General features: G+C 42.7%; 7 protein-coding genes and 1 pseudogene across 14 annotated transcripts in view; 4 read left to right on the top strand and 4 right to left on the bottom strand.

Moving 5' to 3' along the window:
- Nucleotides 1-28,098, top strand: part of LOC110505461 (TOG array regulator of axonemal microtubules protein 1) — a 37,077-nt gene extending 8,979 nt beyond the window's left edge. Inside the window, exons 2-22 of the mRNA XM_021584691.2 lie at nt 2,575-2,641; nt 12,777-12,905; nt 12,994-13,236; nt 13,334-13,623; nt 14,179-14,396; nt 14,574-14,674; nt 14,765-14,926; nt 15,062-15,127; nt 16,127-16,296; nt 16,458-16,629; nt 16,773-17,003; nt 19,440-19,563; nt 19,778-19,883; nt 20,165-20,400; nt 20,583-20,741; nt 20,848-20,974; nt 21,561-21,676; nt 22,084-22,264; nt 26,116-26,335; nt 26,448-26,534; nt 26,859-28,098. Coding sequence (XP_021440366.2) covers nt 2,575-2,641; nt 12,777-12,905; nt 12,994-13,236; nt 13,334-13,623; nt 14,179-14,396; nt 14,574-14,674; nt 14,765-14,926; nt 15,062-15,127; nt 16,127-16,296; nt 16,458-16,629; nt 16,773-17,003; nt 19,440-19,563; nt 19,778-19,883; nt 20,165-20,400; nt 20,583-20,741; nt 20,848-20,974; nt 21,561-21,676; nt 22,084-22,264; nt 26,116-26,335; nt 26,448-26,534; nt 26,859-27,118 — 3,465 coding nt within the window. The 3' untranslated portion in view covers nt 27,119-28,098. The remainder of the gene's footprint in view (nt 1-2,574; nt 2,642-12,776; nt 12,906-12,993; nt 13,237-13,333; nt 13,624-14,178; nt 14,397-14,573; nt 14,675-14,764; nt 14,927-15,061; nt 15,128-16,126; nt 16,297-16,457; nt 16,630-16,772; nt 17,004-19,439; nt 19,564-19,777; nt 19,884-20,164; nt 20,401-20,582; nt 20,742-20,847; nt 20,975-21,560; nt 21,677-22,083; nt 22,265-26,115; nt 26,336-26,447; nt 26,535-26,858) is intronic.
- A 269-nt stretch (nt 28,099-28,367) lies between these two features.
- ccdc28b (coiled-coil domain containing 28B) lies at nt 28,368-34,739 on the bottom strand. Of its 2 annotated transcripts, none has more exons than XM_036963129.1 (6): nt 34,504-34,739; nt 32,427-32,727; nt 32,127-32,296; nt 31,810-31,964; nt 30,693-30,715; nt 28,368-30,555 (listed from the first exon to the last, which is right to left on the bottom strand). In XM_036963129.1, the coding sequence occupies exons 2-6, from the start codon at nt 32,663-32,665 to the stop codon at nt 30,501-30,503; spliced, it is 642 nt and encodes a 213-aa protein (XP_036819024.1). In that variant the 5' UTR covers nt 32,666-32,727; nt 34,504-34,739; the 3' UTR covers nt 28,368-30,500. The 2 variants fall into 2 exon arrangements, with proteins under 2 accessions (XP_036819024.1, XP_021440368.1); XM_021584693.2 differs by having other exon boundaries at nt 34,499-34,738.
- A 610-nt stretch (nt 34,740-35,349) lies between these two features.
- LOC110505460 lies at nt 35,350-49,422 on the bottom strand (annotated as a pseudogene).
- Nucleotides 49,423-52,244: 2,822 nt separating this feature from the next.
- LOC110505459 (KH domain-containing, RNA-binding, signal transduction-associated protein 1) lies at nt 52,245-60,913 on the bottom strand. 4 transcript variants are annotated; one of them, XR_002470812.2, is made up of 11 exons: nt 60,520-60,913; nt 57,866-57,993; nt 57,165-57,281; nt 56,896-57,042; nt 56,578-56,720; nt 56,209-56,482; nt 55,895-55,971; nt 55,435-55,493; nt 55,067-55,237; nt 53,149-53,211; nt 52,245-52,753 (listed from the first exon to the last, which is right to left on the bottom strand). XR_002470812.2 is itself a non-coding variant. In XM_021584689.2 (9 exons), the coding sequence occupies exons 1-9, from the start codon at nt 60,650-60,652 to the stop codon at nt 55,131-55,133; spliced, it is 1,185 nt and encodes a 394-aa protein (XP_021440364.1). In that variant the 5' UTR covers nt 60,653-60,913; the 3' UTR covers nt 54,081-55,130. The 4 variants fall into 4 exon arrangements, 2 of the variants coding, with proteins under 2 accessions (XP_021440364.1, XP_021440365.1); XR_002470813.2 differs by having other exon boundaries at nt 56,578-56,717; XM_021584689.2 differs by lacking the exons at nt 52,245-52,753; nt 53,149-53,211 and having other exon boundaries at nt 54,081-55,237.
- Nucleotides 60,914-68,726: 7,813 nt separating this feature from the next.
- zbtb8os (zinc finger and BTB domain containing 8 opposite strand) lies at nt 68,727-71,257 on the bottom strand. Its single transcript, XM_021584688.2, has 7 exons — nt 70,994-71,257; nt 70,605-70,629; nt 70,191-70,312; nt 69,865-69,947; nt 69,426-69,478; nt 69,102-69,138; nt 68,727-68,858 (listed from the first exon to the last, which is right to left on the bottom strand). The coding sequence occupies exons 1-7, from the start codon at nt 71,073-71,075 to the stop codon at nt 68,772-68,774; spliced, it is 489 nt and encodes a 162-aa protein (XP_021440363.1). The 5' UTR covers nt 71,076-71,257; the 3' UTR covers nt 68,727-68,771.
- A 359-nt stretch (nt 71,258-71,616) lies between these two features.
- On the top strand, nt 71,617-75,381 carry LOC110505457 (histone-binding protein RBBP4). Of its 2 annotated transcripts, none has more exons than XM_021584686.2 (10): nt 71,617-71,770; nt 72,184-72,331; nt 72,763-72,908; nt 73,054-73,227; nt 73,325-73,440; nt 73,537-73,697; nt 73,791-73,917; nt 74,016-74,093; nt 74,213-74,458; nt 74,655-75,381. In XM_021584686.2, exons 1-10 carry the CDS (start codon nt 71,755-71,757, stop codon nt 74,715-74,717), a joined length of 1,275 nt encoding a protein of 424 aa, XP_021440361.1. In that variant the 5' UTR covers nt 71,617-71,754; the 3' UTR covers nt 74,718-75,381. The 2 variants fall into 2 exon arrangements, with proteins under 2 accessions (XP_021440361.1, XP_021440362.1); XM_021584687.2 differs by having other exon boundaries at nt 71,638-71,770; nt 72,187-72,331.
- Nucleotides 75,382-78,780: 3,399 nt separating this feature from the next.
- On the top strand, nt 78,781-117,375 carry LOC110505455 (uncharacterized protein KIAA1522 homolog). 3 transcript variants are annotated; one of them, XM_021584683.2, is made up of 8 exons: nt 78,781-79,090; nt 96,438-96,696; nt 111,436-111,570; nt 111,698-111,741; nt 111,880-112,030; nt 112,184-112,285; nt 112,451-116,065; nt 116,176-117,375. In XM_021584683.2, the coding sequence occupies exons 2-7, from the start codon at nt 96,462-96,464 to the stop codon at nt 116,044-116,046; spliced, it is 4,263 nt and encodes a 1,420-aa protein (XP_021440358.2). In that variant the 5' UTR covers nt 78,781-79,090; nt 96,438-96,461; the 3' UTR covers nt 116,047-116,065; nt 116,176-117,375. The 3 variants fall into 3 exon arrangements, with proteins under 3 accessions (XP_021440358.2, XP_021440357.2, XP_036818534.1); XM_021584682.2 differs by having other exon boundaries at nt 111,433-111,570; XM_036962639.1 differs by lacking the exon at nt 78,781-79,090 and adding an exon at nt 96,184-96,315 and having other exon boundaries at nt 111,433-111,570.
- A 10,665-nt stretch (nt 117,376-128,040) lies between these two features.
- On the top strand, nt 128,041-130,066 carry LOC110505454 (CD276 antigen). The gene is made up of 4 exons (XM_021584681.2): nt 128,041-128,290; nt 128,441-128,788; nt 128,968-129,252; nt 129,413-130,066. The coding sequence occupies exons 1-4, from the start codon at nt 128,221-128,223 to the stop codon at nt 129,598-129,600; spliced, it is 891 nt and encodes a 296-aa protein (XP_021440356.1). The 5' UTR covers nt 128,041-128,220; the 3' UTR covers nt 129,601-130,066.
- The last annotated feature ends 13,232 nt before the right edge of the window (nt 130,067-143,298 follow it).

Raw genomic sequence — 143,298 nt, 5'->3', positions numbered from 1 at the left:
GGACCCGACGCGATTGTGGAACGTCAACCACTTAGGCTGCGTTCACACAGGCAGCCCAATTCTGATCTTTTTCCCACCAATTGGTCTTCTGCTCAATCGGTTTCCCGATAGCGATGGAACTTGGAACTTAAGCTTTACAGTGTTTTGACGATACATTGTTCCTATAACAGCCGACAGTGTCACATGCGTTTCCCAAAGCACCACGTAGAGAGAACGTTCGCGTCATTTGTAGCATGTGTCAATACCGAAAGAAAGGCAGCGCTGCTCTCTGATCAGTTTCACCCATTCAAATATTACCTTAATATCATAATTATTTTACAATACTGACGACGGATTAGCCCCTAGAGCTGTATTATAACCTATGGCTGCAAATATTGAGGTGGCTTAGTCTATTCTTACCCAACAGTACTGCACAAAATTACACATTTGGTACTTCATCAAATAAAAATCGACACAACAATGCAGAGAATAAAACAGAGAAATAAAGAAAAATATTAACACAGGGAATAAATACAGAATGAGGAACGATAACATGGATATATACACGGAGTACCAATACAGAGTCGATTTGCAGGGGTGCGAGGTAATTGAGGTAGATATGTACATATAGATAGGGATAAAGTGACTAGGAAGCAAGATAGATAAACAGTAACAGCAGCGTATGTAATGAGTCAAAATAGTTAGTCCGGGTAGCTGTTGGTTAACCGTTTAACTAACTATTTAGCAGTCTTATGGCTTGGGGGTAAAAGCTGTTCAGGGTCCTGTTGATTCCTGACGTGGTGCATCGGTACTTCCTGTCGTGTGGTAGCAGAGAGAACAGTGTATGACTTGTTTGGCTGGAGTATTTGACCATTTTTAGGGTCTTCCTCTCACACCGCCTGGTATAGAGGTCCTGGATGGCATAGAGCTTGGTCTGTCTCCTGGGCCGTATGCACTGCCGTCTAGTGCCTTGCGGTCGGATGCCAAGCAGTTGCTATACCAAGCGGTGATGCAGCCAGTCAAGATGCTCTCAATGGTGCAGTTGTATCACTTTTTGAGGATCTGAGGGCCCATGCCAAATATTTTCAGGATTCAGTTGCAGAGGGAGGTGTTCAGTCCTAGGGTCCCTAGCTTGGTGATGGGCTTGGAGGGCACACTGGTATTAAAACACTGAGCTGTAGTCAATGAACAACATTCTCACATAGGTATTCCCCCTATCCAGGTGGGAGAGAGCAGTGTGGAGTGCGATAGAGATTGCGTCATCTGTGGATATGCTGTTTGTAACAATTGCAAAGACATTGGCAACTTTGTTCTGAAGTGATCTGCAGTCACAGACAGACAAATTAACACTTTGATTCTATATTAGGTGGAGATCTTCTGTGTATAAAGTAGGCAAAAAAACATCTATTGACCCACTTAGCTGTTCTGAGGCAGTTGGTAAACAACAATTGTCTAAAAGTGCAACTTTACTAACGATGGTTTTGGGAAGCAACTCGGAGATTTAACAATGCTCCTACGAAGGTTCTAATGATGAACTTAGCCTTAAGATGCTTTTGGGACTCTGGGTCCTGATCTTTTCGCATCAGATTTTTTGGACTGATCAAAAGACCAATTAGTGAAAAGAAGATAAGAATTGGGCTGCCTGTCTAAACGCAGCCTTACTGCTCTAGTGTTGATTAAGATCCCAGTGGTTAAATCTAACGACAATGGGAGTTGCCTTTAATGTGAGATGGATCTTAACACCATGTCTGAGGGAAGCTTTGGTGAGCACTGAGATGAAAACTGCCTATCTTTCATTCTACTGCCTATCATCAATTTTACTGCGACGCTTGAAATGTCCCATGGCTACACTTTTTATTACATATTTTACCCCCTTTTCTCTCCAATTTCGTGATATCCAATTGGTAGTTACAGTCTTGTCCCATCGCTTCAACTCCCCTACAGACTCAGGAGAGGCGAAACACGACCCTGCCAAGCCGCACTGCTTCTTGACACACTGCTCGCTTAACCCGGAAGCCAGCCGCACCAATGTGTTGGAGGAAACACTGTACAACTGGCGACCGAGATCTGCTTACAGGCTCCCGTCCTGCCACAATGAGTCGCTAGAGCGCGATGGAACAAGGAAATCCCAGCCGGTCAAACCCTCCCCTAACTTGGACGGGGCTGGGCCAGTTGTTCGCCACTTCATGGGTTTCCTGGTTATGGCCGGCTGTGACATAGTCTGGGATCGAACCCAGGGCTGTAGTGACACCTCAAGCACTGCGACGAAGTGCCTTAGACTGCTGTGCCACTCGGGATGCCCGGCTACACCTTTTATAGTAAAAGTTTAATGAGAGTAGTACACGTCATTGAAGTAGGACAGACGCCATTGAAGTTTGGGTTTATACACTGACAGAATCCCAGAGCACACAGTTTATTGTCTGAGCTAAATCGCTGCAACATCCCTTTGTTGATACCAATGGATGAAATTACAGTTGATCCATGGTAGGCTCTCTGTTTTCAAATAGTCGTTTATGTTTGACGTGAACTTTACCCAGTTTTGTGGCTCAGTGACATAATTGTCACCATAGTTATCCCCTGATTCCATCTCCTCAGGTCATCAGTGAAGACTGCTTGTCCCTCTCCCGGAAGCTGAGTCCGGAGACATATGTCCCCAGTTTTGGTAAGTGCCCATTTCCTGTCTCTTGCATGCATCATGAGCTACCACACAAGCTGACGAGGTGCAGTTGAGTTGAGTTGCTGTCAGTGCCGAAGTTAGCCTGGCTCTAGATTAAACCAGCTTTGAATTGGATTATCACACCGAGTCAAGGAGCCATGCTATTTCACGTCACTCAGAGCACTGACATGATGGATTTGCTAGGCGCCCTGGCAGAAGAGTGCCATACACACAACAAGAATCATTCATGATTGAAGAATACCATGGATGAATTGCTTATATTTTGCTGTTATTGTTGGAAAGAGAGTGTGTATGCAAGACAAGTACCAAGAAAGCCTAATATGGACAATAGCATGCTTGAATATAATTTACCCTTCAAATCCTAACAAATGTCCTCTCTATCTCAAACCGGTGTGAAAAGGGATTTCTCTCCAAGAATGCATAGGTTGAGAGTTATCTAATGCATGGTGATAATATATGGAGGTGTCCTTGATGTGAGGGGGTGGTGAATTCTCTAAACATGGTTGATGTAGGAGTCAGTCACTCCTCTTCATGTTCCTGCTGTTTAATGTCAATGCCATTTGTAGGCGTTCAATAAGTAGACACTTAATACGAGCCGCGGAGGCTGGCTTTGAGAAGGAGCTGTTGAGAATGCATTTGGTTATCACCAAACCTCGATCTGGTTTTCATTAGGAAAGCAATGGGGCCGAACTTGCAAACATTAGAAAATGTTTGTTTAACCTGGACCTCAAAATGTGCCAATAGAAATTCCTGACATGGGGTTTGATCACGTGCAGCAATGTGTTAGCTGTTCCCACATTTACATTTCAATAATTTAGCAGACTCTTATTCAGAGCGACTTAGAGTTAGTGCATTCATCTTAAGATAGCATAGTAAGTACATTTTTCCTTAATAAAGTAGCTATCAGCAAAGTCAATGCTAGTAGGAAAATGTAGGGGGAAAATGTGTGTTCCCATCAGATAATCTGGCAGATTTAGCCCTGTGCTAACCCTTCTCTTCAATATACGTGCAGGCTAGGGATGAATATTTTCCCCAAAATCTTCCAAGTTTCAATAGCGGGAATAATTAATATTTATCCCAGGGTCCTGGGAAATGCTTGAAAAACCAGAAGTACCCATTCAAAGCATTTAAAACCAAGATATGGTCACTGCCAGGCTTCTCCCCTTGTCGGCTTGGCTGCATGTGCAAATGACACTGATATTTAGTAATGATAGAGTAAATATCTTTGATCGCCAGTGACAGTATTGTGAATTGTTCATAAATTCAGAGTTGTCATGTTCCTCAATTAATTCAGCGCATTTTGATAAACCATTTCTGTATGGACTTCGCTTTGTGCATGGGGACATTGCCATGCAGAAACAGGAAAGCCTTCCCCAAACTATTACCACAAAGTTGGAAGCACAGAATCGTCTAGAATGTCATTGTATGCTGTAGCGTTAAGATTTCCCTTCACTGGAACTAAGGGGCCTAGCCCGAACCATGAAAAACAGCCCCAGACCATTATTCCTCCTCCACCAAACTTGACTTTTGGCACTATGCAATCGGGCAGGTAGCATTCTCATGGCATCCGCCAAACCCAGATTTGTCCGTTGGACTGCCAGATGGTGAAGAGTGATTCACCAATAGCGGCAAGCTTTACTCCACTCCAGCCGATGCTTGGCATTGTGCATGGTGATCTTAGACTTATGTGAGGTCTCGGCCATGAAAACCCATTTCATGAAGCTCCCGACGAACAGTTATTGTGCTGACGTTGCTTCCAGAGGCAGTTTGGAACCTCGGTAGTGAGTTTTGCAACTGAGGACAGACAATTTCTACGCTCTTCAACACTTGGCGGTTCCGTTCTGTGAGCTTGTGTGGCCTACCACTTTGTGGCTGAGCCGATGTTGTTCCTAGACATTTCCACTTCACAATAAGTGCACTTACAGTTGACCGGGACAGCTCTATCAGGGCAGAAATTTGATGAACTGACTTGTTGGAAAGGTGGCATCTTATGACGGTGCCATGTTGAGTCACTCAGCTCTTCAGTAAGGCCATTCTACTGCCAATGTTTGTCTATAGAGATTGCATGGCTGTGTGCTCAATTTTAAACATCTGTCAGCAACGGGTATGGCTGAAATTGCCGAATCCACAAATTTGAAGGGGTGTCCACATACTTTTGAATATATAGTGTATCTACCAGAGTGAAAGTTGCTATTGGTAGTGGAGATGTTGAGGAGTGAGCTAAAGGGGTGGTACCAGTGGGTCTGCCGTTGTGTATGTAACAAGGGCCAGTTGACCAGGGTGTAAAGGTCACAGTAATGAGTGTTGAAGGGGGCACTGGTATCAAAGCAGATGGCAGTTTGGTAAATTACGTCTAGTTTATTGAAGGAGGTTTTGGATGCAAGCCTGTAAAACTACGTCGCAATAGTCCAGTCATTTTTACATGGGTGTGCTTGGCAGAGTGGGTGAAGGATGTTTTGTTGGGGTACAGGAAACCAATTCTGGATTTAACTTTAGACTGCAGGTGGGGGACGTGGGTATGGAATGACAGTGAGCAGTCCAGCCATATACCAAGATATTTATAGGTGTCAACATACTCTAGCTCTGACCCATTCAAGGTGAAATTGTTAGGAGGACAGGCATGTTAAGGTCGGTTCCGGTTGAAGAGCATACGTTTACTTTTTTTGGTATTGAGGAGTAGGTTAGGTCAGAGAAGGCATGCTGGATGTTGTTAAAGCTATGTTGTAGGGTGGTCAGCACGGTGTTCAAGGAGGGCCCAGTTGTGTACAAGATAGTGTCATCGGCATAAAGGTGGATGGGGGAGTCACCAGCAGCATGTGCAGCATTGTTAATCTACTCAGGGATAAGGTCGGCCCAAGAATCGATCCTTGTTGAGCTCCCATAGATACAGCCAGTGGTTTGGACTGTAGGCCTTTGGAATTCACACATTGTACACGGACAGAAAAATCGTTTTCAAACCAGGCTAGACAGTTCTCTGAGAACCCTAGGTCGATGAGTCTATTGAGCAGGATACAGTGGTTAACAAGATCAAAGGCTTTAGCCAGATCAATAAAAGCAGACGCACAATACTGCTTGTTGTCAAAAGCAGATATGTTGTTTAGAACCTTCAGTGTTGCAGAGGTACGCCCACGGACAGTTCTGAAGCCAGACTGCAGACTGTTCTGAAAGAACACTGTGGGACTCAAGGTGGCGGGTTAACTGTTTGTTGACCAGACTTTCAAAAACTCTAGAAAGGCAATGCAAGATGGAGATTGGTCTGTAACAGTTGGGGTCTAGCTTGTTGCCCCCTTTGAAGAGTGGTATGACGGCAGCAGCTTTCCAATTCTTTGGGACTTGTTTGCAAGGTGAGGTTGAAGAGGCAAGTGATGGGGGCTGAGATAATGCTTCAGAAAGAAGGGGCCCAGATCATTGAGCCCAGCTAATTTTATTAGGGTCCAGATTACTCGACTCCTTTAGGACCTCGTTCTTCTGTACTGGCTGGAAGGAGAAACGGGGGGTGCTCTGAGGGAGAACACTACTGGGGGAAGCATGGCTCGCAGCAGGCATGGTTAAAATGTGTGGCCAACCCTGACAAAGTGTCAGAAGGGTCCGTGGAGGTCTTTGCTTTATGCCAGAGCAGGTGTTTTCACTGGATCAACTCAGACAGTTCAGCGCTAAACCAGAAGCTGTAGCAATTTTGGTTCTAACCTTCTTAAGAGGAGCATATTTATTAAGGACTGTGAGGAAAGAGGTTTTAAAATGGCACCAAGTGTCCTCAACACAAGGGATAAGGTCAGTTCTGGGCCTGTGTACAGATGCCAGGTCAAGTATCAAGGCCTGCCCATTAAAGTGCTTTAAGAGATGTTTGACAATAATCAGAGAGGGGGCGTTTAATATTGGTACCGTTGTGGACAATTCAACAGTAGTCACTATGGCATGGCAGAAAACTGCAGAGGAGTACTTAGCAGGCATATCAGTGAGAATAACATCTATGAGTGTGCCATTATCTGCAGACTTGGGCTTGTATCTATTGGGAGCCTGTAAAATATGGGGGAGGTTTAAATCATACAGCTGGAGTTGTACAGAGTTGGGAGGTCACCTAATAACACAAACTCTGAGGAGGTATAACGGGCAATCAGTTCACTTAGAGCAGTCCGAGCACAGGCGGGAACAGACTTCTAAATAGCTGTCACTAGCCGGCCTCCACCCATTACCCTGCCCTGAACTTAGTCACTGTCACTAGCCGGCTACCACCCGGTTACTCAACCCTTCACCTTAGAGGCTGCTACCCTATGTGCATAGTAGAGGTCGACCGATTAATCGGGAATGGCCGATTAATTAGGGCCGATTTCAAGTTTTCATAACAATCGGAAATCGGTATTTTTTTTTTTACACCTTTATTTAATCTTTATTTAACTAGGCAAGTCAGTTAAGAACACATTCTTATTTTCAATGACGGCCTAGGAACGGTGGGTTAACTGCCTCGTTCAGGGATAGAATGACAGATTTTTACCTTGTCAGCTCGGGGGATTCAATCTTGCAACCTTACAGTTAACTCGTCCAACGCTCTAACCACCTGATTACATTGCACTCCACGAGGAGACTGCCTGTTACACGAATGCAGTAAGCCAAGGTAAGTTGCTAGCTAGCATTAAACTTATCTTATAAAAAACAATCAATCAATCATAATCACTAGTTAACTACACATGGTTGATGATATTACTAGTTTATTTAGCGTGTCCTGTGTTGCATATAATCGATGCGGTGCGTATCGTTGCTCCAATGTGTACCTAACCATAAACGTCAATGTCTTTCTTAAAATCAATACACAGAAGTATATATTTTTAAACCTGCATATTTAGCTAAAAGAAATCCAGGTTAGCAGGCAATATTAACCAGGTGAAATTGTGTCACTTCTCTTGCGTTCATTGCACGCAGAGTCATTGTATATGCAACAGATTGGGCCGCCTAATTTGCCAGAATTTTACTTAATTATGACATAACATTGAAGGTTGTGCAATGCAACAGGAATATTTAGACTTATGGATGCCACCCCTTAGATAAAATACTGAATGGTTCCGTATTTCCCTGAAAGAATAAACGTCTTGTTTTCCAGATGATAGTTTTCGGATTCGGCCATATTAACCTCTTGAAACTAGGGGGCACTATTTTTATTTTTGGAAAAATAACGTTCCCAAAGTAAATCGCCTACTTCTCAGGACCAGATGCTAGAATATACATATAATTGACAGCTTAGGATAGAAAACACTCTAAAGTTTCTAAAACTGTCAAAATATTGTCTGTGAGTATAACAGAACTGATATTGCAGGCGAAACCCGTTGGAAAATCCAATCAGGAAGTGCCTCTTATTTTGAAACCGTTGTGTTCCTATGCACCCCTATTGGCCATTGAAAGGGATATCAACCAGATTCCTTTTTCTACGTATTCCCTAAGGTGTCTACAGCATTTTGATGTAGTTTCATGCTTTTATGTTGAAGAATGAGCGTAAACGACTACATTGTGTAAGTGGCCAGCTGAGGGCTCTCAGAGTGATTCTTGCGTAACAGAGGTAGTCATTTTTTCTCTCGCTCCTACTGAAAAGCCAATTGTCCCGGTTGATATATTATCGAATAGATATTTGAAAAACACCTTGAGGATTGATTATAAAAAATGTTTGCCATGTTTCTGTCGATATTATGGATATCAATATAATATCATCCAAAAAAGAATATAGTGAAATGTAACTTATCCCCCCCCCCCCATCACTACTGTGGCATTGCAATATGTGAGTTTGTCATCTCAGAGCTGTATTCTCATGAATTTCAAGTTGAGGTCAGTTTTGGAAAATGTCGGCCTACTGTACGTCGATAGAGGGTTTGATGAACATCTATTACATGATCCACATTAGACAGAAAAATGAGTTTTCAAAGCATTTTCTCGTTCTATGTTGCTTGGGAAAACCCCTCTCTACAATGGGTTTACTCCCAGATCGCCTCATCAGGGAAGTCAATCTACTAATCTCCTCGTTTTCATTCTCTCAGATACTGAAACACCCAGCTGTCAGTCAGACAGTGGCAGACGTTTGTTTGTAGTGGGGAAACACCGGCCATCTCCCTTTTTTGGTATATCAAATCAAATTTAATCAAATGTATTTATAAAGCCCTTCTTGCATCAGCTGATATCTCAAAGTGCTGTACAGAAACCCAGCCTAAAACCCCAAACAGCAAGCAATGCAGGTGTAGAAGCACAGTGGCTAGGAAAAACTCCCTAGAAAAGGCAAGAACCTAGGAAGAAACCTAGAGAGGTACCAGGCTATGAGGGGTGGCCAGTCCTCTTCTGGCTGTGCCGGGTGGAGATTATAACAGAACATGGCCAAGATGTTCTAATGTTCATAGATGACTAGTAGGGTCAAATAATAATACTCACAGTGGTTGTCAAGGGTGCAACAAGTCAGCACCTCAGGAGTAAATGTCAGTTGGCTTTTCATAGCCGATCAGTCAGAGTATCTCTACCGCTCCTGCTGTCTCTAGAGAGTTGAAAACAGCAGATCTGGGACAGGTAGCACATCCGGTGAACAGGTCAGGGCTCCATAGCCTCAGGCAGAACAGTTGAAACTGTTCTATAATAGAGTAGCCTACTTGGGCTTCTGAACTGTAGCCACAAAGTCGCAACAAAGGTATAGGCTATGCGCTTAAAGATCCGTAGGGGAGAGATCCCAGCAGTGGCACCTTGTCACAGAGATGGTTTGAGATAACAGACTCAATATCTCAATTGTCTTATTGGCTTCACGTAGTGCAAAAGGTTTGAGTGAGCATTCAGGTACGATTATATCGTTGAAATTTGGAATGGCCATTTTGATTTTTTGCAAGCATTTCGCTACACCTGCAATAACATCTGCTAAATATGTGTATGCGACCAATACAATTTGATTTGAACAGACAGCAACAGTGAGAGAGAGGTACTTTGAGAGTTTGATGTTTAACAGCAGCAGCTCAAACCGTTTGGGCACAGACTTATATAGAATGACAGAGCACTGCAGACTATCCTTCCAATAGATGGCAACCCCTCCTCCCTTGGAGGACCTGTCCTGGCAGAAGATATTATAGCCTGGAATGAAAACATCAGAGTTTGTAACAGATTTCCTGAGCCGTGATTCGGAGATGGCCAGGACGTTAGGGGTGGTCGTGTGCACTAATGTTTTCAGCTCATCAAGTTTGGGGAGGAGACTCCGGATGTTCATATGCATAAATCCAAGGCTTTTGCGATTACAGAAGTCTTCAAAAGTTACGCTATTAGCATCTGGCATGACAGAGTTGTTAACAGAGGAAATGTCAGAGTCAGGGTTTGAATGTACATTACCAGAAACCATCAACAGTAATATGGTAAGGCCATGACTGTTATCGGCGCTCTCAGGCTGCCGTGCGCATGAGAGGAAATTCACGATAGGCTTAATGGAAAGCGTTTGGCCAAACTGTTTCATTAGCAGACATCGGGGTAACATAGAGAATATCCCAAACAGACAGTCCCTAGAGTAGCCATGAATGAAATAACATCCCTAGATGAGGAGGTGAGACGCATCGATGTTTCACCTGGGGGAGAGAGAGGGACTGGCCCGAGGAGCTGGACGGGATGCAATGTGGCATTAACAGACGTTACATTAAAACAAGAGGAAAAGCCATAAATGACACCTCATTGCAGAGAGAGTAAAATCCCACCGCTCCAAATACGGGCACCGATGTGCAATGCGAGCACTCCTAGTGATCAGCTGTTGCGTGCTCTAGGTCCTCACCAGGGACTTGACCTGACTGCAGTTAGGCATCGTAACCGACTTCAGTGGGGAAATGCTCTCCTTCAATGGCCACTGGCACGCTGGAGAATTGTGCTGTTGAATGAATCCCAGTTTCAACTGTACCGGCAGATGTGGGCGAGTTGCTGATGTCAATGTTGTGAACAGAGTGCCCCATCAAATCAAATCATGGTGGCGGTGGGGTTATGATATGGGCAGGAATAAGCTACGGACAATGAACACAATTGCATTTTATCGATGCCAGTTTGAATGCACATAGAGACCGTGATGAGATCCTGAGGCCCATTGTCTTGCAATTCATCCGCTGCCATCCCCTCATGTTTCAGCATGATAATGCACAGCCTCATGTTGCAAGGATCTGCACACAATTCCATTGCCTGCATACTAACCAGACATGTCACCCATTGAGCATGTTTGGGATGCTCTGGATCGATGTGTACGACAGTGTTCCAGTTTCCACCAATATCCAGCAACTTTGCACAGCCATTGAAGAGGAGTGGGACAACATTCCTCAGGCCACAATCAACATCTTGATCAACTCTTCGCGAAGGAGATGTGTCGCGCTGCTTGAGGCAAATGGTGGTCACACCAGATACTGACGGATCCTACTTTTCTTGTTTTTTTAAGGTATCTGTGACCAACAGATGCATATATGTATTCCCAGTCATGTGAAATCCGTAGATTAAGGCTTAATTCATTTATTTCAATGGACTGAATTTCTCATATGAACTATAACTCTAAAGTCTTTTAACTTGTTGCATATTGCATTTCATTTTTGTTCAGTGTAATATTGAGATAAAAACAGCTGCATTGGACCTTTAAGAAATGCAATTGGTTGGTGGATATAATGTGTAAAATCTTTGATGGGCTGATGTAAAATGTATTGCAAGGAATAATCACTGTCAGCTGGTGAGGTTAACCTGGCACACGCTAGCCCTATGCTATATGATGGGATCAGCTACAATGTAGAGTTCAATCACATGCAACTACGTCGACTGTTGTAACCGGCTGACGCGCATTTTCAGACCGAGGTCCTGGTTCAAATTAAACGTTTTCTAATGTTCGCGAGTATGGACCCAATGTGATCAAATACATACATTTTCTGTTCACTGTAGACAAAGGAGAATATATGAGGTATTAATTGTGAGGGAGGAAGGCCAGTAAAGTGGATGAAAGCAATAGAGTTGGCTACAATGATTTATTAAAGTTCCCCCACTTTGCAGTCACAGTTGATTTGTGGTCACGTCCACCAACCTGTCAGAGGCTTCCTTCCCATTGCAGTCAACTAGCCCACTGTTGACTTGGCCAGGAGAAAAGCTCTCAAAGGAAGGAAAGGACCAGACTAGGTGGGGAAGCCAACTGAGATAATACAGCAGATACTGTGTCATGAACATGGTCTCTTCTCAAGCGGGGATGCTAGCGATGTTAGGTATTAAATTGCAAGTATCTTGGTGTGCAACTTTTATCAAGATACCTTACAGTGAGGGAACCTGTGGCAGGAGAATAAGATACAAGCCACTTTAGGGGTATGGAATGTATGATTGGTTGATTTGGACATAATAAGTACTGCTCTGATAAAACTTATCCCCACCTCCACTGCCTTGACTACCGGTACACATATGTAATCTTGACACAATTCTGAATGTAATCCTCAATGTGAAGACTACAATTGTATCAGGTGCATTGGGAATTTGAATTGAGTCCATGTACCAAAATATTGTACAAGACTTTGCTAAAGTAGCCTTCAAAAATGTTCAATAATTCTGCTCTGTTTTCTGCTTTTACAGCATGCAGTGGAATACAAAAACGGCTAGATTCTATGCTGAATTGTGTGTGGGAGTGTTTTGTGGTGGGAGTGTGTGCGAACCGCTATGTAGCCAATATTTAAAAGAGCAGCCTGTGCTCACAGGCAAGACTGGACTTGACTCTCTTTTTTCTGGAGGCCGCAGAACACGCCGGAAACTTACCACCCAGTATGAACAAATAGTCTCTAAAAAATCTCCCCCGCCCTTATGCTGCTCTCTCATGAAAGCTGTTTCCCATCGTTACTGAAAAAATGGGGTTGTCAATGCATGATTTAACTAAACTCTGACTTAGCCAAAGGTATTAAACCTAGACTAAATCATTTATCAAATTAAACAAACTTGGATCAGTTTACATTCTCCTGTCAGCCACTGGGCTCACAGGTTAGCCTGACCTCCGCTTTAGCTGACCGTATCACTTTGAAGCTTAACATGAGTTGCTGAAGCCACCAACAATAAGTCATCACACTGTATTGATAGAGAATAGATAATGGTTATGAGGTACAGTAATAGCTGATTCGTTGTCCTCCAGGTTCTGCAGAGCCCAATAAGCCCCTGTCCTCTAGAAGGAGGGAATCCCCCGGACGATTGAGAAGGAGTGGGAGCCTTGACTTGGACCCTGACATCTTCAAATCGACCAACTTCTCTGACACAGAGGGAGGTGAGGAAGTCTTTACTCTGCTCAGCCTATGTGCCTTCTACAGAACGCAGTTTCATTGAAAGGTAACTGAAGGATCTTTGTGTTGCAGTGGTACACAAGGCCCGTCTCCTCCCCGGGACCCCTGGCGTGGAGCGCACGTTCTCCCTCCCCTCGGCCCAGGGCACCTTTCTACTGCCCTCCTACCCTCTGGCTACACTCCCCGGGGGCCTGCCGACCCCAACACTGTCCCGCCGTCACGCTGAATCCTCACTGTCTATGTCCAACACCTGGCCCAACAAGAGAGAGAGCAGCCCCCACAGACTAGACCCCAGCTCCTGGAAAGACATATCAAGTATGGGTCTGGTATCTACTGCATATTATTGGGTAGATCCTGGTCATCATGTTATTTAGTTGAGGCATATTGTTGAGTGCGCTCTTTGTCCCCACAGGTGACTTCTCATCCAGCAGGTGTTCTCCACGGCCTCTCCGTGCCTCTCTGGTGAGCTCCTCGTCCGCCTCGTCTTTCCGGCAGGCTCTGAGTGGGACGCGGACCGTGTTGCCTGTTTCCCGGTCTCCAGGCCTTCCCCTGCCAGAGCGGGGCCAGTCTCAGAATGGCCAGCAGTTCAATCCTCCAGCTCCATCCAGCCTGCAGGACCACCTGTCTGAGAGGAACCTGGACCTGGATCAATTCAGCCTGCAGGACCAAGATCAGGAAGATGACAACCTGGACCGGCAGGAGGTTAGGATCACTGTTTTACACACGGCTCTGCTTTTTATTTTATTTAACCTTTATTTAACTAGGCAAGTCAGTTAAGAACAAATTCTTATTTTCAATGACGGCCTAGGAACAGTGGGTTAACTGCCTTGTTCAGGGGCAGAACGACAGATTTTTACCTCGTCGGCTCGGGGATTCGATCTTGCAACCTTTCGGTTAGTAGTCCAACGCTCTAACCACATAGTGAAGTCTCCAGCTGAATGTAGCTAGGACACTGTCTGAAAGCTGCCATCTTGCCATCAGAGATTTATTCATAGCTGTACCCATAACTCTGGATACCTCAGTGCTGGAAGATGGAATGTGGATCATGCTTTCCCTTTATTAGTACAGCGGTGGTGAAATGGGTCATATTTGCTGACTAAGTATCTGTGTGGTAATGTTAGTGCTGGGTAAAGAGACTTGATATCTACGTTGTCATGGATATACACCCCTGCATAAAATAGTATCTGTATTCACAGCACACTCTCACCTTGCTCTCAGGTTACTGATGAGCTAATGTGTTGTTGTTGTTATTTACAGATGCTGAACTCTCTGCGCTCCCTGCGCTGCAGTGCAGCTAAGAAGAAGGCCAAGGTGAGTCTGAGTGGCTCAGACCATGACCCAGATAGCCCTGACTCAGCCATGAAACTGGAGCTGGCTCTGGACTCCCCCTCTCAAACCTCCCCCACTGTCACCAGCCCAGCTAGCAAGAGCGTCTACTCACCCCCAAACTCTACCCTCAACAGCACCAAAACCAGGTACATTCCACTAGATTCTAAGTAGGCTGTAAGTTGAACCAAATGAGATCCAATTTCAAGAATAATGGGGGGGCAAAGGGGTCAAGCTGTGATATTCACGCCTTCAAGTAGACACACACCAAGGTCTGATAGATATGATATCCCTTCTGTTGAATCACCTCTGACCTCTGTCAGCAGCCCTGGGAATTCTGCCTCCTCTTCAGCAAAGCCTCACATTGCTAGACTGCCTTCTGCTAAGCTGAGGTCTTCTGTCTCCATGGACGCCAGTGCCCTTCAAGGTACAGTGAGGATTTGACGTATAAAAGGATCTCTCTGATTAGTGTTGTTTCTGTTGCTGTAATAGTGTGTTTGTGTGTTTTCTTCACTAGGCTTTGATAAAATCATACCTGAAGTAAGTGTGATTGGTCAAAGAGTCCCGTACTCGAATGGACCTATGGAACCTGAGGAAGAGGACCGGACTAGAGAATACTCTCCACCCCCAACTAGACCAGCCCTCCGGCAGCCAGTCGAAGCCCTGAGGTCTGCCAAAGGTCAGTCACTGCAAGGTGGTCTGCTCCATTAAGGCATATTACTCTCTTTAAATGATGGGTATTTTTCTATATGTTTTTCCATATGTTTCAGTGGCTTGTTTAAAAATAAATCTGATATTCTTCTCTGTTCCTCAGGGTCCCAGATCTACAGCAACAGGAACTCACCACTCACTGACATGCCTGAAGGTGTGGTTGGCAGAGGTCAGTCCTTAACTGTCTCCTTTTATTTTACGACTCTGTGCCATTGTTCAGATGTCCATGATGTCCAATACTGTGTTCTTAGGTTATGGTGTTCTGGCTCAGGGCTGTGTTTAAAGGAAACCTCCACCCAAAAACCATATTTTGGTATTTGCTTCATTAGTCCATTGTTGATATAGTCCCAAAATGTTTTCCATATCAGCAATCAAGTTTTAAAGATGTATAACTTTCAAAATACAGAAATACAGCCAGTATGATGCATTTTGCATCATATGATGCTGCGTTTTGCATCATATAAAATGACTCAAATGTAGAATATGATGCAAAATGGATCATACTGGCTGTATTTCTATATTTTGAAAGTTATAGATCTTGAACAATTGATTGCTGACATGCAAGGCCCTGCCTGGGGGCCACACAGTATTCGGGACCAGTCAAATAATTGTTTGGATTAACTCTTGTAGTTGGCAATACACTTAGCTTTGGCACAGTAACAGATGGAAAGACTTGCAGAGGAGAGAGTGCATCATATTTTGGAAGTCATCACTGCTTACAGTATTCTGTAGCTATATAAATGCATTGTACTGCTCAAGGTTTCAACTTTGTATTTATTATGGATCCCCACTAGGTAGTGCCAAGGCAACAGCGACTCTTTATGGGGTCCAGACGTATTAAGGCAGTTACATGCAATTAAAAACACTATATTACATTTCAGATTTCACACCACATTAAGTGTGTGCCCTCAGTCCACTACTCGACTACAACACAACATCCATGTGTACGTGTGTGTATAGTGCATATGTTATCACATGTCTGTGCCTGTGTCTCTTCACTGTTCCATAAGGTGTATTTTAGTTTTTTAAATCAGATTTCACTGCTTGCGTGAGTTACTTGATGTCGAATAGAGTTCCATGTAGTCATATGGAACTTTGCTGAATAACGGTTTCAATGAAAACATTAGCTTGAGCGCTCTTGAATCTTCCTCACTTCCCCCCTCTGCAGGAGTGTTTGGCTTGGTGATTCTGTCCAGCCGTCCAGGCGTTGCCATGTCGATGGAGCAGGGCGACTGTATGACCAGGCTGCACAGTGACCCTCCAACTGGCATCTACAGCCATGCTGTCCTCAGCCACCACCTGGACCCCGACGACAGCCCAGACGCAGAGGAGGCCAGGGTGAGCAGATCCACCATACTGTACATACACCAGCAACAACCTCTGCGACTACATTTCCCATTTGGTATTATAGATTGAGAGAAAATGTCCCTCTACCACTGCTACCAGTCAGTTACACCTGTGACATGTATTTGGCTGGAGTGCTGTGTGTTTGTCTGCAGGAAAAGGTGAGAACGTCTAGGTTTGCGCGGAACAAGGTGAGGCAGCAAGGATTGGCGCAGCAGGAGGGCCAGCCTGCCCTGGGAGATCGTCAGAAAGCTGACAGGATGCGCTTGCGCCTCAGACAGGGGCAAAATGACGTGGCTACAGAGGATACAGCAGCCATTTCCAAAGGTCCAATGTATTTTCCTTAACCCTCCAATACTATTCATAAACCTAGTACAGGGTTTCCCTTGATACACTGGCTTTTGTAATGTTGCCAAATGTTGTCATGTGCTTGTGGTTCATCTCTACAGTGTTTGTTCTTCTCCTAACAGACTTGCATCTGAACGGTAGCATAGTGACGTCCACCAAGGCTGACTCTCTACCAGACGAGTGTCCAATCAGCCCTGCCAGCCCCCAGGGACCCCAGAGCCCTATTAAATGTTTCAGCCCCCCCCACCAGCCTAGCCCCCCCACGGTCCCTCCCAACCCCAGGAGCACCATGGCCCGCCTGAGGAGGGCTCCCAGTTTCAGCAATACACAGCCATCCCTCTCACACAGCTCAGGTCAGCAGAACAGTCTGGCAGTCATCATATAATCTCTACCTCTTTGCAGTTATAAGGTGGCGCCACACTGTTTTTCATCATAGCATTAAATACCGAACTGTATGTTCTGTGACGTCTCATTCAGTAGGGCAACTTAATGGTACTTTTTTAACATGGTGGGTAGATGAATCAGTCAACACATCATATGTCACTCTAAAGAGGTTTAGTGCACTACTAATTAGCCCATCACAGCTCCAACTGTAGCCGAGCTTGGCAACAGTAGATTAGATGTTCTCTTAGATAATGGAGTGCACAGCTTCTATTAATACGTCTCCTGCCACACACGCTGCTTCATTTAGCCAGTGACTGTAATGTAACAATAGAGGGGTAATGTAACACTCAGCTGTGTGTTGTTGTCACTGTTGTGGCTTACAGTGCCTTCAGAAAGTATTCACACCCCATAATTCTTTCCACGTTTTGTTGTGTCACTGGCCTGCACACATTACCCTATAATGTCAAAGTGGAATTATGTTTTTAGAAATGAAAAGCTGAAATGTCTTTGGTCAATAAGTATTCAACCACTTTGTTATGGCAAGCCTAAATATGTTGTTTCTGTTTGCAATAAGGCCCTAAAAAAACAAAACTGTGGCAAAGAAATTTACTTTACTGTATGTCCTGAAGCGTTATGTTTGGGGCAAATCTAACACATCACTGAGTACCACTCTTCACATTTTCAATTATGGTGGTGACTGCATCATGTTATGGGTATGCTTGTCATCGGCAAGGACTAGGGAGTTTTGTTTTAGGATAAAAATAAATGGAATAGAGCTAAGCACAGGCAAAATCCTACAGGAAAACCTGGTTGTCTGCTTTCCAACAGACACTGGGAGACAAATTCACCTTTTAGCAGGACAATAACCTAAAACACAAGGCCAAATACACACTGGAGTTGCTCACCAAGATTACTTTGAATGAACATGACAATGATCAACAACCAACTTGACAGAGCTTGAAGAATTTTTTAAATATTGTACAATCCAGGTATCAAAAGCTCTTAGAGACTTAACCAGTAAGACAAAGCTGTAATCGCTGCCAATGGTGCTTCTACAAAGTATTTACTCGGGGTGTGAATACTTATGCAACTTAGATATTTCTGTATTTAATTTTCAATAAATGTGCAAACATTTCTAAAAATATGTTTTCACTTTGTCATTATGGGCTATTAAGTGTATAATTCAATTGAATCCATTTTGAATTCAGGCTGTAACACAACAAAAGTGTGGAATAAGTCAAGGGGTGTGAATACTTTCTGAAGGCACTGTAGATATTGCTCTCGAGTGGCGCAGCGGTCTACGGTGTCACTATAGACCCTGGTTCGATCCCGGGCTGTATCACAACCGGCTGTGAACGGGAGTCAATTGGCCCAGCGTCTTACGGGTTAGTGGAGGGTTTGACTGGGGTAGGCCGTCATTGTAAATAAGAATTTGTTCTTAACTGACTTGCCTAGTTAAATAAAAGGATTTACAGTGCATTCAGAAAGTATTCAGACCCCTTGACTTTTTCCACATTTTGTTACATTAAAGCCTTATTCTAAAATTGATTAAATGAAAATAATTCTACACACAATACCCCATAATGCCAAGTCAAAAACAGGTTTTTGGAAAATAAAAAATAGATACCTTATTTACATAAGTATTCAGACCCTTTGCTATGAGACTCGAAATTGAGCTCAGGTGCATCCTGTTTCCATTGATCATCCTTGAGATGATTACCTGCATGTCAAAAACCAAGCCATGAGGTCGAAGGAATTGTCTGTAGAGCTCCAAGACTGGATTGTGTTGAGGCACAGATTTGGGGAAGGGCACCAATACATTTCTGCAGCATTGAAGGTTCCCAAGAAGACAGTGGCCTCCATCATTCTTAAATGGAAGAAGTTTGGAACCACCAAGACTCTTCCTAGAGCTGGCTGCCCGACCAAACTGAGCAAAGAAGAAAGAAGAAAGGCCTTGGTCAGGGAGGTGACCAAGAACCCGATGGTCACTCTGAAAGAGTTCCTTTGTGGAGATTGGAGAACCATCTCTGCAGCACTCCACCAATAAGGCCTTTATGGTTGTGGCCAGACGGAAGCCACTCCTCAGTAAAAGTCACATGACAGCCTGCTTGGAGTTTACCAAAAGGCACCTAGCATCATACCCAAGAAGACTGTAATCGCTGCCAAAGGTTCTTCAACAAAGTACTGAGTAAAGGGTCTGAATACCTATGTAAATGTGATATTCAGTTTATATATTTTTTATTCTTTTACCTGTTTTTCATTTTTCTTTATGGGCTGTTGTGTGTAGATTGATGTGGGTGGGGGGGACTATTTAATCCATTATAGAATAAGACTGTAACATAAGAACATGTGGAAAAAGTCCATTATAATTGTGTTGTATTTAATTATGTGGTTGTGTCCTCCAGATGAGTTGTCCCCAGGCACTCCCAGCCAGAAGAGTGACCTGACAGAGCAGCCTGAACTACAGCCGTTCTCTAAACCTGAGCTAGCACTGACACAGAGCTTCAAACTCCTCAACTCAGACGACTGGTGAGCTTTATTCTTCATTTGGATCCCTATTCGCTGACGTTTTAGCAACCGCTAAACCTCCTGAGATCCAACTGAACCTCGGCGCCAGCGTTTAACCCCATACATAGACATTGTCTAGTCAGACCCAACGTCAAATGTTCATTTATCATTTTTGGATGCCTATAAGCAATAGATTGGATTTTCTCAATTTCTATTTCTAAATGTTTTAATGAAGGGAGAAGAAGATTGAGGGCCTGACCTTTCTCCGTGGTCTGACGCTGTACCATTCAGACGTACTGCGGAACAGACTGCATGACGTCTGTCTCGCACTCATCCAAGAGGTACGACCACGACTCCTCATTCTTTTAGTCTTAAATAAATGTTAATGTCCAGTCCATTTACCTGGGGACCCTCATCCAATCTATTTTCTTCCTTCTAATCATAAGCTCAGCCTCAATCAATTGAGTACAGGGTGGTCCTTGTAGACTCTAGCCGTTTGATGACTGATTTTTCCTGCGTCCTGATGAGGAAATGTGACCATTCAAGCCCTTGGTGAGATGGCTGAAGAAAAAATGATCTAGCTGATTCAATATCATCATCATCCGAGTGTATTGCTCCCCAGGTGAGGAACCTTCGGTCGGGTGTGTCCCGTGTTGCTGTTGGGGCGATGGGGGAGCTGTACACCGCACTACAGAAGGGGATGGACCAGGAGCTGGAGGCCACTGCCAAGGCTCTGCTGCAGAAGGCTGGGGAGTCCAATGCCTTCATCAGGCAGGATGTGGACGCAGCGCTGGACAGCATGGTGCAACATTGCACCCCCACCCGCAGCCTCAACGCCCTGCTCACCAGCGGCCTCAGGTCAGACAGACACTCACTGTCACCAACTAGCACACTCAGCAGTTCAGCAGCAGTCCTTGAAATATATCCTTTGCTTGAAGATATTTAATCTTATCATGCTTGTATCTTATCATTAAATTGGGCCATTAGGCTTTATTTTCTGTGGTGCTTATCACATCCCTGATATTGTCTCTTGTGAACAGTCACCTGAACTCAGTGGTGAGGAAGTGCGCAGGTCATCACATGGTCAACCTGATGGAGAACATTGGCGCTGCCCGCCTCCTATCTGGAGGGAAAGACCTCACTGACCGAATCCTACCTGCCATCATCAAGCTGTCACAAGACTCCTCCCAGGAAGCTAGGTAGGGAGGGAATTTAGTTTAAAACCAATGTATGTCTGTTTTAATGCTAGTAAGTGTGTCTGTTATCAATAGAATAAGTGGCATTGTTTGAGGCTGTTCTTCTTAGGTACCAGGGACGCCGGATGCTGCTGTTTCTGTCATTACACCCTGATTTTGATAAGATGTTGGAGAAATATATCCCTGCCAAAGACCTGGCTCCCATCAGAGACACTGTTTTCATTCTGAAGACTAAGGTACAGAACACCGTCTAACTGAGAAGGTGTGTGTGTGACTGTTATGAGTCATTCCTGTCGATTTCTGTCTCCCCCTGCTGGGGGCTTGCATTTTAAGACAAGGCACTTTTACTTTATGGTCCAATGCAGCCATTCTTATCTCAATATGAAATAATTTCTGGGGAACAATTACTGTGATTTGTTTTCAATTAAAATGGTAAAAAAGAAACAAAAATAGCTTCTTAGCAAAGAGCAATTTCTCAAGCAAGAATTGTGCTAGGACTGTCTGGGAGTGGTCTGAGTGGGGAGGGGATAACTAGCTAGAGAGGTTTGGAACTCTTTTTCTTGTTGGTCTTTTCACTAATTTACTACCAGGCCAAAACGCCATCCCACCAAAACAGGCAGTTTTTTTTCAAACAGCTCTTACACAAAAAGGACATTATCATAATTTTCACAATTTCACAGTATTATTCCAACCTTATAGGGTGGAAATATACTGTATATAAAACACAGGAAAATCAAGTTTTTGACTGCACTGGGCCTTTAAAGAAACAGTGGTTACATGTGTGTGATCCATGAGTTACATGTATGTTAATGTGGTCTGAAGGGCCTGGGAGAGATGCCCCAGGACACCCCGTCAGGCAGGGGCCGGCGTTCCCTCCCTGGCAGTGGCACAGTTAGGGCCTCATCTCTCAGCAGGGAACCCCTCAAAGTGGTCAACAGGTGGGCCAACACAACAACACTAACTGAAATGTGTAGCACGTCAGTCTCATCAAGTTTGCACCCCTAGTATACTGAACTGTTATGGTTAAAGCCATGGCTAGCTTTGCTGTTTGTCCATGCATTAGCACAGTTTTGCCAATGTACAGTACCAGTCAAAAGTTTGGACACACCTACTCATTCAAGGGTTTTCTTAATATATGTTGATTTGTTTAACACTTTTCTGGTTACTACATGATTCCATTTGTGTTTATTTCATATTTTCGATGTCTTCACAATTATTCTACAATGTAAAAAATACAAAAACCCTTGAATGAGTAGGTGTGTCTAAACTGTTGACTGGTACTGTATGTACAGTGTGTCAGTGAGAACTCCTCTCCATGACTTACCTACTGTTTGTGTATCTGCAGGGAGTCTGGGCAGTACAGCGGCAGACCTCAAGCTCACAGCATTGCAGACAAGACGGAGTACATCAAGCAGCTCACAGCTCTGCTGGGTTCAAAGGACTTCAGAGAGCGCATCAAGGGCATCGACCAGCTAGTGGTGGACTGCGAGCACAACCCCAACATAGTTATCGGCAGCATCTTTCCGGTAACTGACGTCATCTGAACAAAACCAGATATTCTTTAGCCTTATAATATATACTAGTGGTTCGCGGGTCAGATGTTTGTTTGCCCGCAATTGCTAATAACCCAGCCTCAACCGCCCGACTACATGTGAGAATGGGACAATCTGAGGCCCAAACCCGCTAATATGGAAAATGCGCTGTAGGCCACAATCAGAGTCATAGACGTGGAGCTTACAGTTAGGCCCTAAAGCTTAGACTTACGCACTAATACCAGATAGACTAAAATAATTCAATAAAAATCTCAAAGTTCCCTATAGATATAAATTGCTCAACAATTATAGCTACATTTAAAGTTTTTTTTTTAAGGCAGGGCTTGACATGAACTGTTTTTACTTGTCCAGAAGATAAAAGGTTCTGTAACAACATTGCCCCTTGGAAGCTCTCCTGGAGGATGGCTACAATTACAACCAAATACTTTTTATGTTTTTATAAAATAATTCCCTCCTGGGAGCGAAACTAAGTGCGTCCCCATCATCGCTGGGATAATAAATATGGATATGGTTCAAAACAAACTCTGGGATAACAGATTCAGAATTCGTGCAACCACTGCACACTTTTTTTTTTAAAGCATTGAGGCTGATGCAACAGATCAGACCGTTTTTCTCAAAAATGCGTACATAGACCACTGCACCACTCTGGAGGCCCATTGACGATGTTATACCCACAGCAACGATTAACACATTCCCAAACCAGAAACTGTGGATTGATGGCAGCATTCGCGCGAAACTGAAAGCGCAAACCACTGCTTTTAACCAGGGCAATGTGACCGGAAACAGGACCGAATACAAACAGTGTAGCTATTCCACCTGCAAGGCAATCAAACAAGCTAAGTGTCAGTATAGAGACAAAGTAGAGTCGCAATTCAACGGCTCAGACAAAAGAGGTATGTGGCAGGGTCTACAGTCAATCACAGATTACAAAAAGAAAACCAGCCCCGTCGCGGACCAGGATGTCTTGCTCCCAGACAGACTAAATAACTTTTTTGCTCGCTTTGAGGACAATACAGTGTCACTGACATGGCCCGCTACCAAAACCTGCGAACTCTCCTTCACTGCAGCCGACGTAAGTAAAACATTTAAACGTGTTAACCCTCGCAAGGCTAAAGGCCCAGACGGCATCCCTAGCCACGTGCTCAGAGCATGCGCAGACCAGCTGGCTGGTGTGTTTACAGACATATTCAATCAATCCTTATCCCAGTCTGCTGTTCCCACATGCTTCAAGAGGGACACCATTGTTCCTGTTCCCAAGAAAGCTAAGGTAACTAAGCTAAACGACTACCGCTCTGTAGCATTCACTTCCGTCATCATGAAGTGCTTTGAGAGACTAGTCAAGGACCATATCCACCCTACCTGACACCCTAGACCTACTCCAATTTGCTTACCGCCCCAATAGGTCCACAGACGACGCAATCGCAACCACACTGCATACGGCCCTAACCCACCTGGACAAGAGGAATACCTATGTGAGAATGCTGTTCATCGACTACAGCTCAGCATTTAACACCATAGTACCCTCCAAACTCGTCATCAAGCTCGAGACCCTGGGTCTCGACCCCGCCCTGTGCAACTGGGTACTGGACTTCCTGATGGGCCGTCCCCAGGTGGTGAGGGTAGGTAACAACATCTCCACCCTGCTGATCCTCAACACTGGGGCCCCACAAGGGAGCTTTCTGAGCCCTCTCCTGTACTCCCTGTTCACCCACGACTGCGTGGCCATGCACGCCTCCAACTCAATCATCAAGTTTGTAGACGACACTACAGTGGTAGGCTTGATTACCAACAACGATGAGACGGACTACAGGGAGGAGGTGAGGGCCCTCGGAGTGTGGTGTCAGGAAAATAACCTCACACTTAACGTCAACAAAACAAAAGAGATGATTGTGGACTTCAGGAAACAGCAGAGGGAGCACCCCCCTATCCACATCGACGGGACAGTAGTGAGTTTTAAGTTCCTCGGCATACACATCACAGACTAATTGAATTGGTCCACCCACACAGACAGTATTGTGAAGAAGGCGCAGCAGCGCCTCTTCAACCTTAAGACAAATTTCTACAGCCTCCTGTCACTGAAAGCACTCACAAACTTCTACAGATGCACAATCGAGAGCATCCTGTCGGGCTGTATCACCGCCTGGTACGGCAACTGCTCCGCCCACAAAGGCTCTCCAGAGGGTAGTGAGGTCTGCATCACCGGGGGCAAATTACCTGCCCTCCAGGACACCTACACCACCCAATGTCACAGGAAGGCCATAAAGATCATCAAGGACAACAACCACCCGAGCCACTGCCTGTTCACCCCGCTATCATCCAGAAGGCGAGGTCAGTACAGGTGTATCAAAGCAGGGACCGAGAGACTGAAAAACAGCTTCTATCTCAAGGCCATCAGACTGTTAAACAGCCACCACTAACATTGAGTGCCTGCTGCCAACATACTGACTCAACTCCAGCCACTTTAATAATGGAAATTGTTGTAAAAAATGTATCACTAGCCACTTTAAACAATGCCACTTAATAAATAATGTTTACATACCCTACATTACTCATCTCATATGTATATACTGTACTCGATACCATCTACTGCATCTTGCCTATGCCGTTCTGTACCATCACTCATTCATATATCTTTATGTACATATTCTTTATCCCTTTACACTTGTGTGTATAAGGTAGTAGTTGTGGAATTGTTAGGTTACATTACTTGTTGGTTATTACTGCATTGTCGGAACTAGAAGCACAAGCATTTCGCTACACTCGCATTAACATCTGCTAACCATGTGTATGTGACAAATAAAATGTGATTTGATTTTGATTTATGGCACTGCATCGCAGTTGCTAGTTGTGCCACTAGAGATACTGGTTCGAGTCCAGGCTCTTTCGCAGCCGGCCGTGACCTGGGAGGCCCATGGGGCAGCGCATAATTGTCCCAGCTTCGTCTAGGTTTGGGGAGGGTTTGGCCGGCAGGGATGCCCTTGTCCCATCGTGCTCTAGCGACTCCTGTGCCGGGCTTGGCGCATGCACGCTGACGCGGTCGCCAGGTGTACGGTGTTTACTCCGACACATTGGGGCGGCTGGCTTCTGGGTTAGGCAGGCATTGTGTCAAGAAGCAGTGCGGCTTGGTTGGGTCGTGTTTCGGAGGACGTATGGCTCTCGACCTTCGCCTCTCCCAAGTCCGTACGGGAGTTGCAGCGATGAGGCAAGACTGTAACTACCAATTGGATACCACAAAAAAGGTATTAAAAGTAAATTAAATTTTAAAAACAATGCGCAGATGGCTCAAATGTTCCAAAATGCAATTAACGGGAAAACATCATTCTCAGTAGCGCACTGCACGGAGCTAGTGGTTTCATCTTTTCCGAGATGAAAAGATCCGTTAGATTTAAGAAAGAGGGGAGATCTAAAGGTGCACCAACTAGCATGGGTTACTAATATGACAAGGATCATGACCTTTTTCATGTCCATTCAGACAATTTAAATATATATTCTTCTTTTCCAACATTTTCTTTGAGGTCAAGCGTTTCGAGCCCTGCTTGTCTTTATTCAACCCGTCCGCCACCCGTCCGCCTTTCATCCACACAATATTCCATGACCCTAAATCTGCCCACCTCGCAGATATAACTGCAGAGACTGCAGGTTATGAATCAACCAGCGCTCATTATTATATACCCTAAGCTGCCATTTGCCGAAGTCCTCTGACTATCACAAAGAATACTAGCTATAACTTTTATTGACCAAATATAAACCATGCAAATGCCCCTAGATAAGAGGACCTATGTAAGTAGGTCATAATTGAATCTATAGTAATGCTTCTCTCCCAGGTGTTTGATGCCTTTAAGGCCAGACTGCAGGAGTCCAACAGTAAAGTCAACTTGTTCGCTCTGGAGTCTCTGCAGAAGATCATCACTGTGATGAAGGATAACCTGGCCCAGGTAGTCTACATCCTGGTACCGGCCATCGTGGACAATCACCTCAACTCCAAGAACAACGCAATCTACAGCGCTGCCATTGGAGCCATCCATGCACTCATCCAAAACCTTGGTAGGTGTCTGATGATGTTTGAGATCACATCATCTAGTTTAAGGTTCCATGCGAGGCTGGAACGTAGCTGAGAGGATGACCAGCTCTGACTTGTCCTTTACTTTGTTCACAGATAAAACCCTCCTCCTCCAGCCTTTCTGCAGCAAGGCCCAGTTCCTGAGTGGCAAGGCTAAAGTGGATCTCATAGAGAAGGTTGCAGGTATTTTCACTGAAACAATTTGCTTGAGATAAATCCCTTTAGCAACCTAGGTTCTGTAGATGATACTTTGTAAACTTCATTGGATTTTTAACATTTGGATTAGGATCTGAGTTTACAACAGCTGCTAAGCAACAGTGCAATGGCAACTGTCTTTCTGCCTGCCCTCCAAGGAGTCTTTAGCTTCTTACAAGGAGGGAGAAACGGATGTGTCAGTGCCATATGCTCTCAGCATTTCATAAGCTCCTTGTTACGTGTTTGCTCCCCCCCCCCCACTTCCCTTCCTCCCCCCACTTCTCTTCCCTCCTCCTCTGGCCTGTCTTTCAGATCTGGTGACAGAGCTATATCCTCGTAAGCCTCAGGTGGTGGAACAGAAGGCGTTACCCCTGCTGTGGCACCTCCTGGGCACATCCAGCCACAGTGGCACCGTCCACGGCCGGGGTGGGAGTGTGCGGGGGGCCACTTCCAACCTGTGCCAAGCCCTTTACACCCACATGGGGCCTGGGCTGGCAGAGTGCGCCGCCTCCCAGGATGCCAATGTCCACAAGGGCCTCAACGAGTTCCTGAGGACCCTCCCCTCCCCCTGAAGGCCCCTCAGAAATCACAACCTTCAAAACACAACCAAACCCCCCTAGACAGAAGAACAGAAACACTGACCTTACTTGAAGACAGAGATGTTCTGCATTTCTAGTAGTGCCTGCACTTTTTTTTTACGTTACAGAGTATAGAAAGTCCTTTAAGATGAGAGCCCTTAAATCAACTCTCTTCTCAGCAAGTTAGGGTATTCTTCAATAAAGGAGCGCAGGCAGGCTTCAGCTGTTGGCATCAGGTCTTATTCTCAACAACCTGCTCTCTTTGCACTTTGAAGAAGTCGCTCACTGTCATTATAGTTGTCGTCATGTACATTGCATTGGATGTACCGTAATATGATTGTCGCTGTTTATGAATCTTATTGTACGCAAATCGGAGACAACATTACCAAGAATGTACCATTGAAATGCACAAAAAGGAAACGGGACCGAAATATGTATATTTTTGCTGTTTCATTAAATGTAATATGTGATATTTCTAAGATGTCTTATGCAGTTGTTTTAAAGATTTGTCAGTGAAGATTAATGATTACAAATGACTTTTGTTTAGCTCAGATGTGTGATTGCACAGTATTAGCCTAATGTTTATGCTGTACAATGTTGCCGTTTGTAAGTCCTATTGGGACAGTTTGTTGAAGTGGTGTTGTGACGTCTTATTTTTTTGTTTTATGACCAAAGTGTACGGACAGGGAATCAAAAAATAATAATAATCTTAAAGATTATATATGTACACTGATGCCTAAATCAACTTTGGATAATAAACCAACAATACTGGGTGGGTATAACGTTGAAACCATTTAGCTTTAAACTAACGATTGATACAGAGACAGTGAAGCCCAGGTCTGTGATTCTGTTTCAGTATAGTGCCAGTCTTGAAGTAGCTTTTCACAATTGTGTTTATAAATGATATTGAACTTGTTTATTAATGAGAGGAAAGACTGAGATTTATATATAAATAAAGTGTTTATTTCTGTAAACTAAGTGCTCCAGTTGGTTTAATTCTAATGCCTAAAAATGAGTGAGAACAACTTAATTGAGAGGAAAACCACTTGCCTGCTGATACTATCATTGTAATGCGTCAGTGTGGTTGGCCTTGTTGCCTCGTGTCCCCCAAAGGGAAAAAAAAAGAGGATAATGTGTGTGCCTGGTCTTTAACAATCTTGAGGAAGATGGCGCTGTAAGGTAAGTATCTATTTCAATCACTACATGCAAGACTGAGCATCTGAGTCAGTTAAAACAAGACTACTGTCACTGATTTGCTTTTATTTACAAGTAAATAAATACAATTAGTTTTGCAGGGGTTAAATGACAAAGTTAGGGCCCTGTGTTTTGGGCTTTCATGTCACATGACCTAGATTTTAACCTTTATTTTAAGCATTTTAATGAGCACCACACCAAAAATGTAAGCAATTGTCTAAGGATGGTGCTGGACCATCTGACATAAAAAGAAAATGGGACCTTTTGTTAAATCTTTAAAAAATCCAGGGGTGTAGTAATTACATCGATTCGTTTTGCAACAAAACCATTTACTCCAAACGGAACATGCAAACTAGAGTTTCTATTGGACAGGTAGGTACCTCCCCGTTTTATTCCGTTTGGTTCTTAAACAGTAAACTATTTATGTAATGAATACACCCCTGGTCATGTGACAAAATTGCGCAAAACACAGGGCTTTAATAGCAAAGCAAAAGACAAGATTGTATAAAATGTCAAGTTCCTTGAGACGGTAGTTCTCATTGACAGATATGTAACAGGGTCCTAGTAGTCAGAAGCTACAGTTCTTATAGGACTCAGGTCCAGGCCATATTGGAAAAAGAGGTAGGCTTGGCAAGGTGAAGTAAAACAAAGGTGTTGTATCTTACACTTCTAATGGACCAAAGAAAGTTACTCTCTGGTCCCATACACACTACATGCAGAACTTTTAAAACCAATGACACATTAATCATCTTAGAAATGAGTATATGATCTAGGCATACTAGTTTGGTTTAGAGTTTAGCAACTTGTATGAAAATCACAGCAAATGGAGAGCAGCTGCCTTGTGAAAATGATGGTTATTGGTTTCTAACATGAAGAGTTTAAACTACTTTGCAAAAATTAAGTCCCAAAATGACCTGACTAGTACAACACTCTTTGGACTCAACCCGAGACATACTGCATAATGTTCTTTCAATGTAGTATCTTGCAGTGTGTGTGTTTATGCATGTTTCTACAACATGTTCTCTGCATACACATGCATCAGATGTTCACACCCACAATTTCATTTTACATCTCCCATTCGTGGATAAGGGTAAATAGCCATGGCCTAAATGTTTGTCCATCCGTTTTACAGCATTGCAGTGGCTGGTTGGGCTGGCTTGTGCTTTGGAGGGTTGCTGCTGCTACTGCTGAGCCTCAAATGCCTGAATATTCTAAGCTAAGGCAGCTCAGTGCCAACGCAGAGCCAGCAAGTTTCATTATATCTTGGTTGAACAATTTCTTGACATAGCTGTGAGAAAATGTCCAGTTTGAGAAACTACAAGGACATGTTCAGACTGTAGTAATCCATTTTAGACATTAGCTCACATATTTAAATTTCACCAAAACATACAATTTATATCTCACACTGTTCAAGTACTCTCTTCTGCTTTATAAAGCATAAAAGATTTACAAACATTGTATTTCTAACCACCACATCCAGTGTGTCCCTCCTAATCATAAATGTTTTGCTAGAAGGTTTTAAAATCAGGGCGAACATCCCAAGGTGCTGAGCTGACCCACAGTGACTGACAACATGGGCTAACATGTTATTTCTGCTACAGTTGATTATATGGCTGTGTACATATATTTAGCAATCAAAGATATATAATGATGTCCTTCATTTCGGTAAAGACATGATCATATGACAATGAATGAGAAAATGCACAATATCAATGCCTGACATTACAGCAAATGTTCTCCTTTATATTATAAAGTATGTGTGCCTCTGAAACAGGGAGTTGGATAAAGATGGTGGATATCTTGTCTCCTTTACAGATGTTTACACACACACACATAACAACCGGATTCATTAGCGTACCCTGCCACTGCACTCTATACAAGTATAAGTTCAAAGGCTATTCTTGAACTTTCGGAATACTCCTTGACAAAAGATGTAGGCTAAAGCACAGTGCAATAACTAAAATAAGCAGAACTTGTGCTATGAATGTGGAGTATTTATCGCTAGATCACAGTTGATGTGCTTGACAGTTGACACCTGATTGAATCAATCATATACAAATCATGATCTAACCAGGGGCTTTATATGGCCCAGTTTTGGTGCTAAGGCAGTTGGATCAATATCATGGCAACCTTTCCTTGTCGTTGTGGGAAGATGAGCAATCTGTCATCCTGATCTGCCTTGTCAAGGTCCAGACGTCTTGGGCAGATCCTGGTTTTCAGCCAGGTGTAGTTTTTGTCTGGACACAGGTACATTAAGGATCCAACACAGACACATTAAGGATTTAAGCTAAATATAGATGATTCCAAGCCGGTGTTTTCCCAGGTGAGCCAGGTGAATCCCAGAGATTATGAGACAACTTTTAGAAAAGGATACATTGAGCTGCTGAGTTCCTCCAGCTGAAGGGGAAATAAAGAACATGATCAGATTATGTAGTCCCACGTTGAGGTAATCGGAGTCAAAATTCATTAGACGGAAGCATAGACTTACACAACAATAGCCTACAGAATGTTAGATCAATACTCAACATCATTTCACCACATCAATCATTGTATCACTGTTAGTAAGCCCTAAATAAACCAAAATTATTAAATTAAATTCTTCTAGCTAATCTACACAGTGAAAAGTAATTTCACAGCCCATCTGTTTTGCTGCTACATTATTCTCTGCTGCTATGGCTACAGAGTATTCTTGGCACCCATATCTCTAATGAACTGAAGGGCTTTCACACCACCCTCACACATACCACAGCAATTCCCCCCCAGCACAAATACCACACCACAGCAGTGGATGCTAGAAATCAAACTAACAATTGACACATTTGACATTTTGGGCCGAAGGTCAAATTGTCTCTGGTCTGTCGTTCTCAATGTTTGCTGCCTCTCCACAGCCAACTACTGTGTACCTGGATAGTATGTGAAAAGCATGCATTATTAATTAGCACATCTTTGGACTAGATGTTGTCCAAAAGACAGCAGTGTGCTGGAGGGAAAATATGACTCAAGAGCATCTGCTTAGGATGTAAACAATGTATGGGAATAACCATATTCTGCATATTTAAAAACAGCATGTAAATAACCATTGCACTTGACTACAGTGTGGCTCAATATGACCCTACCCACTGGGCACAGACTTCAGGTCAACGTCTAGTTTCGATGTACATTTGATTGCATTTACAACTAACGTGGAATTCATTGTGAAATCAACAAAACGTGTCACGTCATTGGATTTGGGTTAAACGTTTGTTGAAAAATAGACTAAATTCCCATGCGTTAATTACTTTCCCCCCCAAATCCAATCAGTTTCCACGTTGATTCAACGTCATCACATCACATTTTTTGTTGTTGAAATTATGTGTAAACAATGTTGATTCAACCTGTTTTAGCCCAATGGATTATGTTCTGGGTAAGGACATAAATGTGGTGAGCTGTGTGCTACAGTGTGAGTAAATCATGAATTGAGTACTGTAGAGAGTGTTATGTTAGGTGCTTACATTGCAGAGCAGGTGCTCCAGGTTGTGGTCAGAGGCACACTTCCTCTTGTCCTCTGACAGCTCCTCCACATGGCTGTCCAGACTGAAGTGTAGCCGTGCAAGCTTCTCCTGCATTTCACGCACATGCTCCAGCTGCTCAAAGGAGCAAACCTTCCCTGAGAGGACACAGCAAGCGTCATTCACACCTTTATATATCTGTCGACGGGACATAACTTTCTACGTGACCACGGTACTATGGCACAATGTCAAACAAATGGCTGTATTTCCACTGCGTAACTGTGTCTCAGTATTTTCTGGGTGGTCCATAATCATCTTACCAAAAGCCTGCAGTTTTCCGGAGTGGAAGTCATTGAGCAGGTTGAGGAGGCCTCCCTCCATCTCTCTCACATCAGACACATCCGTGAGGAATGAGTGCTGCAGCGGGGAGGACTGGGCCATCTTACTGGGCCCTGCTGGCTGGGGAGCCCTGGCCTTCTCCTTGTGAGGCCTGGTGAAGACAGACCAGACAACAGGAAATAACAGTAAACAGAACCTTTACATTAATCCAACCTCCAATATACATTTTGTCAATCCAACTCATTTGACTCATTAAAGTAGACATTGTGACTGTTACAAACCTTGTGGTCTTTGGTGGAGCTGCTACGACCACACTGAGCACATCTTTGGACTGTCCTACTGCCCCAATGGACCTCTTGAACTTGCCTCTGTTTTTGGGGGAGGGGGGTTGGGGGAGGCCAAGGGAGAAGGTGGCACTCTTACTGGAGGGTAGGACTGAGAGCTTACGGGGGTTGACCGGGGGGGGAGGGGGCTGGGGTAGAGACACCTTGGGGCTCCGCTTCTTACGCTTGTCCTCCATGGCTTGTTAGTGTGAAGTCCTCTGGGTAAGATGAGTGGACCCTGCCTGAGCTTCAGGACGTCCTGTAACAACAATAACGGTAGGAAGTCAGGCGCTAGCACTTCCACTCCCTGACAGGACTGGAGAGGGCTTGGAGGATACACAAGGTCTTAGCTAAGGAAATGCATGTTAAGTATAATGCATAACAGTTTCTCCATTGGTTGTAAGCTAGGAACATGTAAAATCATGACTAAGCCGCCAAAGGGAAAGAGTGAACCACCACCCAACAACAGATATTTTACTTGGTAGACCTGCTAAATGTCAAATTGATGGCCTCCTGAGTGGTGCAGTGGTCTAAGGCTACTAGAGATTCTGGGTTCGAGTCCAGGCTCTGTCGCAGCCGGAGACCCATGGGGCGGTGCACAATTTGCCCAGCATCGTCCGGGTTGGTTGAGGGTTTTGCCGGCAGGGCTGTCCATGTCCCATCGCGCAATAGCGACTCCTGTGGCGGGCCGGGCACGGTGCACGGTGACACGGTTGCCAGGTGTATGTGTTTCTTCCAGTGCATTGGTGCAGCTGGCTTCGGGTTAAGTGGGCATTGTGTCAAGAAGCAGTGCGGCTTGGTTGGGTTGTGTTTCGGAGGACGCATGGCTCTCGACCTTTGTCTCTACCGAGTCCGTACGTACGGGTGTTGCAGCCATGAAACAAGACAAACTGCCAATTGCACAGCATAAAATTTAGGAGAAAAAGGGGTAAAAAAAACATCTAATAAAGTCAAATTGATGAAATTCTCTCATTTCAAATGGTAGCACTTGCTGTATCTTGAATACTACCAGGCTGCTAAATTGAAGCAGCCTCTTATCACCGACACAAGATACTCTGGCAAACAACAAAGGGGTTCACTGCAGGAGAATTCATGGCTGGATGGCTGCCGGGGTGAATGTACCCAACCTAATATTCTCAAATATTCATCATTTTGACTAGCTTTGTGAATGTTCAAGGTGAACAAAGTCACACATCCAGGCAATACTACAGGCTTAATGGTAAAAACATCAAATGATGAGGATTCATTTTAGAACATCTGTCCCTGTGTAATAAGCCTGTGTGAAACAGTTCCCCTGAGGTATTTTTAGAATGCATCATGTCCTTGTAATTGGTCTGACAACACATTGCAAACAAGTCTTTCAACTGATGTAGCTGAACACACGTGGACCATCAATCATATTGGCAAAAATGACAGAAGTTATGTTCACAACTTTATATTACTTGGGAGTGATTAGTGAGATTGTAGACCTACATTTCACTGTTACCAATACGATTTTTAATTTCAAGAAATCAGATGAATATATACATGTGTGCATCCCACAAACACATTGCTTTACATATATTAAAATATATTTAATTTAATGAAAAAGGTTTTTAACCGATGGCTGCACGGGCAAGAGATAATGACAGTGGATTGGACCAGAGACGTGTTTATTCTAGGACGTTGATGCGCACGGTTCTTCTTTTTATAGCCTAGCCCAAATAGAACATCTCATATCCGGTTGTTGTATTATAATGGTTAATTCATTATTATTTCATACAGTGAATAATGAAAAGCGATACAGAATAGGCTATAGTCATCCTCATCTGAACTTAAATCAATGGACTACTGTGGTCCAAAGATGGCCACTAACCCACACAGTCAACTTGATCCACCACTAAGCTGTGCAATAAATAAATCCACTCGCAATAATGTAAACTACAAGACAAAAAAAGCGCATTATATCAAACATATCAATGGCGTATTTGCAGTAAACCATGTAAATGACATGAACAAATGCGTCTATCAGAAGACAATAGATCACTTACCGAGTGTATTACGCACGAAAAATCTGTCAAACGAACACCGCGTCCCTTTCCCCTGAAGAATGTTTATCATCTCATACACATCTTCTTCATAACGTTTGATTAATTGAAAAAATAATACGAGTAGTGGACAACAGCCACATAGAAAACGCTAAATAAAATCCCAGACGCGGCAATGGAGCTCACTCACCACGGAGCTATACGTCTTTATCCTGCACTTAAAGGGCCAGACACAACATTTCTTCCACTGGGATATGATCCAATGAACGGGAACATGCACTATAATTGTCCCATCACAACAAGTCTGAGTGGTCATGCTCATGGATGGAGAGTGCAAGCCAGATAATTTAGGTCCCATGAGCACGTTGTTGAAAGATGCTAAAGTGCATTCAATGCGGCTCTGTCAGGTGGACCTGCTTGCCAAGATAAAAAGGGATGTATAGAAGATTCTTTTGAAAGATAGCATTGGAAAAATACCAATACTTGAGAACAATGCCACCAGCCTGGAGTGGGTTTAGGCCCCTAGTAAAATGTTTCATTTTTCACAAGTTATTAGCAGCTTTACAGCCATGTCTTCTGTGAATAGGCACATTTTTAAATAATGAGAAACAATATAGCTGTGATATAGCTGTGATATTGACACATTCTAAATGTTAATAATCATTCTTTGATTATATTGAAATACTCTATATCCAATATCTATATTGAAAAATAAATTATATTGACATTGTTGGTGAAAATAAATTAATAGATAAATAAATGAATAGAGTTGTAGGTGTGGTAAGGAGCCCTCTAGTGGGAAAGAGAAGACATCAGACAACATGGGTCAACACAACAGTTCAACCACAAAGAATCATGGGCAGAACCTTTAAAAGGAATACAAAAATATGTTTATTTTTTATTATGGCAGCTCAGAACAAAAACAGTGATACAAAATACAGTTGTAGGAAAAATACAAAGCTCTCATGTGTGTTTTCTTGTTCCAAGACAAATTACCAGCAATAAATAACGTCTTTAACTTAATTTCTGGTCGGGTGAGCTATTGGAGTATGAGTGTGCCTTGCCTAAGATTATTCTGTCTTTGAGAAGCTTGAAGAAGGCGTAGTAGTTGCTGAAGAGAATTAAAGCCAAGGATATCATCTGATGCCACCTTTCTGAGCATATCAATGAGTAGAGCTGGTAGAATATCATCGCACCTTCCAAGATGATGAAGATGTTCAATATTCGTAAGGGCTTGTTGAAGAAAAACTAAAGGATTAAAATAGACAAAAAAAGAGGAGGCATGTTGTTATTGAACAAACAATGTCTGGAAGTACAACAAGCCCTTTAGCTTTGGCTGCCTGAGGCGCAAACAAGAACCGTCTTGCAGTTGGTGTTACTCACATAAAAGCGATAGTGGCCTATGGTCTTGTAGTGCCCTATGGTCTTGTATACATTTTTATTGTGTTTGACCAGGACACCCTGGGGCCACATGTACTCTTCCGTTCATCTGTAGGAGGAAAAGAGAGAAGAGGGTTCAAATAGATACAAAGCAAATCTTAGTAAATCGAACGCTCGTCTGTTAAATAGCCAGCTATCAGATGAGCAGAGTTTAGTCTGTCCTTTCTCTTGGAAGCCAAATGGATACAAATATCTCAGCCCTTAAGAATCTGTTTAAAGAAAACTACACTCCCCTCATTGGCAAAATTAAAGACCTGATTCGCTGGTCCACTCTCCCTGTGACTACGATTGGATGGATTAACATAGTGAGGATGAACAAATGTTCTTTCCAGACTTCATTGTCTCATTCAAATGAATTCCTGTATTTGCCTCCAACTGTATGCAGGTGCATGATGCCTCTGAATATACAACAAGTAACAGGGCCGTTTCTAGCTTTTTGGGGGCCCTAAGCGAGAGTGGTTGGGGGGCCCCTGCCCCTCGTGGGCAAAACATTTTAGTGGCCCTCTTGGCAGCGTAGAGAAAATGTTACAGTTATAAAGCTAATTTCCTGAAGTTCAAATCATTTTGCCAAGGGATGGAGAAAACATTTAGCAGTTTTTAAGGCTAATTTCCTGCTATTCTACACATTTTGCCATGACTTTTGCCATGTTCATATGATATCTGAGTGAATAACAAAATCAATGGGGGCCCCCGCGACGTCAGGGCCCCTGATTCTGCCATGATAACTACAAGGGTTAGATTGCTGGCTAGACTAACTTACCTAGAAACATATAACATGTTAGATGAAATGGGCTAATTGAGTGACTGACCTAAAAAGATGAAAACTGCTGATGCACTACCAAATTTTGAAATTACACGTTTTTACTACTATACTAACAGTACGTTCAAATCAACTGATTTCCTCATTTGTTTTGTTTGTTGGTTGGGAGGCCCCTGGGGGCCGTGGGGCCCTAAGCGGACGCTTATGAGTAACAACAATATTAAAAACAATGTTATTACTAAAGTAATTACAGAATTCTAGTCCCTCCCAAACCCTCAGTGATCAGTGCTTCTCAGGCCGTGATGCCTCCTCACTAGTAGTACTTACATGCGCTGCAGGACGTTGGAACAGAGAGAAGGGTCCACTTTGTGCCAGCTGCACAGGTGTGCTGCAGCCTTGTGGAGCAGGTCACAGTAGCGTGGGGGCAGCAGGTGCCTCATGAGGAGGACTGAGGTACTGACAGACACCAGGATGAAGAGCTCACAGGACCAACGCTTGTCCACACATTGTGTGCTCTGCAGAGGACCAGCACACAACCAGAATAAGCAGCCAGAAAAACACAGTGCCCTCAGAGACACATTGCAACTGCAGGCATCAAGCAATGTATCTATTTTTGATTATGTTGACAAACCTAATTGGCGATATATAACAATGCTGCACTACGGTGCAAAAAACAAAAAAGGGAGATCTGACGGTAGACCCTCCTTTCTCAAATCTCAGTAGTTAGCACGTCACAACACATAACATAAGGCTGGGAAGTCACTTATTAGTTACTCACCTTAACAAACCATACAGGTACGAAGGCCACGTAGTAGGCACTGAGCATGGAGCTGACCAGCACCTCCTTCATCCTCCAGTTGAAGTCCATCTTCAGGTACTCCACCTCTTTGCAGATGAGGTCTGGGGAGAGGCAGCAGGCGTGTGTGGGCATGGCCTGGACCCCGTACAGCTGGCTGGTGTGCTGCTTCCACGTCTCCTTCAGAGCCGTCATGTAGTCACGCCCGCGCCCCACGCTGCCCAGCTCCTTCGAGCCAATGCTAGTGATGGGCGAGAGTGGCCCCACCTGGCAGAAGTAGCAGTTTAACCGGAAACGTTATGTGTACATCCCGAACCTGTGGAAACAGGGGATTGCGGAACTTTCAGGTTACAATGTATTCCAAACTGACATGGCTATCTTTCAGGCTATTCATGTCATTTGAATCCTAATCGACACTGATGACCGTCTTGAGCTGTATGGAGAGCATCACGTTACTCTGAGACACTGGAGGTGTTCAGAGTCGTTGAACTTGACAAGGGCTCTGATCCCTAGTGAAGGTTGATACTAGTGAGTGTTGTTGGGCAGTGAATAAGTCATGTACAGTCACCTCTAAAATGAATGGCATCCTCAATAAAAAATGAGCAGAAATGACAAAATCAAATAAATATAATCAACAAAAAAAATATATAAAATAAATTAAACAAATATTGAGTTACAATGTATGCAGAACTTTTACAAATATTTATCATTTAACAACTAATAAAATTGCTCAGAGAAAGACATTTTTTTTAACAATACAAAATTGTCACCCATAAAGACTCCACCATAATTTGCAAATAAATTAATTAAAAATCCTACAAGGTGATTTTCTGGATTTTTTTCGTTCGTTTTGTCTGTCATAGTTGAAGTGTACCTATGATGAAAATTACAGGCCTCTCTCATCTTTTTAAGTGGGAGAACTTGCACAATTGGTGGCTGACTAAATACTTTTTTGCCCCACTGTATATGAGGGAGCGACATAGACTCCAGCCCATCAGTGTGAGTACAGCGAACCGTGCCATCACCAGGAAGATAGAGTGAGGGAACGAGAGCTTCCCACTCTGGGACGCCTTGAGAGGCAGAGAGAGAGAAAAGGGGGGCAGACAGGAATGACATTTGTTATATGACAATAAGGTATTAGGGACAGAAAAAGACCCAAGTGAGTTTGAGAAAAAAACAAACAGAATGGTGCCAAAAAAAAACATTAAATTGAGAAATATCACAGAATAACACTTGCATGAGTAAAAGTGATGCAAATTGCTGTATTGTTTATAACAAATCTATAGTATCAAAAATAGCTAAATGTGAATTCCTACCTCTTTTACAATCACTGCAATCAGCCTGCGAGCCAGTATGATGACTGAATAGAGGTAGAAGTTATTTCTGCATCAGACAAAACTTCATATTACTTACTGAAAACTAAGTTAGCATGCCATGAGAAGTGAAATAATTTATAACAGTATAGTGACAACATTTGGAAAGGAATCACTTTCAGGATGTAGTTCATCAAATTTGTCAGATGTCAAAGTACAGAGAAAGGACACTGCCAATTTGCACATCCGGTCCTCCATAAACGGGACATTGTCAATCATTTATAAAATCTGTAGTGACATTATGTCCACCTAATGTGGTCAAATACAAACAAACCCTCACACAATGGTTGTGGGAGCATATTTGGGATTTTGCCTACATTTATAAGAGAGACATTTCTTGGTTTAAGTCATGTTTCAGTGTTTGGTACAATACATTGCTCCAGTTCTCTTGCTTTTTTGTTATGGGATACTATCTAAGAGATCACGCAGCGACTCATGTCCACTATTTGGGCTTGTGGGTTTTGTTTACATTCTAGAAGGCTAGTTGTAAATGTCACTTTTCATCAGATGTAGTTTATCTGCCATACGGTTATCTGACAATGTCCTCATTTTTGTTATCCATGTGGAAATAATTGCACTTACCTGAAGATACTAGAGCTGGGAATTACCAGGGACCTCACAATATAATATTACCACGATACTTAGGTATGCATTGCGATTCTCACGATACTAAATGTATTGCGATTCAATATTGGGATTTTATTGAGATTTGATGTTCCAAACATATTTCTGACTATAGTGCCTTCGGAAAGTATTCAGACCCCTTGACTTTTCCCACGTTGCCGTATTAAATGTTTTTATTAAATAAACAATTTCCTCAATCTACACACAATAACCCCATAGTGGCAAAGCAAAAACAGTTATTGAATTTTTTTGCTAAGATAAATAAAAAAAAATACACAAATACTTTATTTACATAAGTATTCAGACCCTTTGCTATGAGACTCGAAATTGAGCTAAAGGGCATCCTGTTTCCATTGATCATCATTGAGATGATCTGGTACGGCTGATTAGCTGTCCTAAGTAAAGCTAATTTAAGTGGGACCATTCTACTACCCTCTTCAAACCATTATATTCATCACCCCACTGGGAACCACTGACACGGCTGGCTAGCCTATCTTCAAAGAATCAGCTTCAGGAGCGAACGGAAAGTAGAATAAAATCTAGTTCTGTCCAGGACTACACGACAAGTCAACGGATACCAGACAACAACAGTAGAACACGGGTGGGGACCTTTTTGGACAATCAGAGCATTACAAGCGTGCAGCAGAAAGACCCAACCAAACCCCTTTCCAAGAAGGCTTGGTTCCGACAGAGATACACGGCAAACCAAGGCATTCACACGTAAATACATTCATGATTTCTTACTCCAAAATGGACGGCGGTGTGCAAAGTATATGATTATTGTGAGAGTAGTTTCTAACTGTACCAAAGTATTATGTCTCTGTCCCTCTCTCGCCCTACATGTCTTTTTGTAACAATCCACCATATTGTGCCAGTCCGCTAGGTATTAAGTAGGGATGCATGATATATCGGTAAGCATATTGGAAATCGGCCGATCTTAGCTAAAAATGCCAATATCGGCCCGATGTCTAGTTTAAAGCCGATGTCAAAGCTGACGTTCATACCTATATAACGTAGATGACGTAATGACACGACAAAAAAATAGTGCTACACACCATTCCTAACCTAGCCCACAATGTCTGCTGTGTGGATCTATTTAAGTTTCAAAGGAAGACACCAAAAAGGCCATATGCAATGTTTGTGCTGCTATTATTTCCCGAGGAGGGGAGAAAGTGAAAACGTTCAATACCAAAAACCTAATTAATAATTTGAAAGAGCATCATCCCCAGCCGTTCAGCAACTACTTAGAACAAAAGCAGAAAAAACTAAGCGCACTTGAACACCTAAACAGGTTCAAGTTGAGCAGTCATTTGAAAGAGTAAGAAAAATGTCAACGAGACAACTCAAAGGCGAAATCCATAAAAACGACAAGATAATGGAATTCATTGCCCTTGACAATCAACCGTTCTGTCGTGGATGATGTTGGCTTTTTCCGACTGGTCAAGCACCTCAAGCCCCGGTTACGAGGTTACAACTGTTCAGAATGATGATATGATACAAGGTTATGATAAATACATTGACTGTTTTGTGGATGAGATAGTTAAAGGCCTTTAGAGTTTAATTCGGGAGATGGTAACTCTTTAAACAACCACTCTCGTGGTGCCCCAAAATGAAAGTAAAGAGCAGAGCTCGAGCTCGAGCTCAACAGAGCTCCAGAGTTCCCCTTTGGAGATGGTTGTCTTTCTGGAAGGTTCTCCCATCTCTGCAGCACTCCACCAATGAGGATTTCATGGTAGAGCGGCCAGAAGGATGCCACTCCTCAATGAAAAGCACACAACAGCCAGCTTGGAGTCTGCCAAAAGGCACCAAAAGGACTCTGACCATGAGAAACAAGAATCTCTGGTCTGATGAAAGCAAGATTGAACTCTTTGGCCTGAATGCCAAGTGTCACATCTGGAGGAAACCTGCCACCATCCCTAAGGAGAAGCATGGTGGTGGCAGCATAATGCTGTGGGGATGTTTTTCAGTAGCAGGGACTGGGAGAGTAGTCGGGATCGAGGGAAGAATGAACACTGCAAAGTACAGAGCGATTGATGAAAACCTGCTCCAGCGCGCTCAGGACCTCAGACTGGGCAGCCGAAATGTCACCTTAGAACAGGACAACGACCCTAAGCACACAACCAAGACAACGCAGGAGGGGCTTTGGGATAATTCTCTGAATGTCCTTGAGTGGCCCAGCAAGAGGCCGGACTTGAACCCGATCGAACATCTCTGGAGGGACCTGAAAATAGCTGAGCAGCGACGCTCCCCATCCAACCTGACAGCTCGAGAGAATCTGCAGAGAAGAATGGGAAAAATTCACCAAATAAATGTGTGCCAAGCTTGATGGGTCAAACCCAAGAAGACTTGAGGATGTAATCATTGCCAAAGGTACTTCAACAAAGTACTGAGTAAAGGATCTGAATGCTTATGTGATTGCTGATTTATAAAAATAAACTAACATAAAAAATAAAAAATAAAAAATGGCTTTAATTTGGGGCATTGTGTGTAGATTGATGAGGGGAAAAAATATGTAATAAATTTCAGAATACGGCTGTAACGTAGCAAAAATGTCAAAGGGTCTGAATACTTTCTAAATGCAATATTATACACTGCTTCAAAAAATAAAGGGAACACTAAAATAACATGAATGAATGAAATATTCTTATTAAATACTTTTTTCTTTACATAGTTGAATGTACTGACAACAAAATCACACATTATCAATGGAAATCAAATTTATCAACCCATGGAGGTCTGGATTTGGAGTCACACTCAAAATTAAAGAGGAAAACCACACTACAGGCTGATCCAACTTTGATGTAATGTCCTTAAAACAAGTCAAAATGAGGCTCAGTAGTGTGTGTGGCCTCCACGTGCCTGTATGACCTCCCTACAACGCCTGGGCATGCTCCTGATGAGGTGGCGGATGGTCTCCTGAGGGATCTCCTCCCAGACCTGGACTAAAGCATCCGCCAACTCCTGGACAGTCGGTGGTGCAATGTGGCGTTGGTGGATGGAGCGAGACATGATGTCCCAGATGTGCTCAATTGGATTCAGGTCTGGGGAACGGGCGGGCCAGTCCATAGCATCAATGCCTTCCTCTTGCAGGAACTGCTGAGACACTCCAGCCACATGAGGTCTAGCATTGTCTTGCATTAAGAAGAACCCAGGGCCAACCGCACCAGCATATGGTCTCACAAGGGGTCTGAGGATCTCATCTCGGTACCTAATGGCAGTCAGGCTACCTCTGGCGAGCACATGGAGGGCTGTGCGGCCCCCCAAAGAAATGCCACCCCACACCATGACTGACCCACCGCCAACCGGTTATGCTGGAGGATGTTGCAGGCAGCAGAACGTTCTCCACGGCGTCTTCAGACTGTCACGTCTGTTACATGTGCTCAGTGTGAACCTGCTTTCATCTGTGAAGAGCACAGGGCGCCAGTGGCGAATTTGCCAATCTTGGTGTTCTCTGGCAAATGCCAAACGTCCTGCACAGTGTTGGGCTGTAAGCACATCCTCACGGAGTCTGTTTCTGACCATTTGAGCAGACACATTCACATGTGGCCTGCTGGAGGTCCTTTTGCAGGGCTCTGGCAGTGCTCCTCCTTGCACAAAGGCGGAGGTAGCGGTCCTGCTGGTGGGTTGTTGCCCTCCTACGGCCTCCTCCACGTCTCCTGATGTACTGGCCTGTCTCCTGGTAGCGCCTCCATGCTCTGGACACTACTCTGACAGACACAGCAAACCTTCTTGCCACAGCTCGCATTGATGTGTCATCCTGGATGAGCTGCACTACCTGAGCCACTTGTGAGTTGTAGACTCCGTCTGATGCTACCACTAGAGTGAAAGCATCGCCAGCATTCAAAAGTGACCAAAACATCAGCCAGGAAGCATAGGAACTGAGAAGTGGTCTGTGGTTATCACCTGCAGAACCACTCCTTTATTGGGGGTGTCTTGCTAATTGCCTATAATTTCCACCTGTTGTCTATTCCATTTGCATAACAGCATGTGAAATTTATTGTCAATCAGTGTTGCTTCCTAAGTGGACAGTTTGATTTCACAGAAGTGTGATTGACTTGGAGTTACATTGTGTTGTTTAAGTGTTCCCTTTATTTTTTTGAGCAGTGTATATTGCTGCGGTAGCCATGCTGGTTAAGTAGGTATGTCCAAAGTTGACTGGTACTGTGTGTGTGTGTATATATATATATTTTAACTCAGCAAAAAAAGAAACGTCCCTTTTTCAAGACCCTGTCTTTCAAAGATAATTCGTAAAAATCCAAATAACTTCACAGATCTTCATTGTAAAGGGTTTAAACATTGTTTCCCATGCTTGTTCAATGAACCATAAACAATTAATGAACATGCACCTGTTGAACGGTCGTTAAGACACTAACAGCTAACAGACGGTAGGCAATTAAGGTACAGTTATGAAAACTTAGGACACTAAAGAGGCTTTCTGACTCTGAAAAACACCAAAAGAAAGATGCCCAGGGTCCCTGCTCATCTGCGTGAACGTGCCTTAGGCATGCTATAAGGACGCATGAGGACTGCAGATATGGCCAGGGAAATAAATTGCAATGTCCGTACTGTGAGACACCTAAGACAGCACTACAGGGAGACAGGACGGACAGCTGATCATCCTCGCAGTGGCAGACCACGTGTAACAACACCTGCACAGGATCAGTACATCTTACCTGCAGGACAAGTACAGGATGGCAACAACGGCCCGAGTTACACCAGGAACACACAATCCCTCCATTAGTGCTCAGACTGTCCACAATAGGCTGAGAGAGGCTGGACTGAGGGCTTGTAGGCCTGTTGTAAGGCAGGTCTTCACAAGACATCCCCGGCAACAACGTTGCCTATGGGCACAAACCCACGGTCGCTAGACCAGACAGGACTGGCAAAAAGTGCTCTTCACTGATGAGTCGTGGTTTTTGTCTCACCAGGGATGATGGTCGGATTCGCGTTTATCGTTGAAGGAATGTTGAGTTACACCGAGGCCTGTACTCTGGAGCGGGATCGATTTGGAGGTGGAGGGTCCGTGGTCTGGGGCGGTGTGTCACAGCATCATCGGACTGAGCTTGTTGTTATTGCAGGCAATCTCAATGCTGAGCGTTACAGGGAAGACATACTCCTCCCTTCATGTGGTAGCCTTCCTGCAGGCTCATCCTGACATGACCCTCCAGCCATACTGCTCGTTCTGTGCATGATTTCCTGCAAGACAGGAATGTCAGTGTTCTACCATGGCAAGCGAAGAGCCCGGATCTCAATCCCATTGAGCACGTCTGGGACCTGTTGGATCGGAGGGTGAGGGCTAGGGCCATTCCACCCAGAAATGTCCAGGAACTTGCAGGTGCCTTGGTGGAAGAGTGGGGTAGCATCTCACAGCAAGAACTGGCAAATCTGGTGCAATCCATGAGGAGATGCACTGCAGTACTTAATGCAGCTGGTGGCCACACCAGATACGGACTGTTACTTTGATTTTGACCCTCCCTTTGTTCAGGGACACATTATTCCATTTATCTTAGTCACATGCCTGTGGAACTTGTTCAGTTTACATCTGTTGTTGAACCTTGTTATGTCCATACAAATATTTACATGTTAAGTTTGCTGAAAATAAAAGCAATTGACAGCGAGAGGACATTTCTTTTTTTGCTGAGTTTACACACACACACACACACACACCTACTTAACCAGCATGGCTACCACAGCAATACGCCATCCCATCTGGTATGCGCTTAGTGGGACTATCATTTGTTTTTCAACAGGACAATGACCCAACACACCTCCAGGTTGGGTAAGGGTTAGACTTAGAAGGAGACTGATGAAGTGCTGCATCAGATGACCTGGCCTCAACAATCACCCTTCCTCAACCCAATTGAGATGGTTTGGGATGAGTTGGACCGCAAAGTGAAGGAAAAGCAGCCAACTAGTGCTCAGCATGTGTGTAAACTCCTTCAAGACTGTTGGAAAAGCATTCCAGGTAAAGCTGGTTGAGAGCATGCCAAGAGTGTGCAAAGCTGTCGTCAAGGCAAAGGATAGCTAATTTGAAGAACCTCAAATATAAAATACATATTTTGATTTGTTTAACACTTTTTTGGTTATTACATGATTCCATGTGTGTTATATCATAGTTTGTCTTCACTATTATTCTACAATGTAGAAAATAGTACAAATAAAGAAAAACCCTTAAATGAGTAGGTGTGTCCAAACTTTTGACTAGTATTGTGTGTGTGTGTGTGTGTGTATGCATGTATATCTATCCAGTGGTCACCAACCAGTTGATCACGATCGATCTTCAAAACATTCCTAGTCCATTTCCAAAATGTTTGTAGAAAAGCCAACGATAGACATAATTGCTTGCACTCTTTTTTTTCGTGTTGCGCTGTTGGCGGTAGGTACACTTGATTCAGAAGCCCTGCGAACCGGGTAGGCAAAGTGTTCCAATTGTGAACCATTTCATTTGTCTGAAAGGACAGACTCCGCCTACCCGGCAGACCAGGAGGTCTGTGGCTAAATAGAGTGCACCTACTGCGCTGGCCAATCGGATAGCTCAAATCATCGTGCCTACAGCTTCCACAACCACAGCAAATGTAATACTAACCTATGTGAGTTTTAAAACCATGACCAGTGAGACTGTCAAAGAATACAGAAAAGAGCTGAGTGAGTGAGTTCATGTAAGTTTTTATTCAACACTATTACAAAACATGCTTCTCCCTACTTCCACTGCAATGAATGAGTAGCCAAGTGTCAATATCCTGCATTTGTATTATTCTTAGCTGCTCATCATGTCTTTCAATATTGAGAAATATTTCATTTTCTCTGGTCATAGGCACAATATGGATTTGTGCATGAGGCAGATGCGGTGCGACTAGAATTTTGCCAGTCAGGTGGAAGATGGTGTCCCCTCTCTCTCGTCAGTCTCACCGGAGGAAAGGAAGGAGAGAGTAGGGACCGTAAGAGGAGGACCCTCTGCTGCTCTCTCCGCCGCTGAGACTAATGTCGTGTTCAAAACAACTGGGAACTCGGAAATCTACAACTTCAGTGCATTCAAGACAACTGGGAACGCCGACAAAAAGTAGATCCAACTGGGAAGAATATCTTTGAACGGTCATCCAAGACGGAAACTTGAAAGCAGCATGACCATCAGATGTAGATACCATCAGTCCAGTAAAATAAAAAGGCAAATTATGCTCAGCTGTCCCTCGCAAGTGCTACAATAAACAAAAAAAAACATTTTTTTTTTAATCAAAGCTTTGAAATATAATATGGTCTGAGAAGAACAATACTGGCAAGCCAGGCATAGCCAATATACTGTCACAATGTATTAGGCATAGTGCACAACCCTCATTCCTACAGAACAGTTTTTTAGGTTAATGTTATTTTTTTTACATTTATTCTGAGCGGTAGATCTCAGCTTGCTTTTTGACTGGGAAAGTAATCTTGACTCAGAAAAGGTTGGTGACCACTGCTGTACATACTGGAAGCCTCTGGAATAAAGTACATTTAGTTTTTTACTCTTTATGTCGGAGTTTGTGGTCGTTAACTAGAGTGAGTGATGTGCATCTACCATACAGTCTCCAACCTAAGCTATCGCTGACCCTACAATGGTAATGAAGTCACCACACACAATCAAACAAACCAATCATCTCCCAAAGTCAGCCATGAACTTTAAAAGCCAAATTAGACAGACAACAAACAGCACCAAAATCACAGAACATCATCAGTCAGTGAGAGTGGGTGGACTCACCAGCGAGGTGTGTGAGGGTGGGTGTGAGTGGGGGTACCACCACACAGTCTTGTAGATGTTGACATAGTGGACAAAGAGGGCACTGAGGTGGCAGAAGAACAAGTGCAGCTTGAACAGAATGTTTTGTGTCCATGGATAACTGGGATCTTAAAGTGCTTCACAGGAACCACGGTCTGGGCTGCCAACGGGGGACTGGATAGGCTCGTACCCGAGCCAATCCTAACGGTACAACACACAGGGCTTTCAAATCAAAAGATTACTTTGTGTTACTACAGGTTGATATCTAAAGACTATAGCTTATTACTATTCTCACCCTCCACAACAGCAGGACAGTGGTATGGGCCTACACTCTATGCAAAAAAAACAGCTGTCTATAATCAAGGAATAAAGAAACACTCTTAAAACATGTCACAGTGTTCTATGTAGTACACAGTCAACCCATATGATCCCAATATCCTCTCACCTTGTCCGAGAGCAAACACCTGTGACTGGGGAGCTGGTAGAGTGGTTGTCATTGCTGACTGAGCCTGGCTCACTGTTTATTGGAGACCTGCAGTAAGCAGTGCGGTTGACCCCTCTCCGTCCACCTGCCATCGCAGACACCCCCACGTTTCCCTTCGTCTTGTATGTTTGTGTGTCTGAGCGCTACTCTTTTTTTAAACTGATCAAACTGTAGGAAATCACCCTGGTGATTAGAAAAGTGGGTTAATTTTCTTATTTCTATAGGCATCACCGCTCAAAAGAAATATGGTCATCTAGCAATGCTATGATATACTGCAGCCCGGTGATGTCATGGACAGTAGTCAATTAAGATTGGGCACTTTACATTTCAACCATAAAGGTTATTTTGCATTTACAATACTCAAATCAAAGATCATGTTTATAAGGCATATTGAACGAAACATTGACAGATCATGAAAGAGTGATTTGCTATTTATCCACCCGATAATAACTGGCCTGAGTACAATGTGAACAAACATACTGCAAGTCTAGAAATATCTGCTAACCGATGCCTCAGCACAAGGTCCACCTGTGTAATGATCATGCTGTTTAATCAGTTTCTTGATATGCCACACCTGTCAGGCAAAGAAGAAACCACATTTACTCATGAGGCGAGACCAACATATTTTCCGGGAACTGACACACAAAACCGAGTTTCATCAATGATGCGACAGGTCATACATATATTACACAAGTACCATGCATATTATCGTAACGTGCACGAGATAAAAACGTGTCTTTCCGCCAAACCAGTCTTTCCGGCAAGACAGTAAAAATGCATGCTCGACAAAATACCAAAGACTGCGGCCTACCATATAAACAGACAGCATAATGGCTAGCTATTAGCTAGCTAACGTTACCCAAATCATACAAAATGTAAGCTTACCGAGGTTTGGACAGGGATTTTATCTCAAATGCGGTTGCAGTATATGAAGTAGCAGGTTACACAACACAAACTTTCTGAGCATTTGTTGAGAAAAATGCACGTTCCCCATTATAATAAACGAAGTTGATCATTGTGTTGATGAGGTACTACAGATGTGTGATAGCATGGGGACGTGATGAGGACATCATGACATGTGGGAGAGGAGTGTTTCTTTAAAGAGACATCATGCAATACCAAATATGTGTATGACTAAACCAAAATAGACTACAGCATGCCGTTTCCAATGGGAACAGATGCGTCATGGTGGGTAGAACAAGCAAATAGATGGGCAGAGCCAAGCACGAGCTAGCGAGGTCCTATTGGCTCGTTCTAGCAGACATTTGCATATTTCCGGTAGGAAACGGATACTATGTGAAGTACACTTGTGCAATAACTCAATTCGCCTTTGTGCTCCTTTTAAACAACGGATTTTTTTAAAACTCTGGCAAAGTGTAAAATCTACAAAATGTAGTCCACTCTGTTCATAACAGATTACATCTTTGGGAATAGAAAACTGTATTGAGAGTAAATGTTTCATCGATGAGAATATGTTCAGAATGTAGGCCAAAATCATTTTTTCCCCCCACGTCTTCTCCCACTGGCCGGCGGCTGAGCTTTCCTCTCCACTACATTTGGTAGTTTAGTGGAAACGCCAAGCTTCATATTTATTTATATTTATAAATCCAGTGAATTATATCTCGTCGTTCTGTGGGAATACTGTATTTACATATTACGTCCTAATCATTTTTATTTGGAGATTCACGAGTTAACAATTTTACCATAATACAACAAGCGTTGACCTTACCGTGAAATGCTTACTTACAAGCCCTTAACCAACAGTGCAGTTCAAAAAGAGTTAAGAAAATATTTACCAAATAAACTAAAGGCTATATACCGAGTCAGTGTGCGGGGATATAGGTTAGAGGTAATTTCTACATGTAGGTAGGGATGAAGTGACTGCATAAACCGCGAGTAGCAGACCTATATAAAACAAATGTAATAGTAATAGTCCCCTAAATTTAGCGCTCCGGTACCTCTTACGGTCAGATGCCGAGCAGTTACCATACCAGGTGGTGTTGCGACCGGTCAGGATGCTCTCGATGGTGCAGCAGCATAACTTTTTGAGAATCTGGGGACCTATGCCAAATCTTTTCAGTCTCCTAACGGGGAAAAGGTTTTGTCGTGCCCACTTCGCGACTGTCTTAGTGAGTTTGGACCGTGATAGATCGTTGCTGTGGACACCAAGGAACTTGAAACGCTCCTCTACAGCCCCGTTGTTGGAACTAAATAATTTGTACCACAGTATATTCATTCAGTCCATAAACTTCACATTGCTTTGCTGTTATGATCAGATCAACATAAGTAGGCCTAGTATACATTGTTCAATGTATGAATTAATTGACTGTACTTTTGCATAGATCTGCATCTCACGCTCAACCTATAGATGTTCAAGCGTTCCTGCATCCTCTCATTAATCACTGGTAGGACAGGACAGGTGAATGCAATGTGGTGGATGGCTCCTGGGAATTTATTTTCACCTGTCCAGTTCTTTGACAGCTATTCAAATAGTGGTTTATAGATATGTTGTATTTCTTTTCCCACCTCTAAGTGTCAGCATTTAGTTGGTCTGGGGATTGGATACATACCAGTTTCCCTAACTTGTATCTATGGTAATGGCTAAGATTTACATAAAAGTGCATCATGTGAATGATGAATCTTCTGAATCCAGATAAATCCTCAACTTTAAGCTTGAAATATCTACTCAAATCTAATCAGCAGCATGTCCCTTAGAGCCATTTCTAACTTTTTTTAGGTTGTCAACTTGAACCCAAATAATCTGCATTTCACCATGCACTTGCAATACTCTTCAGTTAATAAGGATGGTAATGAGTTGACTGCCTGCAGTTCTCACATGGGGCACATATTGATATTTAAAATAAAAGTGTACATCAGTGGGAACAGCAACATTTTGTTTCTGACCATGACCCTCAGGAAATCGAATAACTGATAATGCCTCGATCCAATCTGACAATGATATTGCTTGCCGTTTGATGTCACAGGGGTAGTAACATTTGAGAATTGATGACAACCTTGGGGACAGAACAGCATATGCATTTGGAAGGTTGGCCTCAGATTAAATTATACGTACATATTTTAATTCCTTTCAAAAGGTCACAGATGATTCCCCACTGTTTATTTCCATCCTGCTGAAGTGCCCTCTGGTTCAGCCCTCCAAGGGACTGCTCAGCCCAATGACAACAGGAGCTTTTCTCAGTGTCAGACAACATACAGCCTGCCACCAATGGATGAACCATCTGTTAGTGCATATATTCTGATAATGTTGACAGATTTTAAATCAGATCACCCTAAAATCTTCTGATATGCAAAACAGACCACAGCACCTGGCTCAATCTTATAAATTCTAGCACAGGGATCATCTAGTTGTGGGCCAATTATTATTTTTTTGAGTGGATGGTCAGGGGGCCGGAACATAATTAGAAATAATTTGACTGCAAGAAGCCCAAACATGTATAACATTACTAAAATTTCAAAATATTGCCTACATTTGTATATGATCACAAATCTTGTGTGAATACTTTAGGCACAGATTACCAAAATTGTAATCACTAGACACTGATTTGCTACTGTTTTTAGTCTAGCGACCTCCTGTCCGTATTTTCCAGCTGCTAAGAGCATTGTCTCAGCAACCTGTCTCAACTGCAGTGGTTTAAAGTACTTAAAGGTATATCTACTTTACCATTTATATTTGACAACTTTAACTTGACCACATTCCTAAAGAAAATTTAATTTTACTACATATAATTTTCCATTATCCAAAAGCACACTACATTGAATGCTTAGCAGGACAGGAAAAGGGTCCAATTCATGCGCATATCAAAAGAACATCCCTGGTCATCCCATCTGCCTGTGATCTGGCGGACTCACTAAACACACATGCGTCATTAGTATGCGTGTTGGACTGTGCCCCTCGCTTTCAGAAATTAAACAAATGGCATCTGATTTGCTTAATAAGGAACATAAAATGATTTGCTGTTTTACTTGATACTTACGTAGATTTAAAACAAATACTTTTACTCAAGTAGTACTGGGTGACTCATGGTACTTCTTCCACCACTACTCGACTAAAATGCTCCATTGAGTTCAACAACTTCACTAGATGCTGCATTGAGCATTCACTTGTTGCTACCCATTTGTCCCAACTAAAGGGTCGCTGCTCCAGTAAACTAGTGTCTTAAAATCGCATTCCTTTATCCTTCTCCCCTTTGTCAATATTATGTCTATTACCTTACAGAATGGGGCCAGACATCACTACCCAGATTCCCCACATTGGACAGAAAATAAGCGCGCGAGAAACTCGAGCAGAGCAACCACTCACAACGTTGCCATTCCAGACACCTGGTACCCAGAGAGATGGTGTTTGTTTATTTAGTAAGGGAAGAGATTAGGCCCATGATAAGAGATGTTTGTCCATATATATAGTAACCAAGGCTATATTTAAATATAATAATGAAAGTAGCTGAAGAATTTACCTTTTATGAGCCGCAAAACACCCGTACCAACAATTAAGAAACAGCAGTCAGGATATTGGGATTTATTTAAGATATATAAAATTAAGTCTGTACAGAAAACATCCAAGAACTTCCTGTGGCAACTACAATTTCACAAATACACAAAATGTCATATTTAAAAATGTAAAAAGTGAGGTAAAAAAATTCCTAGTCACAGAAATCTATCAGGAGCCAAAGGAAGATGACACACAAACTCAGTTCCTCGTACTGTACTCTTGGAGCATTCTCCAAGCTGCTTTGTCGGGAACCAGACCATGATTTCATCCCAACTCAAGTTGAACGCACTGTAGGCCTAATGTTGATTTCTCTGGAAACTGGGCGAGAATCAACTGTTTTCCAGGGATTGTCATTATCCTGAAGTGATGGAACGAGCTCATTCTTTTATCATCATTTCTAACAAACGGTTGAATCTCGAGCGAAAGAAACCTTGGCAGTCCAGACATTTAAATCACCAACAAAACGCCAGACTGCCAGGAGCCTTTTATCAGTGCAGTCAAGGCCTTTCACAGGATTATACCTGTTGAAAATACATTTAATTCAGTCACGCGGCATGAAATCAGAGCACTTCTCAAAGTGACAGATTGAGGTAAACCTTTATCAAATATCATTGGGAAAAACCCAACATTTCCTCCAGTCCATCAGAAAGTACTACATCACAACCCTGGTTTGATTTTCTACTAGAGCTGGACAAAAGTCGGCCCGAGGGTCCATTCAAAAACCTTGCAGTTGGTTGTGAAGGGGACTAAGCACTTTCTGGCCAAATTCAACAAGCAAATGCAGAATCTGAGGTACACTCAGTTGGCAGACTTGGGTCATTCTTGATTTCATCAGTTTTATTTTATTAATAGTCAAAACAAATACTGTAGCAGCTTGAGCATTTTTAAATTACATATTGCTGAAGACAATACTTACCATGAGGACATTCAGCTCAAGTCCAATGCCTTTCTCAAACCCAGAAGGACTAACTCAGAATACCTGGGGACAGAAATACAAATGAGACCCATGTGCAAGTGCTGTTGACAACTACATGTAGTTTAAGTTGGACAATCATTCATGCAAAACTAATATTTCACTGCAAAAGTCATGCAACTCAAGCTGAGGTTGTCAATTTATTTTTTGTAACCAAGACTTAAAGATTGCTACAAATGCTGAACATTTTAACAGTATTCTAAAATTTAAAAAAAGGCAGAAGGCATTTTAAATGATTGGACCATAAACTGCGTTCAATTTTAGCAAGAGTTGCATTACAATCATTTCTAATAATTTTGTACAGCTATTTTATTTGAGACATATTTTTCAGTCACGCAGTTTTGGACAACTGGTTTGGGTTGACTAGCAGGTTCTAGCATTTTGAGCATAAGACAAAAAATATCTAACAAATGACAGTTGGGGTTAGTTTTACCTTCTTGACGTGATCTTTTGGCTTTTAGCATCCTCTCCTCTGCACTGCGATATTTTTCTTTAATAAAACCAGCCAGCATGACTTTGCATCAAAGTCAAGTAAGATCCCTGCAAGCTTGATTGTAAATACGGTTGAAAATCAGTTATTTCAAAGGACTAAAAATACATGGCTCATTGGGAAGCTTGAGGAAATGTTCCGTTGTAACGATTGATTTCAAATACTACAAGTCCAAGCACTATACCCTTCTCAAGCGAAGTATTTGGAAATACATTACCTTGATTAAGGTACCATCTTTATTTTAGGTGACATAACAAGTCTCTTCTAGATCCTTTTTAATACAGAGAGATGAAGAGGACGTGCTCTTTATCAAAGTAAAGCAGATTTTCTTTTTGGTTGCTTTTGTCTCCTATGTACATACAATATTCTGGTGATTGTTTAGGAGTTTTGTGAAAATCCTCAAAACGAGAATCAGTTTTATTAGAAGTGGAAGGCATTACTATACAACAAAAGCAAAATACCAGGTTTAGTTTGATAAAAAAACAAAACAAATTAGGCTTTATTGATACAACGCACTGCAGAAAAACATTTTTGGGATATATTTAGTATCCTATTTAGGCAAGAGTACACACGTACGTAGCACTATGCATTTTGGAGACGGCACAACTTTAGAAAGCAATATACAAAACTTTCTTAACTGTATGCATATAATATTGAGATGGCTGCAGTTTTCCCTTACATGAAGACCATGTGAGGACCATGTCCAAATTCTTGTAGAACCACTCAAACAAAGTGAGTAATTTATCAGCATTTCTATCAAAGTCAGCCCAATAAGATGTAGACCAAAGTAAGCCAAGCAAAAGTTATCTAAAGTAGAATGTACTTACAACCAAGTCGAATTGAAAATACTTAAAGGAGATATTTTAGGACAGACTGTCTCAGTGTCTAATAAGGCTAGATTTCAAAACCCTAAGAAAAGAAAAAACATTGAAATCTATGCCTCTATAGGGAATGTTAGTTTCTGCAAAAATGATTTGTCTATAAAATTATTTTGGTTCTTCCCCATATATTCTTAATCTAGTTGCCGATGTTACATTGACGTCATTAATCAAGTTTTAGCTAAAAAATACTTTAGAAATGCAGCCTAAATGAGACTGCAACTGACACAAATAATTTCAAGACAAACTGAAACAAACCTTCAAAATAACATTTAACACTATACAAGGTATCACGTTTCTCTAAGTAACCATTAAATTAGATCTTAAAACTGTCAATGATGCTGTGGAAACATTGAATGATAACGTATTATCCAAATCCTTGCATTCGCTTGCTACGCCCACTCGATACGATACATCCAGTTGTCCTGCTCTCAAATCATTAAAAAACAAAAAACTACAGAAAATTTAAAAGAAAAACATTTAGGGAAATTACTTTGGAGAGTTAAGTGAGTTACAATGGGAGACCGTTGCCATGGCAACCCTCTACCGGAGACTGTTCAGTATCTTCCGTATGGATGCTCTCTGTAGGCCCCCCTCTTATCCTGCCTCGCTGGAGGGGCTTTGCCTCCAGTGGAGGACCAGGAACCCTCCCAATCATCCTGGGCTACAGAGAAAAAAAACACCAAGCCTAGGTCAATGTTTGGATACATGCAGTGTGACAAAAAAGAGTGGTGGTCAAATATGTCACAACAGAGTACAACACATGGACACAGAACCAGTTTGGACCAACTATGTCAGTTTCATTATTTGAAAATGTATGAAAAAATATTTACTTAGCCCATTAATTTATTGCCATCTTACCATAGGGTTCATAAGCCTCCTGAGCCTCTCCATGTCCGTAGTCATAGTACTCTGTGTCCCTGTGAAGAGAACGTCAAAGAGCCTTTTGAGACAGACTGATACTACATTGAATATTACAAGGGTAAAATGTCTGGGGCCCCACAGCATTCACTTAAACATGGCACAATATATCAGCTTAATTACAAAAGTTTCCGGAAATTGAAATCACTAGGGAAAGCGGGATACAGAGTCAGTTGCACAACAATGCAACCGAAACGTGTCTTCCCGCATTTAACCCATCACCTCTGAACCAGAGTGGCTGGGTTGGCTGCTGAAATCCATCCTAACCATCTTGACCTCAATATTTCCTATGACAATTCAAATGCAAAATGCTGGGGCGAAAAAAAGTCTGCTACTACAATCTTCTACTGAGGATTGGCCACGTCATTGTTTTAACCATTATATTATGAGAAAGACTTACGCTTGTGGAGGTTGTTGACTGTAATAGTTGTCATAACCTTCATATGCAGGCTCAGCGTAGCTTTCTTCATAGGCAGGCTGGGGGAATGAAGACAAAACAGGCCACTATTACCACAGAATGACGAGGTAAAACAGAATGCTACTAGCATGTCAGAATAAAACAGTCAAGTGGACTAGATGGGGCTTAAACCCATGAATGAAGTGACCTGTCACCCATGATGAATAGACAACAAAATATTAAACTGACAGCTCTTCAGTTCTGAAAGAAAGTAGGTATACAACCCAATGACTTAACAATTGAGTGGTTTGACTTACATATTCATTGTAGGCCTCAGCCTTGGGTGGTGGGGCATGTTGGTGCTGGTGCTGCTGGTGGGAATGGGCTGGGGACGGGAGCATCCTTGGTGTCCCTGGGGTGGGTGGTCTGGAACGGGGTGTAGTGCCTCCTCTAGCAGGTGTAGAGGGGGGTCCCCCCCGGCCAGCTGGAGCCCCTCTGGCCGACCCACCCCTGGGAGGTCCTCCTCGGGAAGCTCCACCACGTTGGGTGCCTCCACGAGGGGCTCCTCCACGAGGTAGCATTCCTCGCCCCCTGAATAAATAAAATCATGGAGAAATAAACTTTGTAGGATTATGAAGGCTTTTGGTCTTGAAAGGTAAGGGGTTGTCAGGCACTGCAAGTCCTACCTGGCTCCTACTGAATTGGGTGGGGGTGCTCCCCTGCCCCTGCCTGGAGGGCCCCCTCGTCCCCTGGATTGTGAATCTTGACCGCCATTCAGGTAGCCAATCTCCATGAACTGATCCTGGCATATACCATCCATGGTGTCCTGCTTATAAAGAGTAAAGAGAGTAGCTCCATTAACATGACAGGTCAGAGATTATAACATGGCAGTAGCATGGAACATCTTGGACCATTGCTAAGTTACCATAGACCAAATAGCTAGGCCCATATATCACAACCTGAAATAGCTTTGGTTGAAGCAGGAAGCTCCCTGGGATACTTACAGGGATGAGGAACTTCTTGACCTCGTCCATGGCGTGAGCCATGCGCAGGTATGCCTCAGGTATAGGAGCAAACACCTCTATGAAGACATGCAGTTCCATGCCCAGATGAGCATATTTGGGCTCACCACCCTTTCTCAGCTCTTCCTCCTGAAATTCAACAGCGTAAAAAACAACAATGAATTCTGCACATTACACATCCAATCACTGCTGTTTGTTACAAAATGACTCTTCTCCACATGTACCCTGTCAACTCCTCCCTCCATTCTTACCTTCACCTTGTCCCTCATGGAACCTTTGCCCAATACTGAGATCTTTGCTCCAGTTTCCTCCTGGAGGCGCTTGATTGTGTTCCCCTGGGGTCCCAAAATCTTACCAACAAAGTTGAACTGTGGAAATAAAAAAGGTTTCACTATAATAGACTCGATGTTCTTGGTGCAGAGATTGTAGTATTCAGGGATATTGAAACATAGATCACGGTAATATGCTGCATAAGATACTGTATCAATGCCTCGAATCTATAGCATGCTGCCTTCCCGTCTAAGGGACAGTGGCAATAGACATATGAGAAAGAAGTTTCAGCACACATAATTGAAGAGGAATGAACCAGCGGTCCTATTTATTTTGATTTATGCCTGTTTAAGTGGTCCATTTTGTAGACACCACTGGGGGTCTAACAGCACAGCAGAAGGAGCACTGACATGCCATTCTGACTTCACTCCCATGAAATTCTCCTATTAAAATAACTGCACTATATGCAGTCATATCCATTTAAGTTTGAGGTCACTGATAACCCTGAGGTGTGCAAGTTGTCCCTTGACAGTGAGGGAGAGCCAGACATGCAGTAGGGTGTTCAATTGTAATGTATGCTTTGAGCATAGTAAATATGAGCCCCCCCCGTTAATGTAATCGCATATGAAAAGCAATGGCCCAAACTGAAGGCTTCTATTGTACAAGAGAAAACTTTACTCACCCTTGGGTACTGTTTGACTGGAATGAGTACACGTTCCTTGACCTTGATGTTCTTTGTGGTAAACAGGTCCAGGTAAGTTTCTCTTTCTGTCTCTTTCTTCGTCTCTCCTTTCTGAATCCTTTCTATCTCTACAGAACGGAAAACATGGCTTTTTAGTTTGACTAACATCACTATCACTCACAGACTGAACATAAACAGTGCAAGAGCTACATGAAATGTTCATAATTTACAAGTAATTAGCAGAACTTGGTCAAATCAAAGTGTAGAGTAATTATAGCTACATCAATACATAGACCTACTACCAGAGAAAATCCTGTCGTAGTAAGATAAAACACAAGTCATCCAATGATACCAGCTCCCTCATTTCCCCACAAAAAAAAAAAAATGTAGTGGGCGGGTCTCAAGTCACACCACAATTCACATCATTGACAAAAAAGTAGCTGATCAAACTAGAATACAAATTTGGTCACAAAATAGATTCTAAACTCATCTTAATGCATGTCCCTGCTTAGTTTGAAACAGACTGGCAGTGGTGAACTGTCTGGGTAAAAATTGGCTCTGGGGGAGAGGCAGACTGCAAGCAAGCTGTTAACTGGCCCTGCAGCAGGATGAAACCGTTCATAACTTGGTCTGACACTTAACTACAGAAACCATCTTCTTATACTAAAAAGGCATGCCAACCGGACATTGTGGACAATGCTCAGATTCTGACTGCCATAATAGCAGCCATGAGGTCTCTGGCAGAGGTTCCAATATATTGTAGCAATGTCCTGCCTACAGCATTGCCATTGCACAGTAACTTTTTAGCAGACATCCCAAAAATATGGACCCACAGATGTGCAAGCTAGCTGCTGTCTACTACCAATTTCAAAAGTGCAACATCATATGAAGGTACTCGCAAAATAAATTCAGGAATCCAGCTGTAAAATGTGGGAAATGTTTATTAGTAAAAATCTAAGTGACTTGCATGAGTAAACATTAACTGAGATTCAATATAGTTGTGATGATATCAAATAAAAAGTGGGTGATAAAGTTTTTTTTATTTTTTTATTGCAGGATGCAAGTAAAGGACGGCTCTGATTGGTTACCTACTATGCAAATTTCAGAACTGTAATATGCCCATAGAGATTTTTGTTTTGTAGCACCTACATATGGAACATGGACAAGACCTTGATAAGGCTAAAATGGCATAAATATGCTACCTGATTAATTATTTACAATTACGCTTTTAGATACAAATGTCAAATTCTTCCTCCAAATGGTAGATTCTATAGATTACATTTGGAGGAAAAAACTATTTTTATGCTTGTTTAGTGAGGACTCATCCAACTACACATTTTAGTAGCACAAACAAATAAGCAGCCTTAGTTCATAAAACGAGCTACTGTTAAGAGAAAAGCAGCAAGCAAACGTGATCGTCAGATAACAGGTTCTGACGATGAAAACCCTATTTGACGATTAAAAAACAAATTTTCCAGCCAAACATTTTATGCACGCAACATACATAATGTCATGAAAGCCCTGGAGGAAACAGTTGTCAGTAAATTTCCCAAAAGTTAAAACATGCTAGACAGTGGGATCTTTGTGTCAGTAAAATTGTGCGAATAATTGCGGTGCAAACGCCATTATCTGTAAATATTTATATAATAACCATCATATCAAAGTGAATTTGGAGGCAATGATGTTGTGCGGTCCTCCCAATACGATTTGGTAACGCGTGCAGTTTATGAGGCTACATATTTAAAAAGTCATTATGAATTCAACAGGGTGGTGAAAGAGCACGGTGATGGGCTTGATGTTACTTTCCAATAAATATCGAGGGTCTTATTCCAGCGACTCGATGATTGATTCTAGTTTGACTGCCTTTTGACAAATCTCGCTCTTTTGTCTATAAACTCACACGTGTCACGATAAGTGGGCACATTTGCTTTATAATCCTACTTTGTGACAAAACCACAGTTGAAAATCAGATGGAAATATATTCGGTGCATGGGGAATTTAACCGATGAAATGGTTGTCGACTATATCCACGTACAATTTTATTCGCAACAAGTACATTTGAAGCAAACATGCATTGTTTTTGTGCAAATTATAGAATATTCTCAAATCTGTAGCCAATTGGATGGAAACCTAACTACTGAATTTTATTAAATTTGAGAAAAAACAAATTCGGCAGCAGCCTTCCACATTCATTAAGTTTCACGGCGGAAAAGTACTAGGTTATTACAGCCTCGTTACCTAACTAGATACCTACAGGGTCCCTAACCGATCCTACTCGGTGCCATGCCTCTCCTCCATTCGAGCCTCGTGCTAACAGGCCGTCCTTCCCGCCGCAACCATTGTTGTCCAACACAAGGCCTACATTTTTACAACGTAACTCAAATTGACTAGGCTATATGTTGTGGGTTTAGCAAAACCCATTGTATCGAATCAATAACCAATAGCCTATCGTTTAGGTCAACACAGTTTGTTGTTGAAACCATAAGTGTTAACGTTACAATCAGAACAGTTAAGTAACTTGCTAGCTAGCTACGTTAGCCTAGCCATCGTCACATTTTTAGTTACACCAGCTAGTTATCGCGTTACCTAGCAAACTAGTTCAAGGAGTCACTACAAACGTGCACTCCAATCAAAATATTTGAGTAAAATATTACCTGTCGATATAAGTTTCATTGCATGTGTGAATGAAGAATCCAGACTGTCTTTTTCTGCCAGAAGCTCAGGGAGATACTTGCTTTCATTCTCCATTTTGGCTTTTTTAGGCTCGGGCTTAGCGTCAGAACTCATGTGGCTCACGTTCTGTAACGTTTTCGTTTACTTGGTTTCCAGTCGGTCGGGAGCGTCCCAAAACAGCCTACTTTATTAAGTTGACCAGCTTGATGTTCTCAGCTATGTTTTCAAACGTAATATTCTCCGGCAACTAGCTACACGTTATCCGTATTTCACCGCTAAAAGAGAGCGGGTTATGGATGAATACGGTTTGTAGAATGGACGACGTTCTTCTCGTGCAAAAAAATTAAGAAAAATACGTCACAGCTTTTATGCATCGGAAACGAGGCTGCTTTGAGGATTTAAAGAGACAGTGTTTTTGAACTGACAACAACATACACCTTTTCATTTAGTCCCAGATTGAGGTCAAGAAGGCAGGAAAATAAACTTCTTGAAAATGTCCCTTTTTGTGGTTTGTCTCTAAAGAAAAAATATGTTTATTAACTGTATGCCGAAGGTTAAGTGCATCATCAATAGTTTTATTTTGTCTTCTTGTCTTTCACCCAACCCAAACTGAATTAGGATCACAAGATCTATCTTCAGGCATTAGTCATTTTATCATTTTGGAGTCACTTTTATTGTTTCTGAGCACTTGTATATTCATGTGGATGATACCATGATTAACGTTAATTTATTTTGTACCTTTATTTAGCTAGGCAAGTTAGTGGGTTAACTGCCTGTTCAGGGGCAGAATGACATATTTGTACCTTGTCAGCTCGGGGTGTTTGAACTTGCAACCTTCCAGTTACTAGTCCAACGCTCTAACCACTAGGCTACCATGCTGCCCTGCCGTAAACACCATGGGACCACGCAGCCGTCATACCGCTCAGGATGGAGACGCGTTCTGTCTCCTAGAGATGAATGTACTTTGGTGGAAAAGTGCAAATCAATCACAGAACAACAGCAAAGGACCTTGTGAAGATGCTGGGGGAAAGAGGTACAAAAGTAGCTATATCCACAGTAAAACGAGTCCTATATCGATATAACCTGAAAGGCCGCTCAGCAAGGAAGAAGCCACTGCTCCAAATCAGCCATAAAAAAGCCAGACTACGGTTTGCAACTGCACATGAGGACAAAGATTGTAAATGTCCTCTGGTCTGCTGAAACATCAATAGAACTGTTTGGCCATAATGACCATTGTTATGTTTGGAGGAAAAAGTGGGATGCTTGCAAGTCGGAGAACACCATCCCAACCGTGAAGCACGGGGGTGGCAGCATCATGTTGTGGGGGTGCTTTGCTGCATGAGGGACTTCACAAAAGATGGCTTCATGAGGAAGGAAAATTGTGGATAGATTGAAGCAATATCTCAAGACATCAGTCAGGAAGTTAAAGCTTGGTCACAAATGGCTCTTCCAAATGGACAATGACCCCAAGCATACTTTCAAAGTTGTGGCAAAATGGCTTAAGACAACAATGTCAAGGTATTGGAGTGGCCATCACAAAGCCCAGACCTCAATCCCATAGAAAAGTTGTGGGAAGAACTGAAAAAGCATGTGCGAGCAAGGAGGCCTTACAAACCTGACTCCGTTACATCAGCTCTGTCAGGAGGAATGGGCCAAAATACACCCAACTTATTGTGGGAAGCTTGTGGAAGGCTACCCAAAACATTTGACCCAAGTTAAACAATTTGAAAGGCAATACACAATGACCCACTGGGAATGTGAAAGAAATAAAAGCTGAAATAAAACGGTCTCTCTACTTTTATTCTGACATTTCACATTGTTAAAATAAAGTGGTGATCCTATCTGACCTAAAACAGGGATTTTTTACTAGGATTAAATGTCAGGAATTGTGAAAAACGGAGTTTAAATATATTTGGCTAAGGTGTATGTAAACTTCTGACTTCAACTGTACATTCTACATACAGTACATTTCACAGGCAGCATATTTCACATTAGTTGTCTTTGGTTTTAGTCCCAGTCTTCAGCTACCCTCAACCCCTCCCATCTATCTCTGAAGGCCATCCAGTTTTAATTTCTAGCTGACATATTTTCTACTGTGCTGTGATGTTTCTGAACCTTTCTCATAGTCTCTACAGATTGTAAATGAAATAAACAATTTTTCTAAGAGTGTTATTATATTATTGATGGATTGACTATGACTTTTCAAATCACCCAGCAGGGCTATTTGCAGAGTTGGCTCCAAGTAAATGTTTAAAAAAAAATTGGTTGACTGTCCCTCGTGTACTGTTTCTACAGCTCGTGTACTGTTTCTACTGTTTCTACAGCCTTAGTGGATTCCAGTGCTGCAGAAAACTTTATTGACCAGACCCCTGTCTTCTCTCTCAACATGACCTCATACCCGCTATCCTCTCCTTTGCCGGTTCAAGCCCTCGATAATCGGCCATTAGGTTCCGAAACCATCACACACATCACCAAACCACTCACCCTCACCGTGGTGTCCATCCATCAGGAGAAAACCCCCTTCATCACCAGCTTACAAGTTCCTCCTTGGCTTCAATGCCACAACCCCACCATCTCAGGATGAAAATCAGACTGTTTACCCGAATGCCGGAGGAACTGCTTCTCCATCCCTTGTGGTTCCATGTCGGTTGAGTCTTGTGGTTGTCCTTCAGCCCAACATCCCGGAGGTAAACCAGGACCTGTGGGAGGTATTTTCCATAACACACGCCACCTGTCTCCCTCATCACCCCTGGGACTGTGCCATCGACCTGCTTGTAGGCTCTGCGCCCCCGCGCAGACGCATCTACCCTCTGTTGGTGGCTGAAACCCAGGCCATGGAGGAGTACATCCATGAGGCGCTCCAACAAGGTTTCATCCGCACGTCCTGCGTCAGCAGGTTTCTTCTTCGTGGCCAAGAATGATGGAGGGTTATGCCCATGAATTGATTACAGAGGACTCAATGAAATCACCAAGTACCGTTACCCTCTCCCGTTGATGCCGGCAGCCATCGAACAGCTCCACGGTGCCCGGTTCTTTACCGAATTGGACCTGCGGAGTGCATACAATCTCATCTGCATCCGGGAGGGGGATGAATGGAAGACAGCTTTTAGCACAATGTTTGGTCACTATGAGTTCTTGGTGATGCAATATGGCTTAGCCAATGCTTCGTCAGTGGTCAAGGCATTTGTTAATGAGGCGTTCCGGGACATGCTCGGACGCCAGGTGGTCGTGTATATCGACGACATCCTGGTCTACTCGGCTACCTTGGAGGATCACATCGCTCATGTCCGAGTAGCCCTGGGATCAGTTTCAGGAGCTGAGTGAGCAGGTGATGGCTCGGGTGGATATGAGAGGGGATATGGATAGTATGAATAACTGGATGAGAACAGCGTTAGTGGGGGCAGCTACTGAGGCTGTACCTAAGATTTCAGGAAGGAGGAGGAAAACAGTCCCATGATGGACAGAGGAGTGTGGGGTAGTGGTGAGGAGTAGGGACAGGGCATTTAGAATACTGAAAAGGAATTATAACTTCCAACATCTGATTCAGTATAAGCAGGCCCATGCCCTAGTGAGGATAACTATTCATCAGGCAAAGAGGTCATGTTGGCATCGGTCCCATGACACCATTGGAAGGGCAACACCTGTGGGAGAAGTGTGGGGGATGATTAAGAGTATGAGTGGGGTCAGAAGGGAGTGGGATAATCCAGTGTTGATGAGGGGGAAGAATGTGGCAGTAACAGATGAGAAGGCAGAGACGATGGCCAAAGCATTTGTCCAAGTGCATTGCTCAGCAAATTTGTCAGAGGAGGGGGAGAGGGAGAACGAGAGAAGAGCATCCCGATGTGCTGGTTAGGAGGGAGGATGTAAATGATGCATTGAATGCATCATTTCATGGCAGAGGTGAAAAGGGCAATAGGTAAGGCTGAATTACCTTCACCTGGGAAAGATGAGGTGTGCTATGCTATGTTAGCCCATTTTAGAGATAAAGCACTGGATAAGGTATTGGTGTTGTACAACAGAGTGTGGGAGGAGGGGAAACTACCAGGCAGCTGGAAGGAGGCAGTAGTGGTACCAATCCGGAAGCCAGGGAAAGACCCAACGAGGCCAACAAGCTATCGGCCAATAGCTTTTGCATCACATGTATGTAAGATTATGGAATGTATGATTACGGAGAGGCTAACTTTCTTCCTGGAGAGCAGGGCGCTGGTATTTCCACATCAGTGGGTTCAGAAAGGGTAGAGGAACTATGGACCCAGTACTCTGCTTAGAAGCAGAGGTCAGGAAGACTCAGGTGAACAGGGAGACTTTTTTGATGATTTGGAGAAGGCGTATGATAGGATGTGAAAAGAGGGGTTGTTAATCAAGCTTGAAATTATGGGGGTAGGAGGGAGAACGAACAACTGGACAAAGGATTTCCTGTTTGGTAGGTCATTCCAAGTGAGGGTGGGGATGTCTCTATCAGGCAGCTAGCTACCTGGTGGATTATGGGGAGCGTGATTAGTCCTCTGTTGTTCTCAATCATGATCAATTATGTTTACTCTCAGGTACAGACGGATATTGGGAGGTCATTATTTGCAGATGATGGGGCCTTGGAAGAGGGGAAGAAATATGCCTTACATAGTCAGGAAGGTACAGGAAGCAATTGATGAAGTAGAGCGGTGGGCATTAATCTTTACCAGGAGGAAGGTGGAAGATGAGGTATGCTTGAGGTTATATGGGAGAAACTTGGAGAAGGTGACACTAGACTGACCTGGGCAGAACACATTGAGAGATTGGTGGGAAAGTGTTAGAAGGTGCTAAATGTGATGCGCTGTATGACAGGGAAGGAGTGGGGGTCTGGGCGTTCCTCATTGAGGACCATGTATGTTGCATGAATCTAATCTGTAATACACTATGGCAGTATAGCGTATGGTTCGGCAGCCCAGACATCATTGGAAAGGCTAGATGTCATACAGGGGCAAGGACTCAGAATATGTAGTGGGGCGTTCCGGACCTCCCCAGTGGCTGCACTACAGGTGGAGATGGGGGACATGCCATTGAGAATTAGGAGACAGCAGCTGGCAATGAATTATTGGGTCAACCTACAGGGACATGGGGTGACTCATCCTGCAAAAGGGATTTTACAGGCATGCTGGGAACACGAGCGAAGACAGAACACAAGCTTTGGGTGGGTAATACCCAGACAAATGAGATGGGACTGTATGGCTACTCCTGACTCCAGTAGTTGATCTAGAAGTGTTGGAGAGACTACAGAAAGATAGGGAGGTGTTGATCCATCTGATCTGTTTAAGAGACATCTAAATACTGTGCATCCTGATTTTTTTTTAGCCATTTACACAGATGGTTCAAAAGATCCAAGGACAGGATGTACTGGGTCAGCATTTGTAGTGCAGGAATGTGGGGTGGCAAAACACCAGTCTCAACGTCAACAGTGAAGAGGCGACTCCGGGATGCTGGCCTTCTAGGCAGAGTTCCTCTGTCCAGTGTCTGTTCTTTAGCCCATCTTAAGGCTTTATTTGCCAGTCTGAGATATGGCTTTTTCTTTGCAACTCTGCCTTGGAGGCCAGCTTCCCGGAGTCGCCTCTTCACTGTTGACGTTGAGGCGGGTGTTTTGCGGGTACTATTTCATGAAGCTGCCAGTTGAGTACTTGCGAGGCGTCTGTATCTCAAACTAGACACCCTAATGTACTTTGCTCAGTTGTGCACTGGGACAACCCACTCCTTTTTCTATTCTGTTTATTGGCAATTTCTCGCAAGGAATAGCCTTCATTTCTCAGAACAAGAATAGACTGATGAGTTTCAGAAGAAAGTTCTTTGTTTCTGGCCATTTTGAGCCTGTACTCAAACCCACAAATGCTGATACTCAACTAGCCTAAAGACCAGTTTTATTGCTTCTTTAATCAGGACAACAGTTTCGGGCTGTACTAACATAATTGCTAAATGGTTTTCTAATAATCAATTAGCCTTTTAAAATTATAAACTTGGATTAGCTAACACAACATGCCATTGGAACACAGGAGTGATGGTTGCTGATAATGGGCCTCTGTACGTCTATGTAGATATTCCATTTTAAAAAATTGGCCGTTTGCAGCTACAATAGTCATTTACAACATTAACAATGTCTACACTGTATTTCTGATCAATTTTATGTTATTTTAATGGACCAAAAATGTGCCTTTCTTTCAAAAAACAAGGACATTTATATTGTACAATAATCCTGAAAGTCACCATTTCAAAATAAAAAATATATAAACCAAAAGTTAACATGTTCACTCAGGTATGTTACTCTCCAGAAACAGCCTTAGTGTGTTTGATTCAATCTGTATGAAACATCTTGGCCAAAGCACTGCATTTGTCTGTGATGGGGTGGATCCCAGCCTGGATTGTTTAATGAATTTTTTATAATTTTTAATCTGAGAGGTGTGGCACCTGAAATGCTTAAATAAATATCTAGCTGTACAAATACAGTACATATGACCAAAAAAAAATGTCAATGCCCCTGCACAGTCTCTCAACAATTAAAACAAAATAATCCCTACAAGTACATTCATTATTGTGCCATCTCCGTAACAGATTGTTTTAGATGATTCTGTCTCTTGACACGTTTTGGATTAATTTATGATCCTTAATAATAACAATAAAAACCTTAATTATTGGCATCAATCAATACCGCTCAGAGCACTTATGAGCAGAGCCAGGTGACTTACACTATATATAGAAAAGTATGTGGACACCCCTTCAAATTAGTGGATTCGGCTATTTCAGCCACATCCGTTGCTGACAGGTGTATAAAATCGAACACACAGCCATGCAATCTCCATAGACAAACAGTGGCAGTAGAATGGCCTTAATAAAGAGCTACATGACTTTCAACGTGGCACCGTCATAGGATGCCACCTTTTCCAACAAGTCAGTTCGTCAAATTTCTGCCCTGCTAGAGCTGCCCCGGTCAACTGTAAATGCTGTTATTGTGAAGTGGATACATCTAGCAGTGGTAGGCCACATAAGCTCACAGAACGGGACCACCGAGTGTTGAAGCGCGTAAAAATCGTCTGTCCTCGGTTGCAACACTCACTACCGCGTTCCAAACTGCCTCTGGAAGCAACGTCAGCACAAGAAGTGTTCGTCGGGAGCTGAAATGAGTTTCCGTGGCCAAGTAGCCGCACACATGCCTTAGATCACCATGCACAATGCCAAGCGTCGGCTGGAGTTGTGTAAAGCTCGCCGCCATTGGAAACACATTATCTGGAGTGACGCTTCACCAACTGGCAGTCCGACAGACTAATCTGGGTTGGGCGGATGCAGGGAGAACGCTACCTGCCTCGATATAGAACACACTGTTCTATAGTTTGGTGGAGGAGGAATAATGGTTCAGGCTGGGCACTTAGTTCCAGTGAAGGGAAGTCTTAACGCTACAGCATACATTCTAGACAATTCTGTGCTTCCAACTTTGTGGTAACAATTTGGGGAAGGCCCTTTCCTGTTTAGGCATGACAATGCACCTGTGCACAAAGCAAGGTCCATACAGAAATTGTTTGTCAAGATCAGTGTGGAAGAACTTGATTGGCCTGCAGAGCCCTGACCACAAACCCATCAAACACCTTTGGGATGAATTGGAACGCCGACTTGCGAGCCAGGCCTAATCGCCCAACATCAGTACCCGACCTCCCTAACGCTCTTGTGGCTGAATGGAAGCAAGTACCCGAAGCAATGTTCCAACAGCTAGTAGAAAGCCTTTAAATGTTTGTCATTTAGCAGACACTTTATCCAGAGCGACTGACATGGGCAACTAGGGTTAAGTGCCTTGCTCAAGGGCACATCAACATTCTTTTCATCTAGTCGGCTCAGGGATTATGCCACCTTCCCAGAAGAGTGGAGGCTGTTATAGCAACAAAGGGGGTCCAACTCCATATTAATGCACGTTATTTTTAGAATGAGATGTTTGACAGGCAGGTGTCCACATACTTTTGGTCATGTAGTGTATCTTAAGCAGTTACTCTGCTGCTGCTGATGTTTGCTGCTCTCTGGATATCTGTCTGTAAACAATTCAAATTCAGGGAAATATTACACTTCACTCATCCAGTTCTAAAGCCTATGCTGTTGCCCTTAATCAAATGTCAATTTTCAAAGCCTATGCTGTTGCCCTAAATCAATTGTCCAATCACACAGGCACATATAGGTTTGTTTCTATTGTCCTGTTCCCTTCTGGGACAGTTTCTCAGTAGTAGTATCCTCAGATGTCAATGATGGCAAAGATCTCGGGCTTGTCGATGTCATGGATCTGCATGGCTGAGTAAGTGATGGCCTTCACTTCTGTCCCCTTTAGGGACAATATACGCATAGTTAAGTGACACTTTCAAAAATACAAACTATTGTAATCAGATGACTCCTGAATCAATGAAAACAAACTATGCCTACTAATCATGTATGTAGTATAATATTTCAGTAACAGAATACATATCACAACCAGTTGGATAAACAATCTTCATCAGGTCATAAACCGTAATTATGCCTTATGGCCAGGAGGGAGTCAGACAGCAGACCTCTTTCTCAGTTCGCTCACCTGTGGATGCTTGACCAAGTTGAACTCTTCTCCCCACCTACAACAGCAGAGGAAAACAATGTGAGTCAATGGAGGGAAGCTGAGAATGAACCAGAACTCCAGACATAGGACCTGGAGGAGGAAGTAATGATAACATGCAAGCCTTGTCTTTCTCAGGGGTAGAATGTTCCAACTAAAACCAACCCACCATATCCCCTCAGACTGTTTCATCTAGGAGTAATGTCATGGCTCAAAAGTCAATGATCAATCGCATGCGAGTATAAATTAGCACCACCTAGTGAGCAAAAACTAAATCCTGACATGTGTAACTTTAGATCAACTTACCCAATGGAGCGGATTTTGAAGTGCATCCTGTCAATGTGCAAAACTTTAACCTCCTAGAAGACATCCATTAAGTTAGGCAATACCTTATTATTGTAACTGTTAAATGAAATTGGTAGTTGCCATGATATCCTTTTGAAAGCTTATTACATTTGAAGCATGAGCTGTTTGAAGCAAACAATAGCGCTTTGGTAATGAACTGTGTTGTAAGGGATACAAGATAAATAAACACTTCTGGTAAATGTAATGATATGTTATCTTCTAGTTGTAATCAGGTTTCAAACACACATTTTTTTTGCAATGCAATTCTGTGCATGCTCCTTTGACATCTTACAATTATACATACAGGCACCAAGAAATCTATACATCTATTGATGGGGGTAGGAGAGAGAGAGCGAGCTCCATGTAGCCTCACTGGAATTAATACGTTGAAGGCCCTTACTCTGGGAATGAAGAAAAGATCTGCACTGAATTTGAATAACCAGTCATCTAGGAAGTGGAAGAGAAGAGATTCCATGTCATCACCTGGTCAGGAAACAAACAGACATAAGAAAGTATTCAATGCAATGGTAAGTAAAATATTGACCCATATGAAACATATTTACATTACATTTGTCATTTAGCAGACACTATTATCCAGAGTGACTTACATTAGTGAGTGCATATATTCCCCCCCCCCCCCCCCGTACTGGTCCCCCATAATCTACTCCAGACATGTACTGTCCCTATGAGTATTATGCCTGTTTTCAGTCTGTTATTCCATCTCACCTTCTGACTCCACTTCTACTGTGTCAATGGGCTCCACTGTCTCTGTATCTGTCATATACCCAAACATTGCCATGGCACACTGCTCAAAGGCCTCCTCCAGAGAGTCTCCCCAAGAGTGGAGCCTAGGAACATACATAAGAGTTATGACACAGATGCAAGACAAACCCACTGGGCACAGACGTCCATTCAACGGCTATTCCACATTGGTTCAATGTAATTGAATTGAAATGACGTGAAAACAACGTTGATTCAACCAGTGTGTGCCAAGTTGGAAGCCACTCCGTACGGTCAAGTTACAGATCGCTGCTCTGCATTATCAGGTAGGCTTTGGGGATTTCGCAATAAAGGTGTAACCACCACAGTTAAGGGTAGGAGCAGCAGTTGCTGTGGTTCATGGGTAGTCAGTCCACTTACTGTACATCAGCAGTGTGGTCCAAATCTAGAGAGAATCCAAATTACAAGATGAATAGATAGATAGATCAATTATTCAACTCATGTTACTATAATAAAGTAGAGTGGGCTATAGGTAAACATTCAATCCAGGGGGGTATTAGGGTATTGAGGGTATTAATCTACTAGGCCTGGCTACAATATAAATGTGTCGATGAAGCAATTTCGGATGGTAGAGCTGTCTCCTCCACTAAAGATACTCTTCCACTGAACATTTTAACAGAAACCCATTTATGTACTACCTGGTGAACAATCTCAAATCAGGCCAAAGCAAGCTAACTAGCGAAAAATGTAAGTATAGCTTGTCATCAAGCATGTTCATAACAGATTAGCTACACAAGTTCGCAACTCACATTCATACTTCTTGTTGATCGCCGGGTATTTCGACTTGGTATCTTTCTGTGACTCGGTGAGATCAAGCTCACGATCATCCATTGTGATTTCTTTCGTTGATTTGAACCCTAAACTACTGAAACGTATACTTGCTGTTGCAACAAGGATTGTTTCAGGAAGTATTGTCAATGTAGTGACCAATCAGGTACCAAAGATTGCTCGCCTTCTACTTCTTTGATATAATGGCGTTCGTATCAATTATATGTGTATTCCGCCACCTACTGTGCGGGTGGATAATAAAGATCCTCGAAATGAAATAATGCGGGGTAAAAATATCGCTTTTTGCTGTGTCGTCACTAGTTACCACAGCCACGGAGCCCCCCCCCCCCCCCCCCCCCCCCCTCCCCCCTTTTAAAAACAATTTATCTTATTAAGATTTTAAATTAAGATTTTAAACCTAACCAATAACATTAACCACTCTGCTAACATTTTGCTAACCCGAGACTTAAACTAAGACCAAAAAGCACATTTTGGTTTTCATGAATTATTACTATATAGCCACTTTGTAGCTGTGCTATCTAGTGGAAACATTTTTGGTAACCCGGAATCCTTTCGGAGCCTGTTCTTTGACGAATACATATACGACATCTTCCGGTTTAGTTGACGGTGATTGGCTATTTAACCTCTATAGCGTTCCCGCCAAGGTAGCCCGGCTGCGTGCTTGTTCTCCGCGAAGCGCTATTTCTGAAAACAAAGCTACTTGTGTAATATTATCAACGCCATGGCTGATAAAGAAGGTAATTTCATTCAAAAGTGAATAAGCTAGCTACCAAGGTAGGCCAGGAAGGACGGGGGTTCCCGGCGTATCAATCGTGGAGATAATGAATGTATAATTGTATACAAAGAAAATTATCCAGCTAGCTAGCTAGCTAGCAAGCAAGCTAAGTGTATTCAAAAACAAAGCGTTTAATGCCAGAGACACAACCTGTTTGGGGGAGTGAAATGAGTTCGCTAACTTTCGCTCAATTTGTCAATACGTTTGTTAACATCGGGGAAACCCTACTCAATGGGCGTAACTATTAATTAGCTAGCTAACACTTTCTCAATGTTAATAGGGTACCCTCAATCACAACTATATTTCCTTTGAATGGGTTGCTGCTAGTATGTTACATTTAAATCTGTCTCGATTGACCTTCATTCTGTTTTACAGCAGCGTTTGATGATGCTGTGGAGGAGCGGGTGATAAATGAGGAGTACAAGATATGGAAGAAGAACACGCCCTTCCTCTATGACTTGGTGATGACCCATGCCCTGGAGTGGCCCAGCCTCACAGCACAGTGGCTGCCTGATGTCACCAGGTAGGGTTCATTTGATACTTTCAAGACAACTGGGAACTTGAAAAAAACGAGTTGAAAACACGAGTGATATTCATGGAGAAAAGTCGGAGCTCTAGAAATATGAGTTGGATGACCATTAAAAACTTTTTTTCCAGTTGGAGCCCCCTGAGTTCCCACTTTTCTTGAATGCTTCAATTATCTGTGCATGTCAATATAGGAATACATAGCTAGCTCTAGTTGCCATGAATAATTGTGCACATAACTGCCTTCTCTCAGTAATCTAGCAAACTATGGTGTCTTTAGGAAGATTTTTTTTTGTCTCCATATGTGTTGCGAAGGTATCCTTGTATGGACCATGTTGAGTTTCTAATGCCCCCTATTACATAAAATAAAATAAAAAGGAAACTGTTTAAATGTATCTATTTTGGAACACCTTTTTTATATAATTTTAGACCTGAGGGGAAGGATTTCAGTGTACACAGGCTGGTTCTTGGCACACACACATCAGATGAACAGAATCACCTGGTCATTGCCAGTGTGCAACTACCCAATGACGACGCGCAGTTTGATGCTTCTCACTATGATAGTGAGAAAGGCGGTGAGAGAATATTTTTGCTACAATTACGACCTTTCTGTGTAAATGTTTTTTAAGGCTTTGGTTCATTCAAAATATTTTACTGGTGGTAATATACATTAGTCCTTTTCGCTGTAGCTCACTGATCTGACTCTCTCGCTCCCTTCAGAGTTTGGCGGCTTTGGCTCAGTCAGCGGTAAGATAGAGATTGAAATCAAGATAAACCATGAGGGAGAGGTTAACAGAGCCCGCCACATGCCCCAGAACCCCTGCATCATTGCCACCAAAACCCCAACCAGTGATGTGCTTGTCTTTGACTACACCAAACATCCCTCCAAACCAGGTGGGTCTGCTTACTGCACATTTAAAGTGTATGGCCAGGAAGTCCAAGTCCTGCTTTAAAAATGTTTGGTAATAATGTGTTCACCTGTGTACTACAGATCCATCTGGAGAGTGCACCCCAGATCTGCGTTTGAGGGGACACCAGAAGGAGGGTTACGGTCTCTCCTGGAACCCCAACCTGAGTGGTTGCCTTCTCAGTGCTTCTGATGACCATGTGAGTGACTTAGCACTTGACCCAGAGCAAGTGCTTGAACACTCTTCCTCCTTCCATGTCTTTCCTTTTCTCACCTTGTTTCCCATCTGTCTGCAGACAATCTGTATGTGGGACATCAGTGCAGTTCCTAAGGAGGGGAAGGTTGTGGACGCGAAGACTATCTTCACTGGACACACAGCCGTTGTGGAGGATGTTTCTTGGCATCTACTGCACGAGTCGCTCTTTGGATCTGTAGCTGACGACCAGAAACTCATGATGTAAGGCTCCATGAGTTAACTCTCCTACAGCAGCAGCATTGTTTGGTCTTGCTCATTGAACAATAACACTTGGTTACTGTGTTTACTGTGCAGTTGGGACACGCGATCAAACAATACATCGAAACCTAGCCATGCTGTGGACGCCCACACTGCAGAGGTCAACTGTCTGTCCTTCAACCCTTACAGCGAGTTCATCCTGGCCTCAGGCTCAGCAGACAAGGTGGGCTGGATTTCTTACTGCTCTCAATTCTTCCAAGATTCTTTCATATTGTAGTTAGTGAATCAGTAGTGGGGATTTAACGGTTTCTCCCTTTTAAGACTGTTGCTCTTTGGGACCTGAGGAACCTGAAACTGAAGCTGCATTCATTTGAGTCTCACAAAGATGAGATCTTCCAGGTATGTTAAGTCATAAAGCGGACAATTATTCCCTATAAAGTCTGTTTTGCACAAGCTGTGTGTTGACCCATCTATGACTAAGTTGTGTCAAATATTTCTGCTTTTTTTCCTCCCTTAAGGTCCAGTGGTCTCCTCATAATGAAACCATCCTGGCCTCCAGTGGCACAGACAGGCGACTCAACGTGTGGGACCTCAGTAAAATCGGAGAGGAGCAGTCGCCAGAGGATGCTGAGGATGGTCCACCTGAACTGCTGTTCATTCACGGTGGTCACACAGCTAAGATCTCAGACTTCTCGTGGAACCCCAACGAGCCCTGGGTCATCTGTTCGGTGTCTGAGGACAACATCATGGAAGTTTGGCAGATGGTAAGACCTTAGGACAGACGGTGCTCTGTCAAACAGTGGGAGGCTATAAAGAATAGTTTATTCATTTCATTAGGCCTAAATAACACGTTTGCAAGGATGGCAGAAGCACTACTTTAGTACTACCAGTATTACCATCTTACTATAATATGTAGAATTTTATTAGTCGGAGTAACAAGAATGTCTTTCCATTTTCCAGGCTGAGAACATCTACAATGACGAGGACCCAGAGGGAGCAGCAGACACTGAGGTCCAGGCATGAGTGAAACTTGAGTCACACAACAACCCTCCATTGATCACATCCTCAAAACACCTTTTTTTTTTCTCCTTTCTCAATAGGACACAAATGTTTAAATGTCTTTGAAAAAAGGCATGGTGCATAAGAGTGGGTTGTTTTGAAGTTTTGTAAGGGGAAACCAATAAATGTAGCAGGGAAACATCTTAAATTATGCGCGTTGTGTTAGTAACATTTATATAGTTTAATTTCATAAGAAATTAAATAGATTTTCATTCCCTTGACAGCTGTATTGTAGATTTCCCCAATCACCTTTGTATGACTAGTATCCCTGTCTTGCTTCGGATTTCTTTTTGCTGTGTATGTGTATTCATAATAAACATTGTTTTTACAGTAGACCTTCCATGCACAGTGCAGTTTACAGTCAAGACATGCTGATCTCACAGCCAAGGCCAACTATCATAATGTCATTAATGTATTAAAAGCAGTTTAAGTAAAGCAATCACTGACATTGGCTAAATGCGCAATCAAGGACACTTGCAAACAATACATGTTCGGTCTGGATGGATTGTGGATATTCCAGGTGTTTTGTCAACTATCCTGTACTTCCATGGAAAAGTTATGATTCCCCTTAAGCAAATGTCTTGCTTGCTTCAATACAGCCCATGTAATAAAATCACCTTGACTCCCAGGAATGTTAATTGTACATGTCAGGCGATTGTAAGTAGTACAGGCTTAAAATATTAATTTGCTAAACCTTCATTCCTAAGGGTCAAAAGGATCATCTGCTAGTTCTCTGCATCTCATGGCCAGTAGCATACCACATCCTTCCCCTCAAGTCTCTTCAATTCTTCCAATTGTCTGTTTTTTGCCTTTTTCAAAAAAAATGAAGCTTCAGCTTCCTCATGGTCTCCTCAACTGAGTCCACAGTCTCCTGATGAGAAATTAGAACAGTTACACCACACCTTTACTGGCTCTGTATCCTTCCCTGCCTCCGGAGCAGGGCTAGCAGGCACGGTTCATACCAGCCTTCTAGATTCATCATGCTACCGCTGAAGGCACAGTGAGGCTTGTTGGCAGTGAGTGAAGTCATTCACGGCCCTGTGACGGGATGGTCATCTGGCCCGATCCTTCAGGGTGTTTAGCTGGTTGTGCTGAGTCTCCAGAAGCTGGGCTATCTCTGAGACTAGACATGGGCCTGGAGCCCCTCCTGGGGGCAGAAAAAAAGGATAAAAGCAAGTTTCCACTCATGCTAACAGTTAACTCTCAATGACAGGCAGCAGTTAACAGCAATAACAAATCTGTGATAACACGTTTTATTTTTTTATTTTACCTTTATTTAACCAGGCAAGTCAGTTAAGAACAAATTCTTATTTTCAATGACGGCCTGGGAACAGTGGGTTAACTGCCTGTTCAGGGGCAGAACGACAGATTTGTACCTTGTCAGCTCGGGGGTTTGAACTCGCAACCTTCCGGTTACTAGTCCAACGCTCTAACCACTAGGCTACCCTGCCGCCCCAACACAATGAAACGTCACATCAAAGGGATGACATAAAATCACAGAAAAATGAAAACGCCCATCATACTGTAACCCTTTACTAAAGTGTACATGAACTGCATTCTCACAAAAGCTTACATGCAATGTTGTGGGGTTTCCACTCCACTTTACCTGTGTGACTACTGGGCCATAATACTGTTGTGCAGTCTGTGTTAGCTGGCTCTGAATACAGTCTGGCTGTGACAAATGGCTTACTCCTCACCTGTCCCACCTCTATCTGCAGATGAATATACTCCAACTGGATGCTGATAAGGACTCTATGTACCTCTAACAACTGACCTCTCGTAGCCTGCAGCATAGGCTGCTCCAGGTGCAATAGCTCCCATACCAATTCATTCCTCTGACTTTCCAGACGGCCCACCTCTATGCGCTCCTCAAAGAGCAGCCTCATACTGTCCATGCTACCCTCCAGCAGGACAAAGGTATGTTCCACCTCAGTTATGCGTGCTTGAACCATATATCCGGCACTGTACATGCTTCTCTCAGAGTGGGTTACTGCTGCCGTTAGGCTGCTCTCCACAGAATGTGCCTCCTACATATACTCCTCTTCAGAGTGCAAGTCCTCTCTAGACTCAACTTCCCTCCCGCTTTGTAGATCCGTCATTGGTGTCTCTATCACCTGTCAAAAGAAGTGGAAGTGGACAAGGATAGGAAGAAGAGGAAAGGGTAAGAGAGAGTTTGTGTTGCACTCACAGATCATTCAGACTGATAAGTCATGGGATCCACAGTGAAGTAGCAAGACTTATGATTCATGGGAGTCAGAGCTCTTTCAAAGCCAAGCTTAATCTATGAAATTGCACAAGAATAGACTGAGAAAAGCACAAGGATCCAGTCAACATTAGAGATCTGTTTTTGTGATTCCACCATCCTATGAGCTTCTGTCTAGACATACTGTATATTCCTCTCTTTTCACTTCTTCAGTACGCGTCTGTGCTCCTGGTATCCAAGTCGGTCTATTCTTACCTCTATCTGATTTTGATATGATATGGCATAGACAGTGACATTCTCAGACACTGTAATATACATGAAGTGTACAGGCAGCTGCATGTCAGAATTTTACCCATGTGTAATTCCAAATTGGACATGAAAACATCTCCTAAAATCATGTTTAATTCGCTTAGCATATTTGTCAGATAAAGCTATTCTGAACATTGGTTTTTATCTTTATAGTTATTTGTAAAGTGAATGACAAACAGTGCAGACAAAAACAAAGTTAAAAGGTGTGCAGGTGAGCTTTGAAACCCAAGAGGGCTTACATGAAAACCACACCCGGAAAAATAGTGTGTACAAATAGAGTGATAGAGTGAAATAGAGAAATAGAGTGTACAAAACGTTAGGAACACTTGCTCTTTCCATGACATAGACTGACCAGGTGAATCCAGGTGAAATATATTATCCCTTCTTGATGTCAACTGTTAAATCCACTTCAATCAGTGTAGATTAAGGACAGGTTAAATAATGATTTTTAAGCCTTGAGACAATTGAGATATGTATTGTGTATGTGTGCCACTCAGAGGGTGAATGGGCAAGACAAAATATTTAAGTTCCTTTGAACGGGGTATGGTAGTAGGTGCCAGGCGCACCGGTTTGAGTGTGTCAAGAACGGCAACGCTGCTGGGTTTTTCCGCACTGAACAATTTCCCGTGCGTATCAAGAATGGTCCACCCAAAGGGCATCCAGCCAACTGGACACAACTGTAGGAAGCATTGGAGTCACATGGGCCAGCATCCCTGTAGAATGCTTTTGACACCTTGTAGAGTCCATGCCCCAACAAATTGAGGCTGTTATGGGGTCAAAGGGGGGTGCAACTCAATATTTGGAAGTTGATCCTAATGTTTTGTACACTCAGTGTATATGCTGCATGCACAAGGGTTATAAAAGTGTCACTGGCACCCTCAACTACAGTGGCAAGAAAAAGTATGTGAACCCTTTGGAATTACCTGGATTTCTGCATAAATTAGTCATCAAATTTGATCTGATCTTCATCTAAGTCACAACAATAGACAAACATAGTGTTCTTAAACTAATAACACACACATTATTGTATTTTTCTTGTTTATTTTGAATACATAATTTAAACATTCCCAGTGTAACTACATTTCAGTTCTTTCCAAATGTTCATTTCAGTTGTTCAGTAGATTGAAGAGAAGCCTATTTGTGCTGATTTATCTGGTCCTTGTAAATGCTGTTTTGGTGATAATGAGATTAGATAACTTAATGTAAATAAGTTGATGATAAGTATGATAAATAATTCAATTATCTGATGAAAATAAATCTGACCTTAATCACTCTGATAGCTGTCAAAATAAGAAGTTACACTATATTCATGTGTCAGAAGTATTTGTTATCATGACAATCTAAAAGTCGTATCTACACACCAACAAGTGATAATGCAATCTTTAATAACCTTTTTCTGGGTGGGCAATAATAGAGAAGAAGAAGAAAAGAGAACGATAACAGGTTATATGAGGGATATTTTCCCCGCCACCAGGCGGGCGGTCCTCAACATCATCGGTAATTCCTTTCATGTCCTCACCTGTGCGCGCACTACAGCCATAGGTTGGACAGCACAGACGCAAGCATTTTGTCAGTTGTTGGAAACAATTGGAGCGTCCGTGTGCAAAACCGATTGCTCTAGTTTGTACAAAACAATTATTGTAGCGTTTCAGCAAAATATCACTAGTCTCCTCCTGTGGCACACTTTGCGGATATGGTTTACCTGGATTTTCAGTCCAGGTTCTGAAAATAAACTTGAGAGGAACGCAGTGGAAACGCTTCAAATGGAAAGCAGATAAGGAAGACTTATCTATCAAATCGGGACCTAAAACTTTTTTTCCAAAAGGTAAAACCAATTCCTTTTGAATTCTTTATGTTTCTCATATTTTATGGTCAAAAAGTGTGTGTAGCACTGCTGAATGTCGCTTTTGTGTGATAATGAGCAAAGGAATGTAACTTGGTGTTTTATCTCAGTCTTGATTTTTTTTTTTTAAAGTTCTGACAATTATCCAACTTGTAAATTCATAACTTCATCACATAATAGCTTTCTTATTAAATAGTGAGGAAACATAAGATCTCATTGAGGTATCTAGCTTTTAGAATGTGTGGTAGCATTCTGAAATATGCTATGATTGGCGGTTGATGGTACAGTACAGCTAGAGCGCAGACTACCCTAAAGACCAGATGTTGTATACATTTGAATCCTTATGACCTCCACAAGCCAGAATGTTGAATACAATTATATTTTAACGTACTTTACCGGTTTTCTGTGTGGTTGGTCCTTTTGCTGGTAGGAATGTGAGACTATATGCACAGGAAAGTAAAATTACATAAATTTTTCAAAGCACTGGTAGTGTATTCAGATTTCTAGCACAATATAAAAATACAGAAATCTGAATGCGCTGTTATTATACTTTGCTGTGGATATATTGTCTCACATTCCTACCTGCAAAAGTACTAACCGCACGAACAACCGGTAAAGTAAGGTGGATATATTGTCTCACATTCCTACCTGCAAAAGGGCCAACCGCACGAACAACCGGTAAAGTAAGTTAAAATCTAAATTTATTCAACATTCTGTCTTGTGGAGGTCGTGAGAGGAAACTTAAAACGATCCAAACGTTCATTTATGTCCGACATTGAATTCAATGCCAGGTCTTCAGGCTAAGCACAGAAGACTCCTTCTAGTCACTGAGTCAATACCCTTACTGTGTACCTATGTTTGTCTTCTGTTGTTGCAGGCCGTTCTTTGTTTTCTGAAATCCATGCTTTTTAATTAAACGTTTATCATACAACCACCTGACTCACTGCTGTTTCCTCACTGCTGTTGCTCTAAGATGGCAACTCGGTGCGAATTCGGTGGTTGTATTTGATTATAATAAAATGTTAAAGTATGGATTTAAGCAAAGAAAGGCATGCAACAACAGAGGACAAATGGGTACACAGTAAGTGTTTAAGAATTTAAGTATCGATGCATAACAACTCAAAGGAGTCTGAGGTTCATAAAAAAAAAAAACTTGTCTTCACTCAACTCAGTGGAGGAGTTGATGTACTTGGCTAAGGTACAGCCAACCATTCGCAGTTTTAATTTATTTTATTTAACCTTTATTTACTTAGGCAAGTCGGTTAAGAACAAATACTTATTTACAATGATGACCTACCCTGGCCTGACCCGGACGACGCTGGGCCAATTGTGCGCCGACCGATGGGAATTCCGATCACGGCCGGTTGCGATACAGCCTGGAATCGAACCAGGGTCTGTAGTGACGCCTCTAGCACTGAGATGCAGTGCCTTTAGATTGCCGTGTCACTCGGGAGCCCAAAGTTAATGTCAGAAGTGGGATGCAGGTTCAGATGTGGTGGAGATTTGTGTAGCTTGGCCTTTGGTGATCCAGGAACAGTTAAACAAACGGGTAGAAAGATATAATCCTAAAAATGTTTTACTAAGGAGGTCTTTGCAATGAAAGGCTAAATCAGTTTTTCTATTAATTATCTGAGCAGTACTCATGGACACTGACAATCTTATGACACTGGTGATGTTGGTTGGTATGATCTCTCCCAGTAAATGGCCACATGGCAGTCTAATTTATTTCCTTTATCCTTTATCATGAGTGAAGATAACCTGACATTCTCAGTTCCCCAGGGTCTCCCTCTGTTTGTAGACATACTGTACATTGCCTGTCCATGGACTTTGAACTGGAAGCTTAAAGCATAACATTGTCTTGACTGCAGATCAGTTGGGGAATGTATTGGTGTCTTTCCATGGATAGAGTCCTTTTGGAGACTATTTGGCCAGATTTATCCGTCGTGCTAGATGTTGTCACAATGTCAGTTGCTTGTTCTTTCTCATTAATGTTATTATGGACAACTAGAACCTGATAATTAGCAGTAATTACCAGTGTAGTCTGCTAATAAACATTGGTGTATAGTCTCTTTCCTGACCATTTCACACAACCAACCCACCTAACCTCTGCCCCTAATGAGTTCACCCTGACCTCTACAGAACAGTCTGAACTGTAGTGGAGACAATATACTTTTGTTTAGGAAGGGTGTGTCCTTTACTGGTGGTGCTTCCTTCTCACCTGGCCGCAAGCCAGGCCATGGCTTGTATCCATGGAGATAACAGGTGCCTTATGTAACCACAGAGCCAGGAGGGGATGCCTCTGCACAGCTAGGGCCCTGACTTTTCCCACTGGTAGGAACTTGACCATGAAAAACTCAGGACACTAGTAAGAGAGGGGTGAGGGCATGACAGACTGAGGGTGCTAAGAGGAATAATAGCTCAGTCTCTAGACTGTAGTCAGTGTTGGGAGAACTCAGTAGAATGACCACAGTAACCATTGCAGCAGTGGAGAGAGGGGGCCTGGTCAGTACAGAACTTAGTTTGCAGCAGTGGAAAGAGAACATCCCTCTTATGATGGGCTGTAGACCTTCTAATCACAGTCTGGAATGGGCGACAGTGTCGTGAGTGTAGTGGAATCAGCAGTGACTCATGTCTGCAGTGTAGTGAGGAGCCTTCTGTGTGTAGACGGAGTGGCAGACAATAGGTTTAATCAGTGGGATTGGCTGAGTTACTCATCTGTCATCAATGAGCCTTTGATCAATATTAATGAGAAATCCAATGAGTTAAAACATTGGCCCTCAATATGTGTGTCTCATGTTCTCAGTCCGACTGTCCTTGACGGTGCATAAGTATAAGCTTGGGGACTGTGTATCAGTTGTATTAGCCAAATGGGACATACTTTCTTTTAGTTGCCCATTTTAAGCCTTCTGAAATATAAAACAAACATTTACATAGAGAACATTTGCATCTTTCCACTGCTGGACTAGACTGTTCTCCTGTATTTCTGCATGTCCCATAGAGTTTCCAATAATGTTTCCTAGTCCTCTCAGCATGCTCAGTGTGTGTGTTATTGTGGTCAGGGCACAGAGGGCTTGTTTTAACTGTCTAGAACAGAGGCTTCAGAGATGCCAGTGGCAGGGGAGGATGTACTTTAAGTCTCAGCTGTGTTTTTCCCCCCAGTAGCCACTGTCACTACTGTCAAAATACTTATTCTCCCCTGGTTTTCTTCCAAAAATACAGAGGTCCAGGCTTAGGCCCACAGCAACACTGAGGAGGTCTAGAAACAGGCAGATTCAAGTGCCCAGTCATGAGAAAGGAGAACAAGAGAGAGAGGCTGAAGGAGATTTGGAAAGGGGAGTTCCTCAGCAATTATCAATCTCTCAGGAATGCAGCCTCTACTCTTAGACAAGCTGCTGCATGGCTACAGTGTCCCAAAAGCACTCAGACTTGAACAGATCTGTGCTCGACTCCACATATTTCCCCCTTACAGCAACAATGACCCTGAATGAGAGTAGCAGAGGGGTGGGATTAAAAACCTCATGACCGGTAATAGTTATTACTGAAAAAACTGTATACTGAACAAAAATGTAAACACAACATGTAGTGTTCATTTCATGAGCTGAAATAAAACATCCCTGACATTTTCCATATACACACAAACGCTTTTCTCTCAAATTGTGTTCACAAATTTGTTTACATCCCTGTTAGTGAGCATTTCTCCTTTGCCAAGATAATCCATCCACCTGACAGGTGTGGCATATCAAGAAGCTGATTAAACAGCTTGATCATATACACAGGTGCACCTTGTGCTGAGGACAAAAAAAGGCCACTCTGAAATGTACAGTTTTGTCACACAACACAATGCCACAGAAGGCTCAAGTTTTAATGGAGCATAAAATTGTTATGCTGACTGCAGGAATGTCCACCAGAGCTGTTGCCAGATAATTGAATGTTCATTTCTCTACCATAAGCCACCAACTTCATTTTAGAGAATTTGGCAGTACGTCCAACTGGCCTCACAACCGCAGACCGTGTGTAACCATGCCAGCCGTGGACCTCCACATCCGGCTTCTTCACCTGCAGGATCTTCTACGACCAGCCACCCAGACAGCTGATGGAACTGTAGGTTTGCACAACTGAAGAGTTCAAGCAGAAACAGATTCTCTGTATGCTCGTCATCTTCACCAGGGTCTTGACCTGACTGCATTTCGGCGTTGTAACCGACTACAGTGGGCAAATGTTCGATACTGGCACACTGGAGAAGTGTGCTCTTCACAGATAAATCCCAGTTTCAACTGTACCGGGCAGATGGCAGACAGCGTTGTATGGCATCGTCTGGGCGCGTTGTTTGCTGATGTGAACTGCCACCATGGGGTACTATGTTATGGGCAGGCATAAGCTACAGACAACTAACACAATTGCATTTTGTCTATGGCAATTTCAATGTGCAGAGATACTGTGACAAGATCCTGAGGCCCATTGTCTTTACATTCATTCGCTGCTATCGCCTCATGTTTCAGCATGGTAATGCAAGGATCTGTGCACAATTCCTCGAGGCTGAAAATGTCCCAGTTCTTCCATGGCCTGCATACTCACCAGACATGTCACCCATTGAGTACGTTTGGTATGCTCTGGATCGACGTGTACGACAGCTCCCACCAATATCCAGCAACTTCGCACAGCCAAGAGTGGGACGACATTCCACAGGCCACCATCAACAGCCTGATTAACTCTATGTGAAGGAGATTTATCCTGCTGCATTAGGCAAATGGTGGTCACCAGATGTATTTTTTACAAGTGCTTAAAACTTTAAATTCTGTTACCAGATCTGCAATTTAATTGGCTAAAGAGTTAAATCGTAGTAGTCACAAACCAATGTTGGGTTCACCAGTTTGGACAATACAGTACAGGACAGTAGAGTAAAGAAAAGTGGAATTCAGTATAGTAAAAAGTAGAGCACACGAGTTGAGTACACTATACTGTACTGAACTCTACTCTACTGTGCTGTACTCTGATGTACAAATTTATCAAACATGGATGTCTATGATTTGGTCCGGACCAACCAGATTTGGTCTTGTTTGGGGGAAGAGCTCATTAAAATAATAGTCAGTGTGTAGAATAATACCCAGATATGCAGGAGGATATTGCATGTTTCTACATTTGTGTACCTATTTAGGATACATCCCCATGAAGAGAATGGCATTCACGTCCATAACTATGCATTTTCTGCGTAGCACAGATAAGGGACCCATGATTCAATTTTGTCTCCGCTATTCTGTTACTGGGAGTAAATCCACTTTACTTACTGTAGTTCAATAACCCAATTCTTTCTGCAGACACCATTGAATCTTAATTCGGACCAAAGATTAGAGTTTTTTTTGGAGAACATGGACTCATAAAAAAAACTGATGGAGATTTTACAGAAATTCTGTTAACAAACTTTGCATCTGCACAGTTCTTCCAGTCAATGTGTTTTTGTAAAATGTTCTGTGTAAATTAAGTCTTCCTTGTACATAGTTGTATGGTTTGTTAAACTTTTGAAATCAATGGTTTTTGTTTGGCATACATTGTAAGTGAAAAATCTGAGTCTACTGTGGAATTGCCCATGTGTAACAAAAAAGCTGTAAAAACAAAAATGTAAAGCAAAGTTACTTTTGTCCTCCAAAAAGGACAAAAGGATGGGCCCAAAAAAAAAAGTACTAATACAATAATGACCCTGATTCCCTGTCGACGGCCCTTATCTTACTTAATTGGCATGTATTGTTGCATTTTTATCACTCCTGATCCTCACATCCTTTAATAGCAACAACAAAATGTACGTAAGGGATTTCCTCTCAAGATGAATGCGTAGCTATATACAGTATTCTTGAAATCCTGGCATTCAGCCTCTCTCTTTGGAAGGCCATTTGTCTTATCGGATGTATTTCAATGTTTCCTCTTTCTACTGTTTTGCACAACAAGTAAATAGGAAGACTAGGAACTGCCCAGAGCCATGTGCACAACATAACAAAATGTTTTAGAAACCTCCCCCCGCTGTCATTGCTTCATGTGACAATCCTTTGTAGGAAATGGAATTCATTAGGTTATTCCAGTTTTCCCCTATAGTAGTGCCTCACCTACAGCAATGGACATACATAATGAATGCATGCACTTCTCTGGTTTAGAATGTGTATGGTGTTCTAATCGACTGCCTCTCTGTAAAATGCCCTTTACTTGAGTGCTGCTGCTCTCTTTTCTTTGATAACGGCTACAGAATAAAGGCACACCCTGATTCATGAAAGAACAGTAAAGCCACTTTCACACTAGTAAAATGTTAACTCTCTATTATAGCAGCACGTCACATTATTTCACAAAGTGTTCAAAACTGTAGCTTATCCTGGGGGAGCTCTCCCTGGGGGAGCCGTTGGGTCAGAGGGGATGCTGTAGGATGACTGGGCATTGAGTCTGACTGGAACTTAAACTTTGCACTGCCACTTTAAATCCTGGAGCCCAGACTCCCATATCAAGGTGAATGTGCTCCTGCTTAAACCAAGCTATACTCACTCTTTAAACAAAGACGTCTGTTTCACTGCCACACCCTTTTTGACTTGTCCCCACGGGCACATGTACCAGCCTGGTCTGCTTCTTCACTCTGAGTCACTTTTGCAACAACTCCTGTAGTGTAAACTTATTCCAACCCTCACTTACACAATACTTCTGAAAGTATTCACGCCCCTTGACTTTTACTGTGTTTTGTTGTTACAAAGTGGGATAAACATTTATTTAATTGTCATTTATTTGTCAACGATCTACACAAAATACTCTAATGTGAAAGTGGAAGAAAAATTCTAACATTTGTTAAAAATAAATACAATCATTCAAATAAAACGCTAATATATCTTGATTAGATAAATATTCAACTCCATGAGTCAATACATGTTAGAATCACCTTTGGCATCGATTTACAGTTGTAGATTTACCCAGAAAGATTCACAAGAACTTTCCACACCTGGATTGTGCAACATTTGCCTATTTTCAGAATTCTTCAAGATCTGTCAATTGGTTGTTGATCATTGCTAGACAACCTTCTTTTCACTGTCAATTAGATTAGTGTTGTGGAGTAACTACAAGGATGTTGATCCATCCTCTGCTTTCTCCTATTACAGCCATTCAACTCTGTAACTGTTTTAAAGTAACCATTGGCCTCATGGTGAAATCCCTGAGCGGTTTCCTTCCTCTCCAGCAACGGAGTTATGAAGGACGCCTGTATCTTTGTAGTGACTGGGTGTATTGATACACCATCCACAAGTGTAATTAATAACTTCATTGTGCTCAAAGGGATATTCAATGTCTGTTTTTATTTTATTTTACCCATCTACCAATAGGTGCCCTTTGTGAGGCATTGGAAAACCTCCCTGGTCTTTGTGGTTGAATCTGTGTTTGAAATTCACTGATCGACCTGCTCGACCTTACAATTATCTGAATGTGTGGGGCACAGAGATGAGATGGTCATTAGAAAATCATGTTAAATACTATTATTGCACACAGAGTGAGGCCATGCAACTTATTGTGACTTATTACTATTTTACTCCTGAATGTATTTAGGTGTGCCATGACAGGGGTGGAATACCGATTGTCTCAAGACATTTCAGCTTTGCATTCCCCTTTGACGTTATGGGGTATTGTTTGTCACTGGCCTACACACACTTAATTTGAATCCATTTTAAATTCTGGCTGTAACGCAACAAAATGTGGAAAAATGAGCAAATACTTTCTGAAGGCACTGTGTAGGTTGTGCTGTTGCATTACATTGGTCTGTATATGTCTGCCATAGCAGGTTAACCAAACCAAAGTCGCACAAACTGGTTTGCCTTTGCTGTGATACATTTCAACCAGGAAATACACACCCTTCAATAGCTGGATTGGGATACTCGGGATGAGCTGCACTGCAGATGTTTGATATGTGGCCTGGTTTACATACATCGTGGTGTGTGGGTCTGATGGTTGCTTCAGGCAATGCAGCTTTTCACTGCTTCCCTCCCCAGGCTTCCTCATAAAACTGGAGACCTACAGATCCCATGGAATTAATGTGGGTCAATGACATACGGTAGTGCAAACTGTCAGGGCCCTCACTGCTCCAGGATTTACAATCACAAGCCGTTCTGTTCTCAAAGAAGGGAGTCAAACACAACATTCTATCCTCTACACTGTCTTGTAGTTACTGATGAGCTATTTTGCTGCTGTTGTCCTGTGTAGGACTGTTCAGTAGACGTTTCTCCTGGCCAATGTGAAAGCACCACGTCTATTGTGAGGGAAAAGTAAACAGCATGTCAGAGCACAGGCCTGCTCCAGCAGGATTGGGCTGGGCTGGAAAACCACAGGGGAGGCTAATGATTGCTCATGTGTGTGGATGCAGGTAAATCAATAGCCACGTATTAATCAATGTTTATATCTTAAATCACACGTTCCTTGAGACTTTCTGTTAAACCCTATTTTTGTGTGTGTTATTATGTGTGTATCATTTGCGTCAACACCCAGCCACCATTGAGCTGTGTGTTTTGGAGTACTATAATTACAGTGCCAATGAAGCAACTGTGTAATTTTGGCAGGGGCAACTTTGTGTGACAGAGTTTTGGTGTGTCCTGATTCTTAATTTGTGTGTGTGAGAAAGAGGGTCTCTATGGTAACGTCCCGACTAAAGTGTTCACAATAGTCCTAAGTGCTCTGTTGTATACTTAGGCAAACATGTATTTATCTAAGGGTTGGTCATGACTGCACAGCAACAGCATTGTGATTAGATCCACTGGAACTATATACAATGTTGTCATTAATGATCTCTTATGTGCTAATGTGAATGTGGTTTAGACTACTTACTTATAAATGCATAAGCTAGTGGTGCGCGGGTCAGCTGTTCACCTGCACCCGCCCGCAATTGCTAAGAACCTATCCGCGACCACAGTACCAGTCAAAAGTTTGGACACACCTACTCATTCAAGGGTTTTTCTTCATTTGTACTATTTTCTACATTGTTGAATAATAGTGAAGACATCAAAACGATGAAATAACATATGGAATCTGTCGTCAAGGCAGTGAAAAGGGTGGCTACTTTGAAGAATCGCAAACAAAATATATTTGTAGTAACTTTTGGTTACTACAAATATTTAATATTTGTGATTCTTCAAAGTAGCCACTCTTTGCCTTGACAGCTTTGCACACTTTTGGCATTCTCTCAACCAGCTTCATGAGGTAGTCACCAGGAATGCATTTCAATTAACAGGTGTGTCTTGTTAAAAGTTAATTTGTGGAATTTATTTCCTTAATGCATTTGAGCCAGTCCGTTTTGTGACAAGGTAGGGGTGGTATACAGAAGATGGCCCTATTTGGTAAAAGATCAAGTCCATATTATGGCTAGAACAGCTCAAATAAGCAAAGAAATTACCGTCCATCATTACTTTAAGACATGAATGTTAGTTAATCCGGAAAACGTCAAGAACTTTGAACCAAATTTGAAATGTTTGGTTCCAACTGCTTTCTTTGTGAGACACGGAGTAGATGAACGGATGATCTCCGCATTTGTGGTTTCCACCGTGTGGAGGTGCTTTGCTGGTGACACGGTTAGTGATTGATTTCGAATTCAAGGCACAATTAACCAGCATGGCTACCACAGCATTCTGCAGCGATATCCCATCTGGTTTCCCCTTAGTCCCACTATCATTTGTTTTTCAACAGGACAATGACCCAACACACCTTCAGGCTGTGTAAGGGCTATTTGACCAAGAAGGAGAGTGATAGCGTGCTGCATCAGATAACCTGGCCTCCACAATCACTTGACCTCAACCCCATTTGAGATGGTTTGGGATGAGTTGGACCGCAGAGTGAAGGAAAAGCAACCAACAAGTGCGCAGCATATGTGGGAACTCCTTCAAGACTGTTGGAAAAGCATTCCAGGTGATGGAGGTTGAGAGAATGCCAATCTAAAATATATTTGTAGTAACAAAACACATGATTCCATATGTGTTATTTCATAGTTTTATTTATTCACTATTATTCTATAATGTAGAAAATAGTCAAAAATAAAGAAAAACCCTTGAATGAGTAGGTGTGTCCAGACTTTTGACTGGTACAGTATATGTGAAAATCTGAGGCCCGCCCCTGACCCTCACCCGCAAATATAGAGAATGCCCAGTCAGAGAGAGCAGAACCTTTTTTTGACAGGCCATTTTAGATAGGTATATGTTTCTTCATATACTTTCCAACATTTTGGTAGGCCATTTGTTAGTCAACTTGTCTATAATTGGATACATGCAAATGCAGCTTCTCTTCTGTCATTACTTGTTACCCTAGAACAAGTATTCCCAAACTGGGGTACGCGTTGTGATTCACTTTATTTTTAAAGAAAGAAATATCTATATTCTGCACATTTTCAAACATTTCCATTTATATTTTCCAATGTGGCTTTACATTTGGGTGAGTGTTTTTCTCACCTGAGTAGCCTCGTTTCACTGCCAAAAATAACATTTAAACCATCTAGTGTTCAACAAAATAACACAATGTCAAATTCAGGTAACCTAGTCTCATAATTACCATCGAATCACATTAACCGTTACTCTCATAGCTGCTGCTCATTCCGTTTGCTCGAATATTGATAAATGGTCCAAAAAAAGTAAGGCCCGCGTCCATAGAGACACATAACAGCTTTACTGGTAGTACTGCACCTGTCGACGACAAGTTGTTCTGCTTCCACGAGCACATCCAATGCTAACATCAATAATTCTACATTTGATGTTAGCCCAGCTAGCATGGACACTGACAGTTGTGAATCTGATGCAGCTGAAGAGCTACTGCCCCCTTACCTGGAAAAGCGCCAAACAACAAACAGGGACGTTGGACCATCTAAGAGGTGCAAATATGATGAGCACTAAATTTATTTGGGGTTCACTTATATTGGGAGTAGTGCCTTTCCTAAGCCACAGTGTTATATGTGCAAAAGCTCCTGCTCCTGTCCGTTACGTTTATGGGGGATCAATTTAAAGAAGACATCCTCTTCTGGAAACCAGGACAACAGGAGAGGATATTTTTAAAGTACTGGACAGCTTTTGTGACATCAAATGTACTTTGGTGATCAAGATGTGTTGGTGATTGTACTGATGGCGTAGAAGCCATGACAGGGAGACATAGTAGAGTGGTAAAGCACGTGCAAGCAGTTGCTCCTGATGCCACTTGGGTACACTGCAGCATCCACTGAGAGGCTGCCAAGGTAATGTCTGACAGCTTGAAATACGTTTTGGACACTACAGTGAAAATGGTTGACTTTGTTAAAGCAAGGCCCCTGAAATCTTGTGCATTTTCTGCACTTTGCAATGATATGGGCAGCGACCATGTAACGCTTTTACAACATACAGAAGTGCGCTGGTTATCAAAGGGCAAAGAATTTAGAGACGAAGTTGTCTTTACTGACCATTTTCACTTGTCTGACTGCTTGCATGATGATGGGTTTCTCACACGACTGGCCTGTCTGGGTGATGTTTTTTCTCCTCTGAATGATCTGAATCTAGGATTACAGGGACTCTCCGCAACAATATTCAATGTGCAGGACAAAATTGAGGCTATGATTTTAAGAAGTTTGAGCTCTTCTCTGTCTGCATTTAACAAGGACGACACACAGGTCTTTCCATCATTGTATAATTTTGTTTGTGTGCAAATGAACTCAAGCTTATGGACAATGTCAAATGAGATATAGCGAAGAACGAGTGAGTTGGGTGCGCAATTACGCAGGTACTTTCCCGAAATGGATGGCACAAACAACTGGATTCGTTATCCCTTTCATGCCCTGCCTCCACTCCACTTATCGATATCTGAACGAGAGCCTCATCGAAATTGAATTTATCAGAAGCCACTGACAGATTTCTGGATTGGGCTGCGCTCAGAGCATCCTGCCTTGGAAAATCGTGCTGTTAACACTGATGCCCTTTGCCACTTACCTATGTGAGTGGATTCTCAGCCCTCACTAGCTTGACAAATAAATACAGGCACAGACTGTGTGGAAAATGATTTCAAACCAATACAACCCAACATTGCAGAGTTAGGTGCATACTTTCAAGCACACCCTTCTCATTAACCAGTGATGAGTTATTCACAGTTTTTGATGAACAAATAAGGTTTTATATGTAAGATGGTTAAATAAAGAGCAAAATGATTGATTATTATTTGTGCCTTGGTCCTATAAGAGCTATTTATCACTACCTGGCTTGTGAGAAGTGACATACTCACACTCTGTTTAATAAATGTATAGTGCGTGTGTGGCAGGTTTACAATGATGCAAAAAACAACATTTGAGAGTGCGCTGACCCTGGTGCTAGAGGGGGAACGCAGCTGGAGGATGAATGTTTGAAGGGGTACGGACCTATAAAAGGTTTGCGAACCACTGCCGTAAAAGACTAAAACTCTTGCTCACCAGAATGTCATAAATCAATAGAATGCTTCAATCCAGTTGACATTGCTAAAGTTTCTCTTTCCTCTTTCGTATCTGCTTCTCTCACCCAGCAAAGACGTTTAGGGACCAGGGAGAAAATGCAATAAACAAAACGTGAAAGATTTGACCGGTTTAAAGGGATATTTCCTTTTCTTTTTTTTGCATTTTAGACCTATTTTCCACTTACTTTCAGGGTTAAAGCATCATCCAGACAGTTATGGTCAGAGTTCCATTCCTGAGATTTCTTTGACAGGCTTTAGATGCTTGCATGAGCCATGCAGTGGCCAGACTCCCCCCCCCCCCCCCCCCCCCCCCCCAAAAAAAAAAACGTCCCCACAAACTTGGAACTGGTGGTGTGAATGTGAAAAATCTGAGAAATTCAAGCCAATGTTGACTGAAATTGAATGTCTGTGCTGTTCCGATTGGACTTGATAATGGCAACCGAAGACACTGATGTTGATCACAGCGCAACAGTCTGTGTGACATCATGCAGATCTCCTAGCCCTTATCAACCCAGGAGTAATTTAAATGTTTTTCCATGTCCCTAAGATCAACTTAAAATAACGGGCAGGAAGTAAACATCTGAAATTGAAGTTATAAATAATGTATACATATCAATTTTAATGTATTATCTGTTTCATATAATGATCCCTTGTTGATATTTTCCCCTGTTCCATAGTCAATATTGTCGTGTTGTGATGGAATGGGCACTCAAGGGAGTAGCTTGGAAAAGGTAAGACAGTATTACTCATGCGTCGTTGAGGCCATCCGTAGAAAGTATCCTTTACCTTTAGGAGTATACGTTGGATTCAAGGAGTCTGAGGACGCACACTTGCTTCTCTGAACCACTTGATTCTGAAGAATGTATAAAGACTGAACTTGGTGTCATTACATGTTATTACACAACATGGCTATAACCATGTAACAAGGTGTATAACTGGCTATGTGTATGTGAACAACAAAGTTACTTGTTGTTCCCAAATAAAAGCTTGTTTTTATGAGACAAACATGTTCCCAAATAAAGACACATTGTGCAGGTATGTGTTTTCGACAATCCATTAGTAATATAAAGGTTATGAAAGTCAACACATACAACTAATAGAAAAATACACTTTTGAATAAGTTAAAGAACATATAAACATGTTATACACTACTACTTTAGCAATCCAACTACCTATGTAGCTTCTTTCGACATCTTGGCTATCCGTATCCCTGTCATAGCTAGGAACATGTAGACTATAATTATCCATGTCTTAGCTAGGGACATGTAGACTATAATTATCCATGTCTTAGCTAGGGACATGTAAACTATCCTTATCCCTGTCATAGCTTGGGGCATGTAGACTATCCTTATCCCTGTCATAGCTAGGGACATGTAGACTATCCTTATCCATGTCTTAGCTAGGGACATGTAGACTATCCTTATCCCTGTCCTAGCTAGTGACATGTAGACTATCCTTATCCCTGTCATCGATATGGACATCTAGGCTATCCTTATCCCTGTCCTAGCTAGTGACATCTAGGTTGTCCTTAGCCTAGATGTCCCTAGTTAGGACAGGGATATCTGTATCCCTGTCATAGTTAGGGACATGTAGACTATCCCTGTCCTGGCTAGGGACATCTAGGTTATCCTTATCCCTGTCCTAGCTAGGGACATCTAGGTTATCCTTATCCATGTCCTTGCTAGTGACATCTAGGTTGTCCTTATCCCTGTCATAGCTAGGAACATGTAGACTATCCATATCCCTGTCATAGATATGGACATCTAATCTATCCGTATCCCTGTCATAGCTAGTGCAATGCTGCTTGTTTTCGTTATCCGCTGTTGACAAGCGAGACATGACATGCCAGCTCTGGAGTGTCATACTTGTTGCTCGTGCAAGTGGAACAACACTGGCAACGTACTTCAGCTGAAATAGTTAGTCCTATATCACATTTTTCTACAGGCCCCCAGAAAACGTAATAGTCTGTAGAATTTTATTTGGAGTCATTTTGAAGCACGTTTTTGGGTGAGTCTCACCTCTACCACTATTTGGCTCATGCAAGCAACTAAGCCAGACGACACACATCTCAGGAATGGAACTTTGACCAAAACTGTCTGGATGATGCTTCAACACTAAAAGTAAACAGTAAAAAATGAAATATCCCTTTTAAGGAAATGAAAAGCTGTTAAAACGACCCAACATGATTTGTTTTGTTTTTTTTATAAGATCTGTTCGGCTTGGATGCATATTTTTATGTGGTTGAAATACTATCAGATTTTATGATGCTGATGAAGATGGCACCTTTACAGACGATCCTAACCACTCATTAATTCTCTCAAGATGCTGAAAGAAAGAAATATTTCTCCACTCCTGTTCCTGAGTCAAAATGTACATTTTTTTTGTGTAATTTTATGTTAAGAAATTGTTCATTCTTCAGGAGTTCATATTACATTAGGCTATCTGAGAGGTTTTAGACCTAGAGTCAGTGTCCATATTTCAGTTAGGCTACTACTCCATTTAACCCATCTGAACAATAGTTCCCTTGACGTGCCATTTTAAAGTCTGTCTTGTGACTGTCTAATTTCTATAGCACCTCACAATCACACATAACAGAAGTGCTATTATCATCTCTAACCACTTCACCAAATCTTTCCCAACATTAGACTACTGTCCTGGCTCTCGCTTCTATTTATTTTCAACCCTCTATTTTGCAGCTTTTCTCCAACGTTGTCCTTTATGCCTCAGTGGATCGACGTTAACTTTTTCTGCCCAAGTTCTCAAATGCATTTGGCAATTTGTGTGTGTTTGGCGCACTACAGTTAGGCCCTGAAGCTTAGGCTACGCACAAATGCCATGTAAAAATAATGAAACACCTCAATGTAGCCTATAGATAAGAATTATGGATTTTTTTTAAATGCATTGTTTTCTCTTTTCAACCTGCCAGCCCTGTGGATATGAGTCAACCCACGGATCATTAGCATGAGCCTTTGTCAGACCTAAATTCATTTTGTGCAATGTGTGTAGATAATTTTGTGAAACAGAAAGACATTGGTTTGAACTGAGTCAGGTGGGTGGTCCTCCACTGTATCCCAGGTTGCTATGCGTCTCCCAGGAGATGTCGGTCCCCAAGTGTTCAACAGCCATCTCTTCACTGTATCTGCACATTGTCAAATGTAGCTACTGCTTAGATTAACGGATGTCACTCATCCCTAAATTACAGTAATTTGCATGGAGAGAAACACAGGGCTCACTGCAGATGGATGAAAGGGGCTGAGACTTTTCACTAAAGGATACCCACTTTACTGGCCTGTTGGCCTTTCACTGCAACTCAAAGTATCTCTCTGTGAAGATTTCTTATGAGAAACATTTACACTCATGAGCTCCTCTCCAGCTATCCTCTTGATTCTTTCACAGAACATCCATGGGAAAGTCCCCTCATTTCCGATTAGACAATCATGTGATATGAACTTGTATATTTGGGGCGGCAGGGTAGCCTAGTGGTTAGTGTTGGACTAGTAACCGGAAGGTTGCAAGTTCAAAACCCCGAGCTGACAAAGTACAAATCTGTACCCACTGTTCCTAGGCCGTCATTGAAAATAAGAATTTGTTCTTAACTGACTTGCCTAGTTAAATAAATTCCCTGCTTGGGAAGAGCCGAGCATGAGCAGTAATTGTCTGTGGTGTTAGTTCAGTGATGGTTCCTGTCTGGGTGGGTGGGGATGAGATGTTTACCCATATTCCTCCATTGGAGGTTCCAGTGGTTGAATGCTGACGTTCCTCCAGGAAATTGGAGTGATTAACGGTTCATTTCTGACCAGTGTGAGGGGCGCCTGGCAGCCTGCATCTGCCTACAATCATTTAGTGTGCCTATAGCCAAACCAGGGCCTTAATTACAGTACACCACTTCTCATTCCAGATCCTCAATACGTTATAACGGAGTGCTGACCATTTTATGATCATTTTGAGACCCATATTCGAGGCTTAAAAGCTCCTGGACATTTTGCTATTAGGGATGTATGTCAGTACAGGGACATCTTGCCAAGTGATTTTGGAGTCTTATGTGTTGGTTTCATGTCTCAAGCACACATTCTATCTGAAGAATTGAGATTTGGCTGATGTGCTTTCATGTAACTTGGCTGGAGTCCCCAATCCTAGCCGCCAAACGGTTAGAGTGAACTCCTTTGCTGCCTCCAAACCATCATCACATACGATAAAGCCCAAGGGTTGGGAGAGATTCTAGTGCATGCTTCCCGAATCATAGCTGGTATGGCGACGAGTGTCAAAAAAAATCCTCAGCTGGAGTGAACCCAACACAGTGGGTCCCCAGGAGTGAGGTTGTGAAACCTGCCTTAGAGGAAAGAAGTTTGACAGGAAGGAGAGGGGGGTGAGCTCATTGTATTGGTGTTGTTGAGAGAAAGCCAAAGAGAAACCATAACAGAGCGAGAAAAAGTGAGCTAGTTTTGGAGATGGATGCTGTCAGTTCTCTGGTATTGTGCTGGAGTATACGTGGATGTGTATATGTTTGTTTAGTGTCTGTGGGTGTGTTTGTGTGGCTTCGGGTGGGGCACTGAATTATGACTACATGTTCAGGAATGAAGAGGGCGGTGCCAGTTCTTTGCAGAGGCAGTGAAGTTTGGTTGAGAGGCGGGATAGGAGGGGGTTGAGTGGGCTGGGCTCTGAGCTTCCTAACACCCTATCATTGAGAGAAGGGCATGATCAAATGTGTTGAAGTAAATTGAAACCAATGGCGCAATGCTTGTGTGCAATTGCTGTAGCAATTGGAATAGACAATGGTGAAGTATTTATACAAAGGTTTTTCTTCAATGAGTAGAATTGCTAGTATTGTTACATTAATATGGTGGGGTTTGTCTAATTGACTCCTTCTCTTTTCTCCATCTCCTTTTCTCTCTCTTAGGGAGTAAGTCCAGTGTGAGGTGGGATGTCTAGCCGTGAATCTGTGGGGGACCTGATCCCCCAGGACCTGGCGGAGGTATTTGCCCATGAGAGGCTCACCAAAGGGGGCCGAAGGAAGAAACGTCGGGGCTCCCTGGGCCGGGCATTCGGCTGGCTCAAAGGGAAGAAGAAGAAGGACGTCAATGCCAATGGACAGAGCCAGGACTTTAATCCAGGCCGGCCGATGACGGGCAAGACCTTTACACAGGGCCACAGCCATGGTAAGATCAACCAGGGAACCCAAGAGATTATTGCCATGTAAATCCTCACTCTCCACTTTGATTGCTAAACAATGTTAAACATAGTCACTGTGTGCTGTCTCTCTCTCAACAGTATTTGAGGATGTGGCTATAAATGTTTTTTCTTTATTGGTATCATTTCAAGTAGGCTAGGTGGCTATATTCTACTATAGTCTAGTCTCTAGAAAGTGCACATCCCACAGTGGAGTTTGGTGTTGAGAAACAGTTGAATATCCTGGTCTTGCGCTCCAAGGCGTGTTTGCTCTCTGGAGGACTGTTTGAACAGTCTCTGACTCACCAGCTGCCCTTTGACCTCCCCCAGCCATTGAATGCCGTGAACAAACCTCCATCGGTCCTGTTCTGTGTTACCCAACCACCCTCCAGCACTGTGTTCAGGTTACACACAGGTCGCGATTCCATACTGTAAAACAAGGAAGTAGACTCCCAGAGTGGATGAAATATGGCAGGCACACACAGGTGAAAACATACAAAAATGTACACATTAAAACATGCATAAACTTACACACGTTTAGACAATAAATGTATGTTTAAACATACAGAAACGTACCCCCTTTAAGACATAACAAACTAATACACAATACCTGCAGCTGGCTCAGGCATAGTCTTATTCAGCAATGCATGTTGGAGCTTGTGCATGTACATTTAAATGAGAGAATGTTGAATAATGTCAGTCCTTCAATGTTTTCTCAGTGTACTGTATCCTGTGGTATTGCCATGTTTTTAAGTGATGTTTCACTTTCAAATTCCGCTATAGGTGATGTTTTGAAAATCACACCTACAATCCAAATGATGCAAGCAGCACCACACAAGTTCTAGTGCCGTTTCAGCTAATTGCTCCATAGACTAGAGTGAACCCACCCCTCCCTGCAGTCACACAGCTGGAAACGCAGAGCTGCTAGTTGAAGTGGAAAGGTGTTTGTGGATTTCCAGTGGGCCCTACTACCACACTGACTCTCACAATCAAAACATACTCACGCATGAACATAAATACACACACGGGTACGCACACTAGTAGTGGGGATCGATAATTACATATCACAGTATTTTTGGCTGAAACATTGATATTTGACTCCAGGTAGGCTATCGATTTGTAAAAGTATTTATTTTTGTTGCTACTGTAGGTAGCGTTAGCTAGCGCCAATCGGCTGTCCCTGCGCCTAAACTCAATTTTTTTTTCATTTTTCTTTTTAAATAGTGTGCTTTTTTTTTATTTCACTGATTTATCAAAACTTGCTTTGTCTTGTCTCTGTAGCAGACATACACGCGCATGTTTGGAACGTCAAATCGAAATATAATCGCAGTATTGAATAGTAATACAAATAGAATCATGAGCCCTAGCGCGTACACACACACACTTAGATGGTGAATATTTCCCCGATTTATTTACAAATGTTCCATCACGAGAATAAATCACTTTTCTCCCGGGTAACCCGGTATTTCCCGCCAAAACCGGAAGTGTCATTCAAAAACATTATAAAGCATATAAATGGCTGGATTTGATTAGATCTTTGATTAGCGTGATCAAATTCTAGCCTGATGAGCCATATATTAAATACGTTTTATGAGCCCTACATTAACGGCATGTAATGAGCACATGCCCAGATAATTGTGCCGTTATCCAATACATATACAGTATGATATAGGCTACAGCACATTTTACGCTTGAGAGAAACACAAAAGCCATTCGATGTAACTACCTATATGATCTCTTGGGAAAATAAATGAAACTAGCTCCAGTTGGCTAATATTTTTTAGTGTGAACTGTATCACTGTACTGTATGGACTGGAATTACGAGCATGGTAAAGTATTCTGGTGCAGCACATGTGTATAGGCTAGCGAATTTGATTGGAATTTTGATATCTAATATGGCCTATTTGTATTATAGTAAGGTGACGCATATTTAACTTTTCATAATGTTTCCCCTAGTGTTATTAGCCTACGTCAACTTTTCTCTCTTGTTGCGTCATTCCTTCCTCGCTTTCAACAGTTACATTTTTAAAAAAACAATCGTTGTCCTTATCTTAATCATTCTAATGGCATACTTGAATAAAATAGGACTACAATTCGATGCAGAAGGCTTTCACTTCTCTTAACAAAGATTGAATGGTTATGGGTATGAATAAGTAACTACTATAGCCTTCCGCCATCGCCCGCGTTCGCTTTTCTTTCAAACTATTGGCTTCTGTGTTTAACATTCAGCAAATAAGAGCTTGCGTCCCTATTCGAATAGTCTATTGGCATAAGAAATGCTAAAATAAAAATGTCCAGCAAGCTTTTCTTGTCTAGTTTTTTTCTGCATTTGGACTCCCAATAGTTAATGAGCGTTTTTTAACGGTGCTACAGGTACTTGCGTATTGAGCAAGAGACAGATGCTGTAATTTAGAAGCTTATTATGCGTAACTCATCATAATTGGCCAAATATAAGGCTAATACTGCATTGAATTTATTACATGAAAGAGGTAGCGCTATTTATATCCTAGCCTATCTCTCAATCTAGAACAGTATTATTTATTTTGGATGCTATTTGAATGGAGTTGATGGAGAGGGAGTGACTGCGAGTGCTCGCTCGCACACGGGTTTTAAAGCAACGATATTTGAGTGATAGGCTGTTTTAAAACTCTGCAGCTGCAATTACAAATAAAATAATCTTTACAATTAAAAAACAAGGTCATCCTGAAAGCCAGATGGAGATTGGTAAATAAGACGCGCATTCTGTCTTTACATTACTCTAGCATAGGCAATGCTGCAGCAAATGTTAGCCTACCTGTCACAATAAAAAACAAGTTGCGAGATGAGGTCTACATGCATTGTGAACTGCGCTCCATACTGAGATGGGCTGTCTGTCCCCACCCTGAGCGTTGATTAATCATGCAGAGGCAGTAGAGAAGACAGATTTAGACATCGCATATACATTTAACAGTTCCATTTCACGCCCTGCTGTTCACATAAATAATTTATTATAATTTACCGGTTTCTCGCAGTTATTTATCCCGGGAAAATCCTGGTATATCTCGGTAACCGGGTTCCTGCCATTAAACCCTAGTGCCTAATCATCATGTTAGTGGTGGGCTGTTTAAGAGCTCTGTGAGAGAATGTAAACTGAGAGGGAGAGAAGGGATTTCTCCCCTGCCAAGGTCAGCACAGGATACGTCCCCACATTGTGCACAGCAGGGCACAGGCCTCCCATGGAAGGTTTTCCTCAGGTTTCCCCCTCAAATCTCTTTAACCCAGTTCAGAGCAAGTTTAGTGCTCTCATTTGTGTGCTACCAACAGGTGGGGCTACGAAATGGACTTCTGCCATCCAGTGGTGTACAGCTATAATTCCTGGAAATGTTACCTAATGTTTACCTATCTTTTGAAGGAGATTGAGAAGGGACATTTCAAATTTGACCTGACATGTTGTGTGGCCTGAGCAGGGGCACTGTTTCAAACGGTGGGATATTGCTGTTGTGCTACCTGTCTGAGTGGATTACTCACAGATGCAGCAGTAATGAAGAGGTAGGCCTCAGGTAAAGCGTCCCTTCAGGTAACAGATACTATCATAATAAGAAAGTCTTCCTTTTTCTATGTAATTTATAGTCCAGCTGTTATTACGCAAGTGAGCCCTCAGCGATGAACATGTGGCATGTTCTGTGTTTGCCCTGGCAAGTAACTCCAAAAGGCAGCTTGCTTTTACCAACAACGTGGCTTGCTCAAATAAGAAGGCAACTAACACTTTACAAGATAGCATCTAGAAGTATTGTGCCAGGCATCAGATACTGAAATGCTCCTGGAAAAGCTCGCAGTATCCCCACAGAAGGTTAAATTCCTCCAGATAAGCCATATAAAAATAAATGGCAGCTTTTATTCTGGACGTGATTCAGTCATACCAAAGAGGATGGGGCCTATTGCCTGGCCTGGGCTTGGCATGCACCCAGTTAATTAAAATCCCAGCCAGAACAGTTACATTAAGTAGAAACAAGTGGTTCTGTTTCTTATTTTGACCCAGCCCTCCCTCACATAGATCTCACCCTCCTATGAATTAGATTAAATAAGTTTCCATCAGAGATCAAAACGTGTCTGGCTTGGCATTGTGTGTTGTTGTATCCAAGCAATGTTACTGTTATAAATGTCAGTCTAACAGACAGCTGATGTGTGTCCTGAAACAATAAACTCAATGGAATGGGGAATGAGAGGGGATCTACAGTGGTTTGTTTAGTGTTGTTAGGATGTCATGGGCATATGGCCTCTTGTTCAGAACCTTTGGTGAGAAATTGATGTGTTTCGTAAATCTTTCTTCCAGTTCAACTCCCTTAAAATAGTATGTTCACCCCACCTTTCTTCTTGGTGGGAATGTATTGGGAAACATGGACCAAAGAGTTTGACCCAGACATCATGTTTGAGTACATTGTAGCTAGCAGAGATAAGTGTGCTCCTGGACCCTACATTTTAATGTGGGGTAACCCACTGGCCCAGTAAATGTGTTGACACAGCCTCCTGTGATGACCTGGACAATGCCTCACATGGTCCTGGGACACACTATCCCATAGGCTGACCCTTTGTGTGTTTGCTGTACATGCGTGATTTATCTGTAGGCACTGCACACATCACCTGCATGGGCCTCAGTGCTTCTACCGTGTGTTATTTGCCTGCATTGCTTTTGGCCCAGTTGATCCTGTTAGCCACCTAGTAAAGCCAGGCTGTTAGCGGGCCTAATGCTGCTGTTGTCGCTCATATCTTGTGCTTGCTACAGCTGAACTTTTTCAACAGGTTCACACTAAGCTGACTGATAGGGGTATAAGGAAAGGGGGAGTGATGCCAGAGTGATATGATTATATTGTTCACCTGGCACCTGTAGGTCACCTGGATTCTTGATCTGTAGACGTTCTACTCTCACCCGGAGATTCCATGCATTCCTCGGCTCTAGACACACAACTCCTCTGAGCCCAGAGAATGGTAGCTCTTTGTACGGGTTTGTCAAAAGTTATCACAGCGATTTTTGTCTTTCTAGTCCTAAAGTTTGCACGATTTTGCCACACCTGTGCAGTGTTCTGCAATATTGTAGTCATACAGAAGTACAGGAGGAGTGCCGTACAGTATTTCAGCATGCCTTTCAATGTTATCTTACACACAGTTGATTAGCTGACTTTATACACTGAGTTTGGCATGACATACAGTTTCATAATGTGACGGTGTGTATGCATGGGTGTGGGTGACTGTACAGCATGAATAAACCTCTGAGCCTTGGATGAGCACATAAAGGCTGGGGAGAGCAGGAGAACCGGTTTTAGAGCCTGGATACTGTTTCTCTTTCCTCAGCTTATGGTGGGAATCAAACACACCGCCCTCCTCTGCATTGTTACATTGCCCCTGGCAGCTGCAGGAGTTTAACAGAACTTGCTGTGGTGTATGTGCTTGTCTTTCCTGCTTCGGTCTTATGAGAAGGCAAGGACCTCTGCCTTACCACTGTGTGTGTGAAATACCTGAAAGTAACCCCAGTCTGTCTGAAAGCAGTCACCATGACACTTCCCAACGTCACCTCTCCAAGGTCAGGTACAGGGGAAATGTATGCCTTGGCTCTTAATGACAGGGGCTGAAACACTCCTTTGGACATTGAGCTAGAGATGTCCATTTATTTTATGTGCAACAGCTCAAGCACAGGCTGTCGCTTGTAGGATTTTGCTTCCTGCCTAGTGATTAACAATACAGATGAATGGGAAGAAGTTGTATGACAGCATGTAATAACATTTTCAATTAGAATAATTGGGAATATTAATCAGCACATCCTGATTTTTTAAAATGTATATAAAGTGCCAGCATGCATGTCCTCTAGTCCTATTTATATGTTGGATTCCATCACTCATTTCACTCTTTGTAAAAGTCTAATGCTTAGTCTAATCATTACCTGGTCAAGCCTCATGGCGTTCAGCAACCGTTTCATAGCATTTATTGTAATGTAAATTACTCCCACCCTCCAGACTATTGTCATGGCAGGAAAACCATTTGAAACTCTGCCAGCCCACAAAAGATGATGTTGATGATGAATGCATGACAGAAGTTGAGTGATAAATGGGTATTGTATCTTTTTGGATGACAGTATCTTTATACACAACTTCATGGCATGCTAGATGAATGGAACCATGCAGCTTTTGATCATGCCAGTCCCGCTTTGACAAAATGGTAGCTTAAAGTCAAGGTGGTTAAACTGGTAATAGTTTTCCCCTCCCAGAACGTCATGTTCTTTTCATGCCCTCTCAAAGACTGAGGTAGTGATAAGCAGCATGTACATGTGCACACAGAGCGAGACCTGCCCAGTGGAATCCACCTAGCACACCCACTGTGCTTATGCTGCTACGCCCATGGTACCGTACTGAGCTTGCTGCCTTTTGCAGGCGTTGTGTATGGTGGAGCAGTGGTCGCAAATCAGTTTTTGCTGGTCTTATATGCCCCCAGACTAGAGCTCCACATCAACATCCAAAAGAACAGGTAATATACTGTACGTAATAACATCCATAGACCTTCAATACAGAAACAATGATGCTTTTTTAAAATATAGCTGATATGAAGAGTTCTCCAAAAGCCAGACGTTCTTTACAGAACAGCTTGCCATAGGCTTCCATGATTTCTAGATATCCTAACACTTGTCTTTGAGGGAATAGTGTCTACTGCCTTAAATTCTCCCTGCTGGTCTAGTAATGTAGATTTTAAGCTCCTAATGTAGTGTGACCTGCCTGTCAGTAGGGGCCTAGCAGAGCTGTGCCTTCCTGAAGTGTGCGTGCCCTAGCAGGTCTGACTCTGCATGTTTCACAGTCTCTTTCATTCTCCATTATTTTTAATGGGATTTTTCCAGAGCTTATCACTAGCTAAACCCTTGCTGTGGTGCTGCCTGTCAGGAAAGTGGGATACAGAAGGTTCTGTTACTCCTGACCTTTTTAAGTGTTTTTAATTAGAGAACCACAGGGAAGTACTCTGTACACATGACTTCTGACCTTAATTGGTGTAATTACTGTGATTATTACATGTTTACTGTGCTTGGCTGCTAATTCTGTGTGTGTACGTGTGCTGTTTACACGCGTTTGAGTAAAGTTTAATGTGTATGCTGTGCATGCGTGTGTACAGACATGTTTAAACTTGAGGGATCGTTCTGATCTGTAGTGTCTGAAGGTGAAATGGACTGGAACGAGGCAGGATTTGTAAGTACACTATACAGTGCATTCGGAAAGTATTCAGACCCCTTCCCCTTTTACAAATTTTGTTACGTTACAGCCTTAATTAAAAATTGATGAGGAAACAAAATATTTAATCCATCTAGGCTACCCTGGGGCGGCAGGGTAGCCTAGTGGCCTAGCCTAGCGTTGGACTAGTAACCGGAAGGTTGCAAGTTCAAACCCCTGAGCTGACAAGGTACAAATCTGTCGTTCTGCCCCTGAACAGGCAGTTAACCCACTGTTCTTAGGCCGTCATTGAAAATAAGAATTTGTTCTTAACTGACTTGCCTAGTTAAATAAAGGTCAAATAAATAAAAATAAATACCCACAATACCCCATAATGACAAAGCGAAAACAGGTTTTTAGATATTTTATAAAATATACCTTATTTACATGACTATTCAGACCCTTTGCTATGAGACTCCGTGCATCCTGTTTCCATTAATCATCCATGAGATGTCTACAACTTGATTGGTAAATTCCATTGATTGGACATGATTTGGAAAGACACACCTATCTATATAAGGTCCCACAGTTGACGGTGCATGTCAGAGGATAAACCAAGCCATGAGGTTGAAGGAATTGTCCGTAGAGCTCCAAGACAGGATTGTGTCGAGGCACAGATCTGGAGAAGGGTAATAAAACATTTCTGCAGCATTGATGGTACCCAAGAACACAGTGGGCTCCGTCAGTCTTAAATGGAAGAAGTTTAGAACTACCAAGACTCCTCCTAGAGCTGGCTGCCCGGCCAAACTGAGCAATCAGGGGAGAAGGGCCTTGGTCAGGGAGGTGACCAAAAACCCGATGGTCACCCTGACAGAGCTCCAGAGTTCCTATGTATAGGTTAACGATCCTTCCAGAAGGACAACCATCTCTGCAGCACTCCACAAATCATACCTTTATGGTAGAGTGGCCAGACATATGCCACTCTTCAGTAAAAGACGCATTACAGCCCGCTTGGAGTTTGCCAAAAGGCACCAAAATACTTTTATACCATGAGAAATAGGATTCTCTGAACTGATGAAACCAATATTGAACTATTTTGCCTGAATGCCAAGCATCACACCTGGAGGAAACTTGGCACAGTCCCTACTGTGAAGCATGGAGGTGGCAGCATCATGCTGTGGGGATGTTTTTCAGCGGCAGGAACTGGGAGACTAGTCAGGATCGAGGGAAAGATGAACGGAGCAAAGTACAGAGATCCTTGAAGAAAATCTGCTCCAGAGCGCTCAGGACCTCAGACTGGGGCGAAGGTTCACCTTCCAACAGGACAACGACCCTTAGCACACAGCCAAGACAACGCAGGAGTGTCCTTAACTGGCCCAGCCAGAGCCCTGACTTGAACCCAATCGAACATCTCCGGAGAGACCTGAAAATTGCTGTGCAGCGACTCTCCCCATACAACCTGACAGAGCTTGAGTGGATCTGCAGAGAAGAATGGGAGAAACGCCCCAAATACAGGTGTGCCAAGCTTGTAGTGTCATACCCAAGAAGACTCGAGGTTGTAACCTATTTTTGGTTTGTCATCATGGGTTATTGCGAGTAATGGTAAAAACAGCTTAATCAATTTTATAATAAGGCTGTAACAAAAATGTGGAAAAAGTTGAGTGGTCTGAATACTTTCCGAATGCACTGTGTAGCCGTAGAAGCAGTGACATATCCTCAGTGTTGTCATATATGTGGCTGATTGGGGGTGTGGCTTTCAGTTAGTTATTTTTGGCCACCCATCCATTGAGTGAATTTCATTCCAGTTCATCTGAATGTCATTCCAGTGCACTGCTTGCTCTGAGGGTGTTTAGATAAAAATAGAAATGTCATTTTCTTGTTGTTGCTTAATCTGATTGTGTGGGCCTGGCTCCCTAGTTGGTTGGCCTGGGCACTCCCCACCCGTGCCTACTTGGCTGAAGAAGGGTTTTAACAGTTTGGGGTTGTGAGGTGGGGGTTTGTTACTACGCCGATAAATGACAATATCCATCTGGACCTTTGCCACTTAGGACATTTTGTGTGATTGAACCATCTCAAGGAGAACTGGAGTACCCCTGCTATAGTCCTGCAACATATACATGGCTCCTAGCCTCCCACGCATAAGCCCACTTTCTGTCCCTGACACTAAAACTGAAACTTAATAATATAAAAACGAAATTGATGAAAACAATTCTAACTGAAACCGAATAAAAACGAGTAAATCAAGTCTGAAAATGAAGTGAAACTAAACAATACATTTTTTTTTTTTAAGAATAAAAACTAATAGAAAATCACAACTATAATAACATTGGTGTGCTCACTAAATTAAGTCTGTCTTTTTTATTTAACCCTTATTTAACTAGGCAAGTCAGTTAAGAACAAATTCTTATTTTCAATGATGGCCTAGGAACGGTGGGTTAACTGCCTTGTTCAGGGGCAGAATAACCTTGTCCCCTTGCTCGGTGATTCGATCTCGCAACCTTTCGGTTACTAGTCCAACGCTCTAACCAATAGGCTACCTGCCGCCCCATCAGAACCACCCTGATGACTGTGTTAGATCATGAGTAACAGGCATGAACTCATTCTACTGATTTCTCTCTTTAAATTGAGTCTTATTAGTTGAATGATCATGTCATTGACTTAATTCCTGAAAGACCTAGCAATATACCAATAGTCTGTATTATCAATTACTGATGTGACTGTAATGTAATGGCACATGGCTAAATGCTCAGTATGTGTCAAATGTACAATAATATCACAAAGTCTAAAATCATATGTTTTTTATTGAGACTGTAAACTAATCTTTGATGTCACAGCATTAATCTATTGGGAATCATGCATATTAGATTGAGTATTGTCACCGAAATTAGTTTGGGGGCTAGTTTGGGGGCTCACCCCCCCCCCCCATAAATCCTGCTGATGTTCTATTAGACTCAAGTGGGGTATTACTGTTATTAATATGAACATAATTATAATAAGTACAGATGACATGACCCCCCCCATGACCCCACACACACACACACAATATTGACTATCTCTGATTGTTGTATTCATCTTTAAATCTATTTGTCATTTTGGCTGCACCTACATTTGCTATTTTCTCCTCCTGTACCAGTTGTCCCTACCTACAAAGGTCTCACCTCTCTCTTATCTATGAATGACAATGTCATGTTAAATAAAAAAGCCATTGATGGCCCACGTGAGTCATACTTCGTAAGAAGGTACCATTCATCCTGGTGAGATACCTGTAGCACTGATGTAAAGAGTTATAGCTACTGAGCATGACAATAACATGGCAATGTTTGCTTACTGTATCAGGAAGTAAATATACCACTTTCCCAGGTGCAGATTGAGGTTTGTGCATCACAGTAGAACACATTTTCAGACATACCCCTCGTGCGAATAAGGAATGTCAATTGTAGATTTGCTAAAGGGATGTGAAGTAATAAGATACTAGCCTCTCCACAACATTTGTATCAGCAGTAAATCACAGGGAATTATGTATTCAGTTGATTATTTTAGTCCAGTCAGAGCCCATTGACTGTGTTGGTAGATAAAAGTAATTGGGGAACATGATTTCATTGTGTAACATTATTATATTGTGTAAGGCATAAGTGTTAAGAACATTCTCTCCCAACAGGATCTATCTTGTTTGAATACTGAAACCTTCATACTGTCTAGCTCCTTTACTCTACCTTGTGGGGAATGTGTGTGGTGAGAATCGGACTTCACGAGGAACTTGTTCTTCAAGGATTCCTATAGATCTCCTCTGTCAGTTAAACCACATTAGTTGTCAAATGGCACAGTGGCTAGTCAGTATGATTAAATGGTTGCTTCAAGCAGATGAGAGCTTAGACTGTCTAACCACTATTTCCCTTTGTGTGTTTGAGCGATTGTGTCTGATCCCACCAGCATGGTCAGTGTCATAACAACGCTCTGACCAATCCAGGGTCAGCATGTCCACAAACAGAGAGCCGTGGGGATCAGTCGCTCAGGGACATAAGGAAGGGGGTGCTTATTCGAGGGATGGGTAGAATTAGGTTCCTGGGATTAGTGTGAGTTTGCGTTGTCTAGTGATGGAACCACTAGATATGGGTGGTAATAACAAAAACAAGGGAGATGTCTTCTATCTGGATCCACTGAATTATTTTGTCTGTATCGGATGATGATCTACCCTAAAACAAAATTAAACTCTGGAAAAACAAACTCACTGGGATAGTTTTGAACTCCTGTTTACTTTCGAGGGATAATATCTGTTTTTATACATTTTTGGGGTTTATATTACCATGGTATCTCAAGAGCTATGGTGGTGCTTTTGACTCGGAATGTTTACTGTCTGGCAGTGCCTTCACTTTTCAACAGGAAAGGTGAGTTACAGTATAGGCTAAAGCAATGGACTAAGTCCTGGATATTCTCAGACAGTTTTCATTTATGATGCATACCTTGAATTCCCTTCTTGAAGTTTTATGGCCAAGCAAGTGTTGGCCATAAAACCTTTTCTAGGTCATTTCTAGGGGATAAGGGAAGGGTGGTTAACTGGTTCAATTGATATGAGTAAGACTGTAAAGGGGACTAGTTCATACCTGTAGTCATGAAATGTGTTAACTGTTAGCTATTGGTGTGATCGAGGCATTGCAAGCTCTGGACCATTCTATTTCATCTCTTCTGATGTTATTTTGTTGAATTTCTATCACTGAGAGCTTGTATTTCCTTACTTTGCTGGGATACTGTCACTGTTTCTGCAAAACACTTAATTCATCAATCATTCTGACTAAATTGACAGTTTGTGTGAACTTGTTATTATTAGGAGGATATGGTAAATGTGGTCAACGGTATATTTCCAGAGAAATAAAGAGATGGTGATGATTATAGCAGTGATCATTGAGGGCACATGGTAGAACGGACTAATTCCAGCATGGTCCTCCTAGCCCAACAGAGCATGTACAGGACGTGGCTACATTTTAAAGCAGCTTTGTTTAACTAAAGATGATGGCTTAGCACGCGGCCACAGCTGCCCTGCACTTAACATTATCTCGCTGATCCTAGATGCCAGGACTAGAGGTCGCCCAATTTAATTGGAATGGCCGATTTTAATTAGGGCCGATTTCAAGTTTTCATAACAATCGGAAATCGGTATTTTTGGACAGTGATTTGGCCGATGTTTGATTTTTTTTACACCTTTATTTAACTAGGCAAGTCAGTTAAGAACACATTCTTATTTTCAATGACAGCCTAGGAACGGTGGGTTAACTGCCTTGTTCAGGGGCAGAACGACAGATTTTTACCTTGTCAGCTCAGGGATTCAATCTTGCAACCTTACAGTTAACTAGTCCAACGCTCTAACCACCTGATTACATTGCACTCCACAAGGAGCCTGCCTGTTACACAAATGCAGTAAGAAGCCAAGGTAAGTTGCTAGCTAGCATTAAACTTATCTTATAAAAACAATCAATCAATCATAATCACTAGTTAACTACACATGGTTGATGATATTACTAGTTTATCTAGCGTGTCCTGCGTTGCATATAATCGATGCGGTGCGCATTCGCGAAAAAGGACTGTCTTTGCTCCAACGTGTACCTAACCATAAACATCAATGCCTTTCTTAAAATCAATACACAGCTATATATTTTTAAACCTGCATATTTAGTTAATATTGCCTGCTAACATGAATTTATTTGTCCCTTCTCTTGCAACAGAGTCAGGGTATATGCAGCATTTTGGGCCGCCTGGCTCGTTGCGAACTGTGTGAAGACTATTTCTTCCTAACAAAGACAGCCAACTTCGCCAAACGGGGGATGATTTAACAAAAGCGCATTTGCGAAAAAAGCACAATCGTTGGACGACTGTACCTAACCATAAACACCAATGCCTTTCTTAAAATCAATACACAGAAGTATATATTTTTAAACCTGCATATTTAGGTTAGCAGGCAATATTAACCAGGTGAAATTGTCACTTCTCTTGTGTTCATTGCACGTAGAGTAAGGGTATATGCAACAGTTTGGTCCGCCTGGCTCGTTGCGAACTAATTTGCCAGAATTTTACATAATTATGACATAACATTGAAGGTTGTGCAATGTAACAGGAATATTTAGACTTATGGATGCCACCCGTTAGATAAAATACGGAACAGTTCGGTATTTCACTGAAAGAATAAATGTCTTGTTCTCGAGATGATAGTTTCCGGATTCTACCATATTAAATGACCCAAGGCTCGTATTTCTGTGTGTTATGTTATAATTAAGTCTATGATTTGATAGAGCAGTCTGACTGAGCGATGGTAGGCACCAGCAGGCTCGTAAGCATTCATTCAAACAGCAATTTTGTGCGTTTTGCCAGCAGCTCTTCACAATGCTTCAAGCATTGCGCTATTTATGACTTCAAGTCTATCAACTTCCGAGATTAGGCTGGTGTAACCGATGTGAAATGGCTAGCTAGTTAGCGGGGTGCGCGCAAATAGCGTTTCAAACGTCACTCGCTCTGAGACTTGGAGTAGTTGTTCCCCTTGCTCTGCATGGGTAACAATGCTTCAAGGGTGGCTGTTGTCGATGTGTTCCTGGTTCGAGCCCAGGTAGGCGCGAGGAGAGGGACAAACTATACTGTTACACTGGCAATACTAAAGTGCCTATAAGAACAATCCATGGTCAAAGGTATATGAAATACAAATGGTATTTGGACTAGAGAGAAATAGTCCTATAATTCCTATAATAACTACAACCTAAAACTTGTTACCTGGGAATATTGAAGACTCATGTTAAAAGGAACCACCAGTTTTCATATGTTCTCATGTTCTGAGCAAGGAACTTAAACGTTAGCTTTCTTACATGGCACATATTGCACTTTTACTTTCTTCTCCAACACTTTGTTTTTACATTATTTAAACCAAATTGAACATGTTTCATTATTTGAGGCTTAATTGATTTTATTGATGTATTATATTAAGTTAAAATAAGTGTTCATTCAGTATTGTTGTAATTGTCTTTATTACAAATAAAATAAAAAAATCGTCTGATTAATCGGTATCGGCTTTTTTTGGTCCTCCAATAATCGGTATCAGCGTTGAAAAATCATAATCAGTCGACCTCTAGTCAGGACTGCTGTTCTGGAATGGGTACTACTACTGTTCTCATGATAACCCTATGACACTGCTTCTCTGAATTATATGAGAGTAGGAATGTTTGTGGAATATACTGGCTGATTATCTCAATGAAGCCTGCTGGGACTTGTGGCTAATGTAGTTGATGAATACCATTTAAATGTTGAGGACCATTACCCATTCTTTTGGGTTGTTGCATTATCTTTATTGCACATAGCAGCCATTGTATAGTGAGTTTTATATAAAGATTGTTTTGGAACAGGATTGATAAGTAGAGACATCTGTTCACATTCAACCTTTGTGGATATAATTAATATCCAATCATTTTGATACAATGTTGTTTTGTCATTGATATTGTGCATTTATTTACACACGCTGTAATGAAAATGCATGCATAGACATACACAGTATGTATGTATATCCACTCACATTCTCTCTCCTCCCAGCAGTCCCAAAGCATGAGGATGGGACTCGCGTCCCTCCACACTTCCAGGAGAATGTGTTCATCGAAGGCAGCCGGCCTAAGTACCTGGAGGACCTGCACACTGAGGCCCTAGAGGGACTCAAACTGCAGCAGCAGGAAGGTACTAAACACCCTGAAAATCCCTCCAAATACTGACGCTAACTCAATCACCTACCCCTGATTAGATTAACTAATTAAGTACATTTAATGTGGCCGCTCTTTTTGAAAAATGTTTACCTTAATTTCAGAAACCAATAATTGGGTGGATTACCAGGACGACCAAAGCGTCACAGTAAGTTTCCCATTCTACATTTTAATCACGGTGCTACATCAAATCACTAAACATTATCCTGTTACAAGTTCACACCAAACCTGCTATAATTAAGCGTATACTAATGGTTTACTGTTGAACTTTCTGGGATTCCTATAGTCGACAGTGACCCGGCTGCCAGACGACACTGAGAGTGACAGTGAGAGGAGAGGCTATCTGTCAGACAGCACCATACCAGACACAGCGTCACAGGTCTCAACACGCTCCACTGTCTCCACACGGTCCTCACGGTCAGGACTGACCCGCCAAGGTAACCTGACATGACCATAGCCAGAGAATGATTCATACTGGAACCACTAACACCTTGTCCAACCAGTGATTGTTTGATTGTATGGAGTGAAAGTGCCTGTTGTTGGTAATTTTGATCTAATATTTCTCTCCTGCTTTTTGTTTCCTTCCCCAGCATCAACCTTCAGGCCCCTGAAGCCAGAGAAGGCCAAGGCCAGGAGGAGACACAGGAGAACCACAGTTATGGGGATACCACATCACGTCCAGAGGGAACTGGGTATGCTACTCATTATTTATGCTTTAAGTGGATTGAAATGTGTCAGTGAAGGCCATTGTGAAGATGCCTGTGGATAATTGCACCCTTAACACAAGCACATACTTTTCTATTCTCTTGTGTAGCTGTATATGAACCTATCTTGATTTGTTCTGTTCCTCACTTAAGGGTTGGACAGAGCCTCATGGGCAGGTCGTCAGGTTATAGATGAGGGTGGGCTCCCTAACGGTGAGAGTCTGGACTTCTCCACCATCGATGGGCCTCACCTGGCTGGTTCCCACGAGGGGGTGAGGAAGTACCTTCAGTCCGTAGAAGGCCTGCAACCTGTCTGTGAGGACCAGATCCAGAAGGTCCCCTCCCGGGCCGGACACAGGGACGACCTGGCTCTCCTCCAGCACATGGGCCCCCAGCTGTCCGACCTGAATCGGCCCAAGTCCCTGGCTGTCCCCTGGATGACCACAACCTCTAGCCTGCTTCAGCTGCACCCCAGCCCTGTCATGTCCATGTCCCCCCAGGCCACCTACATGTCTAAGATCATCCCAAACGCTGTGCTGCTACCCTCCGTAGACGTGGTGGAGATCACCCGGAACCGTAGTCGGAGCAGCGTTCGTACTGTCAGTAAGAGCAGCCTGCTGCTGGCCAGCCCTGCCTCCTCCCGCGCCTCCTCCCGCGCCTCCTCCCGCGCCTCCTCCCACGCCTCTACCATGTCCTCCGCCTCCCGCTACAACCCACCACACTTCTCTGACAGCTCTGGATGGAGCCACTCTGAGTCCTCTGAGACCCTGGTGTCTGACTCTTCCACAATCTCCTCCAACAGCACCACCAGACAGGGGGGCTCACAGGGGGGGGATGGGGATGGTTCATCCAGGGAGACGACCCTGGACAGCAAGAGTATCCACTCCTCTGTCAGTAAGGCCTCCAGGACCTCCGCCACCAACGGCAAAGGGAAAGCCAGAGGGGATGATGGCAAACAGGAGGGGCCCTTCGCCCGGAGCATGTCTGTGATGAAGTCCAAGAGGGCACCGGCCCCACCCAGCCGCTCCTACTCCCTACACAAGGACAACATGAAGAAGCACTCGCGAGACCTGATTAACAACATGGTTACTGCCCCTCCCCAAAGCAGCCCATTCCAGGGAGGGGAGGTTAAGGCTTTCAGTGCTGGGGAAAGTAACAACAGTAGCCCTGGCTACACAGCAGACACCAGCTCTCTGGATGAGTCTTCAGGCTCTGTGACAGCCAGCCCCTTCAACATCCCACAGCAGGCAGCCAGGGAGAAGGTGAGGAACGATCAGCCAGGCTCCACAGGCTCCTCTCCCCAGAAACAGACCCCCCAGGAAAATGGCCTGAAGAATGTCTCTCCCTCCAGCGGCTACTCCAGCCACGGTGGCACGCCCACCCTCCTTTCCAAACAGATCCTTAACCCATCTCCAGGGAAAAAAAGAGGCATCCGAGCAATCATCTTCCCAATGGCACCATCGCCGGCAGCTTCAGCCCCATCACTTGTCATTCAGCCCCAGGCCTCTGACAGCAGCAAGACGCCTGAGCCAGTCGACACTGTAACTCCCTCACCTTCAGTCATGTCACTCAGAGAGCCGTTCAACATCCCACCCCCACCCAAGGTGTCTGCCCCCTCTCCTCCTCCCCCGGAGGTATGGGCACACAACAAGCGCACCTTTGAACTGCTACTAGGTCCCCCGGCCCCCAACAACACGGATACGGTGGTGCGAAAGAACCCAAAGGATCGACGACAGCAGAGGCAGTCGCCTTCCACATCAAGAGAGGGTTATGTTAAGAACGTGTCACCTGAGAGGAGAGATGAGGCAGCACCAGAGCAGGAGGCAGGAGGTGTGCTGGAGGGGGTCACTGAGCCTCGAGCTAAAGAGCAGACAGGTCCAGCAGACCAGGAAAGGGTACGGTCTTCCATTGTGGAGACTAGTAATCCAGCAGCACATACGTTTGAGTCAGGAAAAGGTCAGGAGAGTGAAGTAGCACAGAAGGTTGAAGAGAGGGCCCAAGGAAGTCAGTTGGGAGTTAAAGAGAAGGTGCAGGGAAGTCAGCTGGTGGTTGAAGAGAAGGTGCAGGGAAGTCAGTTGGTGGTTGAAGAGAAGGTGCAGGGAAGTCAGTTGGTGGTTGAACCAGAGAGGGTCATTGTAAATCAGTTGATAGGTAAACTAGAGAAGGTCCAGACAAGTAATTTGGTAAATGGAAAATCAGTGAATGCCGCAGTAGCTCCAGTAAAGGGCCTAGGAAAAGTAAAGACAGAAACACTGACTACTACTCCTGCTGCAGCCAAAAAGACTGAATTCCAACCTAAAATGGATACGTCTATGGTAAGCCCTGCTCTAGCACACATCTCCCCATCTCCGTCTCCTCCCCCAGCACACTATCCTCCTCTTCCCCCTTCCAAACAGACCCCACCTGTGGCCCCCTCAGACTCTATGCCTGCTCCAGAGCCGCCACTAGTCTCCACCACTGGGGAATCCTCCTGGCCCCCTCCGCCTTCTCCCATGGACTTGGCCACCCTTGGCAATGAGCTTGACCTGCCCATTCCCCCACCACCAAGGGTAGTTATGACAGAACTTGTGGCCCCTGTTTCATCTATACTACAGGGAATCCCACCTCCACCCCAGGGTATCCCACCTCCACCTCCCCAAGAAGCCCCACCTCCACCAAAAGCTAAATTTGGTCCTCCCTCCTACATCCCTCCACCTCCCCAAAGTATTCCACCCCCACCTCCACTGGAAAACATACAGCAGCACAGTCCAGTGACCACAGAGGGACAGAACCAAGACAAGTCCCTCAGCAAGAGCTCTTTCTCTCCCACTCCCCCAGAGGAGAGCTCCACTCCCGTGGTCACCCCCACCCTTCTGCAGACGGTCAAGCTGAGGTCTGTCAATAATGGTGACCAGGATCAGGAAAAGGACCAGGGACAGGACTGGCCAGGGGTCACTTTGAGGACCAAAAAACCCAGTAACGGTGAGGCTCCCCAGAAGCCTATTCGAAGGTCTCTGTTCATGACATCTCCCCCTCCCACTGTCACATCCCCAACTACAACTGTTATCTCACAATCTCCCATCGCCCAACCCCCAGAGGCAGCCCCAGCCACAGAGGCAACCCCACAGGCAGACCCAGAGCCTGCCACATTCCCAGAGGCAACCTCAGCCCCAGAGGTAGCCACAGCCTCAGCTCCAGAGGGAGCCACAACCCCAGAAACAACCCCAGAGGCAGCTGCAGAAACGCCTCCAGCCACAGTCCCAGCTGAGGCCCTAGAGGTAGCCACAGCCTTAGCTGAAGCCCCAGCCAAGCCCCAGCCCAGCATACTTAATTTACCCTTAAAGTCATCCACTGTCACCTCTCCTACGAGGAAGTCACCTCCTGCCTCAGCCACCACCCCCTCCATGAGGATGCAGGAGGCCATCCGCTTGAGGACAGCATCCAGAAGTAAAGAGGGGCCTCCCTCTCGTCTCAGTCTGCACTCTCCAACAAGTCTCAAGTCTCCCTCCTCCACCGCCAGTTTCATCTTTGCCAAGAGTACAAAGAAGATTGTCATAGAGACCCCCTCATCCCCTGAGGCCCAGGCCAATCTCACAAAGAACCTGATAGCTGAGCTTTCATCTATGTCCAATCCAGCCAAGTCCATAGAAACACAGAAGGTGGTGGTCAAGGTGCCTCCACCTGTGTCAAGGAAACCCAAGCCTAAGGTCAAAGAGACAGAGCCCAGTGTGGAGACTGAGCATGTGCAAACTGCGGGTCAGGAAGCATAGCCAGCAGACAGCATTGAGGGTAAGGGATCTGTGATTGTGACACAACCATACTTGCCTAATTTGTTACAGCTATTGTCCATTTGCACTGCTTGTTGATCTGATCTGACTGATCTTTCTCTCCTGTCAAAGGTGCCCCAGAGGCTCCAAGCGGGACAGCAGTGCCACCATTATCCTCCATATGAGCAACACTGCCACTAAGCAAGGATGAATCATTCACAAAGACAGACTTTTATATTTACATTGAGAAGACACCACATGTCAAGCGCAATATGCAAGAGGGAAAGATGGATAAAAAAAAAGTGGGTGGATGATGCAATCAGAGCCTTCTGAAGACAGGGCAACTGGACATAACTACATGTAACCCTCTCAAAAAGAGCTCTGAGTTTGAAATCCTTTGAGTGCATGTTAAAATGGTGTTGGCCTTTCATTTTTCTAATACTCTTGTTGTATTTTGGAGCATTTTTCTTTGGCAGAGGGACTTCTTACTGGTCTGATTTAATAATGGAGAGTCAGTCACAGTGCATGCTGGTCTAGGTTGCCCTCTAGTGTCAACTATGGAATGTCACAGCTACTGCTGTTGGGTACTGCAAACACTTGTCTGGATTACATACCACAATGTTGGATTTTTGATATATTCATATCGTTATAAGATAATGCACAATTAGAATGTGTTGAGTTCTTATTTCATCCATGTTTGTTGTAATAAAATAATTGACCTAAATTATTTGTCCTGTAGACACCTTCCCATTAGATTTTGTGGGAAATATGATGTTGTTTTATGTTTTCTATGTCAATATGTGGCAATCTTTCCTGATGTCGTCATTTCCTTTTCTCCTTAGCTACTAAAATGCTATAATCAGAGCTGGGTGATACCACTAGTTCTAGAATGAGGATGAGAATCATATTCATGATGAGAATCCCAATTTTCATGGTCATATTTTTTTTTCTTTTGTTGGTATGAATGTACAGACTTTTACAGGAATCTCACCCTGCGTGTAAATCAAATCTCACAGGTTTAATCTGAAGCACAGTTTATGAATTTAACTGGTCATTTAAAAAGACTATTGTGGCAAATCTTTGTCTTGCTTTTAGTTATATCCTGCACATTTTGATACATTTCCTTTCAACCAGATGGGAGCTATATTATACATTGCATTTATGTTACTAATTTGTACAGAATTTGGGATATTTCTCAACAATGAAACATCTGCTTTGAAAGTACATATTATTCAGTGATTTCAATGATTGTAGAAAAGTAATCTGACAAATGATTATGTATAGTTTCATTTATTTCAAGGTAACAGAATAAATGTATATCTTCACAATGAATTCATTTAGCCATTTCATTATTTCTACCTTGTTTCTGAGAAATCTTCCATCAATGTTTTGTGAGTCAATTAGGCTTCTCTAGATTCCGTTTATGCAACACACAAACACCCTGTTCCCAGGTTTCCATCTTTTGTGTCTTATCAGGATGTCTTGAAACCTCCCATGTTCACACACGTCTGGGTTTTCAGTATCCATCTTAGACACATTTGTATGTTGAATTACAGTCCAAACTAAGACTATATAAAATAGATTTGGACTGTATACAGTGAGCTCCAAAAGTTTTGGAACAGTGACATTTTTGTTTTGGCTCTGTACTCCAGCACTTTGGTTTTGAAATGATACCATGACTATTTACAGACTGTCAGCTTTAATTTGAGGGTATTGAAATCCATATCGGGTGAACCATTTAGGATTTAGAGCACTTTTTGTAGATAGTTCCCTCCATTTTAGGGGACCAAATGTGGACGCTACCATGATTTACAGATAATCCTGAATGAATAATGAGTGAGAAAGTTAGAGGCATAAATATCATAACCCCCCAAAAAAATGCTAACCTCCCTTGTTATTGTAATGAGAGGCTAGCATGTCTTGGGGGTATGATATTTGTGCATTTAACTTTCTCAATCATTATTCACGATTCATTCAGGACTATCCGTAATTATGGTAGCATCAACATTAATGTAGAAGTGTTTACAAACAAAATAGAATGTTTGTAAACATTCTATTCTTATTTACAATAAAAGTGACTCCAAAATGACAGTACATTATTTACCATTTCTATTGGGCACAAAATTATCTGAAACACAAACAAAAGAAACAGCAAATGCATCCAAGTTTGTAGAGTCACAAGCTTGACGTAATCATTGCGTGTTAGGAATATGGGACCAAATATTACATTTGACTCTTTTAATACACAATGTGCCTTCAGAAAGTATTCACACCCCTTGACTTTTTCCAAGTTTTGTTGTGTTATAGCCTCAATTTAAAATGGATTATTGGATTTTGTCACTGGCCTACACACAATACCCTATAATGTCAAAGTGGAATTATGTTTTTTGAAATGTTAAATTAATAAAAATGAAAAGCTGAAATGTCTTGAATCAATAAGTATTCAATGCCTTTGTTATGGCAAGCCTAAATAAGTTCAGGAGTGAAAATGTGCTTACAAAGTCACAGTAGGTTTCATGGACTCCCTCTGTGTGATATAATAGTGTTTATCGTGATTTTTTTATGACTACCTCATCTCTGTAACCCAGACATCTGTAAGATCCCCCAGTCGAGCAGTGAACTTCAAACACAGATTCAACTACAAAGACAAAGGTTTCCCAATGTCTCACAAAGAAGGGCAGCTATTGGTAGATGGGTAAACATTTTAAAAATCAGACATTGAATATCCCTTTGAGCATGGTGAAGTTATTAATTAGACTTTGGATAGTGTATCAATACACCCAGTCATTATAAAGAAACAGGTGTCCTTCCGAACTCAGTTGCTGGAGAGGAAGGAAACCACTCAGGGATTTCCCCCTGAGGCAAATGGTGACTTTAAAACAGTTACAGAGTTGAATGGCTGCGATAGGAGAACGCTGAGGATGAATCAACAACATTGTATTTACTCCACAATACTAGCTTAATTGGCAGAGTAAAAATGTCCTGAATACAGTGTGTTATGCTTGGGACAAATCCAATACAACAAATTACTGAGTACCACTCTCAATATTTTCAAGCATAGGTTTGGCTGCACCATGTTATGGGTGCTTGTAATCTCTAAGGACTGGAGAGTTTTTCAGGATAAAAAAAGAAACAGAATGGAGCTAAGCACAGGGAAAATCCTAGAGGAAAACCTGGTTCAGTCTGCTTTCCACCAGACACTGGGTGATGAATTCAGTATTTCAGCCGGACAATAACCTGAAACACAAGGTCAAATCTACACGGGAGTTGCTTACCAAGAAGACAGTGAATGTTACTGAGTGGCCGGGTTACAGTGTTGACTTAAATCTAATTTGAAGATGTGTCCACATACTTTTGTATATATAGTGTATCACCACGTGGCTCCAAGTTTACTTTGATATAATGGTAATTATATCAACATTTGTGCATAAAGGAGTTTCCACTGACATTTCTCATATAATAAATTTTACTCACAAAAAAGATTCCACTATGTGGAACAACCAAATTGTCTGTCGGCATTTATAAAATTGTACCGGTAAATCCTGTTTCCATCAGCCCGGTCGTGACTTTTTTAATGCTTCATAATGCTTCATCTGCAAGAAATGGTTGGATGGAAACTTGGTTACTGTCCCAATGCTTTTGGAGATCACTGTACATATACAATGTATATTTTAGTATTGATATTATTTTGAGTTTATATAATACATTTATATTGGAATTTCAAATGTTTTTGTCACCTGGGTAATGGGTCAAACAATCTGTTACCTTTGTAGAGGATTCTTTTTAGATCAACTCCTATCAGAGGATGTGTCTGACAGTTTGTACAACTCTAATGCTCATACATGAAAGTGTATGTCTACAAAGGGAAACCTTGAGGAATAATGGATTGAATTTATGTGAGCGGCTGGATCTGTCTTGTTTCCTTATTTACAATGGTGATATGCAGGCCATACTGTAGAAGATACTAAAATAACTACTGCCTTGTGCCTCGAAAAGGAGTGTCAGGAATATTATGGAAAACAACGTCTTGGGAACCTCCTTGCTTCACTGACGTTGTGCGTCATCGGGCACATCTAGCCTCTGTGAGGAGCCAGGGCTAGGTGGAGTAACAAAGGGTGAATAGTAGATCAGTAGGTGTTTCATTCCTCACCATAAACTGTAAGACACCAGTGCTTGGACTGCTGTTGATTCATTGAAGGACTTACTTGATTTTGTACTATTGCTGGCTAAATACAGTAACCTCTGTCATGAGCTGGAAATCCTGGTTCACTCAAAGTTATTTAAAAAAAACTTTATTACATTTAGTTTTACAGTAACAGTGCACATTAATCTTTAACAGTGCACATAACCAATACTTGGGGGTGCTAAGAAAATAGTTGATTTTCATTACTTCAGAGTTATAAGGAAGTTGTCGTTTTTTTCAATAAAAGCAGAAATGGCACACAGCACATTCGATATAAATGTAGTTTTTAATTCAATTTGGCCAAAGAATATTCAACAAAATAGCTATAAACCTAATACGTGCAAAGGTGATATACTTCAGCATCTGACAGCGCCCATGCACTGAAGTCTTTCAGCAATAACAACACAATACATCCTGTCATATATACACATATTCATATACATAGCTCATATATCAAGCACATATATTAAGCCGCCTGACTCAAGTCATTGCACGCACCCCTGTCCAAACAGGAAGCACCCTACCCCCAGCCATAAACTGCCAGTTTCAGTTCCCCTTATCTCATGCTTCCTTGACACACAAACATTTCATGAGCACTGCACACTCACACTCCACCCCCCTCTACTGGTCGGGTGCACCATTGGGGCTCCTGCTCTGGCTGGAGCAGGCCCGCCTCCAACTCTTCGGGACCAGTCAGAAGACCACCACGACAAGACTCCACCAACATTTTCCCATGTATATAATCTGCTACAACCTTTGTCTAGGTCCCTTTTTCAGCTAACTCCTTTTGAGCTATATGAATCAGGTCCGTGCACGTTAAACTGCAGGACAAAATATCTTTTGACTCAATAAACTGTATTTTTGTTACAACTGAAATCCACTCTGTCCAGCGTCCATGATTTGGTCTCACTCTCCTGTAATTAAATCATCAACAATCCAAAATGCGACAACAAGAAGTGCATGTATTCCATATGCATAATCAGATAACTGTGCATTGGTAATAATGTTTTGGATGAAATGCCTATCACAACGTCCAAAATGAAATTAATAATATCCAAAGCGCAGCCACAACGAGAAGTGCAATGCATTTAGCCTACGCCTATTAACTGTGCACACTCTTGTAAAACGAACTGGCTATCACAATCTTAGTGATTATATTTATATTACAAAAATACATGTAGGCCGACAAAACGCATGCGTCTTCTTGTTCCATCCAGATCCAGATCAGCGTGATTGAATCATGATCCCGCCACCTGACAGGCGCTCTGGCAAATTCATAATAATAGATGTGGCTACGCAGGCGCACAATATACAGAATTACCCAACGTAATACCACATAATAATTTATCCTATGCCATATTTATAATAAATGAATCAGTTACTCACCAAGTGTTGTTTTATAGAAGGACGATGCGTCTGTTGTTGTGGTTCAATGCAAATGAGCCTATAATTTTCTGGACATCCATGGCCTTTGTTCTTTTTGCGTGTATGGACAGGCAGGCAAGGTTGCTGAGTGGAGGGTCTGCCATTCTGTTTCTCAGGTAGGTTTTTACACGCCGCATGCAGGGAAAACTGCGTTCACATGACGCGAAGGTTACTGGCAGTGTGACAGATACGTGTGACAACAAAATCCCCCGCTGGCTTCACGTTTCTGACACAGTCCACCAAAACAAGATTGAGACGGTGTGGTGGCAATGAATGTAGATTGCCTGAGGGACCTCTTCTCTGAATTTCTCCTGGTCCCCGTTGTGAACGCCGGACATGACAGCACAGTGTGATCAATGTTACATTTAAAATAGTCTCTTTGTTCGTAGCGAAAAGCGACTCGGGATGTAATCCATCAGCTGGAGTGAAATGAAGAAATTCCTGAGGTCCTTACTCTCATCAATGCAAATAGCTTAGCATCTTGTATTTCACCACTTATCTGATCCCTAATCGTATTTGCCATAATGTCTAGTATTTCATTCTGTATATCATGATGCGTGTACTTAGCATTTCTAGGATCTAGGATTTACCAGTAGTAAATGGATTTTACCCATTAATTTGTTTTTTTACAAGTTGTAAATGTTTCATTATATTTTGTTTGGAGTGTGTGCAATGAGCATGGGTCTGGTTTCTCTGTTTCTCTTGTTAATGTTGAGGGAGCGCGAACACCTCTGTGCACGTAGAAATAAGTAGCGGACTTGGCCTGCTGCGCGCAAATCTAGGAACATTTGAATTATTATGGTCTTAGTCACCACGTCCACAACTAATACGCTGAACTTCTCAATAATTTTTTCTTCACCTCACACATTGTCAACGAAGTCCTTTTTAAAATTGATATCCATTGCTAATGATTGCCTAATAGTTGCTTACAGTAGGCCTCTTTGAAAAATATTTACAACAATCTCCCCCTTGATAATCACCAAGCCTCGGTGTGAAAGAGCAAAATATAATCATCTGATTAACCCATATGTAACCTTCCCTCTCCACGCCCCTACCTGGGCTCGAACAACCCTCTGCACATATCGACAACAATCACCCTCGAAGCATCGTTTACACATCGCTCCACAAAAGCTTTCAGGTTTCAGAGCGAGTGATGTCACCCGATTGAAATGCCATTAGCGTGCACCATCGCTAGCTAGCTAGCCATTTCACATCAGTTACACATATATACAGTGAAAGGTCATAAAATACATTTCTTTCCCTTGCGCAAAAACAGCTGTCTGTCCGGAGCTCACTGGCGCAGGAAACTCTTGGCCCGGAATAGGCTAGTTGATACAATGTTTAAATTTTGCTAGTGATAACTCAAGTCTAGACAGATCAAAAGGGAGGAAGACAGGCTGAGTAGAGAGATGAATTTGATTGAAATAACCAGAATTTTAATCAGTATATTTCCTATTTTCGGCTTCATGTGCGCTATTTTTACTTATTTGACAATAAAAGTTTTAGGCCAACAGCTGCGTTGACCATCTCAGAGTTCCATGCACTCATTTAGGCTGTTTAGCCAATGATCACAGTGTATCAATGTGTCCTTATGGCAGAGGCTAGTGCTTTCACATTAGTTGAATTTTAACTTTTATATTTGTATCATTTTTACTAAAATGTTTATGATTAACCACGTGAAACCATTGGTTAATCATAAACATTTTACTAAAAATGATACAAATAAAACTAAAACGTTATTATTGAAATGGAACTGTTCCACATATGAAAATCAAAACTGACACACATTGAGTCAAATTCAACACAATACATTACTGGTGTTAAAGAAATTAAGAGAGTTGCATTCACTTTTTAAATAACATTTAGTTTTCCAGTCCAACTCATCCCAAACCATCTCAATTGGGTTGAGGTTGAGTGATTATGGAGGCCAGGTTTTCTGATGCAGCAATCCATCACTATCCTTCTTGGTCAAAAAGCCCCTACACAGGAGGTGTGTTTTGGGTCATTGTCCTGTTGAAAAACAAATGATAGTCCCACTAAGCGGAAAGCAGATGGGATGGCGTATCGCTGCAGAATGCTGTGGTAGCCATGCTGGTTAAGTGTGCCTTGAATTCTAAATAAATCACAGACACTGTCACCAACAAAGCACCCTCACACCATCACACCTCCTCCTCCATGCTTCACGGTGGGAACCACACATGCAGAGATCATTCGTTCACATACTCTGCATCTCACAAAGACACAGCGGTTGGAACCAAAAATGTCACATTTGGACAGATTTCCAGCGGCCTAATGTCCTTTGCTTGTGTTTCTTGGCCCAAGCAAGTCTCTTCTTATTATTGGTGTACTTTAGTAGTGGATTGTTTGCAGCAATTCGACCATGAAGGCCTGATTCACACAGTCTCTTCTGAACAGTTGATGTTGAGATGTGTCTGTTACTTGAACTCTGTGAAGCATTTATTTGGGCTGCAATTTCTGAGGCTGGTAACTCTAATGAACTTATCCTCTGCAGCAGAGGTAACTCTGGGTCTCCCTTTCCTGTGGCGGTCCTCATGAGAGCCAGTTTCATCATAGCTCTTTATGTTTTTTTTGCGACGGCACTTGAAATGTTCCTGATTTACTGACCTTCATGTCTTAAAGTAATGATGGACTGTCATTTCTCTTTGCTTATTTGAGCTGTTCTTGCCATAATATGGACTTGGTCTTTTACCAAATAGGGCTATCTTCTGTATACCACCCCTACCTTGTCACAACACAACTGATTGCCTCAAATGCATTAAGAAGGAAAGAAATTCAAATGAACTTTTTAACAAGGCACACCTGTTAATTGAATTGCATTCCAGTTGACTACCTCATGAAGCTGGTTGAGAGAATGGCAAGTATGTGCAAGGCTGTCATCAAGGCAGAGGGTGGCTAGTCTGAAGAATCTCAAATATAAAATATATATTTTGATTTGTTTAACACTTTTTTGGTTACAACATGATTCCGTACGTGTTATTTCATAGTTTTGATGTCTTCACTATTATTCGACAATATGGAAAATAGTACAAATAAAGAAAAACCCTTGAATTTGCTGTGTCCAAACTTTTGATAGATACTGTATATATACAGTGCATTCGGAAAGTATTCAGACCCCTTGACTTTTTCCACATTTTATTACGTTACGGCCTTATTCTAAAATTGATTCAACTGTTTTTTCCCCCTCATCAATCTACACACAATACCCCACAATGACAAAGCAAAAGCAGGTATTTAGTAGACATTTTTGCAAAGGTATTAAAAATAAAAAACTGAAATATCACATTTTCATAAGTATTCAGACACTTTACTCAGAACTTTGTTAAAGCACATTTGGCAGCGATTACAGCCTCGAGTCTTCTTGGGTATGACGCTACAAGCTTGGAACGCCTGTATTTGTGGAGTTTCTCCCATTCTTCTCTGCAGATCCTCTCAAGCTCTGTCAGGTTGGATGGCGAGCGTAGCTGCACAGCTTGTTTCAGGTCTCTCCAGAGATGTTCGATTGGGTTCAATTCCGGGCTCTGGCTGGGCCACTCAAGGAGGTTTGGTTGTTCCAAACTTCTTCCATTTAAGAATGATGGAGGCCACTGTGTTCTTGGGGAACTTTAATGCTGCAGAAATGTTTTGGTACCCTTTCCCAGATCTGTGCCTTGACAATCCGGTCACACACCTGTCTATATGTGGGGCAGCAGATAGCTTAGTGGTTAGAGCATTGGACCAGTAACCGAAAGGTTGCTGGATTGAATCCCTGAGCTGACAAGGTAAAATCTGTTGTTCTGCCCATGAACAAGGCAGTTAACCCACTGTTCCCTGAAAGGCCGTCACTGTAATTAAGAATGTGTTTTTAACTGACTTACCTAGTTAATTATTATTTTTAAATATAAGGTCCCACAGTTGACAGTGCATGTTTGGGCAAAAACCAAGCCATGAGGTCGAAGGAATTGTCCGTAGAGCTCCGAGACAGGATTTTGTTCGATGCACAGATCTGGGGAAGGGTACTAAAAAATGTGTGCAGCATTGAAGGTCCCCAAGAACACAGTGGCCTTCATCATTCTTAAAAGGAATAAGTTTGGAACCACCAAGACTCTTCCTAGAGCTGTCCGCCCAGCCAAACTGCGCAATCAGGGGAGAAGGGCCTTGGTCAGGGAGGTGACCAAGAACCCAATGGTCACTCTGACAGAGTTCCAGAGTTCCACTGTGGATATGGCAGAACCTTCCAGAAAGACAACCATCTCTGCAGCACTTTCTGTATGTACTGTAAATGTAAAATAAATAGTTATTTATTCGTATAACAAATCCCTAATTCTGTGGATTAGTTGCATCTCAGATTAGCTCTGTCTCTTGTAAGTAGGTTTAGAAGTTTGTTGAAACTGCTATAATATTGTAGTTTTTTTCAAACAAAACAATGAAGAATAGAGGATGGTGGTTGGCTTGACAATGAAACCAATGGCATTGGGAAGAGAACAAACAGATCTGGAACCAGACTAGCTGGTCTGTTCACATTCTTATCTAAATGTGTTGCCATGGGTGCACATTGTATCCAGTTGTATCTGATTACTGGTGGTGGGAGGGAGTGGACTCTCAACTCATTCACTGTTAACTGTAATTTTTAGATAAAAAAAGAGAGAAAAATCCCATGGAATCGATGCTAAATGTTATTTTATTGAGCAGGGGGTCTTTTTGAAAGCTGAAAGGGTCCTACAGTATCAACCAAAAACTCCTGCTTCAAGGTATTACCCAGAATTGTATTTTATTTTCAGCATGTCTTGGTTCACATGAGTTTGTCATGTGCTGGTGTCACAGGTGATGAGTCATAATCCAGTCATGTTTTTTTTAAACAAAGTTGTATGTATGTCTTTGACACATCTATGTGTTGACTCAACATAACTGAAGCAGAAGATGACATTGAGATTGACAATGGTATATGTCAGTATGCTTAATGTCAAACGTTTCGTCAGTCCAAGCTGTTATTTGTCCACTTGCTCTTAGTTGGATGTAAATTCATATACAGTTGAAGTCGGAAGTTTACATACAATTTAGCCAAATACATTTAAACTCAGATTTTCACAATTCCTGAATCCTAGTAAAAAAAATCCCTGTCTTAGGTCAATTAGGATCACCACTATATTGAATGTGAAATGTCAGAATAATTGTAGATAGAATGATTTATTTCAGCTTTTATTTATTCCATGACATTCCCAGTGGGTCAGAAGTTTACATACACTCAATTAGTATTTGGTAGCATTGCCTTTAAATTGTTTAACTTGGGTCAAACGTTTCGGGTAGCCTTCCACAAGCTTCCTACAATAAGTTGGGTGAAATTTGGCCCATTCCTCCTGACAGAGCTGGTGTAACTGAGTCAGGTTTGTAGGCCTCCTTGCTCGCACACGCTTTTCCAGCTCTGCCAAAACCGTAGTCTGGCTTTTTTATGGTGGTTTTGGAGAGCAGTGGCTTCTTCCTTGCTGAGCGACCTTTCAGGCTATGTCGATATAGGACTTGTTTTACTGTGGATATAGATACTTTTGTATCTGTTTCCTCCAGCATCTTCACAAGGTAATTTGCTGTTGTTCTGGGATTGATTTGCACCTTTTGCACCAAAGTACGTTCATCTCTAGGAGACAGAACACGTCTCCTTCCTGAGCGATATGATGGCTGCGTGGTCCCATGGTGTTTATACATGCGTGCTATTGTTTGTACAGATGAACATGGTACCCTCAGGCATTTGGAAATTGCTCCCAATGATGAACCAGACTTGTGGAGGTCTCCAATTACTTTTCTGAGGTCTTGGCTGATTTCTTTATATTTTCCCATGATGTCAAGCAAAGACGCACTGAGTTTGAAGGCAGGCCTTGAAATACATCCACCTCCAATTGACTCAAATAATGTCAATTAGCCTATCAGAAGCTTCAAAAGCCATGACATAATTTTCTGGAATTTTCCAAGCTGTTTAAAGGCACAGTCAACTTCGTGTATGTAAACTTCTGACCCACTGGAATTGTGATACAGTGAATTATAAGTTAAATAATTTGTCTGTAAACAATTGTTGGAAAAATTACTTGTGTCATGCACAAAGTAGATGTCCTAACCGACTTGCCAAACTATAGTTTGTTAACAAGAAATTTGTGGTGTGGTTGAAATACGAGTTTTAATGACTCCAACCTAAGTGTAATCTTCTGACTTCAACTGTATGTCTGCACAACAGAGAATTCTTAATCGTTTTTACAATAATGGACGCATCTCTGTTGGGGGCTGTAAAAAAAAAAAAAATGAGGATCAAAATATAATGGGGTTGAATCTTGATTTACAGCAATAACTGAGAAGAGAAGTCATACAGGAAACGCTACCTTTTAAGGAATACAATGAAACGTCATGAAACCTGTTAGAGGGTGCAGCCAAGGTGTGAAGAAAATGTGAAAAGTACAGTAGATGACGTAGATCAATAGTTCAGTCATTCTTCAAGACACTTTATAAGACACTAGTTCCTGGACTGCTACCGATTCATTGAAGGACTTACTTGAATTTGATACTAGTTAAATACAGTGAACTCTGTCATGAGCTGGAAATCCTGGGTCACTCAAATATGTTTTGTTTCTCTCCTCATCATCAAGGCATCCTATTCTGGTAAGACACTTCCATGGTACACCTTCTTTTACGGTCAATCGTGACTAACTACTTTAATGTAATGAGTCATGTATCTAATAGAAAGGGTCACTGTAATCATGCCATCTCTTAGATGGGGTAGTAAGATTGTCTGTGTCCCTCTATCTATAGTTGAATTTGAGATCAGTGTTCCTCGTGAGCCTCAACTTGCCATCGTGGGGCAGTATGTGGTCCTAGACTGCAGCTTTCCTGTGGGAAAGGCCTGGGACCTGGACAACAGTGTGATAACATGGCAGAGAGGCCTGGAGGTGATACACAGTTTCTACCACGGACAGGACCAACTGGACAGACAGAGCAGTCACTATACCAACAGAACCAGCCTGTACCACTCTGAGATGAAGAGGGGTAATGCCTCTCTCAGGCTGGACCGTACCAACCTGGGGGACAAAGGAGACTATACCTGCTCCGTGAGCACACTGCTGGGCAGTAAGACGAAAACCTTTGCCCTGAAATTAGCAGGTGTGATACCACATTAAACATGGTTTTCTAATTTGTGGACTGAGAATTTACTGATGTACTAGAAAATTTGTAATTTGACACACTAATTAGGGTTCCTTGTGATGTACTGTATAATGCTTACTGAGATACTTGTATATTATTTCATGCCATTAAACTGTGTCCATTGCCTCTTATTTCAGCATACTACCCTGAGCCACACCTGAAGTTCACAGCATCTTCAAGAGATGTGGAGCTACTCTTGACCTCACAGGGAGGGTACCCGCGACCCTCAGTTCATTGGCTGGATGACAGCGGTGATGATGTCACCAATAACACAGTCACAAACATCTCAGAGGACACACAGGGTCTATACACTGTGTTCAGTACATTAAATCTACAGGGACAAGTCAACGAGACCATCACCTTCGTCTTAAAGAACAAGGCCCTGGGACAGGAGATCAGGAGAGAGATCACACTTCACTCAGGTACATAGACAATATCCTGGATTTGAAAAACACTTGACATTGCCTCTTTACTGAACGAGAGAGAGAGAGGAGAGAGAGCGCGAGCGAGCAAGAGAGAGAAGTAGAGTTCAGTTGTTTAGACATACAGTATAATCACAATGTCCTACATTTCTGTTCACAGCAAATGAGAGGTCGTCAGTGGAAAAAGGCAGAATTTCTGGAGACAACAAGAAGAGATGGACAATTCTTGTTCCTATAGTGACATTTGTACTGCTGTTGTTTGTACTATTAATGCCAGCACTGAGAAATTACGTGCCATGGCCATCGGAGAAACCATCACCTGTCTACAAAACACCATCAGGCGCATAAGTCATCACAAACGCCTCTTAATGTACTTTATAACGGAGAAAAAGACAAGACATTTAGGAATATATAATGAATGGATCTATGGCGTCGACATGATTATTGCCAGTGTTTGCAATACAGCCCGTAGTATCTTTCCAAGGAGTTACTGCCATAGTACTTTATAGTTCACCATGTAAATGTGGGTGCTACTTAGTTTCTTCTCAAACACAGAAATGGTTGCCAATGTATTTATTCAGAGAAAGAGACAAAAAGTGGAATAATACATATTTATTTAAATGTATGGATTAAGTGCATCATTGACTAGCTGCGTCTCAGTAAAGGTTGTTAAAACTGAATTCTTATAGTGAATGTACAATAGATGTACAATATATCCAGTTAAAAGGTACAGTGATTGTATTTTACTTAACCAAGCAAGTCAGTTAAGAACAAATTCTTCTTTACAATGACGGCCTACCTCGGCCAAACCCTAACCCGGACAACTGTGCACCACCCTATGGTACTCCCAATCACAGCCAGTTGTGATACAGCCTGGAATTGAACTAGGGTCCGTAGTGACGCCTCTAGCACTGAGATGCAGTGCCTTAGACCGCTGGGCCACTCGGGAGCTCCTGTAGGACTCACTCACCTTTCAGACCAACCGTCTCTTCATGTCATGTTAATGGAATGTGACAACGGTTATGCATAGCCTACTGTACCTATATAGTACACACATAGTAATTTTATTATGGCACTTATGAAGCACTTAGTGGGGATATTGTGGAGACCACTTATCTACACGTGGTTTGTTATCCCATCATAAGAGTTGTGGTTGAAACAATATTGCACTTTAACACCCATTAAGCTAGTCATAGGGTGTACAAGCAAATATTGAGGCCAATTGTCTGACTGGGAAAATAATGGTATCGATTGATGACTGTAAAGAGGCTTATCAACATTCCAAGGGCAAGGAACCTTATCAACATTCCAAGGGCAAGGAAATTACTGTTCTTAGTTTAGCGAAACATACTTTGCTTCCTTCATAGCTGTTCGTTCAGAAAGTATTATTTATCAGGAAAATATCCTAACCAAATCCATTTGTCTTAAAAATTTTAGAGGAGTTGTATTGACTTTATTTCAATTTTGTTTTTACTTAAAATGAGTCAGGTGTACAGTGGAATAGAAGTCTATGGTGTTAAATGAACCACTGTATGGTCTCTCACGGACCCTACCGCCACTTGAAACGCCAAACCCGGGCAAGTCTATTCCACCAACAATCCCGGTCTCTACCAGTTCATCATAATCAAATCAAACGTTAGTTGTCACATGCACCGAATGCAACAAGTGTAGACATTACCGTGAAATGCTTTCTTACAAGCCCTTAACCGACAGTGCAGTTCAAGAAGAGTTAAGAAAATATTTACCAAATAAACTAAAGTAAAAAATAATGGAAAGTAACAATAAAATAACGAGGCTATATACAGGGGGTACCGAGTCAGTGTGCAGGGGTACAGGTTAGTTTGTACATGTAGGTAGGGGTGAAGTGACTATGCATAGATAATAAACAGCGAATAGCAGCAGTGTGCAAAACTAATGGGGGGGGCGGGGGTCAATGTAAATAGTCCGGTGACCAGTTGATTAATTGTTCAGCAGTCTTATGGCTTGGGGGTAGAAGCTGTTAAGGAGCCTTTTGGTCCTAGACTTGGAGCTCCGGTACTGCTTGCCGTGCGGTAGCAAAGAAACCCGTCTATGACTTGGGTGACTGGGGTCTCCGACATTTTTACGAGCTTTCCTCTGACACCGCCTTATTATATAGGTCCTGGATGTCAGGAAGCTTGGCCCCAGTGATGTACTGGGACGTACGCACTACCCTCTGTAGCGCCTTACGGTCAGATGCCGAGCAGTTGCAATACCAGGCAGTGATGCAACTGGTCAGGATGCTCTTGATGGTGCAGCTGTATAACTTTTTGAGGATATGGGGACCCATGCCAAATCTTTTGAGTCTCCTGAGGTGGAAAAGGTTTTGTTGTGCCCTCTTCATGACTGTCTTGGTGTGTTTGGACCATGATATTTCGTTTGGACCCGATCACTACAGCCCCATCGATGTTAATATGGGCCTGTTCGGCCCGCCTTTTCCTGAAGTCCATGATAAGCTCCTTTGTCTTGCTCATATTGAGGAAGAAGCTGTTGTCCTGGCACCACACTGCCAGTTCTCTGACCTCCTCCCTATAGGGGTCTCATCGTTGCCGGTGATCAGGCTTACCACTGTTGTGTCGTCAGCAAACTTAATGATGGTGTTGGAGTCGTGTTTGGCCAAGCAGGCCACGCATAATCAGCCAAGATCTCCCCACAGCCTGCTCTCTTCCTTCCTTCCCCTTATCCAGTAGCTGCTCCTCGCCCACCCAAAATCCATATTCCTTCATGGACTGTGAAAGCACCTCTTCCTGTGATACAGACTTCTTCCCCATCCCTGATCCCAGGTGAGGTCTCTTCATTCCCTCACACAGGCCTCCTCCTCTATCAACACTGATGCCTCCTTCTCTCTTTAAACTCTACCCCCTCCTCAGCTCTAAACCCTGACCTTGTCCCCTTATCAACTCTAAATCCCTCATACCCGACCCATGTGTCCCGTCATATCTTCCCCTTTCTAAATACCATCTGAACCACGTCTGACTCCTCACCCTCTAAGGGCACGGCTTCATCCTCCTCTAAATGTTGTTCTTTTTCCGTGGAGCGAGTGTAGCACAGCTCTTCCTTGTCACGATAATTCTCCACATCAAAGGTTCCAGTATATCCTCTGGGTTGTCACACTCATCCATCTTCCCATCCATTTTGATGTCACACCAGACAACATCTTCATCATCGTCAGTGACCAGTGAGGGACTGACTGGTAGGAAACCTCCCTTTGGTGTGGATAGCTGATCTGAGAGCAGCAGAAGCCCAATGCTGGCAAACCCTAAAGGATATGGAAATAAACAGGGTTAGAGGTGTTATCACCACAGGAGGTCTTATCATCACTACTCCCTACAAATCACTTAGTCCCATGGCTTATTTGAGCACAAGGAACATGTCAGTGCTGTTTACCCAAACCAAACAGAGGCAGTGTGATTATGGGTTGTTAGGTTGACAGTCACTCACCATCCATAATAGCTCTTTTGGGTTTGGACGTCACACATTTGGAGTCTGTAACGATGTACGCTGAGAGACGGGAAGCAAATTCAGGGAGTGAATACATTTAATAAATAAACGAACACAACAAGAAAAACGAACAGCACACCGACATGAAACAGCAACAATGACGACTGGGGAAAAAACCAAAAGGAGTGACATATAAAGGGCAGGTAATCAAGGAGGTGACGGAGTCCAGGTGAGTGTCATTATGCGCGTAACGCTGGTGATGGGTGTGCGCCCTAAAGAGCAGCCTGGTGACCTAGAGGCCAGAGAGGGAGCACACTTGACAGAGTCACAGCAGTCACACAGGGAATCCTCTTCCATGAGAGATCTCCACATACGGGAGTCAGAGCCTTACATTTACATTTTCGGGAATTTAGCAAACACTCATCCAGAGCGACTTGCAGTTAGTGCATTCATCTTAAGGTTTATAGGTGAGACAACCACATCTCACAGTCATAGTAAGTAAAATGTCCCTCAATAAAGCAGCCATCACCAAAGTCAGTGCTAGTAAGAACAGGCAAGTGTTAGTGCATGAAAGGTGTGTACGGTGTGTACATTTCCTAGAGTGCAACATTTACCTTGCGTCAGCATACCCGTTCGCTCGGTAGGTGCATGAGTTGTGCATGGGGCCGGGGTCCTCTGATGTCATATGCAGTGAAGGAAGACCAAGAGGAGATTTAAAGATTACCTTTGATACAAGAAATTGACCAATTCATGTCAATTATTTTATTGGTCAAAGGCTGCAATTTGCTTTATTCTTTACAATAAAGAACACTGTCTATTGCATATATGCAACAGAAAAGTCCAGAGAGTGATTGAAATTCAATGAATTTCTCTTTCCATGCTCACCGGTGTGTCTGGGTTAGAGGGGTAAACTGGAAGGCGCTGAGGGAGAAGCGGAGGGCACAATCAGTTCTGGGGGTGAGAAACAGAGCCACCAGGGTTATTTTGGCTATCCAGCATGCAGCTGTGGATCAGAACATAATGGGTTTGCACTCAGGTCATGAATAATAATAATTTATTTATTGTGTCCTTTTTGGGAAATGTGTATTCCCAGTGAGCGCCGTCCAACACCAATGTCCATGTTGGCTCTGGCATTGATTTCAACGTTCACAGACCAAACACACACGTCTATAATTGGATCAGATTTGGTCCGGTCCAGCCTTGATTTCAACATCCACCAACATCTGGTCTAGACCGGCCTGGATTTGGCCCAAACATAGACATCTATGATTGGTTCAGATTCATTCCAGACTGGACCAAATCTGAACCAATCATAGATATCTATGCTTCACAAGTTTGGACAGCACAGTACAGTAGAGCCCAGCACAGTATATTTAGTAGCCAGCCAAATAGAAAAAGTAGTCAGCCAGGAAGTGCCGGCCTGTGAAGTTTGGACATCGCCTAGGCCTAGATGATAAGGATTATTTTCTAAGTAAGAGAACCTTTAACATTAAACCGGTCATCTCTTGAGACTCAATTCATATTGTCACGTTCGTCGAAAGGAGCGGACCAAGGCGCAGCGTGCGTATAGTTCCACATACTTTATTACAAAGTGAAACTTAACAAAAAGGAATAAACTAACGTCCAATACAGAGCGCACTTAGACACTAACTGAAAATAATATCCCACAACATAGGTGGGAACAATGGGCAACTTAAGTATGATCCCCAATTAGAGACGATGATAATCAGCTGCCTCTAATTGGGAACCATACAAATACAGTGCCTTGTGAAAGTATTCGTCCCCCTTGAACTTTGCGACCTTTTGCCACATTTCAGGCTTCAAACATAAAGATAGAAAACTGTATTTTTTTGTGAAGAACCAACAACAAGTGGGACACAATCATGAAGTGGAACGACATTTATTGGATATTTCAAACTTTTTTAACAAATCAAAAACTGAAAAATTGGGCGTGCAAAATTATTCAGCCCCTTTACTTTCAGTGCAGCAAACTCTCTCCAGAAGTTCAGTGAGGATCTCTGAATGATCCAATGTTGACCTAAATGACTAATGATGATAAATACAATCCACCTGTGTGTAATCAAGTCTCCGTATAAATGCACCTGCACTGTGATAGTCTCAGAGGTCCGTTAAAAGCGCAGAGAGCATCATGAAGAACAAGGAACACACCAGGCAGGTCCGAGATACTGTTGTGAAGAAGTTTAAAGTCGGATTTGGATACAAAAAGATTTCCCAACCTTTAAACATCCCAAGGAGCACTGTGCAAGCGATAATATTGAAATGGAAGGAGTATCAGACCACTGCAAATCTACCAAGACCTGGCCGTCCCTCTAAACTTTCAGCTCATACAAGGAGAAGACTGATCAGAGATGCAGCCAAGAGGCCCATGATCACTCTGGATGAACTGCAGAGATCTACAGCTGAGGTGGGAGACTCTGTCCATAGGACAACAATCACTCGTATATTGCACAAATCTGGCCTTTATGGAAGAGTGGCAAGAAAGCCATTTCTTAAAGATATCCATAAAAAGTGTTGTTTAAAGTTTGCCACAAGCCACCTGGGAGACACACCAAACATGTGGAAGAAGGTGCTCTGGTCAGATGAAACCAAAATTGAACTTTTTGGCAACAATGCAAAACGTTATGTTTGGCGTAAAAGCAACACAGCTCATCACCCTGAACACACCATCCCCACTGTCAAACATGGTGGTGGCAGCATCATGGTTTGGGCCTGCTTTTCTTCAGCAGGGACAGGGAAGATGGTTAAAATTGATGGGAAGATGGATGGAGCCAAATACAGGACCATTCTGGAAGAAAACCTGATGGAGTCTGCAAAAGACCTGAGACTGGGACGGAGATTTGTCTTCCAACAAGACAATGATCCAAAACATAAAGCAAAATCTACATTGGAATGGTTCAAAAATAAACATATCCAGGAGTTAGAATGGCCAAGTCAAAGTCCAGACCTGAATCCAATCGAGAATCTGTGGAAAGAACTGAAAACTGCTGTTCACAAATGCTCTCCATCCAACCTCACTGAGCTCGAGCTGTTTTGCAAGGAGGAATGGGAAAAAAATTCAGTCTCTCGATGTGCAAAACTGATAGAGACATACCCCAAGCGACTTACAGCTGTAATCGCAGCAAAAGGTGGCGCTACAAAGTATTAACTTAAGGGGGCTGAATAATTTTGCACGCCCAATTTTTCAGTTTTTGATTTGTTAAAAAAGTTTGAAATATCCAATAAATGTCGTTCCACTTCATGATTGTGTCCCACTTGTTGTTGATTCTTCACAAAAAAATACAGTTTTATATCTTTATGTTTGAAGCCTGAAATGTGGCAAAAGGTCGCAAAGTTCAAGGGGGCCGAATACTTTCGCAAGGCACTGTACCAACATAGAAATAGAAACTCTAGAAACCCCCCCTGACCTATACCTAGCCCCCCTCCCCCCCCCCCCAAAGGTGTGGAATCCGACTGCAAAAACCTGAACCTAGATGGTTAGGGTGGGCAACTAGCGTCGGTGGCGGCTCCGGTGCGGGACGTAGCCCCCACTCAGACCACGGATCTGGCCCTCAAGCCTGGACTGAGCACCGAAGCAGAGGAAGGCTCCGGCCATGGAGCGGGACTGGACGCCGTGCCTGGACTGGGCACCGGCGCTGGAAGCTCCGGACCGTGGACCGTCGCTGGAAGCTCCGGACCGTGGACCGTCGCTGGAAGCTCCGGATCGTGAACCGTCGCTGGAGACTCCGGACTGTACACTCGCACTGGTGGACGAGTACGGGGAGCCGGCACAGGACGTACCGGGCTGGGGAGGTGCACTGGAAGCCTGGTGCGTGGAGCCGGCACAGGACTGATGACACGCTCTTCAGAGCGAGTGCAGGGAGCCGGCACAGGACGTACCGGGCTGGGGAGGCGCACTGGAGGCCTGGTGTGTGGAGCCTGATGACACGCTCTTCAGAGCAAGTGCGGGGAGCCGGCACAGGACCTACCGGGCTGGGGAGGCGCACTGGAGGCCTGGTGTGTGGAGCCGGGCACAGGTGGCACCAGACTGATGACACGCTCTTCAGGGCGAGTGCCGTTCAGAATACACCTAACTAACATCTCTCTCCGTTCTCTCTCCTCCAACTGCTGCATCAACTCCCCGACGGTCTCTGGCTCTCTCCGCGGCTAGACCGACAGCTCCTTGTGCCACCCCAAAAAATATCTTGGGGTTTCTGTGGCAGCGGACTGAAGACACGTTCTTCAGGGCGATTGCGAGGAACCGACACAGAATGTACCGGGCTGAGGAGGCGCACTGGAGGCCTGGTGCGTGGAGCAGGCACAGATGGCACCGGACTGATGACACACTCTTCAGCATGCCTACGCTGCAGCATACTCCTCGCCAACACCTCTCTCCGGTATCCCTCATTAAACTCCTCCATCGTCTGCCAGACGGTCTCTGGCACACACCTCTGCTCAGCTGACCGCCCCTTGTGCCCCCCCCAAAAAATAATCTTGGGGTTTCTGTGGCCGCGGAACGCGGCGTCGTCGCTGTTCTCCTATACTCCTTTGCGACTCCCGCCAAGGAAGGGTTTCGTGTCCGCCCATAATCTCCTCCCATGTCCAACTCACTGTTTCCTCCCTGGCACGCTGCTTGGTCCTTGTTTGGTGGGATATTCTGTCACGTTTGTCGAAAGGAGCGGACCAAGGCGCAGCGTGCGTATAGTTCCACATACTTTATTACAAAGTGAAACTTAACAAAAACAACAAAGAATAAACTAACGTCCAGTACAGAGCGCACTTAGACACTAACTGAAAATAATATCCCACAACATAGGTGGGAACAATGGGCAACTTAAGTGTGATCCCCAATTAGAGACAACAATAATCACACAAATACCAACATAGAAATAGAAAAGCTAGAAACCCCTCTAGTCACGCTCTGACCTATACACCATAGAGTACCCAGGGGGCTCTCTATGGTTAGGGCGTGACACATATTTACAGTTTTTCTGAAAGATATGAATTGCCACAATGATGATTGTTCTTCAAATTATGTATTTGGCTCCGCTACTGTGAACACTTAAGCTAAGGAAACCAATGTGTCATTTTGTAAATTGAGTGAATTATCTCTAACAGTTTGGCCTCTCAATCAATCACTGTAGGTGGGATTGTCAGGGAAGGGGGCAGGATATTTGTGAGTCAGAGTTGGTAGGGTTTAAGACGGTCAATAAATCACTGTGGGTGGGACTTTGAGGGAAGGTGGTATATTACCGTTTTGTCAAGAAAACATCTATTCCCTGTTGAGAAACAATATAGAATTGCAGGAAATTGCATATTTAATCATATTGTATAAGTATTACAACATTAGCTTTTATAACCTTCAACCTGCTAATCACATTTTGGACCAGAATGAGGCCCTCTTCACTACCTATTGTTCCTGCAGTGAGGATTCAACATTTTCATGGAATGCAGATAATCGCCAAAAAGCAGTAGTAGCCTACCAGTATGTAAATTAGAGAGCCAAATGTCTCTCTCACCATGTGATCCGTTCAAAAAGAGCTGTTCTATTTGCAAACAACCCATCAATAGGCTACACTGACGAGTCACTTTAGCGGTCACTTTGAATCCTAGGAAAATACAAAGAAGACCTTTAGTTTACGTGTCTTGATGCAATACCATGGACATTTAACTACGTTGTTGGATTGGTTTATGAATAGCAAAAAGGGTGTAGGAGATTCACTTTATTCAGTCAGTTCAACCTCTTTCATAAACTATTCAACGCAAGATGTTGGTCCTCAACAAATGAACAGTACATTTCGCCCCCGACTCTGTGGCTGGCTAAAGAAATATGGAACACGCAAAAGAAAATAAATGAATGTGACACAAAACAATAATTAAGTGGAGTTCAACTCACCGTTATCGCTTACATTACATGGAATATGATTATGAAGGTAAGATAATGTTATCAGTACACAAGCATGTAAAGTATGATTTGCACATGTAAAATATGAGATGGGTCTGTATAATTAGTTTAGTAGTTGCAAAAAATATTTGCAAATATGTAACTTATTTTGAGAATAAATGCAACTACACTTGCAAACATGGAACTTGATATGTGAACAAATCTAATAAGATTTTGCGACTGGTGAATCTTCTTCTGTAAATCAAAACGTAATTTCCCTGCTAGCTCTGTCCATGCTTTTCCTAGAAACTGTCTATCTGATACTGTAGCTAACTAGTGTTAGAGTTGAGTCAATTCGAATCTGGTATCAGGATAAATATGACACTGAGTCACCGATTGTATACTATGTATTTTTTATTAGCTAAGCAATAAGTGGTAAATGCAATTTTCGTATATACGGGCTCTCTGTCCCACCTCGCAGGGCAAAACAGAGAACTGACTTGTTCCTGACAAAGATATTATAAATATACTCTGACAGTAATAGTTCCACTTCCGAGCCGGCCTGTCAGAGTAGAGACTGGGCGTGGTTTAGACTCACCCAGCCTATCGTTGATTGTTGGCGCAGAGGCTGGTCCTAACCCCCTAAGCGCTTCAGTTGATATGCAACGGTTGCTGTGAAGAACATCCATGCGCTCATGCTCGATACTGTTATCTCGCACCTGGCTCCTGTTATCTAACAAAAAGACAGCTTGTTCCCGCAACACCACGCTCTGAATGTGCCCCCCCAACTCATTGCACAGTTCCTGTCTTCATGCTACTCTGTATTTTTCCATCATGAGAAAGGCCCATGGCCCTGAAACTGTTATCAAAGTTTCAAGTCAGCTATATTGCAAAACACATACATACATCCACACAAGCCAACAGCAGATAATATTCAATCACATATATGGTAACGGGCTATAGTGCATAACACAGAATCCTCATACTAGTTGATGTTGTTCTAGCTATCTCACCCAAAGCAGGAATTTCTCCTCCTTGCTGGTCTGCAGATGAATGATCATGTTGATGTTGTGGCTGTAACATTTAATGGACATTGCACTAGAACAAAAACTAGCTAGCTATATCAGATATACAGTGCATTCAGAAAGTATTCAGACCCCTTCACTTTTTCCACATTTTTGTTGTTACAGCCTTATTCAAACATTGATTAAATCTACACACAATAAGCCACCATGAAAAACCCAAAACAGGTTTTTAATGATTTTTGCAAATTTATTAAAAAGAAAAAAACGAAATAGCTTATTTACGTAAGTGAGCTCAGGTGCATCCTGTTTCCATTCATCATACTTAAGATGTATCTACAACTTAATTGTTTACCACCTTTACCACCTGTGGTAAATTCAATTGATTGGACATGATTTGGAAAGGCTGTCTATACCTGTCTATATGAGTTCCCAAAGTTGACAGTGCATGTCAGAGCAAAAACCAAGCCATGAGGTCGAAGGCATTATCCGTAGAGCTCCAAGACAGGATTGTGTCAAGGCACAGATCTGGGGAAGGGTACCAAAAAATGTGTGCAGCATTAAAGGTCCCCAAGAACACAGTGGCCTCCATCATTCTTAAATGGAAGAAGTTTGGAACCACCAAGACTCTTCCTAGAGCTGTCCACCCGGCCAAACTGAGCAATCGGGGGAGAAGGGCCTTGGTCAGGGAGATGACCAAGAAACCAATGGTCACTGACAGAGTTCCAGAGTTCCTCTGTGGAGATGGGAGAACCTTCCAGAAGGACAACCATCTCTGCAGCACTCCACCAATCAGGCCTTTATGGTAGAGTGGCCAGACGGAAGCCACTCCTCAGTAAAAGGCACATGACAGCCTGCTTGGAGTTTGCCAAAAGGCACCTAAAAGACTCTCAGACCATGAGAAACAAGATTATCTGGTCTGATGAAACCAAGATTGAACTCTTTGGCTTGAATGCCAAGCGTCACATCTGGAGGAAACCTGTCACCATCCCTACGGTGAAGCATGGCGGTGGCAGCATCATGCTGTGGGGATGTTTTTCAGTGGCAGGGAGTGGGGGACTAGTCAGGACTGAGGGAAAGATGAACGGAGCAAAGTACAGAGAGATCCTTGATGAAAACCTGCTCCAGAGCGCTCAGGACCTCAGACTGGGCGAAGGTTCACCTTCTAACAGGACAACGACCCACAGCCAAAGAAACGCAGGAGTGGCTTCAGGACAAGTCTCTGAATGTCCTTGAGTGGCCCAGCCAGAGCCCAGACTTGAACCCGATCGAACATCTCTGGAGAGACCTGAAGATAGCTGTGCAGCAATGCGCCACATCCAACCTGACAGAGCATGAGAGGATCTGCAGAGAAGAATGGAAGAATTTCCCAAATACAGGTGTGTCAAGACTTGAGGCTGTAGTCGCGACCAAAGGCGCATCAACTAAGTTCTGAGTAAAGGGTCTGAATACTCATGTAAATGTGATATTTCATTTTTTTTCTACATTTCTAAAGAAGCAAACATTTTAATTTTTTTTTTTACTTTGTGATTATGGGGTACTGTTTGTAGATTGATGAGGGGGGTGGACAATTGAATACATTTTAGAATAAGGCTGTAACTTAACAAAATTTGGAAAAAGTCAAGGGGTATGAATACTTTCCGAATGCACTGTATGTTAACAAGTGCAAAGTTCATGGAGAAGGCCATTCAAGCAGTTGAACCACCCTTGCTTGCAGGAACTATAGAGGAGCAATAGAAAACAAAGGGGGAAAGGCCCACCCCCCAAGTCATGAGGATACCTGAACCACCCACCTATTGAGATGTATCTTTTGTTAAGTAAATCAGGTGATACAGAAGGGGAAAAGGAGACTGGAGTGAAAATTTAAGCTGAGAAGACTAGTCAATATTTCAGACACACCTGTCTTATACCAACCTGGTCTCAGAGCATTTCATATTATTCTATACGTATATCAGAGATACTCCATTTAGTATATGATATGTTATGTTTTGTATGGTATGTATTAATTTGTGGATGTCCATGATCCAATTCATATGATATGTTTTGAATTAGAATTCGTAAGAAGTTACACATTTGCAAAACGTACAATATGTTCCGAATTTGCAAAATGTACAATATGTTATGAATTTACAAAGCATGTGATATGTTACAAATTCCAAGCTAGGTGGCTAACGCTAGGCTAGGGGTTAGGGACCATGTTGCGAATTACGGGAGTCAGGGGAGGGGCTCAGCTCCCCTGAATGATACGCTAGCTCCCCTAAATGCTTTTTGTTTCAGATGCTTGCAGGTATTGGTGTTCTCCATGCCATCCATGGTCAAAAGAAGTAGACCATTTATTTAGCTTAATATTTTCTATATATATTTGTTTTCTTTCCTAGATCGCCTGATGATGGTCGACAACATAACTAGACAACTAGCCTACAGCTAGACAGCAACGCACTTCCAATCCATCCAACAACAATACCTTAATGACAGCAGGCCTATGGTTGACCTTTTGTTAGAAGTAATTCGGTACATGATGTGTGCCCATGAGAACTATTTACACAGTGAAACACAATTACATTTTACACAGGCATAGTTACGCCCAACATTTCCTCATCACCCACCACCCTTCTATTGCGACTAGCCCTGATGCTCCTCCCTCTTTTTCCCCCGTTCCGCTACAAAGTTTCTACCTGCAGGCGGTCACTGAGTCTGAGGTGCTAAAGGAGCTCCTTAAACTTGACCATAAAAAAAACATCTGGGTCAGATGGTTTAGACCCTTTCTTCTTTAAGGTTGCTGCCCCTATCATCGCCAAGCCTATCTCTGAACTTTTTAACCTGTTTCTCCTCTCTGGGTAGGTTCCTATTGCTTGGAAGGCAGCCACACGCGTTGTATATTTAAAAGGGATCCTAACTGTTATAGGCCAATTTCTATTTTGCCCTGTTTATCAAAAGTGTTGGAAAAACATGTCAATAATCAACTGACTTGGCTTTCTTGATATCCATAGTATTCTCCCTGGTATGCAATCTGGTTTCCGCTCAGGTTATGGATGTGTCACTGCAACCTTAAAAGGATCGGACCCTTTTTTCCATTTTTGCCTAAAATGACATACATAAATCTAACTGAATGTAGCTCAGGACCTGAAGCAAAGTGATACCACTTCGTGATCCCATTTGAAAGGAAACACTTTGAAGTCTGTGGAAATGTGAAGTTAATGTAGGAGAATAACACATTAGATCTGGTAATAGATAAGACAAAGAAACAAACTAGGTTTTTTATTTATTTTTGTTCCATCATCTTTGAAATGCAATAGAAAGCCCACAATGTATTATTCCAGTTTAGGTGCAATTTAGATTTTGCCCACTAAATGGTAGCAGTGTATGTGCAAAGTTTTAGACTGCTCCAATGTACCATTGTATTTCTGTTCAAAATGTTGTATCAAGTCTGCCCAAATGTGGCTAATTGGTTTATTAATACACTTAAGTTCATAACTGTGCACTCTCCTCAAACAATATCATGGTATTATTTCACTGTAATAGCTACTGTAAATTGGACAGTGCAGTTAGATTAACAAGAATTTAAGCTTTCTGCCCATATCGGATATGTCTATGTCCTCGGAAATGTTGTTGTTACTTACAACCTCATGCTAATAACATTAGTGCACGTTAGCTCAACCGTCCGTGGGGGGGACACTGATCCCG

The sequence above is a fragment of the Oncorhynchus mykiss genome, chromosome 25 (genome assembly GCF_013265735.2).
Source record: "Oncorhynchus mykiss isolate Arlee chromosome 25, USDA_OmykA_1.1, whole genome shotgun sequence".
NCBI lineage: Eukaryota > Metazoa > Chordata > Actinopteri > Salmoniformes > Salmonidae > Oncorhynchus > Oncorhynchus mykiss.
Note: the sequence above shows the minus strand (reverse complement) of the source record. Positions and strands in the feature narration are given on the sequence as shown.

Coding starts and splice junctions, on each gene's coding strand:
- ccdc28b (XM_036963129.1), bottom strand. CDS start 32,665: ATGGAGGACAAGCGTAAGAAGCGGAGCCCCAAGGTGTCTCTACCCCAG. Junction 32,297..32,426: donor GCTCCACCAAAGACCACAAG/GTTTGTAACAGT, acceptor TGTCTTCACCAG/GCCTCACAAGGAGAAGGCCA. Junction 31,965..32,126: donor CGGAAAACTGCAGGCTTTTG/GTAAGATGATTA, acceptor GTGTCCTCTCAG/GGAAGGTTTGCTCCTTTGAG.
- LOC110505459 (XM_021584689.2), bottom strand. CDS start 60,652: ATGAGTTCTGACGCTAAGCCCGAGCCTAAAAAAGCCAAAATGGAGAAT. Junction 57,994..60,519: donor AATGAAACTTATATCGACAG/GTAATATTTTAC, acceptor TCCGTTCTGTAG/AGATAGAAAGGATTCAGAAA. Junction 57,043..57,164: donor CCATGAGGGACAAGGTGAAG/GTAAGAATGGAG, acceptor GTTGAATTTCAG/GAGGAAGAGCTGAGAAAGGG.
- zbtb8os (XM_021584688.2), bottom strand. CDS start 71,075: ATGGATGATCGTGAGCTTGATCTCACCGAGTCACAGAAAGATACCAAG. Junction 69,948..70,190: donor AGTAGAAGTGGAGTCAGAAG/GTGAGATGGAAT, acceptor TTTCCTGACCAG/GTGATGACATGGAATCTCTT. Junction 69,479..69,864: donor ATCTTTTCTTCATTCCCAGA/GTAAGGGCCTTC, acceptor GATGTCTTCTAG/GAGGTTAAAGTTTTGCACAT.
- LOC110505457 (XM_021584686.2), top strand. Junction 72,332..72,762: donor TGGCTGCCTGATGTCACCAG/GTAGGGTTCATT, acceptor ATATAATTTTAG/ACCTGAGGGGAAGGATTTCA. Junction 74,459..74,654: donor TCATGGAAGTTTGGCAGATG/GTAAGACCTTAG, acceptor TCCATTTTCCAG/GCTGAGAACATCTACAATGA.
- LOC110505455 (XM_021584682.2), top strand. CDS start 96,462: ATGTCTAGCCGTGAATCTGTGGGGGACCTGATCCCCCAGGACCTGGCG. Junction 112,031..112,183: donor GTCAGGACTGACCCGCCAAG/GTAACCTGACAT, acceptor TTCCTTCCCCAG/CATCAACCTTCAGGCCCCTG. Junction 112,286..112,450: donor TCACGTCCAGAGGGAACTGG/GTATGCTACTCA, acceptor TCCTCACTTAAG/GGTTGGACAGAGCCTCATGG.
- LOC110505454 (XM_021584681.2), top strand. CDS start 128,221: ATGAGCTGGAAATCCTGGGTCACTCAAATATGTTTTGTTTCTCTCCTC. Junction 128,291..128,440: donor CATCAAGGCATCCTATTCTG/GTAAGACACTTC, acceptor CTCTATCTATAG/TTGAATTTGAGATCAGTGTT. Junction 129,253..129,412: donor AGAGATCACACTTCACTCAG/GTACATAGACAA, acceptor TTCTGTTCACAG/CAAATGAGAGGTCGTCAGTG.